The 114,281-nt window shown below is 38.4% G+C and overlaps 5 protein-coding genes across 21 annotated transcripts; 4 read left to right on the top strand and 1 right to left on the bottom strand.

The window, feature by feature from the left end:
- The first annotated feature begins 6,620 nt into the window (after positions 1–6,620).
- gramd1ba (GRAM domain containing 1Ba) lies at positions 6,621–75,116 on the top strand. Of its 12 annotated transcripts, XM_084400732.1 has the most exons (23): positions 23,660–23,772; positions 27,629–28,156; positions 29,863–29,940; positions 53,413–53,629; positions 54,357–54,377; positions 56,848–56,868; positions 62,898–62,982; positions 63,261–63,364; positions 63,558–63,653; positions 63,726–63,806; positions 63,907–64,022; positions 65,345–65,498; positions 65,703–65,895; positions 65,974–66,120; positions 67,247–67,362; positions 67,480–67,622; positions 67,752–67,855; positions 68,068–68,259; positions 68,386–68,476; positions 69,042–69,149; positions 69,559–69,679; positions 71,103–71,171; positions 71,265–75,116. In XM_084400732.1, exons 2-22 carry the CDS (start codon positions 27,810–27,812, stop codon positions 71,142–71,144), a joined length of 2,577 nt encoding a protein of 858 aa, XP_084256858.1. In that variant the 5' UTR covers positions 23,660–23,772; positions 27,629–27,809; the 3' UTR covers positions 71,145–71,171; positions 71,265–75,116. The 12 variants fall into 12 exon arrangements, with proteins under 12 accessions (XP_084256859.1, XP_084256858.1, XP_084256857.1 ...); XM_084400731.1 differs by lacking the exon at positions 71,103–71,171 and having other exon boundaries at positions 63,946–64,022; XM_084400725.1 differs by lacking the exon at positions 71,103–71,171.
- A 7,604-nt stretch (positions 75,117–82,720) lies between these two features.
- git2b (G protein-coupled receptor kinase interacting ArfGAP 2b) lies at positions 82,721–97,732 on the top strand. Of its 5 annotated transcripts, none has more exons than XM_084400877.1 (20): positions 82,851–83,023; positions 84,272–84,405; positions 85,047–85,159; positions 85,244–85,349; positions 85,521–85,607; positions 86,297–86,427; positions 86,519–86,613; positions 86,704–86,749; positions 86,938–86,986; positions 87,142–87,214; positions 87,319–87,416; positions 87,511–87,622; positions 87,699–87,841; positions 90,911–91,063; positions 91,145–91,354; positions 91,543–91,632; positions 94,723–94,805; positions 94,910–95,101; positions 96,063–96,126; positions 96,259–97,732. In XM_084400877.1, the coding sequence occupies exons 1-20, from the start codon at positions 82,969–82,971 to the stop codon at positions 96,436–96,438; spliced, it is 2,214 nt and encodes a 737-aa protein (XP_084257003.1). In that variant the 5' UTR covers positions 82,851–82,968; the 3' UTR covers positions 96,439–97,732. The 5 variants fall into 5 exon arrangements, with proteins under 5 accessions (XP_084257005.1, XP_084257006.1, XP_084257003.1 ...); XM_084400878.1 differs by having other exon boundaries at positions 86,935–86,986; positions 91,160–91,354; XM_084400876.1 differs by having other exon boundaries at positions 86,935–86,986.
- Positions 97,733–98,344: 612 nt separating this feature from the next.
- On the top strand, positions 98,345–105,632 carry LOC311285194 (glycolipid transfer protein-like). 2 transcript variants are annotated; one of them, XM_084400722.1, is made up of 5 exons: positions 98,345–98,565; positions 99,298–99,356; positions 99,477–99,610; positions 102,656–102,806; positions 103,081–105,632. In XM_084400722.1, exons 1-5 carry the CDS (start codon positions 98,463–98,465, stop codon positions 103,261–103,263), a joined length of 630 nt encoding a protein of 209 aa, XP_084256848.1. In that variant the 5' UTR covers positions 98,345–98,462; the 3' UTR covers positions 103,264–105,632. The 2 variants fall into 2 exon arrangements, with proteins under 2 accessions (XP_084256848.1, XP_084256847.1); XM_084400721.1 differs by having other exon boundaries at positions 98,345–98,580.
- Positions 105,633–107,259: 1,627 nt separating this feature from the next.
- On the bottom strand, positions 107,260–108,318 carry LOC311284771 (trace amine-associated receptor 13c-like; the record flags this gene model as incomplete). Its single annotated transcript, XM_084399983.1, has 1 exon — positions 107,260–108,318. The coding sequence occupies one exon, from the start codon at positions 108,316–108,318 to the stop codon at positions 107,260–107,262; it is 1,059 nt and encodes a 352-aa protein (XP_084256109.1).
- A 1,564-nt stretch (positions 108,319–109,882) lies between these two features.
- Positions 109,883–113,263, top strand: LOC311285195 (glycolipid transfer protein-like). Its single transcript, XM_084400723.1, has 5 exons — positions 109,883–110,028; positions 110,766–110,824; positions 110,945–111,078; positions 112,550–112,700; positions 112,958–113,263. The coding sequence occupies exons 1-5, from the start codon at positions 109,926–109,928 to the stop codon at positions 113,138–113,140; spliced, it is 630 nt and encodes a 209-aa protein (XP_084256849.1). The 5' UTR covers positions 109,883–109,925; the 3' UTR covers positions 113,141–113,263.
- Positions 113,264–114,281: the final 1,018 nt, after the last annotated feature.

Genomic DNA, 114,281 nt, shown 5'->3' with positions numbered 1-114,281 from the left:
AGGTCACCTGCTGGGCGCAGACGCTATGATTGGCCCAGAAAGATGAGAAATCAACACACCGTGACATAAACAATGACAGTAAATTGGTTTGTTCCTCATTAGAGCTATAAATACTCCATATGAATAGAAGTATTCCGTATTTAATAGGTATTTATAGGAATTCCATATATATTTCAGTTAAAGTATCTAACAGCATTCGTAACGTGTGTGTGCACAATCCCTTTAAATCATTCACTCACATTCTTCAGGATAATGAACACAGTATCTTCAGTAATGAGGTCGATTGTCTCAATGGGGAAATGGTTTGACTCGGCTTTGGCTCCTGGTATTTGCAATTGAAATCAGATGTCTGGTTGGCGCATCCCATTGGATGCAAGTATGGTGAGGTTGGGTCAGGCTTATTCAGTGCTGGTTTATTTAGGTCTGAAGTGTGTAACCGAACGAGCAGGCCCACACACAGTCTGCCTGCGTGGAAAGCACTAGTTCTGCGCAGATTTCGAACGGCCTGGTCAAAGCTCTACATTAGGGGTTCTCAACCTTTTTGACTCGAACGTCTGCCATTATCCATCAAAATTAAAAGATATTTCTGCTGAAATTATGACAAAGCTGCTTGTTTTGAAATGTTTTATCGACATAAACTGGATTTTGACATTTCAGATTTACATTACGATCCATATCCAAGATTCTTCAAAACAAATATGATCTCCAATAAACACAATAGAGGGAAAAAGTTAAATTTCAGTTTACATTACTTTGTGTGTGTGTGTGTGTTTAGGAATTCAAGTTAGATTACGTTTTTAAAAGCATCTTTTGGAAGTTTGCTGAGGCCACTGCTCTACATTACCCTTAATATTTGTATATTTTTTTTAATTAAATATTATGGCTAATTTGCTAATGCTTTCATCTACAAATAAGAATGTAGTGCTTTCTGCTCAGTTTAAATTGTTTTCTTTAAAAAATGTGGGGGAAAAGTCTGCAGATTCCATCTGGGCCTGCACGAATGAGCTTTGAATGTGTTGTATAGCTGGCTAATTTGAGCTTTTTTCCTCTCTTTTCAAGCATCGATTTTTTGCTATTTTGGCAAAAGACACAGCATTGTAACTCCAGTAGGTTAGAAGCTTTAAATTCTTGAGTGCAGATTTATATATATTAATCACATTTGTATCCTAGTTGTGTTCTGGTTACTCTAATGCCATTGAAAATATATTTTCTCTGTTTTTTAGTTTTTTTCCCATCTTATATTTCAGTGTTTGATGAATTCTAGTGATCAGAGAGGCATTCATACCCAGAATCAGCTGCAAAAATGTGCTTTTTGAGTCCCCATTAGTAAACAGCAGGAGGCCATAACATGAATTCCTCCCCTTTTCTTTTTTACGTCTTCAGAAGTGAATTAGACGGACGAACAAGATGTCAGAAAATATTCAAAGTGACAGGTCACCCTTAAGGAGCACAATGTCTTCTTGCCGGATAACCAGGGAATAACCGTCTCTGCATTGAACAAGACTTAGATGTCAATGCTCTGAGAGGTAAAGGAACCAAAGGCTGACCTTATTTATCTAAATCCAATCCTTCACAACTCTTAAGGCCAATGCAAAAGAACTCCAAATGTGCACCCAGTTCCATTGATTTAGCTTCAACCAACAACCCGGTCGATTCCCCGGCTTTCAAGTCTCTTTCCACGCACGGGGAACGTGAGGAAATAAAGTAATATTAGTCTAAGTACTTCCTCGAAACCCGCTGTTCCTGTACGGCTGAGTCTGCTGTTGATATGTGCTGAGACGCATGGTTCAGTTGAGTTTGTGTTCGGTCAGTCACGGCTGAACAGTTTGAATGCTGAGCTCTAATGTTAAACACCCTGCATACAATTGCTTGAGAGAATGTGCATCTAAACACTATTGGCAATGGACCTGCATGACTACGATAGCTAGAGAAAGGCAAGTATTTTGGCTCAGTGCTAATATCAGTACATTATATACTAAGAATCGCATTATAAAAAAGGATTTTGGTTCAAATGTTACTAATGTAAATACTTTTTGTATTTATACGTCACCTTTCGTTATACCCAATAAACATGGAATGAACTCATTCTTGTCGATGACTTTGCACTTCTACAGCTGTACTCTCTATACAGTAGTTTTGTTTGGTCAGTCTGGTGTTTTGACTGCATGAGTAAGGAAACCATGAGCCGTTTCCCTCTGTCGTTCAGAATTATTATTATTTTTAAACATTACTGGCTATTGATTGATTGGACAAATGACCTTGTACATATTTCCTTTCATTTCAAATGTATATTTGTACAGTATCTTAATGATTTTCCTTTGGTTTGTAATAAAGCATTAAATGGCAAGCCAATGAAAACAGTGTCATTTTCTGTCTCAGGAGATTTCCTCTCTCAAATGCCTTTTGTCTTCGTGGATTAAAATCAAACTCAAAGCAAATCTAAAGATATCCAAACAGGGCCTTCAATGAACTTTTTACCCACACCTACCAATGGCCGGTGACTTCAAGGAGTAGGTCACTTTCAAATGAAAATTAGACCATGATTTACTCACCCTCAAGCCATCCTATACACCATATGACATTCTTCTTTCAGATGAATACAATCGGAGTTATATATATATAAAACATATCATGGCTCTTCCAAGTTTTATAATATTTTATAATCTGTTGGTTGCAGTGGATGGCAACTAACAGATTTAATCTCAAAAACGTGCATCGTAAAACATGACCACTTCATTAAGTTTTGTTTTGTAGAAAGCCTTTCTTTAAAGTGAATTTCGTTTTGTATAAATTGCATCTTAATTTTAATACATTTGTCATCAACCAATTGCCTGTATTTAATAAATAAGAAGCAAATATATAGCAGACAATATAATCATGGAGGTCACTTGCATTGCTTGTGAACTGGAGCGCATCTTATCATAAATTAACCGAAACTCAGTGTATGCCACATGAGAAATACATCTGAAGAAAGCTTGAAATGTCTTTAAACGAAACAATTCATAACGAAAAGAAATAGGCTACTCTCTGATTATGTAATCCATGATGTGGGACCTGATATTCATTATGTGATATTCATGCTTTTTTCTTTCTTATACAGTAAAGCACAGTCCACAAACAATCTCAAATGCAAACTCCCTATAAGACAAATCTCTGGAGGCATGCTCCAAGCACACTCTCATCTCATCCCTTTTCCCACATTTGTAGTAATGACACTATAACCAAACCGGAAATTGTAACGCGTGAGCACGTGATAGTTTCTCGCTATCGCGTGCGCACGCGAAAGTCCGTATTAGGGTAGAGTGGGGGAAAACGCCCCCCACCTGTTTTTCCCAAAATAACCACTAAAAGTAGTCAAGATACATTTTTACTGTTGCTATGCACTACGTTGATAACGGGGATATACAAATCTCTATGGATAAGCTGACACCAGCGACACATTTGAAGAGTAGAGGATTACATGGTAAATGCTATAATTTTCAGATATTAGTAAATAAGTGTTTAAGAGAATATTGTTCTGCAGGATATCACAGTGATGTATGATAGATGAATAGTGAAGTCTGTAGTTTGAGATCATATATTATTTATAAGGAATATAATTATATTTTAAAAATTAAACATTTTTTAAAAAAACTCATAGCTTGTGGGGTAAAACGCCCCCTACGCTGAGGGGTAAAACGCCCCTCCCCCTGGGGGCATAGTTTCTCTATCATAATTACTATAATAAAATATTTCTGTCTATCAAATCCTTTGTTTTACACTTAATGCAGTATAACTAGGTGGTAAAATCAAAATATTTGAACAAAACATGAAAAAATGACCTCAAGTGAGCATTAACTAGCTAGCTTGCTAGCACAGTTAGCTCACTGATGGAAGGTAGTTAATTTTGCCTATTTTGAACATTGCTGAAATAAATATTAATATATATACATGTTGATACATTACTTGCCTTTTACCTTTAGAGATTAAAAACTATTGTCTGTTAATTTTGCTGTTGATCTATGAAGCAAACTGGTTGGTAAGAAAGGGGGCATTTTACCCCACCTTGGGGGGCGTTTTACCCCACCGCTGGGGCAAAACGCCCCCTTTGTACAAAAATATTTTCAGTGAAAATACTAATTAATTATGAAGGCTGAGGCAATTTTAATATTTGGTGAATTCTCCTGCCATAGTCACTCAAAACCGGGATGGCAATTCTAGTCACATTTATGTTTTGTTTCACTGTAATGTCACATTTTCCTTAAGGGGGGCGTTTTCCCCCACTCTACCCTATTATATTTTTTGCAAAGGTCCCCTCAGGGGCTCCGTATGTTTGTCAGACATTGGAATTTTTTTTTTTTTTTTAACATAATTTTGTATGAATTTGTCCATTCAAGTGAAAGAAGACCTAAACGGAGCTTAATTAAGTATTTGCGTGCTGTCTAAGACGCAGCTTTAATGGACGTGCGCTTTGGATGTTTGCACACAGAGTAATGCTTGAATATTTAAATTGGCAAGGCTTTAACATTTGTGACGATGCAGCACTGGCCCGTTAATTGTTGCGAGCCCCGTTCACGTTTGTTGAAGTTCAGGTTCTCACAACATTGCATTGTTAGAATTCATATAAATGTTACAGGCTAACTGGCATTTGTCACCGTTTTATATAGGCCTACTCGCCAACACCGATTTTACTCGCATTTGGCAATTGGCAAGCACCGTATTTTAGGCCCTGTATACAAACATGGCCCTTAAAATGTTATTTAAGGATCCATTTATTCCCTGTGGTGAAACTAAGCCATCCATCTGATGTGTTCCTGCTCAAGAAAAGTTGAGAGTCAAGTGAGTTTGAATCAAGTTTTTAGAGTTATACTGTGTCTTATAGGCTAAGCAAGAGAAAAAAAGAAGAAAAGAAGTTAATTATTCATTCCTTAATCCCTCCTTTGTGGTGTAATTGTTCTCAGTCTCATTGTGATTCAGCCATGTTCCATCAGTATGCACTCCGACAAATCATTAATAGAGCCTGTTAGCACCTCACGGTCTGCTATAAGGCAAAGCTCTGCACAGAAGACTGACCCACATTTCCGGTACAAAAAAAATATATATAATCCCTTATTTTCCACACGAACACAGCTGTAATTCTGAAATATCTAAAATCCATTTCTGTCCTCTTTGTTAGTAACAATAAGATGATCTCGTAAAGAGTTTTAGGATGCCTGAATACAGAGATAGTGCAATTGTGCCCTCTACTGGCCAAAGTGCGGCTATAACTGCTCTTGGATGAAAAGCAACAACACAGGGAGAGTAAATAAAGCACGTGAGAAGGAAAGGCCCTTTATATTTAGTCTAATGGCCTACATCAAAGTTCAATGACTTTAATGTTTTTGTATTGGGTTCAGGAAGAGCCCATGAGTTCAGAATTTGAATTGTGTGGATATTAGGCCATGCCTATTATGGTTTGAAGCAATATGTAGTAGCCTACTATTATCAAACTCAGCCTTTAGCAGACTAAGATTTTCCGTCTTGGAAGATTTCTATTTGGAAAATGTCTCGAAATATTGACACCTGCCACTAAGGCTTTCGACTGAATCCATTCATGAGTCTTCCCCGTTTATAGGGTAATCGAACTTATTAGTTTAGAACCAGCTAAAATTCCAGAAGACATATTTATGATTTTTCTTTTTTTTTTCGCTGTGGATTCTAGACTGACAACCTCCAAGTCAACTCAAGTGTGGATAGTTAATTTCCAATAATTCGTTTAAAAGATTCGTTCAAAGAACCGGTTCAAAAGATTTTACGTCATCATGCAGTGACGGTGTTTATTGTAGCCTACTGTAATTTCAAGTGTAGCCTACAGGTCTGTTGTTGCAACTTACAACCATGATTCAGCTCATAAAATAATGTAGAACATATATTTTGCATTAAACCTATAATTCCTTCACTAATTTTAATTTTTTGCCTGAAAAAAGTTTAGAGCGTAAAGTTTAATAATATAGGCCTATCTAAAAAAAAAAAAAAAAAAAAAGACTCTGGTTAATATAACTGTTGATAAAACTAGCATACACAATCGTAAACATATTTCAAGTAGCATTACGTTTTATTAAAGTAAGTTGCAAACTCAATGATATTATTATTTTTTTTAATCAGTTCACGATCAGTTGGATAAATAATCAAACATGACGCCGACCGGTTTTGTGAACCGGTCAACCGATTGAAAAGATCCGATTCACGAATCGAGACTTACGGGACAAAATAATGTTGAGCGTATGGTACAAATTTATGCAATTAGGATTATGTTGCTCATGTCACTCAGAGCTTTTCAAATAAGACCCACTTATTTATAATTCAGCATGATTTCGTCCGATTACGTGAGGTATCACTTCTTGAAATCACAAATCATTCGAATCAGTTCGCCAGTTTCTCTGTCCCTGCAGTCCAGCCTCATGTCCAGATATGCAAACAGCACCTCCTGTCCTCATTGCGTCCTGAGGCGAACTTTCCTTCTCACGGGTGGTTAGAAGCTGTTTACATGAGCAGTCGAGGAAAATGGCTTGTACAGTCGGTCAGATCATACCGCAGCTAAATGTGGAGGAACCGGCGGAGGACGGAAGCCCGTCCGGGAACATCTCCACCCGGCGCAGCAAAACCTCCTTCTCCCCGTTCAGCTCGCGGAAACATCACAGGTAAGACTGCCTCTAATTCAGCGCGATGCTCAATATCCAATCAGTCAATTTGTCACATTAAGGTTGATTTTGGAACAAACAAACAGCTGTGGTGAAGTTGCAGAGATCTTGTCTTTGTTTAGACAAATGCCAGTCATGTTGAAAAGTGTCAGTCATGTTGACGTCTGAGCTCCACAGGACAGGACGTTTATCTAATTTGTCTGAAACTGCAAAGTTCAATGACTTCTGCTTAAACCCATCAAACATAAGCCATCTATTTCACACATCCTTAATTTATTTCTGAACACACAGAAGAAAAAAATAAGCCTCTGAATTTATTTTATTTTCCTGCCATCTTTGAAGCCATTTCAATCTCTGCTGCTTTATTAAATCTGCATGGTGTCCAAACATTCTGTGCCTGCAGAAGAGCAAGCAATCTGCTGGAAGTAGATTGTGAGCAATTACAGCAAATGCTCCAGAGGACTGCCAAAACCTCATTAGCTGACTATTTCATTAAATGCTACTTTCTACTTTTAGTAGATCTGTAAATAAACATGCGCTAAGCACATATTTTTCAGCCTAGTTTGGGGTCGAGGATGACCTCTCAGTGTGGTAACTGTCCATGAAACAGATTTGGAGGTTTACAGCCAAAGGGAATGTGTGAAACTGTGCCGATTTCAAGCACAAAGACAGGCAGCATGTGTAGGGATTGATTTGCCATTGAACTGGTGTATTTAGAGGTCACTGCAGAGGGAACTAGAGCTGTGGTGTTTTCCGAGGCAGATGCAGATATCAGATATGTCTGAAATCAGTCCATCTGACCTTCACTGTGAGTTTGTGGGCTTACATGGATGCTGAGATTATCCTGAAGGCCTCCGTATATTGTTAACGTTCATGCACACTTGCATATAACTTATTTAATATTTGAATTAAATGTATAGTGTAGGGTTCAACGTGTGATGTGTGTATATATATATATATATATATAAATGAACCCCGCCTCCACTCACTCACACCAGCTCAGAGACCCCACTCTGTCATCTTTTACTCAAGTTAGTAAACACTGCACAAAGGTAATGCTCTTTACAACGTCAGACACATAACGGTAATAAATATGATTAGCCTTTTGCTTGAGTTTGTTATCAGACAGCTAATAATGCTAATGTTAATTAGATTTCAAACCGCATTTTTAAGACTGTCTTTGGTTCACTGCAGTTTTAAGGAGAAAATACTCGTGTAATGGTGTTGACTTATGAATTTGCACATGGTTAGTCTGAAAGCATATTAAAAACAACACATAGACATTACAACATGGTTTTCAACACAGGTGGTCTTTGAGTACATACTTCGAAATAATTGCTTGAATTATTTTGAACTTCTTAGCATGTTCATCCTTCCGTGACAAATCTATTGCAAAAGGACCTTTTCCTGAGATTCTTTTAGCCGATGTTTAAGATTTGTGTTGGTTTTCACTGTATCCTGACAGCGGTTGAATCCTCAGCTAAGTGAGATTAGTTTAAGGTGATCAGAGCTCACAGAGTGGAAGTCACATGGTTTAGTGACACATTTTTGTCCTTGTACTATATCATGGCCTATAAATCTTGTACACGCTGCTGGCTCTGTGCTGAAAGAGCTAACCGGAGTAGCAGATATCAACTCTTTTGTTTGCTCGATTACCCACATTATACAGTATACTGAACAAAACTGCACAGTATAGCAAATATGTTATAATATTGCTAAATCAAATGATTAATTCACTGGGATATAGGGATATAGCATGTCGTTTTACTCAGCTCATGTAGTTCTTGTAACCTTCTCATTAAAGCCTGTATGAATTTCTTTCTTCTGCTGGACACATAAGAAGATATTTTGAAGAATGTTGGTAACCAGACAGTTGACAGTAGCCATTGACCCCAACATTCTTCAAAATTGCATTTTTTGTGTCTAGTAGAAGATAGAAACTCATACAGGTTTGGAATAAGTAAGTGATGACAAAACGTTCATTTGTGGGTGAACTATCCCTTTTAAGATTACCAGGAACTCAAGGACAGCATGCTTTGTTCAAAGCGTGACGTAATGTTATAGCTTCAAGACGTTTCCTTGGCTTCACTCCAGAGAATCTTTCTCAAGGCTGATGCATCATGCATCAGAAGATTTTTAAAGTATGGAAATTGACTTGTACAGATACCTTTCAAGGTATTCTTCACTAAGTGAACTTGCGCCGTGTGCTTTAGACCATGCGCTTAGATCGTTAAAATAGGGCCCTACTGTATATCTCTCAATGCTACTTTGTTTCATAATTGTGGATTTGTTTTTTGGCTATGTCTCACAATTGCAGCTTTATTTATTTCTTATTTTATTCACCATGAGTTGAATGGAAACAGGCTGGAAACAGGCTTTATTTTTGTTCTCTTTTGACTTTGGCCAGTAAGTAAGTACAACGACCGAGAGCACCATAGCATCCTTTCTACCTTGCAGAAACCTGCTCAGCAAAATCTTTTACTGAGTATTTTGTGTATTGTAATACAATATGACTGTAAAAAGATGCCACACACACAGTGAAATCAAATCATTATAGGATTGTTATTTCCCCAGGCCCATTCTGGCTCACTTTACCCATTGCGCAGTGCGGCCCATTACAGTCTTATGCACATTATTGATTGTTTGCCCATTACCTGTGACCTCTGTGAGACGCCCAACACAGTCCTGCCAGAATTAGACATGCCCGACAACATATTAGTCTCTCTGCAATCTATGACCTTTTTTTAGTAGAAAATTTCAGGCAAGAGCATTAAAAGAGTTTTCTAAATACAAAGTTTTGTCATAAAACTGCGCAGGCTAATTATAGGTCTTTAACCAATCCTGCTTGCAGTCACACCATTCTCTCTATAGGGCACAGCTGATTGGTTGCTGCTGTATCAGTAGCCAATACGCTTGCTGCTGATCCTTTGAATACTTGGTCAGCATTTGCTGTAGCAGTTTGCAGCGCACATCAGAAACCCTCCACCTTCCCCAGCTCCTCCTGTATAGATCTGCTATGGGTAATTCATGTATGCTATATTGTACAGCAGCAGCAGCATGTTTTACTTGCTCACAGCAGTATGTTGTGTGTGAACATAGCAAATCTCTTCCACCAAGACCAAACACTCCCAGAGTTGACATGACAGAACTCTAATTTTCTGTGTTTGTCATATTTCAATGGCATATTTCGATCTCTTTCAAAGCAAAGATGATGAAAATTAAATGCCACTGTTTTGCAGTCGAGTCATGTCGGTTGTCCTTAAGAGCTGCTCAGACTCTCAGAACTGTGTCCTTGATGAGTCTTTGTGAGTCAGCTTCAGCAGAGAGCCTTGAGAAACCCACCCTGCAGGGGCCTTCAGCATTCCCAGATAACACACAGATAAGAGAGATATCAGCACCATGGACAGCGCCCCACACGAGTCAATGCTTCACTGATGAACCGTTGCACTTGGTTATGTTTATTTGACCAGTGTCCTAGAAATGCAAATTTCCTTATTTCCTTATATACATACATACATACATACATACAGTATTTTATTTTAATGTATTTTAAATTTTATTCATTTAGAATTTTATTCATATTTATCTGCCGTGACTTATTTTTCGTCCAGAATTTTTATATTGGTGCATCCTTGCCTTTTATCATTTTACATCATGACATCATTTTCTAAATCCTAAAACATTCTGAATTTTAATGTGGTATTTAATGTGGTATATCAACTTAACTTAATTTCTGTCTTGTTTTTAAGTGTAATCAAATTGGCTGTACAAGTCATTTCAACTTAAATTATATTAAACTGACAACATTTTTTGTCGAAAATTGTATAACTTAGTAGTTTAACGATTTATTGATCATGATTGTTTAAACTTTACAGTGTATTTATATTCTTATTAATCTGTTTTCGCGTCTGGATGCATGTATCTGGGATCTAGTGTGAAGTGAATGTCGGTCTACAGAATATATTAAATTGTAAAAATATAAACCTATGTGGGAAAGGAGGAAATCCAGTCTCTTGTCAGCTGATTATTGTAGCTGTCCTTTTACAGTATATAAGATTGTTTAGATTTCATTTCAGGACACCAGAGGGCAGCACTGATACATAGTTCATAACTCAATCTCAATTTGATTGACCATCAAATGAAGGTGTTACTTCACAAGAATTGCATTCATTCTATAATTACATTATGCTTTTGTCTGAATAGTTTTGTCCATAAAGAGAGATAAAAGGAGGGCCAGGAAAAGAGAACACTGTTTTTGCATGTATGTGGCATTTTCAACACGGTGAATCAGGCTGGGTGACTCAGAAAGAATTAGGTCATTGTAAAAAAAATAAAAAAATAACTAAATAAGCTGCATGAACAATGTTTAGTGGGTGTATGCCACATCAGTATAATAAACAAAATGATGCGAATATTTTCTTTTGCCCATATTATGGTGTTACTCATGGCGTTGCGTAAGTTCCCACACATTCATCCAGTGTTATATGAACGCAGCTGGACGGATCCATTATCATCTAAATGCTCTCTGTTCTGATGGTCTCTGGTGTTTGTCCTTATGCACAGCACAGAGAGCGTTTTAAATGTTCATAATGCCATCATCTTGAGAAAACGGCAAAACCGTGCATGAGCTATTTAACATAAACTTGCAGTAACGGTAATTTTCAGTGACGACTGCCAGTTTGAGATGACATGCAAATGCACAACAACATGATGCAACAGCTACCAATGGAAGTGAAGCTCAGTCTAGTTTGCAGCTCGCAATACAGTGACTGCGACCTCTATCGATTTATTGGTGTCAGTGTGAACGCCCCTCAAGGCTAAGACTAGCGCAGAGATGCATTGATGTTTCTCTGAATCCACTTCTGCTGGTTTTTAAAAATATATAACAATGTCAAGTTTTTAATCATCCCTCTCAGAGTTGTCACAGATCCTTCTTTTAGCCTCACTGATAGTGCCTCCTATAAGCTGGGCTGAAAGTGGTCACGCTATTTTGTGTCATTTCCCCGTTTTCAGTTCACAAATGTGCCACAGGCCCCAAAGGCAAACTTTATCTCACGCAGTAGGCTTTACACTGCCGGTCGCTGACTCTGAATTTCACATTTCAATTTCACAGCATTTTAAGGTGACGGAAGCTTTAGACACATCACTCCATGAGGCATACTGTATATGATTATGCTGTCTGATCCAATCATGTTTAAGACGTCTAGTGAGCCCCTATAACTGATCGGAGCCTGGAAATGCTTGACTTTCCTCTGGACTGCAGCACAGAATAAGGTACCACAAAAAAAACTTTGATGTCATTTTTTTCAGCAATTCTTCATACTTTTTTATTTTAAAGGAGGGTTAATGCCGTTATGAACCCCGAATTGCGGTACCAAAGTATTCATTGTGAAAAACTGCAGCGCTTATGTCAAGTTGTTTATGATTGGCTATCTGTTGCTAAACAATACAGTGTCTCATTAAATATTCATGAGCTTTAGATAGTTACAGAAACTTTCATGCACTTTTAAATTGCAGCATTTCAGCAACTGTTTGAGATTGTATTGTTCCTTCACCCTACTTTTCTGTTTAGTGAGCGCTGTGTGTGGGATTTTGTACATGTAGGTAAAAATTGCTAGGCAGTAGGCACAGGATGTGTGTGACAAACCTGTTATTTTCTCCCAAGGAGAGAGACAAAGAGAGTAAGAAATAGAGTGCGATCCACCTTCGGTGAAGCTCCCAAACACTAATGGGATTCTTTTCTTTTGTGCATAATAAATGCTTCTTTAATCACCTGCCAGCTATATATATATGTGTTTGTTGTCAGAAGTAAGCACGCCCCTGCACAGAGAGAAGTGGAGGCAGAGGCAGGTTTATCCATCCTCTGATCTGCGGAAGGACTCTGTTTATCATAATATGCTAATGGTGGTAATAAGGTCAAGCTGTAGAGCCCACAGTCAGTTACACTTCCTTTATTCGCACAATAGAAATGTTAACAAGCTACAGCAACATCTGAGGAGAAACTCTTGGTTGGAGGCAGAAAATGATCCGGTTTCTACAGTAAATGCGACTGTTGCGACTCTTTTATGGGGGGTCAACCTATGAACATCATAGTATCATCTTCATATCATGTTTCTTTTGATAGAGAAATGTTCTTAAAGGGATACTCCACTCATTTTACAACTCCCCCAGAGTTAAACAGTTGAGTTTTACCGTTTTCGAATCCATTCAGCCGAGTTTCTGATATTCAGAAGAATATCAGTAACCAGACAGTTTGTGGTCTCATTGACTTCCATAGTATATATTTTTTCCTACTATGGAAGTCAATGAGACCAGAAACTGTCTGAACAGAAACTTCTAATTTGTGACTGGTGTTTTGTTTTGCTCTATGCTCTGCATTTCCGCGTTCATCATTACGCTATGCGTCAGGTCAAGGGTTACTCTTCCACCGTAAATCGATAAAACGATGCGTACAGCTGTCTGCCGGAAGCTAGTTATTTTTGTCGATAAAGTTTAAATTATGGATATTTTTCTTACACGAACACATCTCTTCGCTTCAGAAGGCCTTTAATCCCCACAGAGCTGTGTGGAGTATTTTTATGATGGATGGATGCACTTTTATGGACATGAAAACAGATACGGCCATTCGCTGCCATTATAAAGCTTGGAAGAGCCAGGACATTTTTTAATATAACTCTGATTATTAGTCTGAAAGAAGAATGTCATATACACCTGACTTGAGGGTGAGTAAATCATGGGCTAATTTTCATTTTTGGGTGAACTAACCCTTTAAGTGATCATATTAAATCTATCTATCTATCTATCTATCTATCTATCTATCTATCTATCTATCTATCTATCTATCTATCTATCTATCTATCTATCTATCTATCTATCTGTCTGTCTGTCTGTCTGTCTGTCTGTCTGATTCATTTTTGAAAAAAATTGCAATTCTGTCATCATTTATTCACAATCATGTCATTACAAAACCGTATGGCTTTCTTTTTGGGTTTATACATTAAGTCAAAATTTTGCTCCTGTATTGATGTCAATGATGCTAAACGTTCATAACTGAACAGTCTAAATATGCAAAATATGCCTGAATATGTGAATGAGATTAATTTTAGTAGGTAATTAAAAGTTGTGTGGACTACATTTATTGTGCTTTTTAGTCGTTTTTGGAGCTGGCTGGTGCATGTCCATGTTTCCATTAATGTATGGAAAAGTATGCAGAACAATCTACTAAACATCCCCTTTTGTGTTCCATAGAAGAAAGAAAGTCATCAGCATGAGGGTGAGAATGATGGGTGAGCTAAATCTTTAAAGGGCTTGCTGCGTGTTTGAGATCTTTGCACTCTCGTTGGGAGCTGGGAGATTTTCAAGGAATTTCTCAGAGGTGCGCATATTTTTATTTTCAACACTGATGCTGTGTGGTCTGCCTCCTAATGTTACTTCAGATACTACAGACTTTATGTGTGTTCTCTGTGTGTGTGTTCACGTGTGTCTGCTGCTCAATACAAAGGGCTCGATTGAATATGTCAGTTGAATCCCCAGATACTTGAAACTCTTTTAAATGGTGCCAACTTATTTCTGTCTCACCCTGAAGAGTCAATCCACCCACATCACAGAAATGAACCAGTTCCAACCAAACCAGTGAGAATGACACTGAGCTGTGTGAAGATGTTTGGATTCGGTTTGGGATTCCCAAGCTTTTAATGTTCTGAAGAGCCTGTGCAGTTTATGAGAGATTTCTGCCGCTGATAGCTGAGATCTCAACATGCTCTCTAAACAGCATGATGCAGACATTATTTTCCTGATCAGTATTTTTCTTGTTTTCCAGTCAAAACATCTAAACATTCTTAAAGGGGTCATATAATGGTACATGCACTTTTACAAGTTGATTGTACTGAAATGTGTGTTGGCAGTGCCTGTACACAACCATCATAAAATGATAAAAATCCATCCAGTGTTTTTTTTTTTAATCTCCTTATATGTTTTCCCTGTCTCAAATCAAGCCGTTCGATTTTGTGACGTCACACGGTCGGACGCCCCTCCCACGATTGTTGATTGACAGCAGCGTTTCAACACAGACCCGCCCTCGCTCGTGAGCGAGCTGTCAATCATAGTCGCGCGGTCATTGTTGATACGCTGGAGCACTGTCTATGAGCAGAATGGCTCTAAGCGATTGTGGTGTTCTGTTCTTGGGTGCAATAAGGAACACAGCAGTCATGCTGAACCGCTGAAGACGCAGTGGCTGAGTTTGTTTTCGAAGGGAATATTCCCCACGATCAACGTCAATGCTTTCATGTTTGCGCGAATCATTTCACACACCAGACTGCTTTACAAACGAGGGTCAGTATAAAGCTGGTTTTGCTAAGAAGCTGCTCCTGAAAAAAGGATCGGTACCAACTATTCGTGTTCCTGCTGCACCTCCAGAATAACTGAAGTGAGTGTAACGTTTTATTAACCTTTATATTAATCTTTATATTAATCTTTACAAATCGCTTGCTGCACGCTTCACGATGAATGCGGCTGTTTACACTCAGGGTACATTACGGCATGTTTTCTATGTACGACGTTCTCAATATAATTCATAATCCCACGTTTATAATGAACAACGCGTTATGGTTATTGTGTTATTGTGTTACAAACGGTGTACGCACAGAACAGAGGGGCGGGGTGAGCAAAGCTCATTATCATTTAAAGACACATGCACTTAAACGGCGTGCTGAAAACAGAGCTGTTTTTGACCAGGTAAAATGAGCGTTTTCTTACAATACTAATGAGAATTTTTAATTATAGTATATTACAAACTTTTAATTTAGACCCTAAAGAATCATATTAGCTTGTACAAAAATGGCATTATATGACCCCTTTAAAGGTGCAGTATGTGAGATTGACAGATAGCGGTTGAAATGGGTACTGCAGTCCAAATAAAAAACATTGGAGAGAGTTGTTTCCCCCGTCCCCCTACTGCTCAGACTCGACGCTCACGCGGGTTTCCGGATTGAGGACACACAACAAGAATGAGCGCAATTGACAATGGAATGCGAGGAGACGTACACACTGTATGGTGATGAGTTGATTTATTGATTTATGATAAGTTGATATCACGTTTTAATATACTCCCGTTCATAGAGATTTTTAGATGGGTGCTGAGACATTTTAGGTCAGGTAGAATCTGCGATCTCTGACCCAGTTTGTTCGCTGGCTCCCATGGCTACAATAAAATGTGTTTTCCGCCAACTGGCAACCTGTGGTGGCAAAATAATATTGAGTAAATTGTCAATGTGTTGTATCACACTGACACAGAACACACATTTCAAAGTAAAATAACTGGCTGTAGAAGTGTTTTTCAGAGAAACGAGTATGTGAACTCAGCATGTTTCCTAAATATCTGCAGTCAAAAACATTTTTTTTTAAATAAATAAATTTTAGAGTTAAAATTGATTAAATGAAAAAGTGTTACATATAAAGAAACGAGTTCTTAAATATGTTTAAATAAGCATATTGTTACGGCTGGTGCAGTTTTGTGTTGTTATATTATATAAGTAAAAGTATATATATAACATTATATTTGATTTAAAATATATTTTATTATATATTTGACATATATATTTGATTTATACATTTCAACTTTTTTTAACAGAGTATAAAATACAGATTAAGAAAGAACATTTTTGGTGTGCTCCAAACGTCTGTGGACTTCCCAAGTAGCAGCTGTGCAATGATAAAGGAGAGACCGAGCCCAGCAGGATGGAGTGTGTTTAGAGAGAAGTTAGTGAAGGAGAGCAAAACACCTGGAGATGGAGCGAGAGAAAGAGAGAGAGGAGAGAGAGAGAGATTGCTGCGCTGACTGGGCAGCAGCGTGACGTGTGCTCAGTGTCTCGTGAATAAGTGCTGCACCGTTTCTTATCGTGTGGGCTTAATGCAGTTCGACTGCGACCTCAGTTGTGCAGAGAGAAAAGTGGAGGCTGCGTTGTATCACGCATGTTGGCGTGTTGTTTCACACGGTTAAGGGTCAGGTAACAGTAAAGCCTTTTTATCCAAATTCTGTGCTTGTCCAGGTTATTATATGCATGAAAAGATCTCTTGTAGGATTTGATGTTGACATGCATGTGTCCATGGTGTTTCATACCAGTTCAGTTTCACTTTTGTGTGCAAGTGTGTGTATGTTGATGGAGCCTGACTTCAGAGTGAATTCCTCCACTGCTTTGGAGTGCAATCATTCTATATCACTTATCTTTAATGAAGTGAATGCTGTGAACGGAGATGTACTGGCTCAGGAAATTGTCATGATTGTCAGTTAATTCAACTGCCTGAGGAGGAGGAGGACAGCGTCCTTTTTTTAGACGGTGCGTCTTGTATCCATAAAAAGCATTGTGAACTTTATCGTCTCCCTTGTTACCTCTCTCTCCGTCTCTCTTCGGTCTTTTGGGGCTCTGCGTTATTCAGTATCATGCTGGGCAAACACATTTCAAACCCTCTGGCGGCTCTTTCTTCCATATTCATGAGATCACATGTTTATGTCCCCGAAACGCAGAGCTAAAGACAGTGGCCTCCCGCTGAGGTCATTGTGTCCACGTCTCGGCAGTCTGAGGCCACCCAGCTGTCGGAGACAGGGACGGTCCTGCGTCCATGCAAATGAGTGGATATCACTGCACCTGACGTTGCTTATCATTTTGATAATGTGTTTTCATATCTTTTTCCTCAAAGAATGCTTTTTATAATAGAAGTCTGATGAAATGCCATTCAACAGCAGACAATGAAAGGACTTACAATGGACAGGGCCTTCTGTGGAGGGCTTTAAATGCGCAGAAATGGTTTTGTTCAAGTCAAAATTGATTCATATAGTGCTTTTACAGTAGGCTACACATTGTTTCAAAGCAGCCTTACAGACAATCATGATGTTAATGTTTATAAGATCTTCATGCCTTAGTCACATTTAGCAGAGCTGGAAGATAATATAGTTTACATTTTGCCACAATACAAGCAATTAAGCAGTTGAGATTTGCTAATAGTAAATATTGCTTTACGTGAGTGTATGTAATATGTATGCGGATAAAGTTGGATGTAGTTACATATATCTAACTTTACCCTAGTGAAAAAATAGTATACTTAAGCACAATTTATTCGTATGTACTTTAGTATAACTACATGTATTTGTGGCACGCTATAAATTGGTATACTTAAAGTCTGTTAAATTGAAACTAATTTTGTATTAAATGCATTTTAGATGTCCAAAAGCAGTGATGAAGTACAATTAAAGTTGTATTTAATATACTTGTTTGTGCTAAAGTGGAACTATTCCAAGAATACTTAAGTACACTTTAAATATCTACTCTTGTATTTAAGTGAAATGCAGAATTCTCTCAGCATAAACTTAAAATGTATTTTGGTGACATTACAATTGCAATTCAGTTACACTGTAAGATTATTGAACATACATTAATATTATACTGATAACAAACCGAGGTCATACTATCCTTTACTTTTAGTGATTTTAAAACGCATTTCAATGGCATTCCAAGTAAACTTGAAGTGTGCAAACGGCAATCATTATTGTGTGCTTCAAATATAATAAAGTAATCTTTCGAAATAATGGCACAGCTCAATAATTTTCCTTTTACTGACATTTTACAGACACCCCCCAGTATGCCAGTAACTCACTTGTCCAGAGAAGATCAGTGAGACAATGGGAACATGTATATGTACATTGAATGTTGGAAACACTACGGACTGGATTCGAACCCATGGTCGCTGCCACACAAGCGCACTGGGTTTACCAGTTGCGCCACCACACAGATATGCTCCACGCAAAACTAGGGTTACTTTGTGTTTTTTCTAACTTACAAGTATAACTACAGTATAACCAAATAGATTTTTCCATCAATGACAGCACACATATGAAAAAAGAAACAAATTTTTTTATCCATAAAATGAAAGCCAGTGGCTTCCGGTGTTATTTTGGACCCCACTGACTCATTTTATGGGCTAAAAACATTCAAAAATGTTGCTATTGTGCAGTCAATGATTGGCCAGATTATATTCTTCCTGGTGCTGATTAGACCTGGATTTCTCAATGGGGACTGTTTCGTAACATTTAGACGTCACACTCCTGTTAACTATTCACATTGACACAGCTTTTATTTGACTAGCTGTTTTCTAAAGTTAGCATTGTCTTTCCAAGCGTGACTCATAATTGACAAACACATCCAGTAAGTGCTGTCAGTCAAATGTTCCCCAGCTCCCACCAATCAAGTATCGCAAGAGCGAGGCTGCTTTGTTTCGTAAAAACATGGTCGGCTTGTCAAATACTAAGCGAGTATTAAAGCGTGCTGGCTCTTTCGCAGCTCGTGTTGGTACATTTTAACTTTCATGCTCACAAATTCCCATTTCGACTTGATGCTCATCCATATGTTTGGAGACTCCCAAAGCGGCCCTTTTTTAAAGTTCCCAAAACATCACATCAGATTTTGAGAATGGTTGTCATGGCAACTTCGAACTGAATAGCACGTTTTCTTCTAAGATCGGACAGAGCTTGGTTGTGAAGAGGAAAAAAGTCAGCCGTCCCCTCGTTTCATTCACAGTCAGACAAATTTGTGTAAGTTTGTTGAAATGGTCACCAGAAATCAGGATCAGGATGTGCATTGATGTATTCACACTAGTATTTACTGTATATAGTTGACATAACATGGACATGAAAATTTTTTCAAGATAAAATTTAAATGAATGAATAATCGTAATTCTGTCATTTTAGATCATTTTCAGTCTTTTTTAAAACATAAATGTAAGAAATGTAGTTTTAGTGTTGCTTTGCTGCTTGAGTTTTCTGTGTGAAAGTAAGACATATAATAGCTGGGCAGTCTCAGTCAAATTCCCATGTCTGGCTCATCTATGACATGATGACACAGTGACAGGATATGACATGTGAACCGTTAGTGACTTCCCACACAATGCACATGCTGTCAGGAGCATTTACCGTATTAGATGTTATTTTCTTTTCTCTTTTCTCTGTTCAGTGCATCAGCTCATACTGTCAATGAAAAATGTAATGCATTTTTCATTATCTTCTATCTGAAAGCTCACTGTGAGCATTGTGAGCTCACTTTTTATGTATTTGTTTAGACTGAACAGTGTTTCAGCTCTTGTTCAGTCTTCCGGATGTGGTGAATACCCTTTTTTGTTGTAACTACTAAATTATTCACACAATCCTATTTTGATTACTCAGGGAGGGCCTATTTATATTTATTTTTTTTGTGTGAGGAGCATTTTAAAAAGCTAATGAACTTTTTTCTTCTGTAAAGAACCTTTTGTGCAATGAAAATATTCTATAGATGTTAAAGAGGTCATTTTATTTTAATATTTTCCTTTAGGTTCACTTTGAAAAATAAAATATAAAAACGAATATATATATATATATATATATATATATATATATGTATATGCAGAAAAACAATTCTTTTGAACCTTCATTCTGACCCTGTGTCTGAAATGATCCGTTTTTAAGAGACGGCTCCTTTAAGGTTTGTGAGTAAACGGCAACTGTTATGATTGGCTAACGTCATTGCATAGGAAAAAGTATAAACGCAGACTCTCTATTGGACGAGTAAGTGTTTTGAAAACATTATCTATCTAATGAAGTAAATCATCCACTTGTTTCCGACGCTGGGATCCTTCTGAAGACTGTACAGACTGTAGACTGGCCTCGAACAAGCCTCAAAGCAAACGATCTTTCATTCTTCCATTTGTCCTGTTGTTGGCAGACTCAAGTGCATGGGGTATGCCAGAAACCGAACACGCATCTGTATACTGTATCCAGTGTAGACAGCATCAGTGATTATAATGGGTTCTATTTGCTTTTGACACGACGCTCACATCCAGTGTAGGCAAATGTCAGCCATTAAGCGACTAAATGTCAGTGGGCGGGGCCTATGGTGTGATGATGTATAACTATTTGTCTATAGGCGCGTTTCCATTACAGATTTGCGCAAAACTTTTGTGCTTTTTTTTTCTAAATGTCGACAAAAAACTATTGCGAAATGACGGTGTTTACATTAACCGATGTTATGCGACTAAAACTTCATTTTTTTTTGCGATTAAATGCAAGTTTTTGAGAAATTGATGTGTTTCCATTGGGCGTATTTTCAATTCGCAATTTCAGTTTGCGCAATTTGAAGGGTAATGGAAACGCGGCTAATGTCTTGCCCTGGAGACAGGCATATGCAAATGTACTTGCCCGTGTTGCGTCAGAGATCCTGTAATATGAAAATAATCAGTTTTTGGAGTTTGATTAAATAAATGCTTTGTTTATAATGAGGAGGACATTTTAAGCTATGAAAGTAGCATGATTATTATTATTATTAGTTTCAGTTTGCTAAATCTGCTAAAAGTTGGTGTTAACGTTCTTTTCTTTGTGTGAAAATGTCTCCTTTAATTTTCTTTTATGTGTGATCTGAAATCTCAGCTCAATCAAATCGCAACGTTTATTATCATTGAGAATTGAAAGATGAAATCAGAGTTATGGAGGAAGAACTAATCTTTTCTTGATTGCATTTTTTTCATTTAACATTGGTCAGATTTAATTTAAATGCTGATCCTCTGGAGTAATATTATGCTGTGTTTGGTATGACGTTATCAAGTACAGCACTGTGTTTGTAAGATTATTAATTCGATTGAACTGCTCCAAAATCATGGTGGATGGTGGAATTTACATAGCTTACAGATAATTAATGTTAAATAAAGATCTTTTGATTGGTTTTGCTAGCTGGAGATACACCATATTTCTTTAAAATCCTTAATAAACCTTCACTGAAACGATTCCCTTCAACATTTTTTTTTCTTTTTCATTAGATTGAGCATGAATTCCAGTTAATTATTTTATTTTATCCTTTGCTGTGGTCACAGATTTTTCTGTAAGTAATTAACAAAACTGTAGGAGACATTGGTTTGAATAAACATGAACACCCACATCCACTGCACTTGGAGGTAGTTTTTATGTAAGACCTTACATTTACAAAACCTTTTGAAAGCAGAGTGAGTGAGGGCTGCAAAAAAGCACAGTCTGACGCTGAAGATGAGCAAGTTCCAGAGTTCAAATGTGCTTGCAGGAATAGCCCACGCATTGTATTTAATATGCTCAGAATATGTTTTGGAAAATAAGAGTCCAAACAACAATGGACCCCATTTATATATAAAAAAAAAAAAAATCTATAATTACAAAAAGTCAAATACTTGTATATAAAATAAGTGAAATCAGCCTTATGTTCACATTATTTGACATATTAACAAAAGATTGAATTATGATTTCAATCATCTTCTTTTAAGTGAATTTAATAACTCTCAAAGCTATGCAATCTTGATGTGGGCTATAAGGACCAAACAGGTTCCAGTTTGGTAATTAGGCCTAATTTACACTCCAAAACAAGAAGAGTTTATTTTTATTCCCAGAAGACAAGATGGTGAATACAGATGGCCAAAGGTGTTAATTACTTATATCGCATGACTCACGGGCAGGTGTTGTCATTCTGCTTGAGCAGTTGATCATTCATCAGTAATGTTTAATAGTCTCTTTCAGTATCAAAAAGAAGGTCAGTTGGCAGGCTCATATACTTTCACTCTAGTGTAGTGAATGAATACATCAGGCATGTTAATGGTGTGGTAAGGGAAAACTGTCTGTCAGATTGAAGCAGCCATCTGCCAAATTAATCCCAAAAGTTAAAGCTTTGAAGCACATTACTTTGGGCTTGTGTTAGAAAACATTGGCATACTATAAATAAGTCAACAGCTCATAGCGCATCAGAGTAAACAATAATGAAAAGAAACAGGATCTATACACACTCTGGGAAATTATGTAATTTGCAGGTGTAGCCTATTTTTAGTTTTGTGTAGTGCTTCATTAAATTCATAAATCATATCTGATGCTAAGAACATTTGTTTACCGATTTGTCATCTTTACAGTGAAATTTCAAATATGATGTATCTCTCAAACAAATAACGTTGAGCTTAGCCTAGTCTGATAGGCCTATATACCGTAATATGCTATCTATAGTCATCATTTGCATACAATTAAATATGGCACAAAATAATGTCTCTGAATGAATAATATGATTGATTGTTGCATTAAAAATTAAGTTAAAATATGATTGTCAACACAATATACTCGTCATAGAGGGTAGTTTGGGATTTATGTCAAAATGAGCAATGGTTTTAACACATTTGTTGAGGTGGCAGCCAGCACCAGGTAGGTATTTTCTGTCAGATATAGTAACGTTACAGTATCTCCTGCTGCTGCTGTCAAGATGTTTCTCTTGATTTGACCTGTTATTAAGGTGGTTGTACACACATTTGACTGGCATTTCTTGCTGACAAGATGTGCTTTTGTTTTTACCAGTTGTAGTTGTGAATTTTTTACAAGAATTTCCGGCAAAAACCGTTCTTGTCAGTTTTTTCAGTAATGAAGATTTTTGAGTCGTAGGCTATTTTCTGCTGTCAAGATACAGTAAGCTAGGCTACTTATGAGTTTACCTCGGGAAGTAAAGTGAACATTCTTACTCGTATTTCAAGATTTGACAAGAAGCGATCACACTCGTGTTTAATGTTAAAAGTAGTTAGTTTTGAGAGAGAAGTTTGTTTCTTAAGACAAGCACGACCGTTTAAATTATCGGATAGATTTAGGAGGTTTGACTTTCACTGGCTGCTGGCTGTGGCCGGCAACCTCGTTTTAAACGGTCTTACTGTCTGTGCCGCCGGGCTGCTGCTTTTATACAGAGAGGTCCGGGACGCCTTATCTCAGAAAGAGGGGTGATGCGCAGCGCTCAGTCTGCGTATATAAAATATCCGATCGTTTTTTAAACCACACATTTTTATTTCTTTATCACAAGAATAGTTGCTTTTCTTTCGCTTTTAACAAACCTATTTCACTTTGTAAAAAACATTTATTTTGTTTTTAGTGCGGTATTCCCCCCCTTCAATTGGAGTGAAATCGTCCGCATAAAAGGAAACGTGAAGAGCATAACGGAACAACAGTGTTGGGGAAAAAACGCCGTAACAGTTCCTCATTCTGGTCATTTAAAATGACAGACAACGGCTGCATATTAAAAACGAGGGTTTCGGTTATTTGAAATGTGAAAAGGTAGGATTTCTGTTTAGTACATTAACTTTTTATTTTGCACCCTTAACGATCGTTAACGGTTTCATTGTCATTCATTTTAACTTAATTTGAAATCTTAAAATGATAGCGTATGGCATATTGTAAATAAAATACTGTTATCCACTTTGCCGAATGACTTTTAGGTGTGGTATGCACTACCTAACGTATACTTTCTGATACAGACAGGTTTAGTTCTTATGACTTTGTTTTTTTTCTTCATAGTATCATGTTTCATAATGCCACATAATAAAGAGTTCTGTGGCAGTAACGTTACCATGGTACAATGATGATACAAGCTGGTAGTGCCATGGTACTTTGATTAATACTATGGTCATTTGTTATATACTATGGTACTGAAATATGTGTACCGTGCAATTCTATGGAACTCCAAGGTATGCCCAAGAATTACCCTGGTATTAGCCTAATATGGTACCATATCCAAAAACCTGTGGTTGTAGCACTTTTATTTTTAAGTAGACACAGGCATTAAGCATAATACACTGCACACTAAAATATGTGATTTATATGCATTATTAATGTATGTTTTTGGTCTCTTAAAAAAAATTACAGGTCTCTTACAGGAAATTACAGGTATTGCACTGTACAGTTGAGGCAGGGTGATGCAGTGTGCAGGCTCTGGGGCCCCACACGTGGGGGCCATGATAGGATTTGTTTTGTATAAGAATGCGGAACTCCTATATTTGGCATTGGTAAAGAAAAAAAAGAGAAGGGAAAAAAGCACTGCCCATCTCCAGTGGAGCAGTAACAGGAGTGATCTAACAGTGTCTGGCAGGTTACTAAACCGCCGTAGGGGTCAGTCAGCAGATTGGGTGATGTGTTGAACAGGCAGATGGGCAGCCATGAGTGTGTGTCTTTTCTCAGTGGGCTGCAGCTTTCTGCGCTTCCTCCTGTAACATGAACACGCTTGCATGTTTACGCCTGACTTCCTTACACGCGCCTGAAGTGCGGCGCTAGGTGAAGCCTGTTTTATTAACATGGACATGCATGGCTGGCTCTAAAATGTTTTTATGGGGTCATATCCGGAGGAATCATGCTTCCTAGATTTTTTGTTAAGAGTCATTGTACTATGAAAACATAGTGGAAGTGTCAGAACTCAAAACTTCCTCCCCAGTTAGAAAAACAAAACAAAAAGTGGAATTCAATTAATAAAAAATATATAGGGTATAGAATATTTAGGGTATAGTATGCATGATATGGCCCTTTTAATGATTTTACTAATAAACAATGTTACTGTGAATGTGAATCACTAATGTTCATTTCACAGTGGTTTTACAGTGATACTCCGGAGCAGAGCAGGAAAGAGCATGTGTGTGTGTGTGTGTGTGAGAGAGAGAGCAAATCAGGGTTTTTTTCCCATAAGTCTGTATCTGATTTGTTTGCATGTTTTACTCTAACCTTTCTGTAAAGTCGTCTTGTTTCCTGTAAACTCTTGTGTAGGCCTAAATGTTTAAAAGTGCGTGTACAGTGGTTCTCAAACACTTCAGGCTAAGTCTCTGATCAAATCAGAACATTCAGGTAAAAGCAAATTTCAAAGAAATCAATACTAAATTGTTTAACACCTATGCACTTCCAGCAATCCCAAAATAATAATGTGGGTTAAAAACGCCTAAAATCGTGTCCTAACCAGATGTTACTCAACACTGCGACACATGATAAAAGGTATCTTTTCCACATTAAAGTGATAGTTCACCCAAAAATTAGCCTAAATTTTGTCATCATTTACTTACCCTCATGTCGTTTCAAACTCTTCGGAAAACACAAATGAAGATATTTGTAATGAAATCTAAGAGATTTCTGTCCTTCCATTGACATTGAACTACCACTTTGATGCTTCAAAAAGCTCATAAAGAGATTGTAAGACTACTCCAAATGAATTGAGCATTTTAGTCCAAATTTTATGAAGAGACTTGATTGCTTTATATGATGATTGTATGATTATATGACGATTATACACTACAGGTCAAAAGTTTGGAAACATTACTATTTTTAATGTTTTTGAAAGAAGTTTCTTCTGCTCATCAAGCCTGCATTTATTTGATCAAAAATACAGATTTTTTTTTTTTTTAATATTGTGATATATTATTACAATTTAAAATAATTGGTTTTCAATTTATTATACTTTAAATTATCATTTATTTCTGTGATGCAAAGCTGAATTTTCAGGATCATTACTCCAGTATATCCCATGATCCTTTAGAAATCATTCTAATATGATGATTCATTATCAAAGTTGGAAACAGTTCTGCTGCTTAATATTTTTTCATAACCTGTGATACTTTAAGATACTTTGATGAATATAAAAAAAAAAAGATGCAATTTAAAAAAAAAATAGAAATCTTTTGTAACAACAATATACACTACTGGTCAGTAATTTGGGGTCAGTCATTTTTTTTCTTTCTTTTCAGCAAGGATGTGTTAAATTGATAAAAAGTGATAGTAAAGAAGATTTATATTATTAGATTTTTTTTTTTTTTTTGAATAAATGCAGTTCTTTTTAACCTTTTATTCATCAAATATATTAGGCAGCAGAACTGCTTCCAACACTCATAATAAATCAGAATATTAGAATGATTTCTAAAGGATCATGTGATAGACTGGATGTCACATGTGACACTGAAGACTGGAGTAATGATGCTGAAAATTCAGCTTTTCATCACAGGAATAAATTATTTTTTAAAGTGTATTCAAATAGAAAACTATTATTTTAAGTTGTAATAATATTTCACAATATATTACTGTTTTTTTTCTGTATTTTTGATCAAATGAACGTAGCCTTGATAAGCATTAGAGACTTCTTTCAAAAATATAAAGAAAACGTAATGTTTTTGACCTTTTGACTTTTGACCTGTACTGTATGACGAGACTGAAGTTAGGCTTTTATTCACATATAAATATTGATCAGCGAACTTAAACAGAAGCTCAACCGCGAGACCAAACTTTGTTGGTTCTTGCGAAAGCTCAAATGTGCTGCGTAACACGAGAATGAACCTAATTGGTTCTCAAACGTCAAGTGAACATGCTTGAGCTTCCATTTCTGTAAAACCGTAACTGATGTGTGAGTTGATGAATGTTTATATGTGAATAAAAACCTAAATTAAATCTGTTCATCATATAAAGCGATCAAGTCTCTTCAGAAAATTCTGACTAAACCGCTCAATTCATATGGATTCGTTTTATGATCTCTTTATGACCTTTTTGAAGTGTCAAAGTGGTAGTTGCGTAGACTGTCAATGGAGGGACAGAAGTGAACTGATTTTGTGCTTCATTTAATGTTGAAATGGTCTAATGCGCGTTTGAATATCATTTTGCGTGCCCTTTTATAACCATACTGAAAGTGACAATGAATAATTCACCTCCGCTGCTCAGATTTAGAAAATAAATTAAAGGAAACAAGAACGTTCAAACTGTGAACAAACAAGGGTATTTAATGACAAAGATTGTTTCAGTCACTTGGCAAATGTTTTTTTAATAATGTCTAAATTGGTTTACTATTTATCAATTAGCTAGATTATCCATTTCCTTGCAAGTGCAGTACACTCGCAGAGAGACTCCGCCCACATGCTCTTCTGATTGGCTGTGATATTTGATTGATTTTGTCAGGTCTCGTATTCTGCTGTGGACAGACAAACTGCTTGTCGCTGGAATCTTGTCGCATCACGTCTGGATAGGATACGGTGTTAGATGCGCAAACCTGTATAAACAAGAAAGATAAATGTAAATTAATTTAAATCAAAATCAAAGTTTTTTAGTAGTGCAATTTTCCATAGTTTGAGAACTGCTGACCTAGTAGACCTTATGACCTTCCTCTGACCTCTAGGGAGCTATCCTGGTTTTCTGGATAAAGGTTTTTTGAAGGAAACCTCCTAAAATATGTCAGCACCGAGCCATCTCACAGAAAGTGCTGAACTCAGCTCAGCCCAGCTGTGGACTCACTGAGCTCTCTGATCTGCATCTTTATTTGGTTCTGGACTCATGCGAGACTGAACAGAAGCAGAACCATGTTCGAGACCCTCCAGCTGCCCGCGCTGCAGATCCAGGGCCCGGCAGACGGGGAGTGTAACGGATCCGTGGTGGATCCGGCCCTGTCCAGCTCGTCTCTGCGCCGCAAGCGCTTTAAAATGCGGCGAATGAAGAACGTCATGAGCGAGAAAGAGCAGGAACATCTACAGAGTTCCGGCTCCAAGGAGTACCTGCAGCTCCCGTCCATTGAGATCACGCCGTCCAGCGACGAGGACGCGGCGTGGTCGAGCTGTTCCACACCCAGCGCCTCTCCCCAACGCAGACGCTTCCTCCTGCGCAAGTGGCTGAGAGGAGGAGAGAAAAAAGAGCACGGCAGTGAGAGCAGGTCTGTATGAGCACGAGCACGAGCCCACAAACCCATCCATTCTCCATTCCTGCTGTCCATCATGAGCACTGTGCATCACTTCATTTGAGTCTTCATGTGGGCTTGCTCTGGCACATTACATAGCAGACAACCCGTGTGTTTGTGTGTGAGTGTGTTTTCCGTCTTTTCTGGAGAGACTGAAGTCTATGCTGGGACATTTATAGGCCGGAGGGAAGAACAAGCGGACGCTGTCTGGGGACGTCTTAAATATTCACGACTCTTCCTGGCTTTTAATAGACAAAAATACAACATGCAGTATGTATCCGCTATGACCTTAAGTCGAACACACCTATTTTCTTCTCTGTGCGAATTATTCAGTCACATGACTTGACACATGACACAAAAAAACACTTGTAGGAATTGATTCGGTTAATGCATTTCTAGCATAATTGATACATGTCTTCTTACAGAATAAAACAATTCTCCACCTCAAGCAAACGTATGTGTGTTTTTATGCATTTTGAAAATGTTCATCTTGTGTTACAGCAATTATTATACAAAATCCCCAAAATATAAAAATACACGACTGTTCAAAAGTTTGGGGTTGGTAAGTCTTATAAGCCTACAAATTATTTGATAAAAAATAAACTAAAAATAGTAATATCATTACTCCAGTCTTCAGTGTCACATGATTCTTCAGAAATCAGTCTAATATGATGATTTGCCACTCAAGAAACATTTATGATTATTATTATCGATGTTAAAAACACTTGTGCTTCTTTATTTTTGTGGAAACCGTGATACATTTGGGTTTGATAAACAGAAAGTTCAAAAGATCAGTGTTTATTTGAAATAGATTTTTTCAATTTTTTTGTAACAATGTAACAATGAGAGTCTTTATTTTTTGATACATTTAATGCATCCCGGCCTGACGAATAAAAAGTTTTTTTTTTTTTTTGGTCACTGCATAATTCTCGTACTTGTGTTATTTCATGATATTCACAACTTTGCTATCATTTTAAAATGTGGAAAATACTACTAATAAAGATTGAGAGGGTGTGTGTAAACTTAACTGGTACCATACAGGGGATTTATGGTTTAGTAAATAAATTCAGACTTGTAAATGTTTGACACGACTGACATGAATCAGGGAACAGCTGTGTATTGTGAGCTGTCAGGTGTTTGCTGGTAGAAAACCCTTGTAAGCACAACAGCGTTCACTAATCTAGGGCTCCGTTATGTTGACCCGTTAGGCTGTTTTATCACCTGCTTCCTTTTCATGCAGTACGCAATAACTCAGCAAACCACTTCTTAAATGCACAAGGTTTTTTTTTTCTTAAGGCAAGACATTATAAACAACTGTGGGAGGACTGTGAAGGTTTCAAACTGCACCTGATAATCATGGCAAGTTTAACTGGTTAAATGGAAATGTTGTTTTAGTTTACAGCACTCTAGTCAATTGGAACACTCTCTGCTGCCCTCTAGTGGGGAAGATTAAACTATCCTGAAAATGTGTTTTCTTAAAAGATGCTTCATGGATGTTTGTTCCTTTTAGTTGTAAGCCCGAGCAACGTTGGACTGTAAAACTATGTGTGTCTTGTTTGAGCATTTTTTTTTGTCACCATGTAATTAAAAGATCACTGTGTGTCCAAACTCACCTTCTGTCGTCTCTTTCTCAGTATGACGTCTGGTGTTTTCTGATTGTAATGTGCTGATGTGTGTTACAGCAGTCAGCAGAGCAGCCTGCAGAGCAGTCATGAGGAAGAGTCCACACGCTACCTGAGCCCCAACACCCGCGAGGACAGGTACTCCACGCCGAGACACTGGATGTCATTTTCACATGTCATTTTGATTGTCAGTGTGTTTTACATGTATGTCTTCCATTTATGCGTTATGCTGCTCTCACCGTAGTTCCCACATGTCCAACAGGGGTCAGTAGTTGGTCAGCTCACATCTCTCTGAAGCATGATTCGTATAATTCTACTGCACTAGTGATGGGAAATATGTAGCCTAGCTTGCACAGTATGTGATATGTCCTGTGCCACAAGGGGTTAAGATAGATAGATAAATAGATAGATTCAACAAAAGCATATACCATTGATTAACAACCTCAGAACATACGGTATTTATGTCTTTAAACGCTTATTAGGCTTTGTTAAAAAATAAATGTCCCTATGGAGAAAAAGACCTCTATAATATGTCATTTGGCTTTTTTACTATTTTTAGTGTATTATAAATGTACTATGTATGATTGTCTGTTTCCGCCTAAAGACTAAATAAGTATAAAAAGTAAAAAGGTACAGTAATTTTGACTTCACATATTATAATTGCTAAAGTATTTTATTTGTGACTTTAATTCTTACAATGCAACTTTGTCTATTTTATTTCAATGAAAAATTATTTCTTATTTTTTATTTTAATTTACAATGCAACTTTATGTCTCAGAATTTTCTCAGAATTTCAATGAGAATTTGTTTTTTCTCATACTTGCTATGGGACTTTATATCTCACAATTATAACTATTTAATTACACAAATATCTCATCATTTTGGATTTATTGCTCATAATGTGACTTTAAAAATATATATATATATATTTCACAAATGTTTTTTTTTAGATGAAAACAGGCTAATCTGGTGTATTTTGATATGACAAATAGTTAAATACTGAAAAAAAAGAAAGAAAACAACTGTCAAGTGACACTTTATAACAGCAGACACTGAGAAGCTTGACATGATATGAACTTCCTGTTCAAGTGTTGGATCTCAAGTGTGGTTGAGAAGTTTCTGTTTTTAGTGGTTCATGTTTTGCTTTTGAAGTTGTTCTTCTTTTTGTGTCACGGCTCGCGTTCTGCATCTGTTATCTGGTTATGAGTCTGACCACAAGGTCTGTGCCAACTCAAAAACAACTCTAGCGCATTTCACTTTCCCATGGCAGGGCTGCATTTTTCTCAGGTCATTTTTATTTTGTCGTCATCTTCGAAATTAAACCAGGTGCTGTGCAGGTTGAATCAGCGAAGCAAGTTTTTGTAGAGAAAGCTCAGAATTTTAGCTGTGCTCAAATGTTCTTGTTGAGCCCAGCTGGGCAAAGAACACTCTGATCCTCGGCTGGAATATCTTATGAGTTTTTTTTTGTGTGTTTTTTTTCATCTCCAGGCTTCAGGCGCTTGGTTATTTGTGCCTTTATTGGACCTCTTAGAACACGGTGTTCTTTTTCCTGGATTTATGAAATGTGACTTGTGAACATCACTGATCATTAATTATTTTTGTGTTTGTTTGTTGCTTTTAACGTTCATCAGCATTATTTAACATTGTCTGAAAAGAGATCTTTATAAACTCCTTTAAGATAACCGTTTGTGTGAGTATGTGCATGAGTGTGTGTGTGTGTGTGTGCGGGTGCGCATCTATACACCTGCTAAAGTCAGACAGTATGCGAACGGTCGGCCACAGCTCAGTTTTGTGCACTCAGCAACCTGATTTCAGCTGATTCCTGAGCTTATTTTTAAATCAGTTTTGTGTCGTGACGTAAAAGCAGCTAATGCTCATTAAAGGTGATGAATGTTCAGCCTGCTTGTGTCCCGTTAGGCTGAATGAATCACAGCTCAACTCTCATTTACACACACATACATACAGCACAGGCTCCATTTCAGTTCATGAGTGTGAATTTGAATTGAATTTATTTACAAAAATATTTTATGACAAAACAAAGTAGGGTTTCGGAGAAACTTGCAATTTCAAACTAGCTTTGAAAGCATACGATCCCACCCTCCCTTTAGAGCGTCTCCAAAGCCATGCCACCTTCAAAACACATGAACGTGAACAGCAGAGTTTGCAAAGCATCATGAGATGAGAGACATGTTAAACTACCTCATGTCTCAAAGCACATAACATTACAATAATAATCAACATAAACAACTTACAGAGCTCGTACTCGTACTACCTGACTGCTGCAGATTACTTTTAGCATTGACACTGTCGACATAGAAAGGCATAAATCCGAGTCTGAGGGACGTGAACAGCTCCGGGTAGACGTCACGGGTTGCCATCTTGTAATTACGGTTATGACATGGCGTGAGCGCAGCATAAGCTTGTTGGTTTGTTTCAGGAGGAACTGTGAAAGTGGCTGCTGTTAGTTAATAGACCTTTCTCACAATAACCGGAAATACGTAATCGTTGTGGAAGCGGAGTTCCTGTCAAGCGTCAACACACCAGAAAAACATAAACCCGGGCAAGTTTAAAATGGATCAAAGAGTCTACACAACTTCATTAACGGATTTGCCAAATATTACATTTGCTGATGTGACGACTCGTAGAGGAAAACTCCGTCACAAAAAAGAAAAAAAGAAATAAAGGGTAAAAAAATTTCCACACGGAATTTGGCCATAAATATCAAGGTAAGTAGAGAGCGAGGCTAACTGTTACTGAACTGTTAACTAAAATGACACATCATTAGCGTGTCAATAGTTCTTGCTAGTTACTTGAGCCATGTGTTTATGTTGCCTTGACTGCGGAGGAAGTAGATTACCACGGCGATTGCGTATTTCCGGTCACAAATACGGAAGTTGTGAGAAAGGTCTATGGCGCTCAGTGACTGTCTACAACGCGCTTATGGCGTGTGATGTCTGCGCGAGCAGGTGCGTGGAGGTAATATTGACAAGCAGGTAAAAAAATTTTTGGTCCTGAGACTTTCACAGAAGATATATGTAAATGTTTTAATATTTAGACCACTTCTATTATTTATTGCTTTCAGGACATGTAGAGAGTTTCAACCAGTATAACAAAAAGTGTCTAGAAAACAAATTCCCTACCCTCCCTTTAATTTTGACTGATTATGCCTGATTTGTCCTGATATATACACATTTAAAAAAAAAAAAAAAAAAAACATGCAAATTGACTCTGAAACCAAATCTATTTATACAGAATTTAAGTTTGCCAGATTTTAAGCTGTTCATGGTTTCAACCTATAAAAATAAATATTGCAAATATCATTCTATTTGCCAAATTGATTCAAATTCAGGTCCAGCCATGCTCCTAAATCAACAACCAAATCCATTCACCCTATCAGATCTGTGGTTATTAGACATGCAATCTTGCCCACTAGCACCCAAGCTCTTGTCTGTGACTCTGATGGTCATATTAGTCAAGTCAAGTCAAGTATATTTGTATAGCGCTTTTCACAATACAGATTGTATCAAAGCAGCTTCACAGTATTAAATTAAAATAATACAACAAGGTTTGTTTCTAGTGGAATTAAATATCCCCAAAATATCCCCAACTGAGCAAGCCAAAGGCAACAGTGGCAAGGAACCGAAAAACTCCATCAGGTGACCTAATGGTGTCCTAAAACTCCATCAGGTGACCCAATGGAGGAAAAAAAAAACCTTGGGAGAACCCAGGCTCAGTCGGGGGCCAGTTCTCCTCTGGCATTTATGAACTAGAGGCCGGATTGTAGTTTGAACTGTAAGATTAAAAATATTATATGAATGCCTGGCTGAAGAGATGCGACTTTAATCTAGTTTTAAACTGGGAGAGCGAGTCTGAGCAACGAACAGTATCAGGAAGACTATTCCAGAGTTTTGGGGCTAAATGTGAAAATGCTCTCCCTCCTTTGGTGGTTCTGGATATCCTAGGTATGACCAAAAGCCTTGAATTTAGTGATCTTAAAGAGCGCGATGGATTATAGGGCGATAGAAGATCCGTTAAATAGACTGGAGCTAAGCCGTTTAGGGCTTTATAAGTCAGTAGCAATACCTTGTAATTAATACGGAACTTTATAGGTAACCAATGCAGTGATGATAAAATCGGTGGTATATGATCATATTTTCTTGATCTAGTAAGAACTCTAGCGGCGGCATTCTGGACTAACTGTAGCTTGTTTATTGAGGATGCAGGACAACCGGCTAATAAAGCATTACAGTAATCTAGTCTCGAGGTCATGAATGCATGAACTAACTTTTCTGCATCAGAAACTGATAGCATATTACGTAGCTTAGCAATGTTTCTAAGGTGGAAAAAGGCTGTTTTTGTAACATACGAAATATGATTTTCGAAAGACAGATTGCAATCGAGTATAACACCCAGGTCTTTTACTGTAGAGGATAAAGTAACAGGACATCCTACGATGTTAAAGTTGTATTGCGAGAGGTTTTGTGGGCGGTTTTTTGAACCGATAAGTAATACCTCTGTTTTGTCTGGATTTAATAAAAGAAAATTACGCGTCATCCAATCTTTTATATCTTTAACACACTCTGTCAATTTGGATAAATTAGCGTTTTCATCTGGCCGTGACGAAATATATATTTGAGTGTCATCAGCATAACAATGGAAACTAATTCCATGTTTCCTTATAATATTTCCAAGTGGCAGCATATATATTGAGAATAACAGAGGGCCTAACACAGATCCCTGCGGCACTCCATAGTTTACTGGAGTTATGATCGATTTTTCTCCATTTAAATAGACAAAATGGTAGCGGTCAGATAAGTATGATTTGAACCAGCTTAATGCTTGTCCTTGAACACCAGTATAATTTTGTAGTCGTATAATAATTTAATATAATTTTGTAGTTTGTATTTGTATAATATTAGCATCTCTGCTGGTGGTCTGACTCACACACACCTCAGGTGAGGAAACAAGCTGTTCTGATCTGCAACACACAGAGAAAATGCAGGATCTAGGTCACTGCAGGACAAGACACGGCCCGTGCAGAGAGAGAGAGAGAGAGCTAGAGGAGAGGAGGGGGTGCAGGGAGTTCAGTAATGAGGAGTCTTCTTCCCGCTAGGGTGTGTGTGTGAACCGGGTGCAGGTCCACATGAGTAGTGCATCATGGTTCAGAGCAGGACTTTATCATGTACCTCACCCGTCAAACTGGGCTGTCACCCGCGGGTGTCCACGCTCAGGAAAAGACTGCACTTTCGCCGGGATCAGTGAGTACTTTTTGTCTGTTTTTGCCAGGTGTTGTGTACAGACTGTAAATTGGCAGGCAGAAATTCATGGTCAGTTGATCCAGTCTGTATTGCTGGAGCAGATACTGTTTCCTGTGATGTATAGAATTACCCTTCAATTTTTTACAGTAGAGACGTAAAGAGGAGAGAAGGTTGATTCAAACTTATAATTATTCAATATATTAGTCATGTTTGTGGTTATAATTTGTTCTCCTGCAGTTTTGAACCGAAAGCCACTGGATATTTGTGCATTATTTGCATTTATAATGCCTTTTAATTCACATTGTTTTATATGTTTAATGTTCTCAAATAAATGTAAAAATACATTATCACAATTCATTCATAATACATACTTATTTTTAGTTATGCTTTTTAAATGCATTAAATAATGCATTAAAACATGTACTGAATGAATAGGTTGGCACTATAAATCTGTTTTCTCTCCTAATCTGTGTTCAAGTACTTTATTTTAATAGCCGAATGTCCAATAAAGCTGTTTTCATTTACAGATTTTCTGTCAGACATCGGAACAAGTATGATATAGTGAAAAATCGCTTCTTTGAAAAGTTGCTAAAGGGGTCTGAAAAGTCACTAATATATAGTGACAAAGTTGCTAAATTCTCAGCACTGAAAGGATGCTAAATCACCATAAAAGTAATCCATACGAGACCATTGCGTGATGAAATTTAAGTTACTTGCTGATAATCTTACCCTCCAGTGAACTATTTACCATTGTTACTAGATCATTGAACCAGTGAAATCATTGCAATTTGTGATCAAATTAAGTTTTGTGAACTGGATCGACTGATTCATTGAAAAGAATCTTATTCAAAAGAATGATTTGTATTGGACATTGTTACTTCTCTTGTGAATTCTTATTCTAAGGAAAGCTTGGGCAGAGATACCAACTCAAATATGTGCATCATACAAACAAATATAATGCACTATATAATACAAAATGCTATATAATGCACAATACATGTGGACTGCTTTAATGATACTTTTATTGCACATTTTGGAGCTTGACAGCCCAAGTCCTCTTCACTTTCTTTATTGAAATGAGTGGCCAGGGTATTCTTCAAAAATTCAGCTTGTGTTCCACAAAAGAAGTTTGGAACAGCATGAGGATGAGTAAATGATGACGGAACATTCGTTTTTGAGTGAACTATCTCTTTAACAAAGTAATGCTAAACAGAACGAGCATCTCTCTCTCTCTCTGACACACACACACACACACGCACGCACGCACGCACGCACACACACACACACACACACACACACACATGCTTGAGTGAGAGGATGAGACAGTGAAAGAGTCATGTCATGTTCTTCTGATCGACATGAGCTCAGGGTCATTGTGTCCCTGTCACAGTAACTAGACTAACTAGATCTGTTTCTCTTCAGGCACAAAGCTTTGATGAATGCAGATGTGTGTGTGTGTGTGTGTGTGTGTGTGTGTGCGCGCTAGTGTGCCTGTTCTTTAATTAGCAGTTGTTTAAAGCAGACTTATTAACAAAGAAATCACTCTGCCAGCCTCAACCTCTCTCTCTCTCTCTATTCCTCTGTGTATTGAGGTGAGATCAGACCTTGTAGATTGGGACAGGGTTTTTGTTTTGACATGATCAGCAACATTCTGAGTTGCCCTTTTGCTATAGTTTGTTAGGAGATGCTTACGTTGCAAAAGAAAAGTGCAGTGAGCCTATAACAGGAAGCATACATTATTCACTGCAACTTGCTACATTTAACGTTTCATATTTTCTAACAATATCCATGTAGTTTACAGAGAAAGGGCCACAAAAAGTATTTGGATGCCATACTTTCAAAATATCTGAATGTCAGTGCGTTAGATAACTAGAAATCAAACCAACTGACATTTATTTGAATAAAAGCTCGCACTAGCATACTTTTAAAGCCAAAAGTTTTACATAAAGAAGTTTGTTAGACTAAAAATATTTAATCAATAGTTATTGGACAAAATGAACACAGAAAGTGTTTAGACAAATTCTAGTTGTAAAATGTTTTAATGTGAACATTAACTGTTAACCCATGGTGACTGTTGGACATGTGTGAACTTGAGGTGTTCACAAAAAGGCTTAGAACCGTGAAGTTAATTCTGAGAAAAGCTCATGCATCTTTTGTTTGCATTATTGGTTTATTTTGTATCTAATGCAATGACATTCAGATATATTATCTTGTGTCTTTAGTGTCCAATTACATTCTGGGGCCATCATATTCGTACATACTGTATATGAACACTTAGGCTTTTTTTTTCCACCAAAGCGTTTATAGCGAGCTGAAAATGGCAGGTGCTCTTCTAAAACGCATAGCTGCTGCGCTTGAGAGCACTTTGGTGGTGTAGACTTTTTTCTTCTTCTTTGTTTTTCAGTTTTTACGCTTTGGTTGCTATGATTCAGAATATCTGCGGAAGATTTACTAGTATCTGATTTCGCAGATAGTTTGTTTCTGAATATAAAAATGTCACCCATTGTAAAGTACTCGCTCTGGCCCTCATTTTGGATGAAGAGATGAACCACGTAGAAAGACAGGACGAACCCTCCGGAGTCCGGCCTATGTGGGTTCATGAGATTGATGAGTGACGGTTGGTCTGTGTGGTATTTGTCCCGCCTCTCATCCACTGTGATTGGGCGACTGGGTAAATAGTGGCAGTGAAAATGAGCCGTTCAGGAATGTGGAATCGCATTGGAACAGGCCCCGCCCACGACTGGCACGGAACCTGCCCTATTAGCTTAGCTCCTCCCCTGAGTGAGCTGTACGCAGTCCGCCAAGTTTATCTCTTCGCCAGAGCATTTAACAGCAGCATTCAATTAAGAAATGTATTTTTTATTATAGCAACTAAAGTTGCTCAATCAAGAACGGTGAGCGATTTTCTGTTTTTCTTTTGTTTAGTTTTTTTCATGTTAACAGCAAATACAGCAGTAGGTGCTGTATATTACGCTGCTTTCACTTTAATACACAGATCTTATTCTTAATATACACATGCGATTTCTTTCCCTGCTGTTTACATTCACAGACATAGCTGACTTGTGTTTGTGAACTTTGTTTGTTTTTGACATAACCCTGTGTGTATTGGACAGTTTAAGCGCAAGAAGTGTGAAAGAGAGCTTCATTTAATACTCATGTCTGACAGCCAGCTTTCTGTGCGCGTGCTTCGGATGTGTGCACTCAGAAAACATTCCACCGGTTTCACAGGCGAGGCTTAAACCTAGTCCCAGACTAAAATTCATGTTTGAACTGTTCTAACTGAAAGCAACTTGCACTGGCAAATCTTAAAATATACCAGTGCCATTGTTTTGTTTCAAGTTGCACACCAGTCATTTTTTTTAAGGCTTTACAAGACGTTTTATAAGAGCTGTCCTAATTGAACTAAGGCCTAATCCTGGCTTAATCTAAGACCTGTTTGTGAAACTGGGCCCATATGTGAAAGTGACATGAATGCTAAGTATGGTAACCCATACTCAGAATTTTTCCTCTGCATTAACCCATCCAAGTTAGTGCACATTAGGAGTAGTAAGTAGTGAACACACACACACTCGGGAGCAGTGGGCAGCCATTTTGCTCTGGCTCCCAGGGAGCGGTTGGGGGTTAGGTGCCTTGCTCAATGGCACCTCAGTCATTTCCTGCTGGTACTGAGAATCGAACCCACAACCTTCGAGTTACCAGTCTCTCTAACCATTAGGCCACAGCCATTAAGCCGAAATCAGAAGTTTTAATGTAATTAAACACAGGACAGCAGAACAGGTAACAACACACACACTAAATAAAACTGAGACCAGACCAAGACTGACTGAACAGAAGGAACTTAAAGGTATAGTGGAGGATTTTCCCGAATTTTAGAAAAGAACCGCCCTCTCCACTTTTTGAAAAAATGCACATGCGCAACACTCTACCTGCTCCCAAGAGGGAACGCCTATTAAACGTGTGCATGAGAGAGCATGCACGAGCTAATCATAGCTTACATTAACTTTTACTAGCAGTGATTTTAAATGGATTTCTCCAAAGAGCATGCCAAACTTTACCTGTCAAGTAGAAACTTCGCGACTGAGGCATCAGTGGGAAGCCCAACCTGTGTTTTGAGCGCACGCCATCGTGTGAATCGTGTGCACGAGCACGTACGACGGCCTTACGTAAACATATCACCAGAATGATTGACACTTAGGAGGACCAATAGTCTTGATGATCCACCCGGAAAAAGAAAATCCTCCGCTATACCTTTAAATACAAACACAAATGACACTGATTAACGGAACACAGGTGATACAGATGATGATGATTAACTAAACACAGATGACACAGCTAAACTTAATGACAGTAACCATAGAAACGAAGGAGTGGCAGGAAAAGAACAAAGGAAAACAGGAACCAATCAAACTGAAAGTCCAAACGAGCACTGACACGTGACAAATACAATATATAGGGTATGATTTTACCCCTAAATTCAGCATATTGACACAAAATGATAACTGCAAATCCACAATTCGCTACCTGAAGTCCAGTTGTAAAAATATACCTCATATTTCTTGTCAAATCTAATTGTACAGTCATTCGCAAAGCTCTTTCCCGTTTTAGATGTGTTTGTGTGTTTTTCGCGGCATTCACGCTGAAAACCAATGCTGCCCCTCTGTCTTTCTACTCTCATTCCGGTCGACGGTGACACGCGCACACCCTCTATTCTGGACAGGGGAGGAGAGCAGCAGCTCATTTACATTTAAAGATACATGCACGAAAAGAGAGTGTTTTTGCTTCAACTTAAAAATGAGCATTTACAACATTTGATAATAAATGGTCTGTGGGATATTTTGATCTGAAACTTCACAGACACATTCTGGGGACTACTGAGACTTATATTGCATCTTGTAAAAAGGGTCCCCTTTAAATTAAGCTCAGCCTGTTTTCTCAGTGCCCTTGTTTCAACAAGATAGTGGCCATCAAAATGATGTGTAACAAGATGTGTAAGCACATTATTGCTTGACTTGTTCCTGTAATCATTTTCAGGGTGCTCAACATGCTCGGGTTGCCTCATTTGATCTTGTGTTCTTATTTAATTGTCCAGATCCCTATGAAAGATGTGCAGGCCATCTTTCAGCTGAGATTAGACAGAAGCCTGCAGCAGCAGTGTCCTGTTACCAGAGCTGATGATTCATCACAGAACTGCAGACTGATGTTATCTAACACCCCAATCAGATACCTCTCTCTCACGCACTCTCTTTCTTTTCCACTGAGCTGTAAACAGAATCCCTTCTCTCATAGTAGTTCATGTGCACTTCTGACTTCCTTTTAAACGGACTATTTCCTCAGCCATATGTAAAGTGAATCCTCTCTGGACATCTGTCTGTCTGTCTGTGGGCACTGAGTCGTTTTACTTGCAGATTGAACTAACTCTCAGAGTCCTTAGGGTCTCTGTCAGGAAGAGTGGGCTGTATAGAGCCAGAGAAAGTAGGTCATGAGCAAATGATTGAGTTCTCCTTCCTGTGTGGGATTCCGCAGTGCTGCTGTATAAATCTCAGGAAAGCACCCGAGACCTGTGTTTGCATCATAAGTCATCTCCTCAGTGATCGGTGAGGTAACAGTAGATCCGCATGGGATCTGCAGCCACTGAATCCCACACAAAGCTTTGCAGATTCAAGCAGAATTCATTCATAAACTTCTACACATCTTTTATTAAACATTTCATTGAATCTGATAATATTAATAGTGATACATAAGCATGCATACTGTTGAAGTCTTTTACACATTTTACCATATAGACTTTGTAAAAAATAATATATATATAGAGAGAGAGAGAGAGAGAGAGAGAGAGAGAGAGAGAGAAGATTTTCAGCAGAGAAAGCGTGAAAAGCTCCACAGATTCACACCATCATTACACATATAATATTTACGAATTATATCTTTATATTCCAGACTCTGTTAGTTTTATTATTATAATAAAAAATAAAAAAAATTAATACATTTGAATGTATTCAATATTTATTCAAAACTCTTTCAAAATGCAATTATACATTTTTATGATTTTGAAGGATTTTTGAATAAATATATTTTAACTACTAATAAGCGTGTAGTATTTTACCATAGTTATTCACCATAATTCTCTCTTCCGCATATTTCCCCCCCAACAATCCATTACAAAAAAGCAATATTTTGCATAAGCTAATAACTGTTTCAGATTTGTTAATGCATATCACAATTTGTTTTAAGTAAATATTGAATAAAATAAGCGTTTATTCAAACCATTTTGCTCTCATATTAACATTATATCTGGCATTCCCTCTTTTGGAAAAACCGTCGACAACTAGTTATGAGTAATATCATCTGATCCCTCTGAGCTCTTTTTAGTGGAATAACAATCTGTGTTGTTTTTGCCGGTCAGGGTTGTGTGGGGGTGTGTGTGTGTGTGGGGTGTGTGTGTGTGTGTGTGTGTGTTTGTTTGTGCACGCAGGGATTAGCTGCCTCACTTCACTTCTCCAGTACGCTCTCTAACCAAGCCTGACAGTCACCTCATCACCTGACTCTCTCACGCTCTCCTCTCATTGGCTGGCTCCCTTCAAGCCTCCATGTGGCAGTGAGCTCAGCAATGCTGAGGGGGCGGGGCTATGTGGCAGCTCTAGCTGGCCGTTGGGCCACAGGGCTAAACATTTCAGGACTGGATCCACAGAAATAAGCTCCAGCCTTCATTGGCCAGGTTTGGCAGGCCCGCTGGAGCCAGAGTTGCTCATCCCCACTCAGACCCCCAGAGACCCAGCAAGGGCAAAGGAACATGTTGATGTAATGGAGAACATGTGCAATGCTGATATTTCACATCAGTACTGGACGCTGTGAAATTGTAGGAGTGCTTCTGATGAAATTATATGATTTAAATTATGATATAGATTTTTTCATATTTGAAACTGCATTTGCATTTTCTTTAATTGGACATCAAACACCTTTGGCACAAGTAACATCTCATAACATATCATATAAGAATCAGAATATGTATTTATGAAAGTATATTTCATAAATGTTTTACCACATTATATAATTTAATCCCAAGGTGCACTGAATTTTGTCTAAAAAGTCCAAACTGAACTCTTACATATAAGTCTCAGATAAAATGTTTATTCATACATCATGCATGCATTCACATTCAGAGCGTGATGGAGCTGTCCATTCAGCACCACTGTGACTTGCACACACTCTGATTGGCCAGTGCTTTTACAGGGACTCATTCTGATTGGCCAGTCCTCTGTGGCCAGCATCATGCTGATAATTTATTGGCTGCTTGTGTATTATCCTAGCTTGTTGGATATAAAAATGAGAAACGAGAATTAGATGACCATGTTTTTTACCAGTCTGTGTGTAAACTTCATTTATGAAGTTTTGAAATAGTAGTCAGGTTTTCAGAGGTATCCTCTCTCTCTTTATAGTGGTGTGTGTGTTTGCATATGTGTGTGTATGTGTGTGTGTGTGTGTGTGTGTACAAGAGTTTGTGTGAATTCACGTGTGTGTGTGTGTGTGTGTGTGTGTGTGTGTGTGTGTGTGTGTGTGTGTGTGTGTGAGAGAGAGAGTGAGTAAATGGGTGCATCACTGTTTGGTTGACTTTTCCTCTTTTTGTGGCAGGAATTGATTTACTTTGCTGCTAGTGAAATGCAGTCTCTTTTTTACACCAAGAAAATATTGAGCTTGTGCATCATTCTTCAACTTTTTGAAGTTGGGACAAATACTTTCAAATTGCCCTCTCTGGGCATCCAGCTCTGTCTGTATCTGCCCTTCTCTATAGCCAGGCTGTAGTAGCTCAGTCCGTCATGTTTTACCTCAGTTTGTGGTCTGTGACTGTGCTCAGGTATTCTGCTAATCTCTGTTTAGGGCCAAATAACATTGTAGTTTGCTTTGTTTTGTGTTGTTTCATTCCAATAAGCTAGGTAGTTTTCCTTTTGTGCATTAATCATTTGGTTGGGCTCTGTTGATTCTGTGGATGAGGGTTGTCAGTGTCCTGAGGCTGATTATTGTTAGTCGTGTTAAATGTGTTAGTCTGTTTATGGAGCCTCAGTACCAGCTGAATGAGGGGACTCTTCTCATCGGTCATTTCATGGATTTAAAGGGCTTTAAAATGATAAAGAGTTGGGGTCACACAATTTTAGATGTTTCCAAAATTTGATGGCTTTTTTCTCAATGTGGATAGAGGGCATTGGCCTGATTCTGCCCTGCATACATTATCAGGTGTGTTTCTCTGTACTCTAAGGATGCTTTTACAAAGCTCTGTATGCAGGGCTTCAATCGGATTTTTGTCCCATTTGTCAAACTCGTGATTTAGGAGAGGACCCCAAACTTCGCTGCCATATAGTGCAATATGTTCTATGACTGATTGGAATCTTTTGAGGCAGATTAGATTTTTTTTGATGGCATAGAAAGCCCTTCTTGCTTTATCTTTCGGTTAATTCAAGGCCAAGTTGAGGTTTCCGTTTCCATTTCAAACCAAGGTATAAGTAGTTTGTGGCATTAACGGTTTTTATCATACCAAGGGTGAAATTGTTTTTGAAACTGGTTCTGCTGTAGACCCTCTTTTGTTGGAGACGGCAGGACCAGATCATCTGCATAGAGGACTAACTTTATAGTGTAGAATTTATCATGTAGTCATGTGGAGGCCAGGTGCTGCTGATTGTTCTTGTAGTTTCGCCAATTTATTGATGTATATATTGAAGAGGGTCGGTGATAGTGGGCAGCCCTGTCTCACACCCATCCTTGAGTGAAGAACTCCGTTTTTTTATTGCCAATATTGATTGCACATTTATTGTTTGAATACATCATTTTTATGATGTTGTATGTTTTGCTCCCTATACCAATTTTCTGAAAGTAAGACAGTAGACCTTGTTGCCAAAATAAATCAAAGGCCTTCTGGAAATCTACAAAGCATGCAAATATTTTGGTTTTGTTTTGGTTGATGTATTTATCAATCAGGATATGGAGGGTGAAGAAATGGACTGCTGTTCTAAAATGTTTGACTTTTGCTTAAGGCATTGTGTTCGGTAAGGAAGTGAATGAGTTTTGTGTTGATAATGCTGCAAAACATCACTGCTCACACAGATCTAATTTTTACTTTTGAAACTGGGCGTTATGAGTCCTCTATTCCAGGTGTTCTTCTCTCAGATGTGTTCCAGACCCCTAGTCCACGTTTATATTCAATGTAAAACAGGCAAGTATTGCGTTTTTTTGAGAACCAGTTGCATAACCAATAGAAAGTGATGTATTGTAGGTGCGTTGACACTTACAGCGATTAAATCACGGGAAGTTGCTGTCCTGTTGGTTGCTGCTGGATGACAATCATGTAAGCTTCTCTGTCTGTGCTTCCATTTACCATATTGCATCACTGTGAATGGTGTTATAACAGTGCATTTTTGTTATAACAGTTGTTTTCCCTCATGTAGCCTTAAACCACTAACTCTCATTAAAACGAACTCATGGTCATTTTGATTCTGTAAATCACTGTAAATGTGAACACTTCTCGTATATTTTTGTTAATGTATGACTATGATTTTGCCAAGTAGGATTTATGCCAGAATCAACATCTTTTGTTTGTCTTTGATGTCTTTGTCTTTTTTTTGGGTAAGCTTTATGTTGTGTAGGTGCGTTCACACCTAACCCCTAAAATCAGAGGAGTTAGAATGCTATTCATGCCCCAAAACCCAACCCTAAACCTAACCCTAAAATATTATTGATTTAGGATGACAGGGATGAGGACAAGGATTCAGGAACATGTCCTACTTTGAAAATCATTGTCACCATGTTACGTGTATTTAAGTGAATTTGAGGACAGTGACTCAGAATTGTCTTGCTTTTATACCCAGTCAAATCTGAACGACGCAGCCATCAAAATTTGAGTCTGTAGTGAACACTTCCTGTTGCTCTTTACTGACGCACACATTGAAAACACAGTTTAACAGACATGTATGTGTTCGGGCAGCTTGTGGGTGTTTCAGAAGAGAGACCTGTGTGTCCACGAGATCAGAGAAGCACTGCTATGGCCTGTACACGTGACTAGACAATTGCAGTAATATCAACTGTGTGTGTGTGTAACTGCAATAGAACAAGACACCAAGCAATATATTTCTCTCATCCTTACACACTCTGTTCGCAGTGTTTACCGTCCATCTGTATTAAGGGATTAGAGGACCAGCTGTCGACAGCCCCATAGTCCCTCACACACACAGCAGCAGTGAGACCGGACAGGAATTTCTTTGAGTCAGGAAGGAAGCAGGGGGGGGGTGGGGGTGGGGGAGTGGCCTAGAGGATCTGAGCATGCTCAGCGAGCACCGGATTGAGACGAGAGCCGCTCATGCCCTCATCTGCAGGAAGAGAGAGGGAGAGAGAGGCTGCTGCGTTTCAGAGGTGCACATGAGCGCTTCAAGCACTCAGGATGTGGAAATATGGCTCGCCGGACACTTTCATGCTGAATGAGGCATTCTGAGTCGGGCCGATCGCCCGTGCTTGGGATCACCAGAACCGACCCGGATTAACATCCCGCTCGGGATGCCTTGGGAAAGGCGGCCCGTGAAATGGGAAGATGACACTGTGGGATCAGGACAGCCTGCACTGCACTAATGAAAGGCTTCAAGCTTGCCTGGTAAGATGGACAGACGGTCCTGTGTGATGCCAACCGGTCTGTCGTGGGCTTCTCCTCTCTCTGCAGTATTCGTTTGTGTGTTTACTTCTTATTTTAATGTCGCAGAGATTTTGGCTGCATGTCCTCATCTTAAACACCTGCATTGTACGGTACGGTAGGAATTCGCTCTCTCCGTGGCTTTGTATCTGTCGCTGTCTGAGATCTGCAGTGACGTATTAGTGGCCACTTGTATACATCAACCATGTATAGCGTTGACTTGGTCTGATGACTGATTTGGTTCTCCCTAGCTCCAAACAATGGGCGGTCACACAGCTGAGGCCAAGATGGTGGACTTTAATGATAAACTTTTAATGGTTATGTAACATTGCCCTCTTAGATGGCAGAATGATTCTTCCCTGTTGGATGGTGGAAGCTTATTTTAGAGGCACTGAGTTCAGGACTTATGCAGATTAGTGAAGGAAGTGTGACAGTGCAGTTTTCATGTAATAATTTCATATTCTTTTGGACCGTCGTTTTTCCTTTTTCTCAGTTCATATACTCTACTGTGTGTCAGCAAGGCAAAATGTAGCAGTTTCCTCAGAAGTCCAAGTTATTTGTGATGAAGGTGCTTTGTGGTTGGGAATTTTTAGAAATGAGGAAACGATTAAAATTAGCTCATATGATGTGTTTCTGTTATGAACTAGTCGCTTGGTTAAATACTTTGAAAATTTTTTGTATTGTAGTGTGTTTCAAGTCTGATAAGCATGCTTAATGCAAACATTTGGCAATTATATTATAATGCAGACTGTTTCATCAGATGTTGATACAGCTTGTGTTTATGAAAGCCTGAGGTCTTATCTGACAGAACTAGTGTATTGATCTTGTACTCTTGAGACATTGAGGCCACATGAACATGGCTTTTTTCTAGGTCTCAGATAAAATTCCAGAGATTTTTACCATATTAAAGGTGATAAAAACCTCAAGCACGGGTCAGCGTGACGTCATCACCATACAGAGAATTTGCACAAAAAAAAAACGGTTGCAGGTTTTGTCTGTCTGTCTGTCTTTCATTAAAGCGTTATTTTGTTATTTAGTTCATTAAAATGACAGCCTGGTTCTTGGACCATCAGGTTGTTGGTCTGGATCTTGGCCTTAAGAAGTCTAGTCCTTGTCTAAGCTTTCCCAGACACTCCTCCTGTTTGCCATTGGTCAGACAAAGAAATATTCCAATCCCAAACATCATTGGTTGTAAATGGAAATTAGACTAATAATAATTATAATAATATCATGGTTCTCTTATATATATATATATACACCATGGTATTGAATCATTTCTATTAATATACTATGGTATTTTAATGATATTGTATTTCATGGAATTAGCATAGTACATGTCGAAAAAAAAGATATTAACATAGTACACTTTACAAAAACATGAAATACTTTCTTTTAAAGGTATTTTTGTAGGTACCGTAGTTGTACAGATTTCTGCACATCAGCCGTTCTGCGATAACAGTGTGGACAGTCTCAGCATCTGTGTGCTGTGTTCTCTAGGACTGTTAAATAAGCACTGCAGAGCGCGTCCTTGGACCAGATCACTCACAGTGTCCATCTGTGTGTGTTGACTGCAGTGGACACTAGACATGTTGCTATATAATTATGAGTCCCTCGTGAAAACACTGTTTGATAATCCACATTTATAATGTCTGATTACATTATAAAGAGGTGTACTTCTTAAGGCAGATGTGGTCACATGACCAGCTCCCTCTCTAGTGCAGTCTGTCACAGACGTAGCATATGTTTTAGTTATACTGCATAGTATAGAATTTATACTTCATGCTGTTAAAAGTGCCCGTATTATGCTTTTTCATGTGTAATAAAGCTGTTTTTGAATGTAAAAGGTCTGCAAAGTTTAAGTCTGCAAACCGATTCTGAACTGCCTGAAATGAATCGTCAGTGATGCCAGTCTTACTTCCTGCACAAGCCTAATTAGGTTTGCATAATGCCAGCATATGGTCTTCATTGGCTGCCCACAAACAACATGTAGTTTTTTGACCCGCCCTCAAACAGTGTAGTTGTAGTAGAGGCCTGAAAGAGTTTGGTTCATGTTGTCGTCATGCCGAGAAGACGTTGTTTTCCGCGCTGCAAATCCACTTTGGATGCACTTCAAAAAGATGAGAACTCGGGCTCGAATTGATACGGTAAAATCGACGCCATCTTTACTGTTTGTATTACTGTGCATACAAGTGCTGAAGAGGCTTCTGGAGCTAAAATTCATATGTGTAATGTAGGCATTTTTTTTTCGACGCACATTGTAAGAGGTAGACCAATCACAACAGACTGGGCCAACTGACCAGAGTATAGAGCTGAGGGGTTTAGAGGGACCGCATCTTCAAACGGACTGGTTTCAGACACTGTGTGAAATGAGGTTTCAATGTATGTTTTTTTTTTTTGTTGTTTTTTTAACTTGGATGCATGTAAACCTATTGTACGAGACCTCTAAAAGAAAATTAGGAACCATTAAAATAGCATAATAGGGGTACTTTAAAAAAGTGTGTTCTTTTTCTTTTTTCTCAAAGGCATTCCAGAGTTAAATGCAACAGTAACAGATAGCTGGACAGTAAAGATAGGCTGTTTGTTCCAGACATTACCATGTATTACACCGTCCTGAGCAGATTACAGGTCTATTTTAAGCAGAGATATGCTCTCTCTCTCTCTCAGTATAAATCAGACTAGCAAATCTGTTGATTCACAGATTCATGATTTGATCTGTTTCTGTGATTGTGAATTTTCTGATTATTCTTTAATTGTGACTCCACTCTGATGTCACCAATATCTGATCTCTGATCCAACTCTGAATTTGATTTGAATCTAATTTCACTTGAATCTAAATTGTGATCTTATCAAACTCCGATTAATTTGCGACTGATCCAGTTTAACCTTTATCTGATCTCACTCATATGATTGGACTGTGATCAAATCAGGTGATGGCAATCTGACTGTAATCTGATCCTTTCGATCTCATCTGACAATGATTTGAGTGATCTAATTGAACCCTGATCTGATCTAATATTTATTATCAGATCATGATTTGATCACATCTGATCTGATCCAGATTTGAACAGATTTAACAGATATATATATATAAAGAAGTCTTTTATGCTCATCATCGCTGCATTTATTTAATGAAAAATACTGAAATATTATTACAATTTAAAGTAACTGTCTTCTATTTGAATATATTTTAAAATGTTATTTATTCCTGAGATGGCAAAGCTGAATTTTCAGCATCATTACTCTGGTCTTAAGTGTGATCTTTAGATGATCCTTCAGAAATCAATGTGATATGTTGCAAAAGGTGCATTTCTTATTATGTTATTATTATATATATGTTTTTGCTGCATAATATTTTTGTGGAAACCGTGACACTAATATTGAAAGGAATGGGGTAAGGGAGATACAAAGAAATAAAAAAGAAGAAAAAAATACTTTTATTCAGCAAAGATGCATTAAATGGATCAAAAGTGACGCTAAAATAATTGATTACAAAATATTAATATTTCAAATCATCCTCATTAAAGAATCATGATTAAAAAAAATCAGCTTCAACAAAAAAATTAAACAATGTTTTCAAAATTGATATTAAATAAGAATCATTGTTGAAAAATTGAGCACCAATAATAATAGAGTGCCAGAATTAATTCTGAAGGATCATGTGACACTGAAGACTGGAGTAATGATGCTGAAAATTCAGCTTTGCATCACAGGAACTCATAAAACTCATAATTTCTACCTGGTGGATGATCACATAGATTTACATTTAAGGAGAAAGCTAAGTCTGATTGTTTAGAAAAATAACAGTGCATTCCTCTTCACACAAGTTCAAGCGTATTACTTATTCACATATTACAATATTCACATAAGTAAAAGCTATCCAGAGTTTTTTTTTGTCAGAGAGTCATTCTTTTCCTTATCACTGTAAAGCTGCTTTGAGACAATCTGTAGCAATAAAGGTGAGTTGACTTGACTGGGTAGGATTTGATGGCATATGCATCACAGGAGTGAACAGAGAGCGAGCATGAGCGAGTGAGAGGGGAAGGGAGGGATGTGATTGGACAGGGGGAGGGGTAGAGAGCCAGAGACTGCTGACGTGAGTGGCTTCATTCAAGAAAGCCGTGAATATTAAACCCCAGCACAGCAGCCGCTTTTCACACCAGCTCGACAGAACGATAGTGAAGAGCTAACAGAACAGAAGAGGAAGCATGTAGAAGAGCGTAGAAATGAGGAAGCTTGCATGAAAGAACATGGATGCTGAGACGATAAGCTCCGCCTCCTCTCTTCCTCCTCTCTCCTCACATCACTCCATTCTCACACTGCAGCCGCACTGAATGAATGAAGCAGAGCCGAACGCTTTCGTGTAGCCCCTCATGGCCACCAGGTTTGTCAATGTGTGATTTTTTTTGCATTAACATCATGAAGGGAAGTCATTTGCATGATGGGACTGTCACACTTGACATGTCCATTAGCTACAATATGTAATAGAATCATGGATTTTTCCAGGAAGTAAATCCATCTTTCATCCAATTTCAAGCAGATAACTGTATGTTTTTTACTGTATGAGATATTTGATCAGAATAATGCATTGCGTTTGCTGCATGTACCGAGCCATTTTTGTATTATTATTTTTGCATCACATAGGAGTGTTTTCACCCCTTTAAAGAGTGTGAGAAAGATGTTTATCTCTGCCAAATGCTCTCTGTGACTCAAGCTAGCGTGAGAGAGCAATATCTTCCGACTGGTGGTATGAGAAAATGTTTTATACCATGTATGTTAGTTTTTTGGTTTTAGCCTTTAAGCAGAGGTGTGAAAACTGCATTCACACACACACACACACACGTGTGGCCTGTCATTACGGCTCTTATAAGCGCAGATATGACAGATGAGAGGTGAGTAGAGCCGTACATCCATCCACAATACAAGCTTTTTTTCTCTAGAGTGTTTGATAAATACCTTTTATCACTTTATAGGTGTGTCTGTGGAGAGTGAGAAAGTGTTTGGCACTTGTGTTCTCAAGCTGCACCCTAATGTCAGTTGCTATCTCATGAGAGACAATGCTTTTGTATAATGTCTGGAATGGAATATTAGCTCACTGCTTATCGGATACTGTGGTCTACTTTTTTTAATAACGCGCATACTTTGCACAGGATACATACTACAGTATGTACTACACAAATAGTGAGTATAGCACAGAAGTATGTGGGGATGCACAATATATTGGCACCTTATTGGCTAATTATGTATTTTTCAAATTAGTACCAGTTGATGGTTAATATTATTTACTACTCTATTTTCATATTTACTATATTTTTACATTTAGATTGCCTTTTCTGCCTTTTCATTATAATGTTGTCAAGTCAAGTCACCTTTATTTATATAGCACTACAATACAGATGGTTTCAAAGCAGCTTTACAGTGATAACAGGAAAACAATGCAACAAAGTTTGTTTCGTGTCGAAAATAGTGTCATAGTCCAGCCTAAGTAAGTTCAGTGATGTTCATTTTTGTTGTAAAAAAAAAGAAAAAAAAAAGAGTTATTAATTTAGTTTATATTGTTTATACAGCTGCTCTGGAGAAAACAGTGATGTCATCGTCCAGCTCAGTTCAGTTCTCATGTAATGGTGTCAACGCAGGGCAGATCAATAATATTGTTGAATATTAAGTGTTGTGATGCCTTAATTTAGTTGTGACATTTAAAATGATTTATTTTAGCATTTAGACTATTTATTTAGACAAAATAATATGGAATATTGTGCTGCTCACCCTCACTTTGTATATTGAATGTCATGATGTACAAGAAAACATTTAAGCAGCTGATCTAACAGATTCTTGACAGCGTGATAGATGTAGATCTATGCATCGGTAATTTGATGCCACCGTTTCTGTGAAGGTTTTATCTGCAGTGATTTATTTGCCGTCAGAACCTTCTAGAACACGTGGACTTGTGTTCTAAGAAAGGAACGGCTGCTTGAGTGCTTGAGTGTTGCTGCATGGATAAAATCATAAGTGCATTAGGTTGAATGAACCCAGAGAGGTTGTGAGGTGTTTTATCAGTTGCTTTATTTTATTTGCTCTCTCTCTCTCTCTCTCTTTTGTCACACTGTGTTTGTTTTTCCAGACGGGCAGCTCTTAGCTCAGGTACAGAACATTAATAATTAAGATAGAACCTGGTGGCCTTTCTGAGGGACAGATGAAGGGCTGGCAGCAGGAAGAAGGAGGATTGCTGCATCAAGAGATTGAGTCAAAGATAGATGGCTAGAGAAGAGTTTCTCCATCTGATTAAAGAGGGCTTTTCATCTTCTGTATTATCTATACCATCTTGACCTTTTGTAAGCAAATAAGGTCTGATTGAGAGATCCTCTGTCTTTGAGGTCAGCTAGTGAGTGTTGTTGTAATGGTTTTTCTCAGAAGATTTTACTCTTTCTTAGCTTAGGAGAATTAATGAAGTTTTCAGTTGTTTTATTTGAAGTATCAATTTTGTCTGAGATGTTTCTCCTAAAAGCTCTTAGGAGAAATAAAATGAGACTTGTTAACACAGTTAGATAACAGAGCTACAAAACGAACACGCACACCATAACTCTGATAATTTGGTACCATAAGAATTTGAGAATTATTTGACTTTTGATTGTAAGTTGATTGGCAAATTTAAAGGGATAGTAACCCAAAGACCCAAAAATGAAATTCTTTCATAATTTACTCACCCTCAAATCTGTATGAGTTTCTTCTTCTGTTGAACTCAAAAAAAGATATTTTGAAGAATGTTGGTAACAAGATGGTTGACAGTAGCCATTGACTTCCATAGTATTTTTAAATTTTTTCTACTATGGAAGTCAACGGCTACCGCCAACTGTTTGATTACCAAAATTCTTCAAAATATCTTCTTTTGGGTTCAGCAAAAGAAAGAAACTTATACGGGTTTGGAGCAACTTGAGAGTGAGTAAATGATGACAATTTTTGGGTGAACTTCCTTTTAAGCCTGTGCTGAGAATCTCCTGTGAGAATATCAAGGTGCCAGGAGAAAAGTATATGAACTAGGAGGTCTCCATTTGCTTTGCTCTCCATTTTAACTTTTTTTTTTTTTTTTAAGTTTCTTCTTTTCTTTTTTTCTTTTTTTTTACACAGTTTCAGTTTTGTGCTTCAAAAAGATCATCAGATGTTCAGTTCCTGTATTTTGTCCGATCTTGTTTTTTCTGTGTGTGATTTTATCATTGATGTGGAAATTCCCACCAGAACTACAGCGCTTTAGCAATGTGACCTCCGCTGCTGTGTTTTTTGGTCAGAGTTGTAAGATGTCAGTCTGATGTACATTCCTGGAAGCTGACAGGGCAGAGGTGAAAGGCCTGCTGGGAGGATTTGTGTGTACACAAGAGGTTTGGTGGTTTTGGTGGGGACTTTTCCGGTGACTTCTGTTGCTGTTATTCTGAGCCAGTGACTATATTTATTCCCCTGTCCTTTACAGAATACCTTATTCATTTGTACATTTTCAATAATACATTTAGTATGTTTACTATAGCCTTGTGATGGTTTACACGAAACTCAATCCTGCATCTCCCACATGAGCAACCACACGTTTGTAGCTCATGCGCTAACTGTCCAGCCAAGGCTCAAACAACCATTTGCGTTCTTTTTGTGAAGTGTAACATCTGTTTTATGGTTATTTATTGGATATTTTTCTTGTTTCTGTAGCACTGCCAGTAACTCGAACCGCAGCACGCCGGCCTGCTCACCCGTCCTGCGTAAACGCTCGCGCTCCCCAACGCCCCAGAGTCCAGAGGGAGAGAACATGGTGGAAAAGAACTCCGATCATTCTTCCGATAAATCCCCTTCCACCCCGGAACAAGCCGTCCAACGCACTTACAGCCAGTCGCTTCACAACACCCGCACCGGAGGAAAGAACTCCAAGGTAAATTGTGTGACTTACTGTACTTACTGTACTTCTGCTCTCACCGTCTTCATATACTGCGTGTCTGGCACATCTATTGCTACTGTGGGGTCAAATTCCTCATCAGTGCAGGCTTGTAAACTCAATTCTGAGTGTACTGCAGGTGATTTATACCTGTAGAGAAGATTACAGTCTACATTTTCCTACAAGATACCAGTGTTTACAGTTTTCCAGTAAATTTACTTAAAAACCTAGTGAGCTGCCTATCCAGGGAACAGTTTAGTCATCATACACACAAAAAAAGTCATCATACACAAACAGTGTGAGTGTGTGTGTGTGAGAGGCAGCTCACTAGTTTTTGAAAATACTGTAGAGCTTTTGCTTTCTTTTTCCTATCATTGCATCTGTTGAAGGATTGCATTTGCAAGGTAAAAGATTAAGCTCTCCCTTTCTTCGAGAAGAACATGCTTCATAAAAACAGTACATCATTTAAAAAATATTGTGAATGTCACAAAGTGAAGCACATTTAAGTCTAATCTGAAGTCAGTCAAGTCTTTGCATTATCATTTCATGACCATCAGCACCTCATGTACCAGAATGATTTACAGAACATCTCTTCTGCTTTGATACTGTACGTGGGGAAGCTTTGCCGCCCAACAGTGTTTTTTATTTGTCTGCACATAATTCATAGTTTTCTTTTTCTTTTTGTTTGTTTTCTGATATCTGTTCTTTCTCTCATGCATGCTAGTCCCACAAGAGACTGTCTAAAGTAAGCATCACTCTTTTCTGCTCTACCGTACCTCCACCCTGCATGTGACCCATCCCATAATGCTTTGCATCACCTGTCTGTGCTAACCTAGAAAATGCTAAGCAAACCCTGTGCAGGACTAGCTAGTAATGCCAAGTTAAATGTTTTGAACTTTCTGATACACACTAGCCCCTTTCACACATACACTCTTTACTGCTATTAAGAGATCATGTGTGAAGTTCTGTGAACACGACCTTTCCAAAAGTACCAGTAAGTTCTAACAATTTCCCGGTATGAGAAGTTGTAACATTACCAGTAAATTACCGTTACGATTCTGTGTGTAAACAAAGAACAGGATTAGGGGTATGAGCACATGCGAGGTCAGAACACGCCGTCTTAAGAAGTTTGCGTTGAGCCAATCATAATGCTCTGTCCATTTATGGTAAGTTCCGCTGCTTTTAATAGTTTTTCCATTGCCACGTCTGACCATTGCGCCACGTCTCATGATCGAGAACCTTGCTGTGTCCAAAATCACCCATTATACCCTTAAATAATGCATTATTTGAAGGTACAGCCATTTGTAGTGGGGTCTGAAACCATAGTGGATGTTATCGAGTGCACTCATTTAATCCCACAATGCACCGCAATAACGAGTGTACAGTCGATTTATGCTCAATGGCAAATACCCATAATGCACTGTGAGAGTCTCATGTCGAATGAATTCCCACGGCTCACCAGAAGATGGCGCCCACAGCTTAATCATCCATCCATTTTCCAAACTGCTGGTTCCAATGTGGATACAGCACATACAGCACATATCATACAGGTATAAATTCCGTTTTAATTCATTATTAAATTGTTTAGTTAATGTTTATACATGCTATTAGTTTCCATGACAGAGTTTAAGATAAATCTTTTCATCACTACTGAAGCTGCCAGTTTGCAAAGTTTCAAATAATTATTAAAGAGCATGCACAAACTAACCACACTCAAATTCGCTCACTCGTTTTTATTCAAGTGAACTATATTAGTGGTCTAATCTTGGCAATAGTGAATGAGGGTATAGAGGGCGATTTCGGACACAGCCCCTTCTTTCTTTTCCATTAATCAGCTCCGCGGCTCCGCAGGTATTGCGTATGCGTATTATAGTAACTGCAATACTACAGTAACTATTATGCGCCTCGTGTTTTTAGGAGCAAAATCGCATTCTGTGCGATCCTTATGCATGTCACTCAAATGTAGTCAAATTGGACAGATAGTGAAACTAAAGCGCTTCTCGTCCAGGTAGATGAAGAAAACAGATGTGTTTAAAGGTAATTTGCAATAATTTACATCAGAGTCATTGGTAATGTTATGGTAATTTACTGGGATTGCTGTGTGAACAGGGCTTATAAAAGAGATGTTAACTTCTATTTGACACCAAATGGTGCCGATGCAGCATCACAAAAGCAGAAGTTTTTACTATGCCATAGTAGAAACACGTTACTTATGTCACAGTCAGTTTATTTTCTAAAGACAGATATAGAAGGATAAATACATATTTATAAGTAAAACATTTCACACCTGACCTCTCTTGATGAACTTTCTCTCCAGTATGACAGACTAAACCTGATTAAAGTAAGAAATCAGTATGTGTGCCCTTGAGCTCAGACCCATCCTTTGAGAAGAAACCACAGTAGAGTACTGTAGAGTCCCAGTGTGTGTGAAAAGATCTGTCCAATGCTCGCATTACACTACTTTCTCCATTCTTTTAGGTCTTCATATTTGTGTATATGAACCATAAACTTGTATCACAATCTCTGTTAAGACACTTTTAGGATAGTTGTGGTTTTATAGATCTGTCCTGTCCTCTATAAAATGCATTATACATTTGGCAATGTTTAACAACAAGAGTTTAATTTAGTGTAGAGACTGCCCCCTTGTGGTAGCTTTGTGTTTTGCGACTGTGCTATGATACAAGCACAGATGAAAGATTCTATACACAAACAGAACCTTCCCATAATTCCTTGTTTATGATATACTTATACCTGTGCTGATCAAACATTCATGGATGGATAGATGGATGGATGGATGGATATAGATAGATAGATAGAAATGTATGCATTTTCTGGGGTTGAAGGTTCAGGTGTATCCTACATGACAAATCATAGCTAAAATGGAAATGTTTTGGTACTCATGAGGAAAACTGCTTATAAATCATATTAAATAATGTCTTTTGAAAATGTAAAAATGCAGAAAGTTTTCTGTGATGGGATGGGTTAGGGCATAGAATATACAGTTCATGTAGCCTACAATATAAAAATAATTATGTCTATGGAATGTCCCCATAAAACATATGTGTGTCTGTGTTTGTGTGTGTGATTTGTATATAGCCAAATATAAGTGTTTGTGTATATTTGAATCACCCAGGACCCTTAAAAACTCACTCTAATGTTTATCTCTTCCTCTTTTGTTTCTTCTACCATCAAAATCGGATTCTTCAAACTCACAGAAAAGTCAAAGCTGGTATAACGTAAGTAAAAAAAAAAGAAAGAAGTTTTATTCTTCATTACTTTTGATGTTGAATGTCGTGTGTTGATACAATATTGTGTACAATATTGGCAGGTTGGGGTTCTTTAGGAACTGGATTTTGTTTTTCATTATTTCAATATTTTTTTATTGCTCATCTGCATGCTATGTCAATGTCATGTGAATCTCTGAGGGTGTTGCTTGCCAGAGTTAAACTGCCTTCACAGACATTTCATGTAGGAAATTATTACCTCTTTCTTCTGTAAGGCTGAATGGTTGGCCTGACATTTGTTTTCCTGTGGGAAAGAATCCATTTTTATTTTCAAGTCAGCTAGTACTTCATGACATTTTTCATCATTTTACAAGTGCCTTTGTGATGTTTTGTCAATGTGTTATTGTCGGTCATAACCTCTGGGCCACTCTGATGAAAGTGCACTGTAGAACGTCAGAACAAAGAGCGCAGTGTTCTTTCTCTGAAACAGTGTTTCCATTTCTGTCATGATCAGGCTGTGCCACTGTTACTGCTCAAACATACTACATCTAAAATATATAGTATAGCACAGATCATTGGTTCACATTGAAATCTCAGACTTTTGATTTGATTTTGAGATCTCTTCTGAAACTCTTTTCTGAAATCCAGTGAGATTGCTGGACTCTTTTTTCTTCCCATAAAAGTTCCCATATTATAAAAATTTTATATTTATATATATATATATATATATATAATTTTTTTTTTTTTTTTTACTGCCATAACCACAACCATATCACCCTGTAGCCCAAGACTGGTTGCCCACTGACGCTAAGCTGTGTTGAGCTTGGTCAGTACCTGGATGGGAGACCTCCTGAAAACACTAGGTTGCTGCTGGAAGAAGTTTTAGTGAGGCTCACCCTGTGGCCTGTGTGGGTCCAAATTAGAGGTCTGCAATCCCACGGGACCCGACACAACAGAGTACGCCGTGGGACAAGTTTTGAATTGCTGAGTGTGAATGCGGCAGGGAAGTTACTGATAAATGCAGGAGAAAGAAATTACTTGTGGGCTCCAGCAAAATATAATTATCTAATAATAACAGCATGAAGAAGTCTGTAGCTGGAGATCTTAAGTATTGTGTGTAGAAATTGGAAAAAAAAGAACCTTTAGATACCAGAACGAGACAGAATCTAACCAGACTGGGACTGAAAAATCAGCATAGACAACTTCCTACGGGCTTTTGCGAGCGGGAACGGGAAAAAACATGAAAGTTTCGGCTGGGAACGGTATGAAATATTGCGGTAGCGGGCAGGAGCGGGACTGAGAAATCCATCCCATGCAGACCTCTAGTCCTAATGCCCCAGTTTAGTCATGGGGACACTATACTGTAACAAGCACCATCCTCTGGATGAGACGTTAAACCGAGGATCTCATTAAGAGTAGGGGTGTAACCACGGTGTCCTGGACAAATTCCCTCCATTTGCCCTTATCAATCATATCACCTAACCCCCAATCACTCCCCGAGTGCCTCAGCAAAATGACTGAGTGTGTGTCCACGGTTTGCAGTGTGTGTGTGTTCACTACTCACTACTCCCCTTTGCCTTCATATGTCACTTTCATTACATCTTTCATATAATTAAAATTCACAAAAAATCTGAGGGAGGTACAGAGTCCTGCCCTTGGGCGGGTACCCGATTGGTGAACCGTTAATATGATGTAACGGGTGGAATAACATTTACATTGTCATTTGGTGTTTAGGTTGGGAGTCCATTATCCATTATTCAAATCAATTCGGTACACGCTGATAGGCAGCTGCTTTGAAAAGTTCCCAGTATGCATATTTATGTTCACACTGTGAAGACTGTCAAAGCCTTTATATTTACAACGCAGTTTGTAGCGTTGAGCATTATTGCCAATCGTGCTGAATTTAAGTACTTTACAACTTTGCTCGCTTTCTGTATGTTGTCTATTCAGAATTTGAATTATTATTATTTATTTTTTTATGCTGCTAGGAGGACAAACAGCCACATATAAACTGCAGAGTTTCAGGAGAGACGACCGCATTTTAACGTGGGTGCAGTTTGGGTCACGGTCTCTGTCAAACGGGTCGGGAATGGAATTCAATTAGTGTTGCTGTCGGATAACGGGTCGGGTGTTCTGTTAAGTAGTGTGGGTGCGGGTTTACCAAACAGGACTCTGCGGGGGAAGTCTAAATGGGCATGATGCTTCTGCATGACTCCATAAACAGAGGAAAACCAATGTGTGGACACCAGCGTCTGTGTGGAGATAACAGTGTGTTTATAAAGACCAGCAGGAAACAATGATGCTGGGACTCTCTCCAAGTGTGAGCTTATCAGAAAATTGTATACTTTGCTCATTTTAGTTTTTCTTGGGTGGGCAGATATCCGCAAGCTGTTGAATAATATGCTCAGTTGTAAGATGGCAGCTGTAAACATTCTAAATACAGACAGTAAAGGAGAAGACTGTAAATAATCACATTCCCCGTCACGGTCACAGGGACAGTCAAGCCATTTTTATTTGTATAGCGCATTTACAAGCCATGTTGTTTCAAAGAAGCTTTACAGAAAATCATACATTAATGTCTTAAGCTTTAAACGTGAACAAGTGAGTAAGTGTAGGAAGGAAAAAACGCCACAAAATGTTAAGCTAGAGGAGTGAAAAGTTAGGAGATAGCCTAAAGTACAGGATGAATGGGAATATGGTGTTATTCTGTTTTAATTTGTAATTTGTAGTGGTGCCATTAATCATGGCAAATGTAGGGAAATGAAAAAATATGTCATTTATTTCTCATGCATTTTCTGGTTGCAATTTATTTTACAGTACGTGCACTTACAGTGTACTTACCTAAGAAAGTACAGGGTAGTAAAAGGTAACTATGGGTTAAGGTTAGGTTTAGGGGTAGGTTCAGGATTAGTACCTAGTTACTACCCAGTTATTGAAATTACTATAATAAGTGCATAGTATGTACGTGGGGAATAGGACTGTAAAATAAAGCGCTACCCATTTTCTTCTATAATTCTACTTCAACTAATGGTTATATTTTTGTAAATATTTTAAATGAAATATATTTTTTCCCTCATATTTACCAATAGGACCTAGATTTAACATTGGGCAACCAGACATGTAGTGCCAACATGTTTTATTGTACAAAAAGTAGACTTCCTCAGGACTTCCAAAGAAAAGAGATGGTTCTACCGAGAGTCTTGCTCCTGAGCTGAACAATGTGTCTGGCTCAACAGTGGCCTCAGATGTTTTGCTTGAGAGGGGATTGGAGGAGAGGCCAGAGAGAGAGAGATGATTCACCCATTTGGCATCCCCTCAACATCCCCCCTTCCTCCAGCCCAGGAAGTTAACTAGAGTTTGTTCACCCCGTTAGAGTGCAAGAACGAAGGAGAGAAGGAAGACTGAGGCGTTGTCCTTGGCCTTGCCTCAACACTAACACCATAAAATGACTTGTGCACAATGGGGGCCTCCGTGATTCTCTCAAACACTTTTTATCTCTATGTCCTCTACTTTCTCCAACTTTTTGATCTCTTTCTCCCACTTCATAAAAAAAACAAAACTGCTGCTTTTGCTAGTTTCGCAATAAAACAAATTTGTGGAAGCTGAAGTGTCTTGTTCAGGCAACCGAACCCATCAGGGGCTTCAGGAAACTAGCAACAGCAGCTGTCACAGGAGTATAAAGTTTCTTTGTAACATTTCCGGAGAGACATTGAATCAAGTTTGACCTGGGGTGGGGGTGTAATGACAGTCCTAGGAAAAGCATATAAATCTCCCAGCTCTTCGATCATGAGTGAGAAAAATGTACAGCCTGAAGCAAAGAGCTCACTACATCTGGCACAGCCCCTCCTCTCTCTTCTTCTTTGCATTCTATTGGCCAGCTGGCTTCCCTAGCTCCTCTTCCCTCTTTCTCACACACAAACATTCTCTCAGGCCCCTCCCATTCCTCTTGGCAGAAATGTTTTGTAGAAAGTCTTAGTGAGAACTCTTTCCTGTCGTAGTAAAGGGCTGCTTCAGCTCAAGAGAGTCTCTCTGTGAGATTAAATGAGACACATTTTACATCCTCCAGGAAGATATACTAAAAGGGACGTGACGCAGATGAACTAATCTTGACTTGCACGGATATTAATGCTTGTATTTGGACTATTTTTATCCATGCTAAAGAAAGAATTTTGAAAGAATTTTTTTTTTATCTGAAGAGAAACCCTGCATTTTTTAACAGGTGGATGTTTTTTGGGGATTCCTCAAGAAATCAAACACTTAAAGAGATGTTTGCCTTGGGATAGTTCTTGGACGATTTAGTTTTTCTTATGGAAAAACACTTAGGATATGCAATATCCTAAATGTATGTTTTCATCAGATAACTGTAATTGAAAACCTTCATGAACCCTTTGAATCTAAAATATTGTAAAGTGGCAACGTACCTCAGAGTTTCTGGCTGGATCTGGAACTGTTTCTTGTATTTTGTAAATTTGGTGGATCAGCGGGCATAAACCCTCAAACAAAAAGATTGTTTTGTCACAGCCTTTCAAAGCAGACCACTAACAGTCCTCTGTGTCTTGTTAAAAGTTAAACTCATTTCCTGAGGAAACCGTGCTCCGTTTTCATTGTCAAGATTGATATGTGTCTCTTATCAATGTGAGGAGTTTTCCTGCCGCATGTGGAGGATTGTTTGGCTGGTGTTTAGGTGCTGAGACTCAGGCTGCACTACTTAATAAACAAGCCCAGTAATGCCAAAGGAGGGGTGCAGAGGTTACTCCAGGTCATTTCAGAGCATGGCCTGCTGAAGCTGGTATTGAGCTCAACCTGCATATCGTGAAGCATTGCACCACCATCAGGAGCTGACACAATAAGTGGGAACGTCTCCTCAAACGGACAAGAGCGATGGAAGTCCTCAGCTTTGATGCAGACTCTGATTGGCTCTACGACTGGGAGGCAGTCCAACAGCCTGAAGTGCCCCTGCGTGATTGGATGGACTGGGATTTAGAGAGTGTTCCTGCTGTAAGCAACCAATCAGAGAGCAGATGAGAAGGGAGTTGTCTCCCTTTTTAGTTTGGCTTTGTTGATGTTAGATCATGAGCATCTCATTATGTTTCAGTGGAGAGACTACAGTTTTACTACTGTGCGCTTACGGATCTGCCATGCATTTTGCTGTGAATGCAATGATTTGAGGGACTGCAGTAGTTTTCATACATTCAGTTGTGTACCTTGATGTAGATCGATATATATATATATATATATATTTAGTTAGTTAGTTAGTTACACTGCCTTTTCCAGACTGCTAAAGTGATTGTTGTACATTTTTGTAAAATATTGAACATTTAATCAGACAGATAATGTGTTTTAGGGTTAATAAACTGCATTATGCAAAACTAAAATCAAAATTTCCTATATATTTATTCCCACAGAAAGTGTTAATGGAAACAGGGTGACATCTTTACAAATTCATTTGAGAATTTAATGCTGATATTTCTTTCCATTTTCCATGTTTCACGTTTCTACTATACAATGGTAAACCAGGTATATTTTTTAAGGTTTTTTATTTAAAAAAAAAAAAATAATATATATATATATATATATATATATATATATATATATATATTTATTTATTTATTTATTTATTTATTTATTTATTTATGTATTTTGATGTACTGAGCTGCTGTTAAAAGAGAAAATATGCTGGGGACACAAAAAGCCTTTATAATATAATTTTAAAATTAATTCTTTCTTCTAAAATCAAACAATATATAGAAAGAGAATGAAGAGAACATTCTAGGTTTTATTGCATTTACAGGGGTGGGAACAGGGTTACAGGTTGTTTTTTTTGTAGGTAAGACAAACAGTTGTGTCTGTATATATGGGGATACAAATGGCACCCGTTTTGTAGAATGACCCTTTTACAGTTTTTCTCCCAAAAAAACAATGTGTGAGGTCTTTGTTCCTTCTTAAGAATGCTGAGTGTTTTAACTGTCTCTGTGTGGATGTTTGTGTTTATCTGTACTGTACATAGCTGGTCTCATTCTCTCTCTCCTCTTGTCACTCAGGTTTTGAGCCCCACATACAAGCAACGAAATGAAGACTTCAGGAAGCTCTTCAAGCAGCTGCCCGACACGGAGCGCCTCATTGTTGGTGAGTCTTACGTTTGATCTTTACATACTGAAGGCAGCTACAATATAATTAGCCGTCTAGTAGCATACATGTTATCATTTACCATACAACCTGAAATGACTGCATTGATTTGTTGTTGTTGATTTGGTTAGCCCAAAAATGCTAGTGATTTGCCTGTTATATTTTTAGTGTTTGATTGTAAACAATATAAAACATGGAAAGGTTTCATGTATGAAAGTGGAGGATGCATCTTAACATCCATGACCTTTGAACTCTGACCTCTCACCTCATCCTGACAGACTACTCCTGTGCCCTGCAGAGAGATATCCTCCTGCAGGGCCGCCTCTACCTCTCCGAAAACTGGATCTGTTTCTATAGCAACATATTCCGCTGGGAAACGCTGGTGAGTTGAAATATTACTATCATCTCTGATTTTCTCGCACAGCTGTGAGGAGAAACGGCGTATTCTGCACAGAATTGACATTTCTGCCTCTCTTTTTAGCTCTGAAAAAACGGATATCCAGTGAATGTACTCTGTTGCTTCAGCAGGTTTGTTGAGTTTGTGTCGTCATCTCTCTATGTCTGTGTGTGTTTAGCTGACCGTGAAGTTGAAAGATGTTTGTTCCATGACGAAGGAGAAAACGGCTAGACTCATCCCCAACGCCATCCAGCTGTGCACTGACAATGAAAAGGTAAACAGAGGTCTTTGACTTTGTGCACCAAACTCTGTCGTACATACTAAACATTTGCATATTCTCCTTTAGCACTTTTTTACCTCATTCGGGGCGAGAGATCGGACGTACATGATGATGTTCAGACTCTGGCAGAATGCTCTTCTAGAAAAGGTTCGACAAGATATGTCATTATTCCCAGTGATCCTTTGAAAACAAATGTTTGGTGGCCATGTTAGCCCACAAAGTCTCTATGTCTCTCATATTTATCTAGCCATTGTGTCCCAAAGAGCTGTGGCATTTTGTCCATCAGTGTTATGGGAATGAACTGGGTCTGACCAGTGACGATGAAGATTATGTACCTCCTGATGACGACTTCAACACCATGGGGTGAGTCTTCCCCCATCCTGAATGTTGAATCATTTAGGTGATTCAGAATTTACAAATCTACACCCTCTCTCACAGCTTTGTTAGATTTTGTTAGACAGATTTTCAATTGCAAGTTTAGGAATATCTGGTATTGGGGGTATTTTGTTTAGTCACAATAGTGGTTTTGTGCCCCTTTCCCTGCTTCTAGTACACTCAGATTTACAGATTTAGTCTTTTTTTAGGTCTAAACTCAAGAAGCCATTTTAGAACAAAATACACCCATTCAGATACACTGATATAGTCCCAATCAGATACAGCCAATCCAAACCAGTTTTGTTTTTGAAAAAAAAAATGTATTCAGCAAAGCTGCATTATTAATAGGGGTGGCACAAAATATCGCAATACAAAACTGCAACAATATGTATCGTGGAGGGTGACAATCTGTATTGTGTATTATTCACCCAAAATAAGTTCTCAGAGTTTTAGTGTCAGTACTACATTAAACTAATATATATAATGTTGAATATAATGTATAATAATGCAATGGGGGAATATCTGTGGGTCATGATAATGCCAAATGTTACCAGTAAAAAGTAGCCTACATTATTTTAAATATATCTAGTCAGTGACACAGTGCAAGCATATTCGTCTAAAATAATTCTGTATTTTCAGCTTCAGAATCATCAATATTTTTATTCTGGAGTTTCCATTGTCCTGTGCATTGGGTTTCATCAAGTCCAAGCCTATTCATTTACATCCACCTTGTAATATTAAATTTAGCATTTTAATCAACAGTCCATTTTTTGTTAACCTTTTACCATGTCTTGGATTATCACAATAATATTGTATCGTGAATTCAGTATCGTGATATGTATCAAATCGTGACATGAGGGTATCGTTACACCCCTAATTATTAATTAAAAGTGGCAGTACATTTTTTTATAATGTTACAAAAGATTTCTACTTCAAATAAATGCTGTCTTTTCCTTTCTTTTTTATCAAAGAATCCTGAAAAAAAGTGTCACAGTTTCCACAAAAACAATAAGCACAACTATTTTTAACATTGATATTAATTAGAAACATTTCTGGATCTCCAAATCAGCATATTAGAATGATTTCTGAAGGCCTGTGTGACACTGAAGACTGCCCAATCAGATATACATCAGTCCATCACATCCAATATTCAGATGGCAAATTATCATTGATTTGCTGTAGACATCGTCACTTCTCCTTTTCTCCCACTGTCTATCAATCCGTCTTATTGCTATCAGTGGTAGAGGGTCTGTTTTGCTGCCCGAGCTGGTAATCTTGACCTGCAGCTGTTGCCCCTCTCCCTGGTGCAGGTACTGTGAGGAGATTCCCGCTGAAGACAACGAGGCCATTGACAACTGTCCCAAAACCCAAGACGCCAAAATGGACATCAGCCCTCAGCTCCACAGGAAGGTTTTCCTCAATAGCAGTCTCAATTCCACAGACAGCACAGACGCTCCGGTCAATGTAAGAACTGGGCCACCTTCACAAAACACATACAGTAACTGTGTTACAGTGGAAATACACTGCAGAATTGTTTATTAATGGTAATTTATACATGACATAAATGGTTAAGATGGCCATACCTGACCAGTACAGCATAATGTTAGCACTGCAAATTGATATTTTATTAATTCAAAATGTTCATAATCAATCTTTCTATCCTTGTAGTTTGATGTGCCCCCAGTGGAGGACTTTACTGGCTGCGTCCCAGAAGACCTCCTGCCCCTGCCTTTACCTGAAAACATGCTGTCAGAGACCAGTGGCTCTGCCCATGTTCCCGCTCCATCCCCCTCCCTCGATTTCAACGACAACGAGGACCTCCCCACTGAACTGAGCGACTCCTCAGAAACACACGATGAAGGTGTGTATGCAAAATCAATTTCTATGTACTGTACCACAACTTTAGTCTGACTGTTTCTGTGCGTGTGTGTTTTCTCAGCTGGGGAAGTGCAGGCCTTCCAGGAAGATCTGAATGGGAAACTGTACATTAATGAAGTGTATATGTTCAGTGTGGAAAAACTGCACGACATCCTCTTCACTGAATCCCAGTTCATGAGAGAGTTTCTGGAGCAGAGGCGCTTCTCAGGTTGAGCAATTTTGGCTGGCTATCTATCTATCTATTTGTCTGTCTGTCTATCCCTCTCTATCTATATGTCTTTCTCTATCTATCCCTATTTATCTATCTGTCTGTCTCTATCTATCTATCTATCTATATGTCTGTCTGTCTGTCTGTCTGTCTATCTCTATCTATCTATCTATCTATCTATCTATCTATCTATCTATCTATCTATCTAACTGTCTGTCTGTCTGTCTATCCCTCTCTATCTATCTATCTATCTATCTATCTATCTATCTATCTATCTATCTATCTATCTATCTATCTATCTATCTATCTATCTATCTATCTATCTATCTATCTATCTATCTATCTATCTGTCTGTCTGTCTGTTTGCCTGTTCCTCTTTATCTATCTATCTATCTATCTATCTATCTATCTATCTATCTATCTATCTATCTATCTATCTATCTATCTATCTATCTATCTATCTATCTATCTATCTATCTATCTATCTATCTATCTGTCTGTCTGTCTGTCTGTCTGTCTGTCTGTCTGTCTATCTGTCTGTCTGTTTGCCTGTTCCTCTTTATCTATCTATCTATCTGTCTGTCTATCCCTATATATGTCTGTCTATCTCTATCTATCTATCTGTCTGTCTGTCTGTCTATCTATCTATCTATCTATCTATCTATCTATCTATCTATCTATCTATCTATCTATCTATCTATCTATCTATCTATCTATCTATCTATCTATCTATCTATCTATCCATCTATCCATCTATCTGTCTGTCTGTCTGTTCCTCTTTATCTATCTATCTGTCTGTCTATCCCTATATATATGTCTGTCTATCCCTATTTATCTATCTGTCTGTCTGTGTCTGTCTGTTCCTCTTTATCTATCTATCTATCTGTCTGTCTGTCTATCCCTATATATATGTCTGTCTATCCCTATCTATCTATCTATCTATCTATCTATCTATCTATCTATCTATCTATCTATCTATCTATCTATCTATCTATCTATCTATCTATCTATCTATCTCTCTGTCTGTCTGTCCCTATCTATCTATCTGACTATCTGTTTATCTATCTGTTTATATATCTAACTATTATTGATTTTCACCTTCTTTCTCTCTGTCTTTCTTTTGCAGATGTGGTCTATCACCCCTGGAGGAAAGAGGACACTGGTCAGACCAGAGAGATCAGGTACACCATCGCCCTCTCCAACCCACTGGCCCCAAAGACGGCCACAGTCACAGAGACACAGGTGAGCTCACCAGAGGAGATAAACAAGCCTCGTACAGTCTCTGGGGCATGTTTCATGTAGTTTTTGTCTTCATGATGATGCTATGAAAAGCTTTAGTTTCTTTGTTTTTCTTGTTAGACTTTGCACAAGGCCAGTCAAGTGAGCGAGTGCTACATCATCGACGCAGAGGTGATTGCTCACGATGTCCCATATCACGATTACTTTTACACGCTCAACCGCTACATGCTCACCAGGGTCGCCAAGAACAAGTGCCGTCTGAGGTAAAGTCTGCGCTCTATTTTAATCCAATAAATATCATTATAATGTGTATTGCTTGGTGCTATACAAAAAACAACAAATTTTGTAGCATGTAAGAGGAATACAATGGTTTTTGCTTATGAATCTAAAAGAGTATCAGCTGAACTGCGCTACAAGAAGCAGCCGTGGGGATTGGTCAAGGGCTTCATTGAGAGAAACTTCTGGAGTGGCCTGGATGAATATTTTAGGTATTTAGGTAAGTTTTAAAAAAATTAATGAAAATTAAATATTAATTTTGAACATTAAATATTTAATTTACATTCAGAGTAAAAGTTTAAGATAAAATTGAAATACATATAATATAGCCTATAATAAAATAAAATAACAAATTAAAATAAAAAATGCAGAGAACTGGATAAAAAGAATAAAGATGAAAATAATCTCTGTTTCTCTCTTTGCTGTGTTTAGAGCTAGAGTTGAGTAAGCTGGTGCTTTCTGAACCTCACAAACAGTCTCCCAGATCCAAAGCGTTACACACAGCTCCAGTGAGGCGGAGGAAGCGGCCCATGACACACATGAGGCAGCAGGACGAGGCGCTCAGCCCCGTCACCACACCTGAGGATGAGAAGAGTGTCATCCGTCGCATCAAACATGTGGCAGGTGTGACATCAGCCAAGTCTCCTCCTGAGATACTTTAATGAACTGTACTTGGGCAGGAATATAGTTTTGGTTGCATTTTTAGGTGTTTTCCTGTGTTCATTGAGTATAATGTATCTGCTGTCTCAGGATCCACACAGACCAGACACATCCCGGACCACAGATCTGAAGGCCTGGCTCTCTACAGCGTTTCCAAACTCCTGCTCATCATCAGCTCTGTGTGGGTATTCTCAATGAGAAATGAAAACCTAGACATCACAGGAATTAAACTCGAAAATGAAGCTTATTTTCTCCACTTCTTTTCTCCCAAATTGCTCATTTTAGCAAACCCAGATTGACATTTCTTCAAATAAAATAATTTGATGTTTACATTTTCTAACATGGCACAAAAGTGTAGAATAGGCCACTTTAATGTCCTCACTGCATGTTTCATTCAGTGTCTACTTTGGTCTGTTTTCAATCTTCTAACTTTGTCAGTCACTCACACTATGTTACATTATTAGAGGATAAAATGTTTTTTTCCCCCTCATGTTTCAGAGTTACTGTTCAAGTTACTCACATTGTTGGTCAGCAGGAATTCATTATGGTCTGTTTTTCTTTGGCTTCATCTCTTTTCTCTCTCCTGTTTTCATTGCATCCTGCAGGATTTGTGTAAGGTATTCAATGTTTTCATCTGTATGAACGTATAAATGCTGTCAACATTTTCAGCCGCTGTGTTTTATTTGATGTAGCTGATATAGAGCGGTTCATGAGCTGATCTGGGTTTGTTCTCTTCCGTTCCTCAGTCTGGTGCTGCTGGTCTTTTTAAACATGATGCTGTTTTATAAGCTATGGATGCTGGAATACACAGCCCAGAGTTTGACCTCATGGCAGGGTCTCAGGTCTCCGGAAAGGTAACTAGACCCTTGAATGTGTTGATTTGTTATTTTTATGAGAAGGAATGTGAGGTTTTTCAAAACACCTACGTTGGCAGGTAACTGTTAGCACACTGTAAAATAAATATTGTATTAATATGTATTTTTGTTTAGTTTTTAGGTAAAAATGTAAAAACACTTACAACAAGCAGTATTGCATAAGATGGAAGTTTATCTGTAGTAAGGTTTATGCAAGAAAAAATGCCAATGTGGCAAGAAAAATAAACCTAATTCAGTATATATTCTCTGAAAAAGATTTGCTTTTCAAGTCTTAAAAAAAAGAAATACTGATTAAGAGACTGATTTTTGCTGCATATGAACACATGAATGATATTTGCACGAGGAATGTTTTTCACTCTGTGTGTGTGTGTGTGTGTGTGTGTTGCAGTAAACTTCCGCAAACACAGATTGAATGGGCTCAACTTTTGGAGTCTATGCAGCGTTACCATGAAAACGAGCTGGAGAAATGGAGAGAAATAATAAAGTCATCTGTGCTGTTGTTAGATGAGGTACGATCAAGTAAAGTAAAGTTTGAATTTCATAGCTGTATCCTATTAAGAAATAATAAACAGTATTAAACAATAGAGTGGTCCAGGGATGACGTCAAAACCCGGAAGACTAATTCGTCACTGGTTCCCTTGAGATTTTCCTATGGGATGCCTGTGCTATATAACTTGACGATGCTTTGACATTTTGTTCTACAATGTGAATTACACACACCCATAGCTATGGAAGTAAAATAATGACAAATGTTTTCGAAACAAAAAAGCTTGTTGAATTGCACTACTGGAAAAAAATATGCATTGCATTAACCCTGCATGCATTTTTATGGGCTGAAATTCAACATGGTTGTATGTTTAAGCTGTGAATATTTAAATTCAAAACATTTCACACACATTTTCATTAATAAAAACTCCTTAATCCATGTTAACCTTTCAGATTTCACTTCCAAAATATTCATTCTGTTTAAAAATACAACCTATAATATTCAACAGGCAATTTTCGGTCCATTTTATTTCACTTTACAAATTCGCTTCCACAAATTCAGTGCTTACATGTGCAAAAATAACTGTGAAGACTTAAATATCTTAATATATACTGGCCCTGATAATCATCACAATACTTAACGCTTGCTCCATTTCTGTAAATCCGTTTTTATGAATGAATGACTATCTCATCCCGTTGCTCTATAGTTTTCTTCATCAACAGCCGCTTGCGCCCCCTGCTGGTGAGGCTGACTAACAGCTATGGAGATTATCAATCGGCAATCTACTGATATTCCTACTGAATTTGTGGAAGCGAATTTGTAAAGCTCCAATAAAATGGACCGAAAATTGCCTGTCGAATATTATAGGTTGCATTTTAAAACAGAATGAATATTTTGGAAGTGAAATCTGGAAGGTGAATATGGATTATTGAATTTTTAATAATGAAAACGTGTGTGAAATGTTTTGAATTGAAATATTTACAGCTTAAATATACAACCATGTTGAGTTTCAGCCCATAAAAATGCAAGCCCTGAAAATACAATGCATTCAAATGCAAGCAAGGTTAATGCAATCCACATTTTTTCAAGTAGTGCAATTCAACAAGCTTTTTTGTTTCAAAAACATTTGTCATTATTTTACACACATTTTGAAGTGTATGTTTCTAATAAGTAACTAGATAAGACAGTTTGGGGTGTGAGTGTGTGTAATTTATGTTGTAGAACAAAATTTCAAGTATCGTCAAGTTATGTTTGCCATAAATTGAAAAACCCCATAGGAAAATCTTCACGAAATCACCATTAGTCTTCCGGGTTCATGATGTCATCCCTGCACCACTCTATAAGGAAGAAAGGAACTCAAAGGGATAGTTCAACCAAAATGAAAACTCTGTCATCATTTACTTATTTTCATGTCATTGTAAATCCATATGACTTGCTTTCTTTAGTGGAACACAAAAGGAGAAAAGAACTTTACTTGTTGCTCTTGAAAAGGATGCAAAAGCATCATGAAATTGGTTCGTATGATTATATTCCAAATCTTTTGGGTGAACTATTCCTTTGAACTGCAATCACTGCAGGATTTCAATGATACATTTGTGTGTTTACAGATGAAAGAGTCTCTAATGAAACTACAGAAAGGTATCGGGTTAAAAGACTATGATTCAGACAGTGAAGAAAGGAGAAGTCGCTATCACTGACGAACAGAGTCCCGGTTCAGCGAATATAATGAACATCTCCACACGTAAGCGATCAGATGAGCTTGGATGGGGGCGGGGCATTGTAAGTGGGCGGCACTGACTGAGCGGTTCTCACACTCGCAGTCTGGCTACAGCACTGTGAGGCCTTTCTGACAGCAGACACTGAAGGAAACCCAGTACTTTCATTTCTCCGTCTTTAGAGCCAAAATGCAGTTCGGAGGAATGATGGTGAAATCGGTCTGTTCACCCAGGGCTAAAACAACTCAACTGTCACTGCAAAAACTGACACCGACTCTCTGGTTTAAACACTCGGAAAACTTGAGCATCCCTTTTTTAAACCTTTTGGAGTCTGGGACCAGTTAAAGAAAATATGGAGTTACTATAAACAAGTGTTATGTGGACATGTACACATTTATTTATAAAAAAACAACAAAATATGGAATTGAATGATATTATGATAGACATGAAAATATATAATTTCTATGTAGAGCTATATTTGTTGCCAGAGGTCATTTGTAACAGGCTTCCATGGAGAATCAAGGCTGGTTCCTTGATAGCTTGCGCCATGGTACATCAACTATATGCAACTGGTTTATCCTCCTCTGTTCGAAATGACTTCGTCTGATTGATTGATTTGCGTTGGCAAAAGAGCCAGGGTAGAATCATCTACTGAGCGTCACTGGCTGCATTCCAGTGTTCATACTAACTACACAATAAAAATACTTTTAGACATACAGTTAGGACATGGTTGAGGCCCTGGCAGACTTCATTTTCCATGTTCCGCTCCATCTTGCGCACAGTTGAGCGTACAGGCTTTTCAAAGTTTACTCCTTTTACCGTGAGCGCGGATGGATGTGTTTGGCAGGTGTGGGCCTTTCTATTCAAGCGCTCGAATCACTCTTACATGCGCTGTTGTTGTGCACAAGTTGGTATGGATGCAAAATTCAGGACATTATTATTTGAAAGGTGATTTTTCAGTCATCTTTGCTCTTTTAATGTGAAGAGTCAACTATCCAAAGGATTATTTGCCTGAAAAGTGAAATACTGTGGCTCTGTGGTGCTATCAAAACATCTCAACCAGCTTGGCACGGCAACCAATGGCTAGAGTTTGGGGCGGGACTATTTGTTTGGCTGATCAATGATAGGCGGCACACACTTATTTATGCTAATAGTGTAGTGCATCAGTGGCATATTTTTGTAGGCCTTGAAACAAGTTAGCATTTGGCTAAATGGGTTTTGGGTTAAACTCGAGCTCAAGTATTCTACAATGAAAAATACATCAGTAATATCCCCTTGTGAGTTTTGTTTAAAGCTTTTACTTGTCTTAAAGAAGTCGCTGGCTAACAAGTGGCTAAATGGGACTACAAAGGGTTGTCGGGACGTCAACATCATCACACCGAACATGAAAGCTAATCTTAAAATGTTTAAGTAAAGGCTGCAAGAGTTATCGGAAGCTTAGTGATGATGACGTTGAAGTCATGCGACTGTGGTGTAGGTCGTTTATAGCCTAACTTTAGATTTTGATTGTATTTAGACTTCAAAATGTATAAAAGTTGTTCATTTATGAAGATTGAAATGTAACATTTTCGTTGGTCAGAGCTAAAATCCTTTTTTTTTGACAAGGCAACCAGTGTGGTGCCAAATTCTGGGTTGGCCTACAAAAATACATCACCTCAGTGCACTATTATGAGGTGTAGTATGACAACTGGGATGCAGCCATCAAGCCTGTGGTCAACCAAACCTCTCATGTGTAATGGTTGTGGTATATTACTGGTTAACTACAGCAGGTCCACTCCAGCCAATGGCATCCATTCAAATGTGAATGAGTTACTGTCACATGAATGTGTTTCTTTTCTCCCTCAGGGTTCATTTATATCCAGAGGGCAGCTGTAAACGACTTCATATTGCCAAGCTTTGATTTTAAAGCCACTTCATGAATTGTTTTCCATGTTGTATGTTGTCTTTGTGTTTTGACGCTGAACCAGCTGCTGGACGGGTGAGAGATGCACATTGTTTTGAGAAAGTATTTAACGTGGCTTTATTAGTGTAGTGGAGCTGGACAGACTTTTTTCTTGATGCATTCTAAAGAGAGACCAGCAGTGGGTTTGTTAAGACTAAACTGTGAAAAATCCAGGTTATGCTTGAATTTTCAAAAAGAAACTGATCGGTAATCTGAATATTTGGCAATATAATAAACGTTCAACCTCATGATAAAGTTCAAATTAACTGTAACCTCTTGAGGTGCCAGATACAAACTCTCTCACACACAAGTGGGAAATGTATTTCTAGTTGGAGCTGCGGTCCTAGATTGGCCTCTAGCGATAGTGAATTTTGGTGCTCACGTGGGCGACACGGATTCAAGTCTTGTTTTATTTCCTGATCCTGTTTCCCATCAAGAATAGTTCCAAAAGGCCAAAATCTAGAATTAGAAATGTGTTTACTGGAATTTATCTATTTCTAAGCAGCAATTCCACAATCTAAAGACGGTTCTGATTTGTATATTTAATTATCAGGTGGGTTTTTCCCCCCACTTATTATACAACTCAAGAGTCCTATGGAATCTCCTATGGAATCAGCTTGTTTTAAGTCCCATGTATGGCATTGTTAAGAACAATCTATGAACTGATGAAAATACTAGAGACAGAGAGCTTGATGGCTTAACATGTGACAGATGTGAAACGGTCTCAGATGGACTGGTCTAATCTGGTCACTATGAACCAGTCCCATTTGTTCAAGGCATGTAGATGGTCATTTTGTCCTTAGAGCTAGATCATAGTCTTGTGAGATGCTGGACACATGTCTTTTGGAGCCTATGCATTGCCCTGTTGGCTTTATTGACGGACCCTTTATCCTATTTTAAGCAACAAGGGCAATTAGGAAACATTACTAGACTAAATATAGCATCTGCAGGTCATAGTGATCAGCTTGCACTGTTTATGCTAAAGGATCAGTTAGCTCTCAAGAATGGTCCACCCACAAAATGTATTTTTCATTATGATTATGTTCCTAAAAATCAATCCAGAACAGGGACTACAGAATTTATGTCTGTATTCATCCTCATAGTCATTAAACCAATATGCAGTATTTAATGTGCGATGTGTGTTCAAGTAGAGTAAGTATCACTGAAACTGCACATGAACGTCTATGAGAATGTATTTTCTAGCTGAAAGACGATCCTTTATTTGGACGTTTTTTTGAAGCACGGGTGATTTAGACGGTGTAAAGACTTTAGATGTCAAGCATTGGGAAGCCACACTTGTTCTGCCACATTGCTCACTGTCAGGCCCTAAACAAATTTTTTTCAGCATTTTGCAGTTCTTTTCTTTCAGCATTTTGCAAGTTCTGTGAACAGTGTTATTTCTACTGTAGCCTGTGTGCTCTGACAGGATGGTTGCTTCCCTTTGGCCATGACTGTTCTGGTCCAGGTGAATTGGAAATTCATATTATGATGTTTTTTTTTTTTTAGGGCATGTCAATGTTAGGAGCAAAACACTGAGGTAGAAAAACAGTGGTTATTAAAAAAATGATTATGTATTTTAATTACAACATTGAGTTTTAAAATGCTTTTTTATTATTATTTAAAAATTTCTTTACAAAATGTATATACATGTGTTACTGCAATGTATGTATATGTTGTGTACTGTGCACATCCTACATGCGCTGGTTGCACTGTGGGATCCCTGAGAAACGTTCAGAAAAAAAATATAACAAAATTTGTGTTGTCAAGAAATAGGCGGAATGAATAAAAGTATTTGAAGATGATTTCCACGGCATTTGTTATTACTTACTACATTTTCTGCATTTTAACTTTTATTTTTATTATTTTTAACAGACATCATTTGGAGACTTATTTCACATACATTGAAATGTGGAAGACAATCAAATTATATCAAATGGACTGTCATTTTATTGCTTGAATTCTGTAAGTGTTTGTCTTCACCTTGTGGCTGTTAGCAGATAGTGCACTGCTTGTTTATTAGCAACAATCCGTAAACTGGGCTACTTTTGACAGTTACCACAATGTCAAAAGTGTCCTAATTTACCCAAATTAACTCTACATTTTAGATATTTATCCTAAAGTGTTACTCCCTTACCACATTTTTTCTTTCTTTTTCTAATTATTAAAATTGTAAATTACAAAGAATAATTTCGAAGATATAGCATAGAAATTCAATTTCAGTAACCACTCATTTAGAGACATATGCTCTACTTGGACACCGTTCTTCTGAATGCTCCAATTAATCTCCGTTTTTCAGGGAGTATAATTCCTCTGGGACTCAAACAAAATTACCCATATTTGTTGCACAGAACAAAGCAAGGTTGCTGATGATACAGTCAGATGATAAAGCATTTCTGTGTAAAACAACACTGAGGTAAGTCTCAAGCTTTAGTAAATGTCTAATTGTAATTTATAACCAAAGGTGAGAATCTAATTCATTTAGGAATAAATTAATAAGGTTTTCATTATCCATAATTCACCTCCAAATAATTATGTTACCCAGTAACTAAAATTAGTGTCTTTCAAACACAGAACACAGTAATAAACCGTATGTAGCCCCGCCCCTTCTCAGCGCCGTGCTCATTGTGCACGGTTTGTATTTCCACAGCATGAAAGGTAAGATCTTATGGATTAATGAATGAACAGCTCATTTTAAAACCTTCTCACTCTACTGACATTTATGACGTCTACTTCAAACATTACAATGCTCATGATAACTTTTGTTATCTCTATAATAAGTAAATCCACTTAAAGGTATAGGCTAGGCAATTTTCAGAGAGGCCAATAGCAAGCTTTAAAGCATAAGATCCCACCCTCCGTTCAGAGCGTCTCCAAATCCATGCCTCTTTCAAAACACTGTATACAGCAGGGAGCAAAGCAAACAAAAGCACCACAAGAGAGCGGGCGTTAAACAGTACCTCATATCTCAAAGCACATAACATTACAATAATAGTGAACATAAACAACTTAAAGAGCACTGACCTGTAGCACCTGACTGCTGCAGATTCATTTCGGCGTTGATAGTGTTGCCATTGAAACACATAAATCTGAGTCACGAACCGCTCCAAGCGTCGTGGGTTTCTATCTCTTCCAAGTTACATGGTGTGAACGCAGCATAAGCTCATTGTTTGAAACTCAAACTCTGAATCGCATGAAACACTGATGATGTGTGATGTCTGCACGAGCAGATGCGCAGATATGAAAATACATACGTTGACATGGATACATTTCAACAGCATTTATTGGCATAGAGCATGGAATATACAGTACATAGGCTTGATTTTGGCGGACGAGATCTGCTACGCTGCTGCTGCTGCTGCTGCTGAGCAAATTGTTCAGAATAGTCATAAATGACAAACAAAGGAAATGCTGCTGCAAGAAATGGTAGAACCCCATAGCAGATCTCTACAGGTGGCGCTGGAGAGGAGGAGGGATTGCATATGCTTTCATATAGCGCAGTGTACCGGTACAGGCTGTAGTAAGATATATAAATGATTATGTGGATTTGGAAGTGCTTCTGATTGGCTCGTGCTGTGGCGTTGAAAGAACCAATCGGTGTTCGTTAGAGTGTCATGCCTGAACTTTGTGTGTATATATATATATATATACACACAAAGTTCAGGCATGACACTCTAACAAAGTTGTGTGTATATATATATATATATATATATATATATACACACAAAGTTCAGGCATGACACTCTAACGAACACCGATTGGTTCTTTCAACGCCACAGCACGAGCCAATCAGAAGCACTTCCAAATTCCACTATATATATATATATATATATATATATATATATATATATATATATATATATAGTGGAAGTTCAGCAATTCCACTTAAATGACAATTAATAGGTCATTTTCATTGCCATTTAAGTGAAATTACTGAACTTAATTATCATCCTAGAAGAAAATTTCAGATGGCACTTAGAGGCTTTTGCATCTGAACTCTTCATGTATATATACACACATTTAGACCACTTAAATTAAAATTAGTGATTGTTATCAGGATGTGAAAAGACTTTCAACCAGCAAGCATAACAAAAAAAATGTCTGGAACAAATCACCTACCCTGCATGCCTTTAACCTACTCTTCAACAGAGATGCCATAGAAGTATACAGAGCTAGACCTACCACAAAAAAGGAAGTACAAACACAAAATTCTAAAAATGTCTGCACGCTTGTTTCTCTGGAGCATAAGGTCTTATAGTCATTTCTACTTTTCATATTAAACCTGCAAACACTTTAACCCCTTTTTTCCACTGAGCAAATTTTTTTTTACTTGCTTGATATTTGATCTTCTTCAATGTAGAAATCAATCTAAAAAATAATTAAAAAAAATTGCCAACTAATTGTTTTTATTAGATTGTCCCCTTCAAAGACTGAATCAACATAAAAATCCTCATACTTTAACCATATGAACTAGAGTTTTTACTAGTGATGAACTAGTATTGAAATAGTGTTGAAGATTTAAAAAAGAACACATAGGCTACTGTAAGAATGCGCAATGCAATGAGAATGTAGAAAAAAAGGTAAGATGATATAAAGTCTAAAGAAAAAACTAGATTTTTTTTTTGTTGGTTGCAGTGGGTGAATCTGAGTATATGTGTATGTCTTTGTGTGTATGTGGATGTGTCTATGTGTACTTTAGATTAGATTAGATTAGATTCAACTTTATTGTCATTACACAAGTACAGGTACAAGGCAACGAAATGCAGTTTAGGTCTAACCAGAAGTGCAATAGCAGCAAGTGCAGGATATACAGTGGTTCCATAAGTGCAGAACATGGATATGTACTGAATAAATATAGAGTTGAATACTATTATAAACAAAAATTTACAGATAGATTGTCCTATGAATATAATATACAGATAACTATTACTGTGAACAGAGTTTACAGCTAGATATGTACTGAATATAATAATATACAGATGGCTATTACTATAAACAGAATGTTTACAGATAGATATGTACTGAATATAATATACAGATGGCTGTTACTATAAACAGAATTTTACAGATAGATATGTACTATGAATATATATACAGATGGCTGTTACTATAAACAGAATGTGAGCATAATATACAGATGGCTATTACTATAAACAGAATTTAACAAATAGATATATGTATAAGTTAGGCTAATGAGCAGTATAACAATGGATTTAAAGTAGTGCAAATAAAGTTTGGACAGAAGCTATCCGAGTGAAAGTGCAGTGGAAAGTAATTGCATATTACAGTTAAGGTACGATATTGCAATGTATATATAAACAGTCGGTACTGTAAATAAACAGTCGGCAGTGCAAATGAGCATATTCCAGTCAAGGTAGTAGTGCAAGATGCATATGTAAACAGTTGTTACTGTAATAACAGTCAGCAGTGCAAATGAACATTATAGTATTGCAAATAACAAAATGGAGGCAGGTGTGAGGAGGGAGAGGAGAGTCAATCAGTATATGAGGGGAGTGGGATCAATGAGGGTTAGAGTTTAATAAAGAGACAGCTCTGGGGAAAAAACTGTTCTTTAGTCTGCTGGTCCTGGTCCGGAGGCACCTGAAACGCCTGCCGGAGGGCAGGAGAGAAAACAGTCTGTGGGCTGGGTGAGAGGAGTCCTTAAGGATGCTGCGAGCTCGATGCAGACAGCGTTTCCTCTGGATGTGCTCGATGGCAGGTAGTGGAGTCCCAGTGATGCGCTGGGCGGTTTTCACCACCCGCTGCAGTGCCTTGCGCTCTGCAACAGAACAGCTCCCATACCACACTGTAGCACAGTTGGTCAGGATGCTTTCTATTGCACAGCGATAGAAGTTCACCAGGATAGTGGAGGAAAGCTGATTCTTCCTCAGTGTCCTCAGGAAGAAAAGGCGCTGGTGAGCCTTCTTGACCAGGCTGGAGGTGTTGGTTGTCCAGGTCATGTCCGCCGAGATGTGGATCCCCAGGAACTTGAAACTGGAGACACGCTCAACAGCCATTCCATTGATGTGGATGGTGTCGTGTGTGCCTCTTGACACTTTCCTGAAGTCCACGATGAGCTCCTTCGTTTTGGTGGTGTTGAGGAGCTGGTTATTTTCGGTGCACCATGTGGCCAGGTGCTTGATCTCCTCCCTATAGGCAGTCTCATCGTTGTTGCTGATGAGACCAATCACCGTAGTGTCGTCCGCAAACTTGACGATGGAATTAGATCCGTACACAGGCTTGCAGTCGGAGGTGAAGAGGGAGTAGAGGAACGGGCTTAGCACACAGCCCTGTGGTACACCAGTGTTGAGTGTGATGGATGTGGAGCAGTTGGAGCCTGATCGAACATTCTGGGGTCTGTTGGTCAAGAAGTCCAAAATCCAGTTGCACATGGAGGTGTTGAAGCCCAGGTCTCCAAGTTTGGCTATTAACTTAGTTGGGATGACAGTGTTGAATGCTGAGCTGAAGTCAACAAACAGCATGCGTGCATAAGTGTTCTTATTGTCCAGATGTGTGAGCACAGAGTGCAGTGCCATGGAGACTGCATCCTCTGTGCTCCTATTGCTACGGTAGGCAAACTGGTGTGAGTCCAATGTGGATGGTAGAGAGTCTTTTAGGTGTGCCAGGACCAGCCGCTCAAAGCACTTCATTACGATGGGTGTGAGTGCTACAGGGCGGTAGTCATTAAGGCACTTCGGGCTGGAGTGTTTTGGCACTGGCACAATGGAAGTGCATTTAAAGCATGTTGGTACAGCTGCTTGGGCAAGAGACAGGTTGAAAATGTCTGTAAAAACCCCAGCGAGCTGCTCCGCACATGCCCTGAGTACGCGTCCAGGGATGTTGTCTGGTCCAGCAGCCTTGTGCGCGCTGATCCTGCTCAGTGCATTGCAGACATCTGTGGAGGAGAGTGTGATCGGTGGGTGGTCAGCTGAGGATTTGAGCTTGGTGGCAGTTTCTCTGTTGTCTCTTTCAAAGCGAGCATAAAAGTCATTTAGCTCGTTCAGGAAGTTGACATCAGTGGCTGCGGGGGTGGAGTGAGAGGGTTTGTAGTCACTGATGGCCTGAATGCCCTGCCACATGCGCCGAGGGTCAGCGTTGGAAAAGTGTCCCTCTATCTTAAGCTTGTAGCAGTGCTTGGCCTCTTTGATGCCCCTTTTCAGATTTGCTCTGGATGTACTATAGGCTTGTGCATCTCCTGATCTGAAGGCAGTATTGCGTGTCTTCAATAGGAGTCGCACTTCCCTGTTCATCCATGGCTTCTGATTTGGGTATGTGGTGATCTGCTTCTGGGTTGTAACACTGTCAATGGTGGTATTAATATAATCCAGTACAGAGGAGGTGTAGCAGTCAATGTCCGTGTGAGAGCCACTGGTGGCTTGAGAAGCAAACATACTCCAGTCTGTGTGTAGAAACCTTTCCTGGAGTGAGAAATCTGCCCCCGCAGGCCACACCTTGATGGTCTTCACTGATGGCTTCACGCGATTGATCAGAGGTGCATATTTGGGGGTGAGGAACAAAGAAAGGTGATCTGACTGTCCCAAGTGGGGGAGGGGTGTCGCGACGTAAGCTTCAGCCATGTTTGTGTAAACATGGTCTAAGGTTTTGTTTCCTCTGGTGTGACAGGAAACATGCTGGTGAAATTTCGGTAGCACTGACTTTAAGTTTGAATGATTAAAATCACCCGCAACAATAAACGCAGCTTCCGGGTGAACGGTCTGTTGTTTACTGATGGCTGCGTGAAGTTCTTTCATAGCAAACTTGGCATCAGCATCCGGGGGAATATAGGCTGCAGTTATAATAGTGGAAGTGAACTCCCGCGGTAGATAAAACGGTCTACATTTAACCATGAGAAACTCAAGGTTAGCTGAACAATGTCTCCCAACAATAGCAGAGTTTGTGCACCAAGCTTTGTTAATGTAAATGCACAATCCACCACCTCTGGTCTTACCGGATCCATCTAATGTTCTATCCGCCCGGAATGTATGGCGTCCCGCTAGCTCAATAGCGTTGTCCGGTATTCCGCTGTTTAACCATGTTTCCGTGAAAATTAGAACATTACAGTTCAAAAGTCTCTTGCTGTATGTGATGTTGAGTCGAATCTCCTCCATTTTGTTCAACAGCGACCGTACATTGGCAAGGAAAATGCTGGGTAAAGAGAGCCGGTGTGGTGTTAGCTTTAGCTTAGCTCTTAGTCCTCCGCGCTTCCCCCGCCTTTGTTTACGATCTCGCCGGCGCCTGCGAGCACTTCCGCCCGGCCGGGCAGAGTGCATAGCCTCGGGTGATCTGGCGATCTCAGGAAGGAGTCGAAGGTTGTCCATAAAACTGTCGGAAATTCGCAAACCAATATCCAAAAGCTCACCTTGGGTGTACGATGTTAAGGCACAACTGTTCTGGACGAACAGACCCGAAATGAGCAAGAAAAATACTGCTAAATTACAGAATCTGGAGAGACCGCGAGCCTCGCGATGTACTCGCGCCGCCATCTTGGATCTTGAAACTTGCTGGTTGTTTTGATGAATATATTATTGTGTCCATTATAGCATCAAGACATCAGTGTGTTTGGAGGGTGTGTGTGTGGGTCACTTTGAAGACATATACTAATTATATTTAATTAACATTAATGTTCATAAAACATCAACATTAGAATTTGTAGTTCTTTATTTGAGCTTATTCCTGCTGATATCTTTTCACACCTGATGTCCATTGTGATGGACATTACACTTTAAAATTTCAAAAAAGGGGCTTCTTCCTCCTCCTGTCTAGTTGGTTAACCATGCCTGTCTTTTGTGATGCCTGAAGTTCAATCACCAGAAGACCTTCGTTCATCTTCGGTCACAGATGAAAATATTTTTGCTTTCTGACCCCTCTATATACAGCAACGCAACAACCACTTTCAAAGTTTTCAAGTCTTTATACCTTTCTGGGCCTTGAAAGTGGTCGTTGCATTGCTGTCTGGAGAGGTCAGAAAGCTCTCGGATTTCATCAAAAATGTATTTATTTGTGTTCCGAAGATGAACGAAGGTCTTACGGGTTTGGAACAACATGAGGGTGAGTAGGCCTAATTCATGACAGAAATTTCATTTTGGGGTGAACTAACTTTTGTGATTGGTTGATCAGAGACCAATGAGTGACCAGGCATTACTCAAATTATAAAAACATAACATTTTATTGGTTTAAACCAAAAACCATGTGATGTCCATTCCAATGGCTGCAGGGCCTGAAGGGGTTAATAGTGTTGGTGGGGAGTTTTGCATGCTAATCTTTAGGGTCAGAAAATAACCAGGGTATAGGCCTAAACCCACAGAAAGTGACAAATCCTCCAGATATTTGAAATGTCAATTCCTCTCCTTTTCTCTCGTTTGTGTTTATATAGTTAAAGTAGCCTACCCTCATGAAGGTAAAACGAAAAGTAACACGACGCGACGAACCAGCACATTATTGGTCAGTTGATAATGGGCGCGTTCGGAGCTGGTCGCGTCGCGGTGTCATATTGAAGAACACCCGCCCATGACTGCTGATCTCCTCCTCTTCCAGGAAGTAAAAAAAGGCGTCATATAAGGAGGAACAAGGGAAAACACGTCCTCCCCACATCTGTCTCTCTCCCTCATTAATGTGTTAAGCACATTAATGTTTTATATTGTCGTGTAAAGCAGCTGTATGATGTCCATTAGAGCGCGAAACAGAGAGGTCTGCGCAGACTGCAGCTCGACCGGTAAGACAAACAAAACAAACACGAAACTATGTGATCTTGCAGGGTTTTATTCAGACAGATGTTTATAAAATGAATTTATTTGAGATTATTCTCAAGCCTTAGCCAACACAGTAATAATACTCACGGATTACATGGATACTGGTTTCTGAATAAAACATAACACGGTTAAAGGACAGTCCCGATATTCCCATTGGAAAATACCGCTAACTGATGATGGTCAGGCCCTCGCTTTTAAAAACTAATTTTTACATTCAGATCAACCAATAAACTGTAACGTTAGTCTCCCAATTTTTTACTTTGAGGTAAAGACGCATCTTTAATTCATTAAGCAGGGAAGACCTAACAAAGATAGGCTACACCATGGTAACCATAGTTTCCACCGAAATCCCTAGTTTCTGTTATCATAACGGTATTGTTATTTATTATAATAAAACACTGAACTTAAATAACTTATATAATCTAATATTATTATTTAGGCTATTATATTTAAGTACCGTTTTTTTGTGATCCATCTGGTCTAAATGATCTACATTAATTTACTATTTTGGCTTTATCTGACTGTTAAGTTTAAAATGCTGTTTGTTGTTAACCTGTAAAAAAAAAAAAAAAAAAAAGTGCATTAAATAAGATACTGTTCCTCCTTTGCTTCAATGACAGTAGAACTTAAATTCTGATGATCATGTTCTCCTGCAATATTTGAAAATGATCTTGAGAGCATCTTCTATGCTTCCATGGAAACTAGCACATCTGGCCATTTGTACAAAGGCTCAGCGTTAAGGCCTGTTCACACCAAGAACGATAACTATAAAGAAAACGATGAAGATATAGGTCTAAAAATCGTTCTCATTATTACAGAATAGCAGAGTTAACACCACAGCTATAACGATAACGGCACAGAGAAACGATATAGTCGGAATCATTTTCAGAACGATTTTATCCAGCTGATGAACGATATAATCATTGACAGCCAATCAGAATCAATCCTGCTCTAACAAGCTTGAGCATTTAAAGCGGCAGACAAGCACGCGCGTAGAATAAACAGAACGATATCGTCCGCCGGTGTGGACACTGATATAGTTATCTTTAGTTATTGGTCTTGGTGTGAATGGGCCTTTATACATTTGTCATAGATTTGGCAAGTTTTTGACAGTAGGCGTGTAAGGAGGAAGAATGTATAATGTCGAGGTCTGCCTTTTGAGGGGAATTTGCAATACTTAAGTAACAAAGCTTTTCTTTTCTCTTTCTTAGATCCTCGTTGGGCCTCGATCAATCGTGGAGTTCTGATCTGCGATGAATGCTGCAGTATTCACCGAGGTCTGGGCCGCCACAGCTCTCAGGTCCGGCACCTGACCCAAACTTTGTGGCCCTCCTCACAGCTACAGGTGAAGACCCATTCTGCGTGCTCTTAATGTGGAGCTGCTTTGCTTTGCATCATGTTTCCTGAGGTTCATTAAAAGGAAATGAGGCATTGTATCTCGGTTCCTCAAACAGAAATAGAATGTAGTGTTCTGCGTATTTTCTCTCGTCGGCGTCCTGCACCACACCGCAAGACAATGAGCATTCAGATTCTTGAAATAACCTCTTGTCCTGGTTTACATGCAAACCAATAACCTGGTAATGCAAGTAAACCGTGTTTACTTGACTTTGTTAAATCATAAAAAATCTGATTATTGCCCAGTAGTGATGTCAAAACCTAATCATTAATGTATCTGTCTTTGGTTTAAGGATTGGTTTATGCTTAAAGGAAGAGGTCTTTACTCGCCCTCAAGTTGTTCCAAACCTCTATGAATTTCTTTCTTCTGTTGAACACCAAACATATTTTGAAGAATGTTGGTAACCAAACAGTTGATGGGCCCAATGACTTCCGTAGTATTTCTTTTTCTTGTTCTTTTTTTTCATTGAAGTGTCTAGACACTGCTCATGTGTCTCAGGAACATCATTGCAGCGTTTTATGCGTGTTCATTTCTTGTCTTAAGTGAAAGTTAATGAAAGTTGAGGTGAAGTGTTTGGTGTTTATCCATAGATGGTGAAGTCCCTGTACAATAATGGAGCAAATTCAATCTGGGAACACAGCCTTCTGGATCCATCTTCCATCATGAGTGGAAAACGCAAAGCCAATCCTCAGGACAAAGTCCAGTGAGTCCCATATATCATGTCATTTAGAGCCAAGCGAGTCTCTCAGCTTAAACATGCTCACTTAATCATTTACTTCTCTCTCAGCCCTAACAAAACAGATTTCATAAAGGCTAAATATCAAATGTTGGCTTTTGTTCATCGAATGCCATGTAGAGAAGATGATAGTGTCACTGCCAAAGACCTCAGCAAGGTAAGAATGTTACTTAATAAAAATGAACGAACTGAACTGGACAAGAATCTCTGAGATGAAAATGAGACTCAAACAAGGCCTATTGAAGATCTACATCTGATGTGGTCTTCAGAGGTCTTGAGACCAAAACCACAAAATAAACCATGGATTCACTCTTGTTTTGTTTTTTAGCAACTTCACTCTAGTGTGAGAACCGGCAATTTGGAAACGTGTCTGAGGCTGTTGTCGCTGGGAGCACAGGCTAACTTTTTCCATCCAGTAAGTTTCAAAGACCATAAGGATATTGCTAAGTTTTGAAAATGCTAAAGTTCTAGTTTATGTAATATAAAAAATAGTGCTCTACTCATGACGTGCAAATTAAAGAACACAGACGCAGCCGGATCATTTCCATAATGACCAACGCAATCTACCAAGAGCAGTGCAAATTAGCGTCTGGTTTAATTAAGACATGCCTTTTTTGGGTGGAAAATAATGGCGCAAATAACATTAAATTGACTAGCTCAAACCTTAGTAAATCACCTTGCATGATTCCTTTAAATAATCTCCCCCCATAAATCTTGTGTCTGAAAGGGAGACTCATACAAATGCATATGCAATAAGGTCAGCCAGAAAAATAACTGTCCAGGCCTTTTCAGCACTAACTTTTCACTGCGTGTCTTTAGTAAATCCTGACAGTAGTTTTTTTAACGCCAAAAGAGGGTTTGCGCTAGAGCAAGCTGTTAGGAAATCTGGCCCACTGATATCAGAACCCAATTTTGACAAAATGTGTAAATACTGTGCTTTGCATGGCAGTATAGGTGGATGCCTTCATGTCGATCCACCGCTAAAGTGGAAAAAGATATCATTATTTTGCTTTCTTTTCTATGTATTCCATGCGCACCATAGCAGGAGTTTAGTTTATTGTCCCTGACTGAATTACTCTAATGAATGTCATTTGTTTTCTTCAGGAGAAAGGAAATACTCCATTACATGTGGCAGCTAAAGCAGGTCAGCTGCTACAGGCAGAGCTGCTTACTGTTTATGGAGCCGACCCCGGAGCACAAGACAGTTCTGGGAAGACTCCTGTTGACTACGCCAGGTGAGAGAGATGCAGATTTGAAGGATCAGTACAAATATGAATCATTTTCAGTGATGTTTTATGTTCTGTTATCCGTTATGTCTCACTATAGGCAGGCAGGACACCAGGAACTCGCAGACAGACTGGTGGAGATCCAGTTTGAGCTGACAGACAGACTAGCGTTCTATCTGTGCGGGAGAAAGCCAGGTCAGTCATCAGTATCTCTGTAATGACAGCACAGCATGTACCTCACAGATTTGAGATCCTGGAAAGAAAATGGCTTCTTGTTTTCCTCAGATCATAAAAGCGGGCAACACTTTATAATTCCTCAGATAGCAGACAGGTAGGATAAGCTCTCTTTTTGTATCATGCCTTTAGTTTATTAAAATACTTAATTGCATAATTTGTTTTCATTGCTGGCTTCATATGGATAAGAAATGTGTAAGTATGGAAATGGCACTTGCTTGTCTTACTAGAGTAAGTTATGATCAGATGATAATGTCTCTCTTTATTTTATTTTACATACAGCAGTCTTGACTTGTCAGAACTGGCCAAAGCAGCAAAGAAGAAGCTTCAGTCCGTAAGTTGTACAGTAGTTTACTGTTTTTGTAAAGCTGTAACTTAAGTTTGTCTCCATGCATGGTGGGGTTGCTCATTACATTTTTATTCCAACACCTAATTTGACACCTAAAATTAGCTGTATACAGCAAAATAACCTTGCTGTGGTGCTTTCAGCTCAGTAATCATCAGTTTGAAGAACTAGCCATGGATGTGTACGATGAAGTTGACAGAAGGGAAACAGATGCAGGTTAGAGAAGCGTAATAGCCTGATATCTGTACATTTTTCTCTAAAAGTACAAATTCTGATTTTGTCCTAACATTTTGAATGGTGTCATTCTTTTGCTATTGTAGTCTGGCTTGCAACGCAGAACCACAGCACTTTGGTAACTGACACCACGGTGGTACCTTTCCTCCCTGTCAACCCTGAATATTCTTCCACTAGGAATCAGGTACATTGACACAGATGCGCACACACCTTGTAAAATTTTTGAGTTGATTTGATCATGTTTGAGTTTCCCTCTGTTTGTGGTATTTATGTTGCAGGGACGCCAGAAACTCGCAAGGTTCAATGCACATGAGTTTGCCACGCTGGTCATTGATATTTTAACTGATGCCAAACGCCGTCAGCAAGGAAATTCTCCTGATAATGTCAAAGGTGATGAAAGGTCTTGGGTTTGTCATGAACTGTATGATGCATAAAGTTCAACTTCCACCTTTTGTTTTTTCCCCAGATAATGTGGAGTTAATTCTGAAGGACATTGGGAACCGTCATGGCAGTGAAAGTCCTGAGATGGACCAGCCTGATTATGACAGTGTAGCATCAGATGAGGATACTGAGCAAGAACCAACATCTGGAAAAGACGAGAGGACCAAGGTAAATTGTTGAGTTTCTCTGGGTGCGTAATAGTAATAATTGTCCCAGGAATAATTGCGAATAACAATATTATTGTCATTTTAAGACAATTTTATGCCACTAAAATTGGTAAAATAACAGCATAATAATGGAAGTACATACTTCCAAATGACTTTTGATTCTCAAGAATATTTAGATAATAATTTGTATCCTAAATAAATAAAACTTTTGCAAAGTAACAAAAAGCAGAAAAAAACATGTTTGACAATGTCAGACCTTTAAAGTAGGCTACATAACAAAAAGGCACTTGTGTGGAGATTTTCCATCTACAGATTTTTCCCAGACCTTCTTTTCTCAGTTAAGTGGGGTGCCCACTATTGCTGAAAAACACAAACCGTATTTAGCAGCCCGCTATCCATATGAACAAAAGCACAAATGTCTCAACAGGCAACTAGTATTTTTCTAGAGACATGTTTTTTAAAAGTTGAACTTCTTTTAACTTGAGCGCTGTGTGTTTATAAAGCCGTGTTGTGCACGAGACGCTGCAAAAAATGCAAGTGCAACGTTTAAACGCGTCTGTCTAGCGCACGTTTACATAGAAAAACTATGCACCTGTCAGTGTCTCTGTGTGTGAGGAGGAGCTGCCTAAGCCTCGCTTTCATCTCTGACAGAGAGAGCAGACAAGATGACAGAGGCAGTGCGATCGGTTAAAATGTTGGCAGGGTTTCCCATGCTTCTTAAAAGTACTTGACTTTCAGATACATGGATTCAAGAACTGGAAAGTATGTGAAAACAAACATAAGTCCTTAAAAGTGTTTGAATTAAACATGTAAAAAAAATGTATAGAGTAGCATGGTGCTGCCAAAGCCAAAGCGAAACAGCGCTACTGATTGGGGGAAAGCAGGAAAACCTGAAAAAAACATCGTGAGTGCATGGATGCTGATCACGTGCAGGCAGCCCTGTGTGTTAATTTTATTTAACTAGCTCAGTATCAGGGAAGTGCAAAATCAATGCTTGGCTCAGGATTGAACTACATAAAAATTGGTTAATCAAAGTTCCAAAGAATAATGCCTAATAAAGTAGAGTTTATAAACACAGCGCTGCTTTGCGTACAGCACAAGTAACTGGGTAAATCAGTATATTTATGCTGTTCTATAAGCACCACCTACTTTCAGGGATTGAATTTGCAGTTCCTTTCAGTGTGTCTGCCGTTTTTCTTTAAACCAATGTGAAGATCAACTATAATATTGTCTGGTATTTTTAGACCGTTTACATGCAGAGTTGTAAACGTAAACGGTGGAGTCTCATGTGCTTTCAAAAATGTCGAATAATATGGTATTTCGTAGAGCTGTCAAAATGGCTGAAAAGCTACATTCGAATTTCTTTCTTAAATATTAGCAAAATTCGAATTATATTCGAATTCTAAAGTCAATACTTAAGGGATAGTTCACCCAGAAATGATTTACATGATTTACCATTATTAAAGTGCTCCACGCATCTCCGGGGGTTAATAAAGGCCTTCTGAAGGGAAGCGATGCGTTTGTGTAAGAAAAATATCCATATTTAAAACTTTATCGACTAAAATAACTAGCTTCCAGCAGACGGCCGTACGCATCGGTTTACGCAAAAAGAGTAACCTTGAACTTAAAGGTGCTGTATGTAACTTTTTTTATAAAATGAATCCTTTTTTTATTGCCCGTCTGTGAAGGGGTTGTAATCACACATTACAATGATCCACTTTTCGCGTTTTGCTATTACCTCTGAAGGCCAGTATTCCTATTTTTATGTGAAGTCTCCGGGTCGGATTTTCTGCGAAATCCACCGGATGTGACGTGCATGCGCGCTCCCGAGCCTCTCCGTTTTATATATACAGTCTATTGCGACGGCACTGCAGCTAACGACATGGAGTCTGATAACACCAAAAAACGACCTGCCTCCAGCACAACACAGACTCTGGCACAAACTCCAAAAAAAAAAAAAAATGTATCTGCTGAAGCTCGTCAGGCCAAACGTCAATCGGATCGACTCAGGACGAAAACACAGATCAACATTGGCAGAGCGTTTGAATTATGGAGAGACCTCCGCTTTGTTTTAGGTATAAAAACAGACCCTGAGTTGGCTTTCATCCTTTTGGACAGGTAAGCTAACAATACTTCAAAGCATGTAAAATATATTGTGATTTTGTGCTTTAGTTGGCTCAAGTTAGACATCATTAGTTCGCCAGCTAACGCCGACCATTTGCTAACGTTATCTGATGTGAAAGACTACAGTTGCAACTTTATTGCTTTTCACGAGCACGAGCGCTGTTGTTGCAATCTGAAACATCACCGCTAGAGGCCGCTGGATCCTACATACAGCACCTTTAACGCACAACGTAATGACGAACGCGGTTGCCCAGCCCTGTTTGTTTGAACCAAGAGAGGCATCAAGTTCAAGGGTTACTCTTTTTGCGTAAATCGATGCGTACGGCCGTCTGCCGGAAGCTAGTTTTAAATATGGATATTTTTCTTACACTAACGCATTGCTTCACTTCAGAAGGCTTTTATTAACCCCCAGAGACACGTGAAGCACTTTAATAATGAATATATGCGCTTTGATGGACTTCCAAAGACATACAGCCATTCACTGCGATTATGAAGCTTAGAAGAGCCAGGGCATTTTTTTAATATAACTCCCAATTGTATTCATCTGAAAGAAGAATGTCATATACACCCAGGATGGCTTCAGGGTGAGTAAATCATGGGCTAATTTTCATTTTTTGGGTGAACTATCCCTTTAATGTTAAAAGAAAAAAGTACTGTGTTGTGTCATCACGTCTCGCACACCTCTTGACACAAAAAAAATTAGAATGCACGGTTTTTGCATTCGAATGTATGCATGTTTTTTTTGTTTTATTCTACGAATATTTGAAATTTTATTTGACAGCCCTAGTTATCTAGAGGATATATGTATTGTATATATGCATAATTATTTAAAATTTTTAACGAGGTCACCTCCATATATGGTGCGATAAGTCAATATAGTAATTATCGCGACAGGCCTACTTAATAGTGCGTGGGATCAAAACTAACTGTGATCTTTTTTTATCAGAGCTCAGAGTCCTCAGACTTGTCGGACAGCCCGATCACCGTTCAGGAGTTCATGGAAGTGAAAAGTGCCCTCAATGCCTCTGAAGCAAAGATCCAGCAGCTCCTCAAGGTCAACTGCCATCTTAGTGAGGAGTTGAGACTCATGCAAAGCAAGGTAAGAGGTCAGATCGCAGTCCGACACTCCATCACTGCTGTAGCTGAAAGTGTCTGACTCCGCTTAGTGTCTTCATTTCAGTTAAACTCCCTCCAGAATGAGAACAGCACTCTGAAATGGCAAACTCCAAACAGTTTGGCAAGGTCGCAGGATCTCCCGCAGAGGGCACCTCCACGCGGCTGTAGGGCCATGTCGATGTATGAGACTGGTTCGGGTCCGAGGCAGTACCACCCTAGAGGAGAGACCGTCCACCCTGACACAACTCTGACTCTTCAACCACTGCCATCTAATGTAAGTACAAACCGAACCAAAGCCAAAATTGGTTTTGGTGCTCCCGTTTCATTATTTCCTTTGGTTTTAACTCAGTTGGTAACCCAGTGAATCATCACTTCAGGTATGATTTGATAACCCCTCTTTTCTTTTTGTGCATTCATAATTAAAAAAAAAATCCCTCAAAACATAATCTGAACCCTTTCTAGATTGGGAAGGGTCCCTCGGTGACTGCCTTCTCCTCCCTTCCCACGTTCCCCTCAACTCTGTCCTGGTCCTGGGATGAGATAACCCAAAGGGTGAAGTACCTGCTCAGTGAACAGGCTGTTGGAAGGGCTTATCTTCTACCTGTCCCCCATTCACTCAGTGCATGAATCAGATCTGTCCAACCAATGGACAACGTGTTCCTCAGCTGGATTACTAACTTTAAACCGTATATGCAGCGAGAGACGCCAGCCATTAACATTACTCACCACTCTGCTTGATGTGTGAAGCAGTCACTGGCTCTGATATCTCAGACCTGAAACATACTCTATGCAAGTACGTGAATGCAAACGCTTCTAGCTACACAAGTTTGATGCCGCCCATCGTTTGAAATGTATCAGAATGCAATCCATGCTTTTTTGTGCAGATGCTTTTATTCAAAGTGAATTAGATTGCATTGAAGGTATATTATGGAAGTAAAATAATGACAAATGTTTTTGAAACAAAAAAGCTTGTTGAATTGCACTACTTGAAAAAATTGCATTAACCCTGCTTGCATTTTAATGCATTGTATTTTCAGGGCTTGCATTTTTATGGGCTGAAATTCAACATGGTTGTATATTTAAGCTTTGAATATTTCAATTCAAAACATTTCACACAGGTTTTCATTATTAAAAACTCAATAATCCACATTCACCTTCCAGATTTCACTTCCAAAATGTTAATTCTGTTTAAAAATACAACCTATAATATTCGAAAGGCAATTTTCGATCCATTTTATTTCGCTTTACAAATTCACTTCCACAAATTCAGTGGTTCAAATTCAACAGAAAATTCCACATTTGACATCCGGGAACAGCAGGAATATCAGTAGATTGCGGATTGATAATCTCCATAGCTGTTAGTCAGCCTCACCAGCAGGGGGCGCAAGCGGCTGTTGATGAAGAAAACTATAGAGCAACGGGTGAGAGAGTCATTCATTCATAAAAACGGATTTACAGAAATGGAGCAAGCGGTAAGTATTGTGATGATTATCAGGGCCAGTATATATATGGAAAAGCTGATAAAGACACAAAAGCTGTGTTTACATTGAAGTCTTCACTGTTACTTTTGTACATGTAAGTTTTGCACAGCTTTTTCTATCGTGATCGAGATTATGTTATTCCCCGATGCTGATGTACAGATCAAACGTTAAATCTGAGGTAGTAGACTTGTATTTCTCTTGTTTGTTTAGTTTTCTTAACTTTATATTGAGAAGCTGCTGCAGAACTGGGGATTCCCTCAAAATGTTACTCTCCAGGAGTCCCTTGCGGTCAGGACACTTAAAGTAACTCAATGGACAAAATACAGTGCTATAAAAGACTAAACTCCCACTTTATTGGGGATGTAGGCTTTATTAATAGGCAAGCAGATGGACCAGAATATGAGCATAACGTGCAGTGTCACACTAAGCGATTCCCAGTGAAGTACTGGCATAAGTTGGCTTGAGACTGGAATGCACACTTTTTAGATAGTTGATATTAAAATAAATATGAGCTCATGTGGTGCTGAAAAAATAGCAATATGTACACTTGATTTGACAGTTTATTTTATTAAATCTCAAAAATCTAAAAGGTGTGCATTATGCCTGGCACCTACATGAACACTTTACAGTTGCTTTTATGACTGTAAGTCATTCTCTTCAAATGCTATTGAAGTTAGAAACGTGTGTACCAATGTCGTATGTAACTTTAGAGACAGTCTATATGTGCGAATATCAGTGTCAAGACAACTTTATGCCAGTATTTCACTCAAAATCGCTCAGCGTGAAACCTTGTCCACTTGCCTGTTCCTATATCTTGTATAGCCTACATCCCCAATAAGGTGCGAGTTTGGTCTTTTATATCACTGTGTGTTAGTCCATTAAGTTAAGTGTCCTGACCACAGGGGAATCCTGGAGAATGACATATTGAGGGAATCCCCAGTTCGGCAGCACAGCTGCATATAAAGTTAAGAAACCTAAACAACCGAGAGAAATATATGTCTGCTACCTCAGATTTATTGTTTGATCTGTACATCCGCATCGGGAAATAACATAATCTTGTTCACAGTAGAGAAAGCTGCATACATGTACAAAAGTAACAGTGAAGATATGTAAACACAGCTTTTGTGTCTTTATCAGCTTTTCCATATACTGGTCCTGATAATCATCACAATACTTACCGCTTGCTCCATTTCTGCAAATCCATTTTTATGAATGAATGACTCTCTCACCCGTTGCTCTGTAGTTTTCTTCATCAACAGCCGCTTGCGCCCCCTGCTGGTGAGGCTGACTAACAGCTATGGAGATTATCAATCGGCAATCTACTGATATTCCTGCCGTTCCCGGATGTCAAATGTTGAATTTTCTGTCGCATTTGGACCACTGAATTTGTGGAAGCGAATTTATAAAGCGAAATGAAAATGGACCGAAAATTGCCTCTCGAATATTATAGGTTGTATTTTTAAACAGAATTAACATTTTGGAAGTGAAATCTGGAAGGTGAATATGGATTATTGAATTTTTAATAATGAAAACGTGTGTGAAATGTTTTGCATTGAAAAATATTCACAGCTTAAATATACAACCATGTTGAATTTCAGCCCATAAAAATGCAAGCCCTGAAAATAAAATGCATTCAAATGCAAACAGGGTTAATGCAATGCATATGTTTCAACAAGCTTTTTTGTTTCAAAAACATTTGTCATTATTTTACTTCCATAGTATACATTTTATCAGTTCATGCATGCCCTGAGAATTGAACCCATGACATTGGCGTTGCTGGTGGAGCAACAGTTTGAGCAAGTTAAATTTAGTTTAACATGTTTATAGCTAGTTACCTGAATAACAATGCAGGGCAGTTAAATAGGGCAGATGTTTGACGGTAACTCTATCGCCCCCTTGAGTCTCGAGGGTTTGTTACTGCATTGTTAATGCGAGAACACGTTAAGTATTTACGACGTGTTGGCCAAGCGTCTGCATTTGACTGCTAGCGCAAAGTATGTTTCTGACCTTACTTTACAGCTGTTATGCTGATGTTTTGATTCTACACCAAAAGCATGATTGTTTGCTGTCTCTTCAAGCTTTGAGTAAGCACCAGTTGTCAGTAACAGGTTGCATCCCTTGTTTAAGCAGAAAGCTCACTGTGACTCTACTCCTGTTACAGGGATCCACCTTGGACACCCAGAGCGGCATGCCAGAAAGTGACTATGATAATGCACTGAACCACATTGAGATGGAAGAATCCGGGTTTGTCTTTCACCTTTTGTTGTTAAAAAAAAAAAAAAAACACACAAAAAAAACATGTATTTAATTTATTTTTTAACGGTGAATGCTTTCCACCTTCCCCACAGGTCAACACTGAGTAACTTCTCCAGGGCGAGTGGCTGGCCGGGTGACGGTACAGTGCCACAATCAGAAAACCTGTCTGAGGGCGAGTGTGATTCGACTCTACCGTGCACAGAGGACGTCATCAGCAAAACAGAGCTGATCACTAAGAACATCCAGGAATTACTCAGAGCTGCACAGGAAAATAAACATGAGAGGTAAGAAAATTTGTCTGGCCTTCGTGTGGCGACAGCCTGGGTAGGTTTAGTGGAGTGAAAGGAGTGAAAGGACCCATTCTCCAGTCGGAGACTTCAGTGGCTCAGCCCTAGTGACACAGTGTCTCTTTTGTCTGTTAAGCAAGTGATGGAATTGTGTCAACACAGCTGGGATATAACAACACATGGCCATGTTGGAAGGATACGTGTAGATCTTATGTTTTGTCTTTCTTGCTGAGTTTACTGCATGCAGTATGTTCAGTATTCACATAAGTATCAGGAACGGTCATTTGAATCCAATATTCTGAACACTGGGAGCCTTTGTTGTTCAACTTGCGCTGGCATTCGGTCTCAGGTCTGTGATGATCATTATGCAGTCATGGGAGAACGATACCTTAGGTTAGCATTTCACTCACCCAGATCTGCACTTTAGCTGTCCTTACACAGTGCAAAACAAGTCACATGTGGTTATTGTGGGTTTGGGGAGGTTTTGTTTTTGTTTTTGTTTTTTACCATCAAGAACCACTAATTATCAAAAAGGGCTTTCGTATCCTTGTTTTAATCCTGTATTTGTAAATAAAATGGATATTTAATACGTTTTCTTTATTTGAGGCTGAACTGGGTCATAGTGTGTCCAAAGCTTTTGTGTGGATGATTGGAGCCATATCAGAATCAGAATCAGAAAGGAATTTGTTTTGGTGACAGAAGCAGCTTCCACTACAAGACAACAACAGTACACAGATTGTAAAAAAATAATAATAATAAAGATATATGAATAAGATACACATATGTATATAATATATAAATTAACAAAAAACAAAAAAATAGAATAGGAGAGTATATTTGGTTCTACTTCCCCAAGTTTTTATAATAAAATTTAATATTTTAATCATAATCATTTTAAATGACAATTGATCTAATCAGAGAAAAAAACTGCATTTTCCATTGTCTTTCTTTGTCCAAGTTTTGTCCTGTGTTCGGAGAGAATTCTTGTAGCAGTGACAGAAATGGCTACGTTATTCCCTAAGGTAAGCCTTGAGCCAATAAGGAAACTTTGCCATAGTGGAGAATATAACCCTTTATATCTTTATGCATAAGTCTCTGCATCCACTCCAAGCACTAAGCGGTTAATACGGCTCTGAAATTGTCTCCCATCACAGAGGCCGTCCTCCGAGACCGTTCGCGGATCCTTACGCCTCTTGACCTCCAGTGCCAGCCGTCTGCAGGGCGAATGTCAAAAGGTCACACCGCATGATTCCCAGCAAGTTATTCAGTGTGCATACGACATTGCCAAGGCGGCTAAACAGCTAGTTACTGTGACTACCAAAGACAGTAACTGAGTTACAGTACGAGTCGCTGAGCGCCTTTCACCTATTATTGAGCGCCTATTATCTTGTCCAGTATTATTGATCAATTTTCGTTTACTCTAACATAACTTTCGGGGCACAAAGCCTTGATAATCAGCGCCCTGATTTTTTTAATTATGTTTTCCTAGCTTTACTGTGCCGTTTTATAATGTAAACTAATATTTGTTTTGCTTCCCATGGTGCTAATTAACTGATTTGTCATATCTGTATTGCTCTTGTTTGTGGATGAACAGAACATGGCCTTTACTCATTTCCTACCTGCACATTTCAAATATACCATGTACGAAGTTTAAGTGAGACAAAACTGAAAATCATAAACAGCTATTATTGCTGAAATTCAGCTGGCGTAGTAAGTATTTCTGTCTTGAAAACCAGCTCGCTCAAAATGTGACCATGATGTAGATGTCAGGACACACACAATGCCTCATTTCTTGTGCAATAAATACCTTTAGCCTCGCTGCAAAATCCTTCCTTACCTGTCCTGGTGTTGCCATTGTATTAAGTATTCAGAGTGTATAGTCTTATTATGGAGTGCTTTAGTATGTGAGCTGTTATACCTCATTTGTGTGTATGCTTGGGTGTCTATTATACACTTAAATATATAGTCCCTCACACATGCAGACACATCACCCTCGGCTTATGATTTTAAAATGTCATGTTTATTTTCGCCATTAATAGTTTTCATTAATTTGTGCCTCATCGTTATCCAGTTCAAATGATTGTCCCTTTGAATTTCTTTCAAGATTCAGTCTTTGCAGCTTAATCCCAGGCATGTGTGTGTGAAAGTTTTCATTTGTCCAGGGCATCAGAGAATGTCAGAGTTTATTCATAGGCAACTGTAAAACGAAATCCTTTTACTATGAATTCACTCTGTCTGATGTTTTAGGGATGCTCTTGTGTGTCCAAAGGACGTTTTCATGTGCTGCCTTGTCTGAAATAATACAAATAACACAAACAATTGCCTAACGGCCACCAGCTGCTGTGTTAGTGATTCCGGTATTATGTGGTATTGCTTTGTATTATTCAGTACATTGTATTATATTTATATACAAGTTATATATGTAAGCTGCTGGTTGTCAGTTATGTATGCAACTAATCTGGTGCGAGATTGTCCTATTTCCTGCTCCAGTAGCTGGTGGATGTGTACACATGCACTTACCTGCTCAATTTGGAAGGACACATCGGCCTTCATATGGGATATGCATCATGCAGTTGATGCTGCTTCACAGTCTTGTTACTAAATATAATAAATTTTAATTGTACTCAAGCTACAGCTTGTCATTTTGTTCATTAATTATTTGCATGTACTGTAGAATGACATAACTTAGGGATAGTTTACCCAAAAAATTTAAAATTCTGTTATGTTTTACTCACCCTCAAGTTCTTTCAAACCTAACCTGTATGAATTCATTTTGCTGATCACAAAAGAAGATATTTCGAAGAATGGGGGAAAACAAACAGTTGATGGGCTCCATTGACTTCCATAGTATGGGGAAAAAATACTATGGAAGTCAATGGGGCGCATCAACTGTTTGGTCACAGACTATCTTCAAAATATAGATTTTTTGTGTTCAGCAGAAGAAAGAAATTCATGCAGGTTTGGAACAACTTGAGGGCGAGTAAATGATGACAGAATTTTAATTTTTTTAATGATCTATCCTTTTAAGCTGCTCTGTTGCGCTCTTTTATAAATTGCCACAAGGTCTATTCATAAGGTTTTAAGCCTATAACGGGATATAACCCATTTAATTATTTAAAAGCATGTAGCATGCCATTTCTCAGTAGGACGGGTATTTTAATGCTGTCATGATTTATTAACGCTGTGGCCTCACTGCGGTGACTGACTGAACTCACTTCGGGTTTGCTTCAGTCGGCCAATTTGTCAGTAACTCTCCCTCACCTGTTGAATAATTTTTCACGACATTCCGGAAGAATTTAAATTAGAAACGAACGGTGGCGAACCTTTGACAATTGAAACATTATTTATATGTTTTGTGATGGCACTTTTCCTGGATCAGCAGTTTGCGCCGCTGCCAGACACCAACGAGATCGCCACGAAAACATTTCTGGAGTCAGTTTCTCATCTGCCACATTTTTTCGGTGAGTCGTTAACTTGTACGTGTGATTTAATTATTATTTAATTATGACATTTTTGGTGAGCGAGCAAAAGAAACTGTATCTTAAGGCCTATAGATTAAATAGCGAAGTTGATTTAAAATAGAATAATCAATCCTACGGGAGGAAACACAATGAAAGCAATTTTGAACATTACATCTTTCTCTCCCTTCTATTGCCTTTTACATTTAACATTTCAGTTTGACTTTTTAATGTCTGAATTGTCCAAATTTGTGAAACAAACAACAAGGGGGTCATTAAACATTGAACACTGTGTACAAAACAGAACTGAAACTCTTTACGCAGCGCGGATGAATACCTCCTTTAACCACACGGTGGTGCCAAATTACCACGCGCTTTTATCACTGTTCCAGGGTCAGAAAATCTCCTAGGCAAAAATGCCTCTTGATTCCTGAAGTCATCAGAATATGGGTACAATAAATGTTGTTTCAGTGAATTCCTGTTATTTAACGCTTGATATATTTCATAGTGTTTTATTCTAGGCCTGTCTAGTTATAGTTTTAGTATCCTAGTTAGTACAGTATAAGTAGTTATAGTTTTAGTAGAACAGGATGAACAGTTTGTTTGACTTTACCAGATGGCTACAACTTTCTTGGTACCTACCTATACAGCACTTCAAAATAGCTGCTTCACAATTGTAAACAATTGTATGTCAGGATTAGCTGTTATAATGTGTTTTATAAAATTACGTTTCAGATTGCCTGGGTTCCAAGGTTTTTGCACCAATTAAGGCTGACATAAATGGAAACATCACAGTAAGTCTAAGGGCTAAGCTAGTATGTGTTCATTAGTCAGTTTTTAAGGATGCTTCCTATATCAAATGCTTTTGAAAATGTATTTTATGAGTGTTTTGAATTCTTCCCAATTCTCACTAGAAAATTAAAGCTGTCTACGACTCAGATCCAGTGAAGTATGAGACTCTTCAGCAGATACTGTTAATTGAGAAAAGCATCTATGGCTCAGAGTGGCCTAAAGTTGGAGCCACGCTGGCGCTTATGTGGTTAAAGAGGTAATTTGTTCACTTAGTCACATTTTCTGCATGTCCTTTGTTTCTTCTGATTTTATATCTCAAAATAATGTGAAACACTAACAACAAATCACATAGAAAATAGAGCTGCACAATTCTTAATACACTGAGAATCTCATTTTTTGTAGGCTATTAAAATAGAACACAATACTGAAGGAAAATGTTTATTAATGTGATTTACAAAACTGACCTTCACTAAGCAAAATGTAATTTATTAGAGGTATTGAAAAATGTTTGCATTTATTTTATTTATAAAATGCAATTGACAAAATGTAACATTGTGAAATATGTAACTATCTAGCGGCGCATCAATAACTCTTTGCGGATACCATAGAAATGAATGAGAAATGCAGTAAACGTAAGCATACCTGTCCTGCAATTGCCTGTGAATTCTCTTAAAAAACAGGATTTTTTCCGGTGGAAACTTTAAAAATAGATCAATCCAAAATAAATGTTTAAAAGCAAACATGTTGAAGATCAGCCAATGGGCTGTCGATTCATTAAATAAGCAGTTTTCCCACAAAACCAGTTTCTACAGCGTAATGTAGCCTCTCATCCATTGACATCCATTAAAAAAGTGGCCTCTAGTCTCCTTTACTGCGTACCACAGCATTAGCAGGCATTACACTTTTTTAGTTTTTTTTGCTAACCTTGCACCCTTGCCTTCAAGTGACTTTGACACTAATCCCTAACCCAACCCTTCATTGTAAGCTTAACCAATGGAATTAGTTGCATGGTGGGATTTCCACTTATCTGGTTTGGGGGGGGGAAACATGCGTTCTACATACTCTGGGTACAATTAAATGTGTTTTGTACATTTTTATACATTTAATTTGTAACCAATTCAAGTATAACCATAACCTAATACTGTTATTAAACCACCTCAATTATAACCTGTGCTGACTAGTTTTGATTCAGTATTAACTTTGAAGCGCTACCTATTGCAATACAATATGGTCACACTATAGTAACGCTCTCCCACATATTTTGCCATTCTAACTGTTTCTGTCATTGGTAAAGTAGCAGTGGGTGGTAATAGACAAGAAGTGTACAGTTTTATACCAACTTGCTGATAACTTTTCTTAAGTCATTGGCAAATCCTGCAGCCTGAACCACTGTAGTGAAACCAGTCTTACAAGGACGTGAAAGCTTTTTACAAGTCGGAATCTCTTAATTACTGCAATTTCTACATGACGTGAATGCACCTAAAGTTGCGAATCATTATCTGGGAACAAGATCGTGTGGGTGTTGAGACTGTCCTCGCTGCAGCTTGTAGTGATGACGTACTGCATTAAATCCAATTCGTAGTCGTAGTGCTTTTATTGCCCAAACCTGTTTAGCGCAAACTCCTTCCGCAGTCGATTCTAAAGATTTCATTACTCATGTCAATCACACTGCTGATCACCAACATAATGCTACACAAGATAATAACCCCTAAACAAACCCTACACCCTAACCTTAAACTGGTTTGGGGGGGGGGAAACATGTCATTTATTGGATTTAATGTGTTAATTGTGCAGCTCTAATAAAAATATACTATGTACAGTGAGGAAAATAAGTATTTGAACACCCTCCTATTTTGCAAGTTCTCCCACTTAGAAATCATGGAGGGGTCTGAAATTGTCGTCGTAGGTGCATGTCCACTGTGAGAGACATAATCTAAAAAAAAAAATCCAGAAATCACAATGTATGATTTTTTTAACTATTTATTTGTATGATACAGCTGCAAATAAGTATTTGAACACCTGAGAAAATCAATGTTAATATTTGGTACAGTAGCCTTTGTTTGCAATTACAGAGGTCAAACGTTTCCTGTAGTTCTTCACCAGGTTTGCACACACTGCAGCAGGGATTTTGGCCCACTCCTCCACACAGATCTTCTCTAGATCAGTCAGGTTTCTGGGCTGTCGCTGAGAAACACGGAGTTTGAGCTCCCTCCAAAGATTCTCTATTGGGTTTAGGTCTGGAGACTGGCTAGGCCACGCCAGAACCTTGATATGCTTCTTACAGAGCCACTCCTTGGTTATCCTGGTTGTGTGCTTCGGGTCATTGTCATGTTGGAAGACCCAGCCTCGACCCATCTTCAATGCTCTAACTGAGGGAAGGAGGTTGTTCCCCAAAATCTCGCAATACATGGCCCCGGTCATCCTCTCCTTAATACAGTGCAGTCGTCCTGTCCCATGTGCAGAAAAACACCCCCAAAGCATGATGCTACCACCCCCATGCTTCACAGTAGGGATGGTGTTCTTGGGATGGTACTCATCATTCTTCTTCCTCCAAACACGTTTAGTGGAATTATGACCAAAAAGTTCTATTTTGGTCTCATCTGACCACATGACTTTCTCCCATGACTCCTCTGGATCATCCAAATGGTCATTGGCAAACTTAAGACGGGCCTTGACATGTGCTGGTTTAAGCAGGGGAACCTTCCGTGCCATGCATGATTTCAAACCATGACGTCTTAGTGTATTACCAACAGTAACCTTGGAAACGGTGGTCCCAGCTCTTTTCAGGTCATTGACCAGCTCCTCCCATGTAGTTCTGGGCTGATTTCTCACCTTTCTTAGGATCATTGAGACCCCACGAGGTGAGATCTTGCATGGAGCCCCAGTCCGAGGGAGATTGACAGTCATGTTTAGCTTCTTCCATTTTCTAATGATTGCTCCAACAGTGGACCTTTTCACCAAGCTGCTTGGCAATTTCCCCGTAGCCCTTTCCAGCCTTGTGGAGGTGTACAATTTTGTCTCTAGTGTCTTTGGACAGCTCTTTGGCCATGTTAGTAGTTGGATTCTTACTGATTGTATGGGGTGGACAGGTGTCTTTATGCAGCTAACGACCTCAAACAGGTGCATCTAATTTAGGATAATAAATGGAGTGGAGGTGGACATTTTAAAGGCAGACTAACAGGTCTTTGAGGGTCAGAATTCTAGCTGATAGACAGGTGGTCAAATACTTATTTTCCTCACTGTATGTACAATTTATGATTTTTCATAAATTGTTTGACAATATCACCAGTGTTTTCCTCAGAGGTCTTCGGTTCATTCAGATTTTACTGCAAAGTCTAGTGGATGGGGAGAGAGATGAGGACAATCCCGATCTTATTCGCATCAATATCACTAAAGCTTATGAGCAAGCCCTCAAGAGGTATCATGGCTGGATTGTCCAGAAAGTTTTCAAGGTGGGTGTTTTCAGTAGCTATGTGTGCATGGCGAGATGGGCATGTCATTTTGTTTTGCATGTAATGAGGTCTGGAAAAGTCTTGTAAAGGAAATTATCTAGCAAACATACTCAGTAAATATACTTTTACTGTGATCATAAACAACAAACAAACAACTAAAAAGTCATAGAATTTAATTAGTCGAAAAATGTAGGCCATCTGTAATAACTTATGGCTTTTTTATTAAGACAATGATTGCTTGCTTACCCAGCTATTTTGTTTGGTTTTGCTGTAGGCTGCCCAATATGCCGCACCATGCAGGTCAGATTTTCTTAAAGCTTTATCCAAGGATCAAGAAGTTGCAGAGGAGGAATGCTTAACAAAAGTTCGCCAGTTCTTGATAAACTTCACTGCAACTGTAGATGCCATTTATGAAATGTATTCTGTAATGAATGCTGAACTGGACTACTTAGTTTGAAACATCCTACAGATGCCAGTTTCTGAAGTAATTCAGTCTATTCATCTTTAATGCAGCACAGTTTTCATACACAATATGATACATGTTAAAAGGCCCGTTCACACCAGGAACGATAACTATATTAGTGTCCACACCAATGCATGATTACATTCTGTTTATTATAAACCTGCACTGCACTTAAGTCGTCCGCCTCTTTAAAGTCACCATTAAATCAAAATTGACCAATCCTTATTTTTTTAAAGAATATTGCGGTATTTACTTAGCCTATAAAGGATTTATCCTTAGGGCTGTGCGATTTAATCAAAATCAGAATAAAATCGTTCTGCACGATTCTGAATGCAGCATGCCTAAAGGCTGATTTATACTTCTGCGTCAGACCTACGCCGGAGCCTCTACGCTGTAGGCAACGAAACCCGAGGGAGGGGTTAAAGCAGACCAATCACAACGCTTGCGTCTGCATAGAATTGACGCGATGTTACATTTTTGGAGAGGTGCACGTCAGGGTACGCCGAAGACTACGCGTGCTACACACAGCCTACGACGTAGCTACGGCGTGAGTTCGACGCAGAAGTATAAATTGGGCTTAAATCTAGCGCGAGAACAGAACGAGCAGGTTTACTATTACGACATGGAAGTAAGCACAGAATCAGGGAAGGTAAATCCAGGACAGTATTAAAAAAATATTATTATTAATAATATCTTGGGAATATGTTGGATACAGGAGAGATGATGTTTCTGAGAGCCCAAGGCCGTCCCAAGCATGGGGGTGGGAGGCGGGGATGTTAATTTGGTGCGCGGCCCGGTTTGGTAGCACCAGTTGGCCCTGATAGAGCCAGGGAATTTGCAAGCACTTTCAAACTATTGTTGCAGCCAAACAGAATATAGTAGACCATTCACACAGAATGCATTTTGCGGTTAAAAAGATGCAGGTTTTTAAAGGGGTGGTAAAACACCTTTTTTCTAAGGCTTGATTGTGTTTGTGGGGTGCACTGTAACATGTGTTCATGCTTCGTTTTAAAAAAATCCCCACCGGCCGTTTGCTGTAGTCATTAGAAATTGATTTCTTTAAAAGCAAATATCTCCCTTTGTATTGAACTTTGAGCGTTGTAACTTTGCAGATGTTGTTTATGCTCAAACAGCAACATTACACACTCGCTAAAGTTAAAAAAGTGAAATCACATTCAACCACCCCTTTAAAAGACGCAAAAGACGTCTGTCTAGTGTGTGCTTACACAGAAAAACAATGGCACATTCCGAATCCGAACCAGGTGAACAAAAATCAGGCATGCGGACTGTACAACATATAGGAAAAGAGTTCAAATAAGAAATCGCATATGACGAATCATTTATCCAAAGATATGGTGCCCACAAATATCAAAGCTGGCTTCCAAGACAATTGAGTATATAAAGAAATCGTGTTAGTGTTTTTTCTCCATATCGCACAGCCCTAGTGCACTTTTTTTTTTAAATTCATGTGCTCTCGTAATCATTAATCAAAATAATTCATTCTTTAATTCATTTTAAAATTAAATTTGTTACTATAGTATTACTTTTCAATTTAGAACAATTTCTAAAACAATAAACTTATCGTTATAGTTAAGGCCCTGATACTGTATACTTCAAGGCAAGCAAATCGAAGAACGAACAAGTGTGACGTCATTTCAAACTAATTCAGGCCAAAACTAAGTTTGTATCTGGAGTTCGAAACAGCTTGCCAAAGCGGCTGGTAAACACCTTTAAACTCCCATTGGTCCATGGGGATTATGTAATCTGTAGGTGTGCGCTGAGGCTCTGCCTTCTTTAGTGTGGAAACTTCTTCATTTCTTCTGTTCAGTCCATCAAGGTCAGATGTCTGCGAGTAAAATCACAAACACACTGGAGAGCCACTTTAAGTGATAGAGACACTGACACTGTTTTTCAATGTTTAAATTTTTCCCAGCCAGCATTTTTTTTTTTTTAGTTGTCAGCCACTGCCAGCGTTTTTGATAATTTTCACCAAAATGTCATGGCCCCCAGAATGTTTGTATGAATATCTGAACATGCAATATATTAAACTGACCCTCTGCTTTTAAACAAAAAACCTGTTTTATTCTAGCTTCATGCATCTATTCATGCTTCTAGCAACACTTGAATGTGGGTAAGTTTCATAAAAAAAGCAACATTTTGTGCAAAAAGATTTCAAAGACTACATCTGGATCATATTCAGGGGGGGGAAGGGTTAATACTATATTCTCTTTATACTATATACTTATATTTTTACCCCAAATCAAAAGAACTTCGCCGTGGAACCTTATTGGAGCCTTTATCATCTTTGATGTGAACAGGCCTTAAGACAAATTCTTGTTGTAAAGTATGTGGTGTATAATAAACAGTTTGGCTAGATAATCTACCTGTATTTGTGTTGTCGTGACACTTTGGGGGACACTGTGGAAAAGTGGTAAACAGAAAAAGAATTGCACTGCTATTGCACATTCTCTTTTAAATTAAACTTTAATGAGCATCTGTCTCTACTGGTTTAGTTTACAATGGTGCTGGTCTTAGCAGGTGACATGTCACACAGATCAGTGTCCCTTTGTAATGTGTCCTTGCACCCTGATAATAACTTTATATTTGAGAATTTTCAATGTAGTACATCAGCAAGTTAAAGTTATAATCTGATGAATAGTAAATGTGTAATGGAAGGTCCAGTGAGGAAGAAATCTGAGAGTAAAGCTGCTCTGACGTTAAGACTCTTTGTGACAGTTTATCTGATTTCCCACTATATGAAGTTCCAAACATGTTTCCACGAAAGCCGTTTTGCATCATCCGGCAGACTTTTGCAGACAAACAAACATAAATTTCTTAGTCCAGTTAACAAAGAGAATGAGTAAATATTGTTCACTTGTGAAATAAAGTTCCAAAATTGAGCATCGCCTTACTATGGCAAGCCGTTTTAGCTTAAATTGTACCCAGCGTTACTCGTCGTAATTGCATTTTTACTAGTAAGAAGTAAAGGGCAGCAAGACAAGTTCTTTTAACATTAACTGCGAACTCATGAAATATTGTAACAGACACCACAGTAATATCATTGACCACATCAGGTTTTCTAACATGGAACTTGTATTTAAATTCATGTCTGAATCCTTTTATCTTTGCTGTATTTTACCCCTGGTTTAAAATATCAGTTAAACACATATTAATTCGTAAAATATTTGCCACTCGTTTTTTTGTATACAATTTATATTTCGGTCGGTAAATCACAAACACATTATATCTTATGTCAAAGACTGAGAGAATATTTATTTCCTCTGTTGTAATAATGAGCGAAATGACAGACCTGATGTTAAATTTCACTCCTACATTGGTAGTATGACAGATGCATCTAAGAGAAACATAAACAGAGAAGCATAGCTAAAATAAATTGAATATTGAAATTGTGTTTGCATACTGTTTTTAATAGTTAGTTCACCTAATGAAATTTGTCATTATGTCTCACATTATTCTATAGTTTTATCTTTATTCTATAGTTTTTTCTTTAGATTTTTCGATGAATGCTTACTGTAGAAATACGCACCGTATTCAACATTACAAAATTTGGTAACAGTTTATTTTACAGTGTCCTTGTTATATATATGAAAAATGTATTTACCATAGTAATAACAGTAAATTATGCATAATTACATGCAACTAGTGAGTGTGTGTGTGTGTGAATGAATGAATACAGTATATACACACACCACACATGTTGGTTATCCATGTTTTATGGGGACATAGACATAATGATTTTTATATTGTACAAACTAAATCCCCTGAACCTAACACTACCTCTAAACACAGCCCACTACCCTCACAGAAAACTATCCCTTTTCCCATTTAAAAAAAAAAAACATAATTTAGTATAATTTATAACATGTTTTCTTAATGGGGCCCATAAAGCTACATGCTATTAAGATATTACAAATTTAAATCCTACAAAGATAATTATACCATTTATGAGTGACAGCTTTACCAGTTTAATTAATATTGATGCTCAGTAAAAATATCAACCAGAGAAGATGCTGGCTGAAATATTTTCAGAGTTAAGATGTGTTTAACTGCCTTTTTAAACCAGGGATAAAATAAAGCATAGATCAGAGGATTCAGACCTGAGTTTGTGTACACAACCCATGCTAAAATATGCATGATTGTGGAAGAGATTACTGATAAAGAACAAATATAGTATGGAATAAAGCAAAGCAGATAAACTGTCACAATGATTCCTAATGTCAGAGCAGCTTTACTCTCAGATTTCCTCCTCACTGAACCTTCAGTTACACATTTACCACCCTTAATCAGGGAGTTTATAACTTTCACTTGCTGATGTACTACATAAAATATCCTCAAATATAAAGATATGATTAGGGTACAAGGAAAAATAAAAGACATGAACAGATCAGTAACTCCCCAGGCAAAACCCATCATAATAGAACACTCTCCATAACACATGTCTGTTCTGTGTGAAGTGTCTAAATATCCATCATTAATTACAATTGTAGCATTATAAGTTGAAAAACAAACCCAGCAGAGACAGATGCTTATTAAAGTTTTAGTTGTGGTTATTTTCCGTGGGTACAGTAAAGGGTGACACACAGCCACATAACGATCAACAGCAATTAAAACTAAATTACTGATAGATGCTGAGAAGACCAATCCAAGGATTGTAATACACAGTTTACAGAAAGTGTCTCCAAAGTACCAACACGTCTCAATAAATCTGATGCCCTCTATAGACATAACAAGTCCCATAAGCAGGTCGGCCACAGCCAGAGAGAGAATGAGCAGGTTGGTTGGAGTGTGAAGCTTCTTGAAGTGAGAGATGGAGATGATCACCAGCAGGTTCAGAAACACAGTCCATGCTGACAGCAATGATACAAACACATACATGATATTGTATTCATGATTGGAGCGTTTCCCCTTGATACATGATGAGTTGATGGCAGGAAAGCAGTAATGAGTCTCATGATCCTCTGTCTCATAGGCCATGAGTGAGTCTCCTCCTGTTAGGAGTTTGTTCTGCTCTCCTTTCTGTCCTTTCATTTATATAGTCTGAATCAGACAGCCCACCCATCTACTGCCCATTGATGATGTAACATACAAAAATGTTTATTTATAAAAAATAAAAAATAAACTGTCTGCCGGAAGCTAGTTATTTTAGTCAATGAAGTTTTAAATATGGTTATTTTTCTTACACAAACATAGATTCACTTCAGAAGGCCTTCATAAATCCCTGGAGAGCAGTGTGGATTACTTTTATGATGGATGGATGCACTTTGATGGACTTCAAAACAGATACTGCCATTCACTGCCATTATAAAGCTTGGAAGAGCCAGGACATTTTTCAACATAACTCCGATTGTATTCGTCTGAAAGAAGAATGTCATAAACACCTAGGATGACTTGATGGTGAGTAAATCATCAAGCGTAGCATTAGTTCTGGCAGGTCACGTTAGTCAAGCTCGCATCAGCTGACCCTCAGCTGATCCACATCTACCTAGGAATACGACACCTATCACTCTATACATATATAAGCTCCTTCAGTATTATTAGCAGCTATCGCGTTTCTCAGGAGCTAATTACCCTCCTCCATCCCCAGCTCCTCCTCTCGCACAGTTTGGATTTGGCATTCTGATTCCCCTTGAATCAGAATAAATTATCGAATTATGTTGTACTTTAAAATCTTGAATGAAATATATTTGCAAACTTTCATGTTTGTTCTGTTCTGTTTGTTGTAAAATTGTAATCTTAGTTCAAATGGAACATTATGTATTATTATGTACAACTGTATACATCATTTAAATAAGCATGATGTATCTATTGTCTAATGGCCAGGTGGCATGCACAATATCAAAATATAGAACTGTAAAATTAGGCTGTGTAGTTGACATGGAGATAAGACGTCGGAGCGCAAAAATGTGATTCCTCCTGTCCAACAACAACCAGACCATTATTTCTGGCTTGACGATCGAGTCTGTCCCAAAAATACCTCTTAATGCGCCCTCGTGGACTCGCGCCAAGGGCCCTATAGGTCTGCACTACATGACGTCACCAAAGTGTGGACTCTGAGGAAGTCCACAAGTCCGGAGTGTGTCATTTGGGACAGGGCCCAAGTGTCCAGGTGTCCATTAGCAAGTCACCTAACCTAACCCCAGCTGCTCCCGACGAGGACTCTGACTCTGTCTCTTTCATAGTATGGGGAAAAAATACTATGGAAGTCAATGGGGCGCATCAACTGTTTGGTCACTGACTATCTTCACAATATAGATTTTTTAGCAATCTATCCTTTTAAGCTGCTCTGTTGCACTCTTTTATAAATTGCAACAAGATCTATTGATAAGTTTTTAAGCCTATAACGGGATAACCCATTGAATTATTTAAAAGCATATAGCATGCCATTTCTCAGTAGGACGGGTATTTAAAATGCTGTCATTATTTATTAACGCTGTGGCCTCACTGTGGTGACTGACTGAACTCACTTCGGGGTTTGCTTCAGTCGGCCAATTTGTCAGTAACTCTCCCTCACCTGTTGAATATTTTTTCACGACATTCCGGAAGAATTTAAATTAGAAACGAACGGCGGCGAACCTTTGACAATTGAAAATAAAGCCTCAAGATTTCAGCAGTTAGCATTATTTACATGTTTTGTGATGGCACTTTTCCTGGATCAGCAGTTTGCGCCGCTGCCAGACACCAACGAGATCGCCACGAAAACATTTCTGGAGTCAGTTTCTCATCTGCCACATTTTTTCGGTGAGTCGTTAACTTGTGCGTGTGACTTAATTATGGGAAGTTACACATAATATATGAGATTTTTGGTGAGTGAGCATAAGAAACTGTATCTTAAGGCCTATAGATTAAATACCGAAGTTGATTTAAAATAGAATTAATACTACTGGAGGGAAACACAATGAAAGCAATTTTGGACATTACATCTTTCTCTCCCTTCTATTGCCTTTCACATTTGGCATTTCAGTTTGACTTTTTAATGTCTGAATTGTCCAAACTTGTGTAACAAACAACAAAGGGGGTCATTACATTGAACGCAGTGGACAAAACAGAACTGATACTCTACGCAGCGCGGGTGAATACCTCCTTTAACCACACGGTGGTGCCAAATTACCACGCGCTTTTATCACTGTTCCAGGGTCAGAAAATCTCCTAGGCAAAAATGCCTCTTGATTCCTGAAGTGATCAGAATATGGGTACAATAAATGTTGTTTCAGTGAATTCCTGTTATTTAACGCTTGATATATTTCATAGTGTTTTATTCTAGGCCTGTCTAGTTATAGTTTTAGTATCCTAGTTAGTACAGTATAAGTAGTTATAGTTTTAGTAGAACAGGATGAACAGTTTGTTTAACTTTACCAGATGGCTACAACTTTCTTGGTACCTACCTATACAGGACTTCAAAATAGCTGCTTCACATTTGTAAACAATTGTATGTCAGGATTAGCTGTTATAATGTGTTTTATAAAATTACGTTTCAGATTGCCTGGGTTCCAAGGTTTTTGCACCAATTAAGGCTGACATAAATGGAAACATCACAGTAAGTCTAAGGGCTAAGCTAGTATGTGTTCATTAATAAGTTTTTAAGGATGCATCCTATATCAAATGCTTTTGAAAATGTATTTTATGAGTGTTTTGAATTCTTCCCAATTCTCACTAGAAAATTAAAGCTGTCTACGACTCAGATCCAGTGAAGTATGAGACTCTTCAGCAGATACTGTTTATTGAGAAAAGCATCTATGGCTCAGAGTGGCCTAAAGTTGGAGCCACGCTGGCGCTTATGTGGTTAAAGAGGTAATTTGTTTCTTCTGATTTTATATCTCAAAATAATGTGAAACACTAACAACAAATCACATTAATAGGAACTAGAGCTGCACAATTCTAAATACACTGAGAATCTCATTTTTGTAGGCTATTAAAATAGAACACAATTCTGAAGGAAAATGTTTATTAATGTGATTTACAAAACTGAACTTCACTAAGCAAAATGTAATTTATTAGAGGTATTGAAAAATGTTTGCATTTATTTTATTTATAAAATGCAATTGACAAAATGTAACATTGTGAAATATGTAACTATCTAGCGGCACAACTCTTTGCGGATACTTCCTTCAATTGCCCGTGAATTCTCTTAAAAAACAGGTGGAAACTTTAAAAATAGATCAATACAAAATAAATGTTTAAAAGCAAACATGTTGAAGATTAGCCAATTGGCTGTCGATTCATTAAATAAGCAGTTTTCCCACAAAACCAGTTTCTACAGCATAATGTAGCCTCTCATCCATTGACATCCATCAAAAAAGTGGCCTCTAGTCTCCTTTACTGCGTACCACAGCATTAGCAGGCGTTACACTTTTTTATTTATTTTTTTGCTAACCTTGCACCCTTGCCTTCAAGTGACTTTGACACTAATCCCTAACCCTACCCTTCATTCTAAGCTTAACCAATGGAATTAGTTGCATGGTGGGATTTCCACTTATCTGGTTTGGGGGGGAAAACACGCGTTCTACATACTCTGGGTACAATTAAATGTGTTTTGTACAATTTTATACATTTAATTTGTAACCATAACCTAATACTGTTATTAAACTACCTCACTTATAACCTGTGCTGACTAGTTTTGATTCAGTATTAACTTTGAAGTGCTACCTATTGCAATACAATATGGTCACAATATAGCAACGCTCTCCCACATATTTTGCCATTCTAACTGTGCTTATTTCTGCTATTGGTAAAGTAGCAGTGGGTGGTAATAGACAAGAAGTGTACAGTTTTATACCATCTTGCTGATAACTTTTCTTAAGTCATTCGGAAATCCTGCAGCCTGAACCACTGTAGTGAAACCAGCAGTTTCTACATGATGTGAACGCACCTAAAGTTGCGAATCATTATCTGGGAACAAGATCGTGTGGGTGTTGAGACTGTCCTCGCTGCAGCTTGTAGTGATGACGTACTGCGTTAAATCCAATTCGTAGTCGTAGTGCTTTTATTGCCCAAACCTGTTTAGCGCAAACTCCTTCCGCAGTCGATTCTAAAGATTTCATTACTTATGTCAATCACACTGCTGATCACCAACATAATGCTACACAAGATACTAACCCCTAAACAAACCCTACACCCTAACCTTAAACTGGTTTGGGGGGAAAAACATGTCATTTATTGGATTTAATGCGTTAATTGTGCAGCTCTAATAAAAATATACTATGTATGTACAATTTATGATTTTTCAGAAATTGTTTGACAATATCACCAGTGTTTTCCTCAGAGGTCTTCGGTTCATTCAGATTTTACTGCAAAGTCTAGTGGATGGGGAGAGAGATGAGGACAATCCCGATCTTATTCGCATCAATATCACTAAAGCTTATGAGCAAGCCCTCAAGAGGTATCATGGCTGGATTGTCCAGAAAGTTTTCAAGGTGGGTGTTTTGAGTAGCTATGTGTGCATGGCGAGATGGGCATGTAATGAGGTCTGGAAAAGTCTTGTAAAGGAAATTATCTAGCAAACATACTCAGTAAATATACTTTTACTGTGATCATAAACAACAAACAAACAACAAAAAAGTCATAGAATTTAATTAGTTGAAAAATGTAGGCCATCTGTAATAACTTATGGCTTTTTTATTAAGACAATGATTGCTTGCTTACCCAGCTATTTTGTTTGGTTTTTCTGTAGGCTGCCCAATATGCCGCACCATGCAGGTCAGATTTTCTTAAAGCTTTATCCAAGGATCAAGAAGTTGCAGAGGAGGAATGCTTAACAAAAGTTCGCCAGTTCTTGATAAACTTCACTGCAACTGTAGATGCCATTTATGAAATGTATTCTGTAATGAATGCTGAACTGGACTACTTAGTTTGAAACATCCTACAGATGTCAGTTTCTGAAGCAATTCAGCCTATTCATCTTTAATGCAGCACAGTTTTCATACACAATATGATACATGTTAAAAGGCCCGTTCACACCAGGAACGATAACTATATTAGTGTCCACACCAATGCATGAATACATTCTGTTTATTATAAACCTGCACTGCACTTAAGTCGTCCGCCTCTTTAAAGTCACCATTAAATAAAAATTGACCAATCCTTATTTTTTTAAAGAATATTGTGGTATTTACTTAGCCTATAAAGGATTTATCCTTAGGGCTGTGTGATTTAATCAAAATCAGAATAAAATCGCATCTGAGCGTTCTGCACGATTCTGAATGCAGCATGCCTAAAGGCTGATTTATACTTCTGCGTCGGACCTACGCCGGAGCCTCTACGCTGTAGGCAACGAAACCCGAGGGAGGGGTTCAAGCAGACCAATCACAACACTTGCGTCCGCATAGAATTGACGCGATGTTACATTTTTGGAGAGGTGCACGTCAGGGTACGCCGAAGAGTACGCGCGCAACACACAGCCTATTCTTATTCTTCTCGACCTCTCTGCTGCGTTTGATACTGTTGATCATTGTATCCTCCTTCACAGACTTCAGCACTATATTGGTCTCTCCGACACTTCCCTAAAATGGTTTCGCTCCTACCTCACAGATAGGACCGAGTATGTAGCCTTGGGGGAGGCAAAATCCTCACCACACATTGTTACCTGTGGGGTCCCCCAGGGCTCCGTACTCGGTCCAACCCTTTTTACAATTTACACGCTTCCCCTTGGTCGTGTCGTCAGCAGGCATGGAATTCACTACCATTGCTATGCTGACGACACACAACTTTATCTTCATATCACTCCCTCCGGCTCCCCCTCTGCCACCATTTCCCGCCTTACCTCCTGCCTGGAGGAGATCGGGGCATGGATGAATCAAAATTTTCTGCAGCTGAATGGCTCTAAAACAGAAGCCATCCAAATCAGAACGCCTCATCAACTACGTTCGTCTCCCATCACACTTGTTTCATTTTTTGGTAATACTATTTCCCTCTCTCCCTCCGTTACTAACCTTGGGGTCAAGTTTGACCCCTACCTTTCTTTTGACAATCATGTCACCTCAATTTGTAAAACCTCG

The sequence above is a fragment of the Rutilus rutilus genome (assembly GCF_951802725.1).
Source record: "Rutilus rutilus genome assembly, chromosome: 25".
Lineage (NCBI taxonomy): Eukaryota > Metazoa > Chordata > Actinopteri > Cypriniformes > Leuciscidae > Rutilus > Rutilus rutilus.
Note: the sequence above shows the minus strand (reverse complement) of the source record. Positions and strands in the feature narration are given on the sequence as shown.

Coding starts and splice junctions, on each gene's coding strand:
- gramd1ba (XM_084400725.1), top strand. CDS start 27,810: ATGTTCGAGACCCTCCAGCTGCCCGCGCTGCAGATCCAGGGCCCGGCA. Junction 62,983..63,260: donor CACGGAGCGCCTCATTGTTG/GTGAGTCTTACG, acceptor TCATCCTGACAG/ACTACTCCTGTGCCCTGCAG. Junction 65,499..65,702: donor GCACAGACGCTCCGGTCAAT/GTAAGAACTGGG, acceptor CTATCCTTGTAG/TTTGATGTGCCCCCAGTGGA.
- git2b (XM_084400876.1), top strand. CDS start 82,969: ATGATGTCCATTAGAGCGCGAAACAGAGAGGTCTGCGCAGACTGCAGC. Junction 86,750..86,934: donor ATTCCTCAGATAGCAGACAG/GTAGGATAAGCT, acceptor TTTTACATACAG/CAGTCTTGACTTGTCAGAAC. Junction 91,633..94,722: donor GGGATGAGATAACCCAAAGG/GTGAAGTACCTG, acceptor CTCCTGTTACAG/GGATCCACCTTGGACACCCA.
- LOC311285194 (XM_084400721.1), top strand. CDS start 98,463: ATGGCACTTTTCCTGGATCAGCAGTTTGCGCCGCTGCCAGACACCAAC. Junction 99,357..99,476: donor ACATAAATGGAAACATCACA/GTAAGTCTAAGG, acceptor AATTCTCACTAG/AAAATTAAAGCTGTCTACGA. Junction 102,807..103,080: donor TTGTCCAGAAAGTTTTCAAG/GTGGGTGTTTTC, acceptor GTTTTGCTGTAG/GCTGCCCAATATGCCGCACC.
- LOC311285195 (XM_084400723.1), top strand. CDS start 109,926: ATGGCACTTTTCCTGGATCAGCAGTTTGCGCCGCTGCCAGACACCAAC. Junction 110,029..110,765: donor TCATCTGCCACATTTTTTCG/GTGAGTCGTTAA, acceptor ATTACGTTTCAG/ATTGCCTGGGTTCCAAGGTT. Junction 112,701..112,957: donor TTGTCCAGAAAGTTTTCAAG/GTGGGTGTTTTG, acceptor GTTTTTCTGTAG/GCTGCCCAATATGCCGCACC.